At 38.8% G+C, this 114,508-nt stretch overlaps 3 protein-coding genes across 5 annotated transcripts; 2 read left to right on the forward strand and 1 right to left on the reverse strand.

Annotated features, from left to right (window-relative positions):
• Positions 1–2,035: 2,035 nt before the first annotated feature.
• On the reverse strand, positions 2,036–31,679 carry cpeb2 (cytoplasmic polyadenylation element binding protein 2). Of its 3 annotated transcripts, XM_084098406.1 has the most exons (11): positions 30,574–31,679; positions 25,282–25,551; positions 18,205–18,295; positions 13,498–13,548; positions 9,172–9,195; positions 8,445–8,618; positions 6,959–7,048; positions 6,638–6,756; positions 5,236–5,350; positions 4,932–5,113; positions 2,036–3,357 (listed from the first exon to the last, which is right to left on the reverse strand). In XM_084098406.1, exons 1-11 carry the CDS (start codon positions 31,387–31,389, stop codon positions 3,130–3,132), a joined length of 2,160 nt encoding a protein of 719 aa, XP_083954532.1. In that variant the 5' UTR covers positions 31,390–31,679; the 3' UTR covers positions 2,036–3,129. The 3 variants fall into 3 exon arrangements, with proteins under 3 accessions (XP_083954532.1, XP_083954533.1, XP_083954534.1); XM_084098407.1 differs by lacking the exon at positions 9,172–9,195; XM_084098408.1 differs by lacking the exons at positions 9,172–9,195; positions 13,498–13,548.
• Positions 31,680–54,465: 22,786 nt separating this feature from the next.
• Positions 54,466–66,791, forward strand: LOC311073144 (uncharacterized protein). The gene is made up of 11 exons (XM_084098627.1): positions 54,466–54,928; positions 57,230–57,304; positions 57,519–57,608; positions 58,416–58,490; positions 58,707–58,796; positions 59,581–59,649; positions 60,328–60,442; positions 60,538–60,608; positions 60,696–60,915; positions 62,463–62,609; positions 66,441–66,791. Exons 1-11 carry the CDS (start codon positions 54,836–54,838, stop codon positions 66,473–66,475), a joined length of 1,080 nt encoding a protein of 359 aa, XP_083954753.1. The 5' UTR covers positions 54,466–54,835; the 3' UTR covers positions 66,476–66,791.
• Positions 66,792–86,259: 19,468 nt separating this feature from the next.
• On the forward strand, positions 86,260–106,039 carry ndnf (neuron-derived neurotrophic factor). The gene is made up of 4 exons (XM_084098520.1): positions 86,260–86,630; positions 95,163–95,351; positions 97,621–97,745; positions 103,862–106,039. Exons 2-4 carry the CDS (start codon positions 95,164–95,166, stop codon positions 105,271–105,273), a joined length of 1,725 nt encoding a protein of 574 aa, XP_083954646.1. The 5' UTR covers positions 86,260–86,630; position 95,163; the 3' UTR covers positions 105,274–106,039.
• The last annotated feature ends 8,469 nt before the right edge of the window (positions 106,040–114,508 follow it).

The following is a 114,508-nucleotide window of genomic DNA, read 5'->3' on the forward strand; positions in this document are numbered from 1 at the left end:
TTCTTCTAGAATGAAATAGTACACACACACATATACAAAACAAAAAAAAGTGACGTGATTCAAAATAAAATAAAGACTGTTTTGCGTTCGACTCCAAACGTCAGGGAAAGAGGGATTGGTTCTCTCAGAGGAGAAAGGAGAGGAGAGAAATCGAAAAAGGTAGTGCATCACGTGTCCTCCAGAGTCTGGGACACGCCAACAAATAAATATACACATACGCAATAAATAAAACACACTGTTGACACTTGAAAGGTTAAATCACATACACGACAGTACGACGAGGGCACTGAATTCTTCACCAAACCCGCCAACACAAGGATATACAGAGTGCAAAAAAGAACGACAGAAAGAACAGTACAGAAAGAACAGTACAGTACCAAACGGACGGCCGGTCCACTGCTTCTGTAGAGATTGTCCACAAGACTGATCCGATCGAACGCAGAGAATCACCTGATCGCTCTGAAAATCAAAACGGCTCCGCTACACAAATACAATCGCCATAACGTCTCTCTCCTCTCTTTTCTCCATGTCTGTTCTTCTAACCCGATAGCTTTTGTATGGAAGCTTTTTCCGCCACGTAATAAACTATTTAAAAGATAATTGCGACGACTTATCTCACAATTCTGACTTATTTTTTTGCAATTGCGACTATATCTTGCAATTCCGACTTTATATCTTGCAATTCCGACTTTATTTCTTGCAATTCTTGGATTTTTATTTTTTATATTTTTTTTGCAGTAATTAGTTTATCCGGTGGCAACGGTGCCCTTGGGGCGTCGATTCACAAGGTAGTCGAAGAAAAACTGCATAAACAAAACAGACTGGAATGAGCGCTAGCTCAAGCGACAATAGGGGCCACATAGACGAGAGATCGTGCCAAGAGTTAGAAAGTACCCTCATTTGTACAACTCTAGCATGACATACAAAGAAATTTACATGGGTTGAAACTCTAGCATGAGAGATTGCACAAAACTGCATGTCGAACGCTTGTGTATGTGTATGAGTCAAAAGAAGTAGCAAGGCTGTGCGTGCGTTTGACTGCGTACGCGTAAAAAAACGAAATATACTTTCTGCTTGGCGCACCGTGGCTTGGCTAAGAGCGCCCTCTAGTGCTCACCATGAGAGAAAGAGAGCGCACATGCAGGGCTCGTTGACAGAACTGTCACTGTGTTGTTAGCCTTGCTAATTTAAACATTCAAGCGCAAGAAGACATGAAAGATAACTCGCGCACACTGTGTGAGAAGTTTTGTCTGCGCTAACTGCACATCCGAAGCGCGCTCCCAGAAAGCCACGTGAATACTGAATTAAGCTCTCTTTCACATCTTCTTGCGCTTGAACGGGCAATTTCACCGGAAAAAAAATTCAAAATGTCCGTCTTGGGAGCATCCTAGTAAATTTCGACTTTATATCTCGCAATTGCGAGTTTATGTTGCGCAATTCAGAGAAAAAAAGTCAGAATTGCAAGATGTAAAAAAAAGGTCAGATTTGTGAGATAACAAGTCGCAATTACCTTTTTTACTCTGTAGCGGAAACAAGCTTCCATACTTTTTGTCCAGAGAATAAACTAGGAAACGCGGAGATAGGCTCCGCCCACACACAGATAACGAACGACCACAGGTACAATTCCTTCGCCAGTTCCTACCAACTACATCAGAGCTACCACAGAAAAAAGCTCTTGTCCTGCGCTCCAGCGACTACTGCAATACGAGGGGTGGAATTCAGGGGTGTTCAGGAAGGGCAAAGGTTAAATGTCGATCCTCTAGATCGTAGAGTTTAAATCGAACTGAAACCTCAATTCATAACTAGACTCACACTGCACGAAGACAAGACACGAAAACCACAGGACAGCACACCGTCTCTTGACTAATTATCGAGTTACAAAATGGCAGAACTCACTACTCTAAAAACTAACGTCAGTTCTCTCGTAATAAGTTCGTAAAGGAATCATCACAACAACGCATGCAAAGGTTCACGAAGAATTTTACACTTTTTTTTTTTCCTTTCGTTATTAGTATTGATTATCTAAGAGTCTGACCGCCTCATGCTACATAAATTCCTCTGTTTATCGTTAATATGCATCTTTTTTTTCTTTCTTATATGTGCTGGTAACCTTTACACTGCATGCAAATGATGTACAGCCACAAACATGCACGAAAGATTTCACATTCTGTGTTTTCATGGCGCCGATCGGCCATGTCGTGCGAGAGGGAACGGACTGCATCTCTGTGTGTGACATCGCCTGTGACGTCACAATGGCATTTCATAGAACACCGACACTATCTATTCGTTACATCCTATATAGCAGCAAAGCTTCTTCTATAGCTTGTGATTAAATTGCAAGAGTAGAGCAACAACAAGCCAGATTAATATTCTGAGGTATTGTCTTTTCTTTTCTTTTTTTTGCCAGTGGAAAATGGAAAGTCTCAGTAATTCATTATTGGATCATTCCTATTCCTGCTAAGAGCACATTGGAGTGAAAACAATGGGGAGGGGGGAAATATTACTCCTTTTTTTTGTATTCGGCGGCAAACGTCTCGTTTTCAGGCCGCGCGTTTTGCTACCTTTGGTTCGAGATCCAGGGCAGGCATTAGAGATTACGTCATCAAGAGTCACAATTGCGCACTTTGCCCACTAGGGGGGGATTTAGCAGCAGACTGACACGCGACGGACAGAACGAATGAACAGAACGGACAGGCTGCCCCCCCAAGCGAAAAACATTCTCGTTTCTACTTTTTTTAAATCTCACATATAAAAATAATTTGAAAAAACTACAAAAAATCAATCTCTTTTTTTTTTCTTAATCTCCTTTTTAAAAAACACGAAGGTACCACAAAAAAACTCTGTTCCGAGCCTGAGATGTGCAGGGAGGGAGGGAGGAGAAAGAAGTGGTTTGGTGAAATAAACTGAGGCTTGTAGTGTTTCTGGCTGCTACAAAAGATAAAGATATATTTATATATTTATAGACATATATATATATTCTCTATATACTGTATACGGTTAATTACTCTACTGACAGCTTGGGTTCAGGGGGTCAAACTAAGCATCTTTTTTTTTTCTCCCCGTAGCAGACGCGATGTTTCCGCTTCGTCTTGCATGCTGCCGTTCCCGGCTCTCCAGGAACTCCCATCTTTAGTTCCAGCGGAAGTGGATCTGGCGGGGACGGTCGGCCCCCTCTTTGACCAGCGGCTTGTGAAACTCGCGTCCGGCGCGGGAGTGTATGTTCGCCCAGCAGAACTCGCAGTAATACTGAAGGCAGGTGACGTTGGCGCAAAAGAACGGGGCGAACTTCCCTCCGCAACGCGCTCCCTGGCACTCGTCACACAGCTGGTCGTCCAGCACGTACGGCTTCACCTCCACCTGTGTGACGCACAAACAAGGAAAAACACGGTTGATTTCTCCTCTGATAAAGTGCAGCAGCTGATGTAGTCCTCAATACACAGTGCTGTGATATAGTTAGTCTGGACTATAATGTGACGGGTGAAATAATGATACGTTTATAGCCTTGAATTACTCAAGATCAGTATATCATTCAAATGTTGTAATACTTTGAGGAAATAGGGTATTATGATTTCTAAAAATATGATTACATGTAGTTAATGCTGTATACCACAATGCAATCCCTTGTGAAAATGAAGTGCTCTTAATTGTATCGATTGTGCATTTGTAATGTGCTTCAAATCTATTCAAATCTAAATCAAATCAAGTTGCATTACTGTGTTTTTTAAAGTCCCCCTGTGGTGAAACTCCAGCTTTTAATTTTGATTATATGTCTATGTGGTGTTTTAATGTGCTTTAAGACAAACTCATGTGTAAATTCATAAGTCATAACACCATTGCTGAGTATTTTCTCCTTAAAACTGCAGTGAACCAAAGACAGTCTCAAAAACACGCTTTGAAATCGCTGGTGTTTCTGACGTCACAAACTACCAATCAGATCAACGTGTGATCGTCAGCGAGTGGATCTCTGAGCTGAGTGAGTGAGTGGAGGCAGGGCTCATTTGCATATTCATAGAACCGCGCATACTAAATGAGGCAAGGTGTCGAGTTACATTCAAGATAATTTAAGGCATGACGATTTTTTTTAAAAATGTCATTTTGGGGATCAAAGATGAGTTTTAACGGATACAATTATTGGCTACAGGGGGACTTTAACACACTTAAGTAAACTTTTGTGCACATTATAATGTCAATGTACATGTTAAATAGTCGTTTTAATAATATTTTGTCGTGCTTTAAAGAAGTACATTTACTTTGATGTGTTGACTAACATACTAAAGCATAATGTAAAGTACTTGATTATAATTTTACCTGTAGTGTGTTATTTGATATTACATTTAAAATTAATTTATTTGAAAAATTTACTCATTCCAAATGTGTAACTACAAATACATGACATACAAGTTTCAATAGAAATTACATTAAAGTATATTTTAGTTAATCATAAATACTTGTCAGTACATTCAGCATTACACTTTAACCATATTTCAAACATAAATTACATATAAAGGACTGAAGTCCTGATTATGGGTCAAAATAAGCTCTAAACTGTATTTAATATGAAATTAAATTATAATGCATTTTTATTTATTGTGTCAGAAAACATTACATTCAGTTCGCACTTAAGTATATTATTTCTGTAACAAGTACTGTTTTAAAAATAAGCTGAAGTGCACTTCTTTTTCACATAAGATGCACTCATTTTGACCATCTATGTATAAGAACAGGAATAAATACCAATTGCACTGAGGTGTACAGTATTTGTTGTTCTTTGTTTATAATGCACCTTTTGCCAAAACTAGCACTTGGGTATTCTATGTATACAGAAAATTAAAGCACAGAATGAATACTATACACTACTGAAATAGCAAGTGTAAGTGTGCTATTCTGGATGTAGCTAGTCTCAAAGAATCGCGTAAGTGTCATCTGGTTACCCGTTTGTCGATGTCTCCGTGCTGCAGCTGGACGAATCGGGCGCTGATGGCAGCGATGTAGCTCTGCTGATTGGAGAAGGCCACACGCCCCGCCCCCTTTGGGTACTTCAGCTCGGGATCCGTGTCGATGCCCGCATAACACACGCCACCATACAAGCGGTCCATGATCATGGCCAGCTCCACTGCAGAGCACACACACACACACAAAGAAAACTCATAAAAACAATATATAGATGGAGAACATGATTTGAATTTGTCACATTGTTTGAAATAAATTGCGATTATTGGCACAGGTTAGGTGTACCAGCTCTCAGTGGACGTGGCACTCCTCCCACAAAGATGGTTTTGCGAGGGTCCAGCGGCTGAGATCCGTCCATCACAAAATCGCTGTCGCTCAGGTTCCACGGACGAATCTGGACCTGAAACAAACACCACACACAGATCGTGCATGTCAAACACAGAGACACCGCGAAGAAGAAGTTTGCACAAGTGTATACTTGAAAAAAACTGTACTAACACATTATGTAATACTAATTAAAATAATTGAGTGCACTTAAATAGAGTACACTTTCACGACTGTTTCTTAACACACTTAAATGCACTTCGCAATAATGTCAAATTAAAAGTGTTACTTTAAAATGCATTTTAAAATCATTATGTTTTAATAATCTTTTGTCATGCTTTAAAGAAGTACACTTGTTTTGATGTGTTGACTAACATTATAATATTAACAAGTGTGTTATTTAGTATTACATTTAACATTTATATATTTTAAGTGAACTAAATTGCTCATTTATTATTAAAAATGTGTAATATATTTAAATACATAACACACAATAGAAATTACATTAAAGTATATCTTAGTTCACCATAAATGCTTTTCAGTACATTTAGCAGTACACTTTAACCATATTTAACCAAGTAATTATGAAATTACATTTAAAGATGTTCTAAAGTCCTACTTAAGTGGATCAAAAAACACTCAGCTGCATGAATTTAATAGACATTACATTCAGTTCGCACTTAAATATATTATATCTGTAACAAGTATGCTGAAGTGTACTTCTATTTCACAGTCAGAGCATATTCAAGATCAGAGCTGTTCCAAAGCAACAAAAAACACTTCTTTAAAACCCAATGGCGTGTGTTCATTCTCTGTTCTGAAGAACTGAAGTTCTCTTTACACAAACTGATGTTTTGTTGTCACATTCGGTTTAAATAGATCTTAAGGGTGTTTTCACACTTGAGTCCTCTTAAGCAAGAACCGAACTCAGACTCCTGTAAGTGGACCAAGAGGTGAACCAAGTGAAAAAGGACCCAGTTCTCTTTACATTCACACTGTCCCTGAAAGAGGACTCTAATCCTTTTTTGGTCCACTTAAGTAGGAATGTGGTCTCAGACCTCTTTGTGTTCACACTGTTGCTGTCAGCTGAAAGTGAGCCGTACTCAGACCACCTCCCGAGATGGTCTCAGTTCGGTTCGCTTTTAAGAGGTCTGAGATCAATTGGAGTGTTCACATATACATTACGGCCAAAACACAACCATTAATCATTAAGAGAATAGGGACAACCCTTTTAGACCGTGCACCGGGAGCGCCGACCATTTTTCCCATCGTCAAACTAGCAAAAGTGGATTCGGACACGTCATAAGTGCACTTTAGACCATGAGCTTAGATCCTTAACATAGGGCCCAGTATGTGGACTCACAGGCTTGTCTTTGATGGTGGGGCTGGACACACACAGGTAGAGTTTGCCGTCCTCCTCCAGACAGGCTTCGATCAGGGCCTGCACTGAGCTCTCCTCTTGAAACAGGAGGAAGGCGTAACCTAGACAAAAGCCCATCACACAGTCCATCCGTCAATCAAAGGATGGCGAATTTGATGAAGATAAAGTATAGCAGGGTTTTGATGTCTCAGAGTTTACTGTTATTTTACAAGTGTAATAATCACAGTAATAACTGTTAACAGTATTATTAACAGCAGTATGTACATGCAGATCCTGGATTTGCGGTGATTTTTCTAGACGTACCTTTAGGAGGGAAGTAAGACTTGCTCTCTGCTTTGTGCGGCCAATCAACAACCAGGTGACCAAAGCGCCGAAAACTGCTTGTGATTTCATCTGTGTGAAAGATGCGAAACTGAGGATCAGAGAGAGCTGCAGGAACGGTTGCAGAAACGTTTGCATACAGGAAACATAATGATTTTAATCCGCACGAGTAGAGGAGAATCAAACATCGGGTAAAAGTCTTTTGCATTATGTTTCGGTGTGGCCCTGATCAATATATCTGCAAGGTGAGGGATCGGTATTTGAATCAGGTCAAATTCTCTTCAGACTGACAGTAAATCAACATCTCTCATCAGCGGCAGCCATTTTGTTTGCTGCTCTGCTTTGGGTTTTATGTGTCTCAGAGCTGTTATCGAGTAATCTGCCACCAGAGAGATGTCAGAAAGATTTCAGTGGCGTCAGGGCAAGACTGAAACAGGTTTGCAAAGTGTTTTGTACGTCTGAAAGACTGTGGATCAGAGCTCGATAGTAAAGAAGACGAAATCAGAGAGTGTAAGAACAGCTGACGAGGAGTGAAGAGGTTCCTGCTTTCTAAAACAATAATTAAGAGTTTATAATATAATATAATATAATATAATATAATATAATATAATATAATATAATTCAATTTTAGAATTAGTTATTATATTAAATTGTTTTAATTAATCCAATTAATTGGACTACCAGGCAGAGAGGAGGTGTACAAACAAAAACTGCTTTCAAAAACACAATTGTAATACAATATTATATAACAAAATGAAATACATTTTTAATAATCCATTATTGTAAATTCTATAATAATAATGAATATATAATATAATATAAGGGAAATGTAGTATTATAAAATAAAAAAATTGAATCAATTATTATAAATTCTATAATAATAATTAATATATAATATAATGGAAATGTAATATTATATATATATATATAAAAATTGTTGAATCCATTATAACACATTCTATTGATTCTGTAATAGAATAGAATATAATTTTATAATTATTATAATATTTTTTTTTAATTAATCCAATTAATTGGACTGCCAAACAGAGAGGAGGTGTACAAACAAAAGCTGCCTTCAAAAACATCATCTAGACGGAGTGAAATATCATATAACCATGTTTTTATTATTATTATATAATAAAATAACATAACATTTTCAGAATCCATTATTATAAATTATTTAATATAAATATAATATGATATCATTTTAGAATTAATTATTGCATTTTTTTATTTTTATTAATTGGACTGCCATACAAATTGGTGTACAAATATAAAAATACTTTCAAAAACCTCTAGACTGAATTAAATTAAATTAAATAAATACATTAATTAACTAATAAAAATGTTTAAAATATAATATTGTTGATTTTGACAAATTTGACATGGCATTTTAAACATCACATACAATTACATGCGAGTACGTTACAAATATCTCCCATGAATGCAAGCGTGACGGTTTCCGAACCTTCATCGATGTCAGGGGGCAGGCCGCCCACAAACACTTTGCGGGAGAACCTCTCGATGCGCTCCCCGTTCTGATGGGGGTAACAGTGAGGAGACCCCAGGACCCCCGGGACACCCTGGTTGCCATGGCCGTCGTCCAGGAGACCGTCGTCAATGGGGAAGAGGGAGGAGCGTCCTGTTAAAGAGTGAATGACAGGTGAGACACCCATGCTATCAACATCCATCTTGGGTGATCTGATCAGCATTATGCATCTCAAAAGGCATCTTCTGACACGGGAAAGTGTCAAAACAAAGTGTCAAATCAGTATACATCATGTTAGTAAGTAGTTATTCATGTCTAAGGTGCAATAGGACACAAACTCGTTTATCGTAGCACATTTGTCTCTCACTAACTCTAGATGTGGTTTGAGAGATCAGATCAATCTGAACCCGGTTCACACACTGTTCAGTTGTGATCAGACCACCCGAGATCGATATATAATGCTAGTTTTATTCCTGTATGTGTGTCAATAATGCCTGTTTGCATCATGAACTGCGCAGTTCTCAGTCATCACAAGCCTCAAAAACACACGTAAGACTTGTGATTATACCGATAAACTGATCAAGTTATTTCTAGTGGTCAATGAAGATAGAAATGTCACAGCGTACACACACATATACACCGTACACAGACACATAAAATGTTGCCATGCTAACACAGATAGCGTAATGAACAGAGTTGATTTTACCTCGTCGTCTGCCATAGCTCCTGGCTGCATGTGGACAGAAACAACACAGAACACTATGAAACAGCTGACTGAACGCTTAACTTCATGACTGTGTAAATGCAGAGAAAGGTTTATTTAAGAAATGTTCAGTACAGCGGGTCATCATGGCTAGACCTATAGGGACGGGCGATGTGCTCGAAATCTCATATACAACGATATTTATCATGATATCATTATTTTTTTTAGCTGGAAATAAGGCTGTTACGACACCAAGCTTTCTGACACCAGTAAAATGTCACAAGACGAAACCAATTTTAACACCACAGCAAAAACTAATACTAGCCTAATTAATGTTAGGGTGTGTTCACACTTGTAGTTCGGTTCGCTTGATCCTGACCAAAAAAATAATGTAGTCTGTCTCTTAGCCTTCACATTGGCATTTTAACACTGACCCTAAAGATACCAAACCTAAAGGCACAGGGATACTGCATGTTCACAGCCTGATTGGTCGGCTTTTATGACGTATATTTCGTCACAGAACTTACCGAACATCAAAACAACGCTGTATTCTGGGATAAATGCGCTCGTTGTATGTGTGTAACTACATATGATGGTATTCTGACCCGCTGAGAACTCGTGAAGAGCTTATAAAAACGTATTTAATCCAACCAAACATGCCACGTGTGAACACACCTTCAGGTAAGAAATACTACAGAAGTTGAATAAAGTACTTGGAAGTAAAATAAAACACTGCATAGTCTTCACTGTATTAAACTAAAAAATTTAAAGCTACAAAGTTAATTTTTTATATTTGGCCACTGTCACTTTAAGACCTAATTACCCGATCCAATATACTGACACACATCAGCTGTTTACGATAAAGGTGTTTATGTGTATTCTTGCCAAGACAAGCATTTTGACAAATGTTTGTGTGTATTTGGCCATTTAGGCGCCAGCTGATATTACTCATATGAAAAACATATGAATTGTATAAAAAAAAAGAAGTTAGCATCAACCTCAAGCCCTAAACCTAACCTTACGAAAATGTACGAATGAAGTCATACAAATTCATATGAATTTGCTGAAACATAAAATAGTTGTGAATTCTCACGAGACAGAACTGCGGCTTACTGTATTTCTCAACGATCACGACTGTTTAACCGGTTAGACCAGCATCAAAACTGGTAAATAAAGTAAAACTGGTAAGTAAACTGGTCTTTTCAGATGACTGAAGGTTCAATGTAAAGGTTGTGCTCAAGATTTTAACTGTCATAGTTTCTCTTAAGAGTGCTTTTTTTTTTTTTTTCATACCAAGTGAAGAAACAAGAATGAAGCCTCACTGCTGTCATTCCTCAAAGCACAATATTCCAGAAAACCTCTTTCCACTGTGTCACTCCATATAATCACATGACAGACAGCACATGTTCCAGTGGATCAACTGACTAACATTAGTGACTGCTCTTAGAAATCATGTGACCTATACTAGCACACGTCCTTCTCGCTCATGTGACCCAAACTAGCTGCAAAACCAGTTCAACCGCACATATAAGTCCGTCAGAGCTGTGGTGCAGAGGGCTGTGGTCGGTCCCAGTCCCATTACCCCTCTTTTGCCCCAAATATTTTTGTCTACACTTCACTTTGATATAAAATAAGTGTTCAAGCCTTTCAAAGTACACTCCATTGACTGTGAGTGCAGATGGACACAGTCTATAGAGGACCTTTCCTTTTAAACTGTCAAACCACGTGCATATGCGCTGTTGAAAATCGCCAGACAGCCGCGTCAGACACGTCAACAGACGTGAAAATCTGGTGCACTCTTAAAAATAAAAGTTACAAAAAGGGTTTTTTGCAGTGATGCAATATAGAAGAACAATTTTTGGTTCCCAAAATAACCTTTAAGTGAACAGTTTTAGAGTGAAGAATAAGAATCTAAAGAACCTTTTGTGCACTGGAAAGTTTCCATGGATATTAAAAGGTTCTATATGGAACATCGATGGAACCGAACTTTTATCTATTTGTAACCTATGTGTATGTCTAGTTCATTATATAAATAATATAATAATTATCAAGGGAAGGAATGACAGAAGGCATTTTGAATAATGATCTCGAACCTCGTACTCTGTGTTTGTGTATTTATGTTTACAAGGTGAAACCCAGTTGTGTCCTATAATTCGAACATAATTTAGTGTTTAAGAGCGTACACGGACATTAGCTTAATATGTCACGCGAGCAGCGGAAAGTGGACAAGATAAGTGTTAAGTGTTCTTTTCAGTGTGTTGCTGACTAAGAAGTTATTTTGTTGACCTTACTTTAGTTTTTGTCCAAAACCATTATCTGAGTTATCTGAACAAACAATTTTACATTGAACAATGTTGTGATTTTTGGAGTTTTAATAAATAGAAACTCCAAATATTATGCTATCTGAACCACATTATCTAAGTTTGGTAAAAAATAAAAGTTGTGATAACAAATCAAGAAAATATTTTTTAACTGTGTAGTTTTAAGAGGCAAATAATGTTCATGCCATGAAGTTAGCTTTGAATATCAAACATAGAGATGAAAACACAAGGATTGTGGCTGCTAGCATTGCTAAATGCAAATCATTCTGTAGTTGCCTTGACAAAAAAATAAAATAATTAAGTTCAAAAGACTAACTGTTATTGATTAGACGAACAAAAGTATTTAAGTTGACTTTAATTGGAGCGAATTAGTTGAGCTAACTTTAAAAGTTGAGTGTGAAATGTTGCCTTATTTTTTTCAAGTTGGCTCAACTTGTTTGTTTTTTTTTAGTTACCATGACAGGAATTTTTAAGTTCAAAACACTACCTGTAACTCAGATGAATAAAAGTATTTAAGTTGACTTTAATTGGAGTGAATTAGTTTAGTTAACTTAAAAAGTTGAAAGTGATAGGTTGTCTTATTTTTTTAAGGTAGCACAACTTTTTTTTTTTTTTACAGTGTAGTGGTCGAATGATATGTTGCCAAAGTCGATATATCAGTTGATTATTTTAATTATCGCCACTGGCCATTACGTATTTAGGCGACATTTTGATTTTGACAGAAAAAACACTTCTCCGTTATATTGTCATTTTCTGCTCGTCCGGCACTTTGCAACAACACGACTTTCGGCATGTTTCCTATAACAACGTCTGACATTTACGTTTTACATGGAGTGTAAAACGTCACATGAACCATGGGAAACAGATTTCCAGAAATGTGATTTGAATAGGATTTCAAACCACATGAATGTAGTTCAAAAAGGATTTGTAAATCAAATTTTTTTATGGCTCAGGTCAATCCATCAGTGTAAATCTGTGGGGGGTCCATTAGACTAATATCGTATGTGTAATGCTTCTGGTTAGGAGTTAGTTCAGATTACTAACCCTAAATATGTGCCATAGTAATAGTGATGCTTGTCTTGGTAAACACCACAGATTAAAGACACAAAGCAAACAAAACGAAGCCTTTTGGCTACAATCACAGTTATTTTTAGAGTATAATCTACGATGATCCAATTATCCAAAAAAGAAAGCAACAGCTGTTTCTGAAATATGGCATCACAAGAGAGCAAACCACAATTTTGCGAGGCTTCAGAGACTGTGATCTAAACCGAGCGTAGCCAAACACAATGAGCAAGAGTTCAGTCACGCTGGCTAAAAATGGACGGAGCCCTCTGGATACAGAGAGCTAATTGGTCAGCCAAGACTGCAATACACTATGAATAAAATGCAAAATTGTTGAAATTCCATTACGACATAATTCAAATACGAAAGTATCTGTAACATAACATTACGACAGCAATATGACACAAACATAAATGAGTTGAACGAGAACATTTGAGAGTGGCAAAGTGAGCCAACTGTGGTAATATGACTAACAAGTATGAAAGACTTTAAACCTAAGAACATGCAGAGTCTTTCAGACTGACAGATGAAGACATCAAGCCTCAAACTACATTGGGGACTCAATTATAAAACATAAAACCCTTCCTTAAAATCTTCTTTCAAATAATTTCTTTCAAAGGTATACAGTCAGTGACCTTCAATGTTCTTCAGACTATGCAGAACGTTTAAAGATTTAGCAGCATTTCTCTAACAATTAAATAGCATTATAACTACTATAATAAGAATAGTTGAGGTCTGGATGCTAACAGACATCCAGTCATGCTAAAACACACAGTACAAGAGTACACGTACGTCACATCATCAGTGGGAATAGTAACTTCATAGTAATCAAACACATCTAGATCCCCAGATTCCCATCTTTTTCTCAAGATGGCCTCTGCTACACACAGCCATATTACAGATAGAAGAAAAACAAAAAACTGTAGCTCACTGTCATAATTACCATTGAGCATGAGTAGGCCGTCAGCGCCGGGGTGGGGACATCCCACACGGCCTGAACATGAGAGAGGAGACAGAGAGAGAGAGAGAGCAGTATGAAACATGTGTCAATCTTACAACACCTAGAGAGCTGTCTATGTAGGGAGCAGCGTTAGACATCTAGAGAAGGCAAAAGCATTTGTATGCTTAGAAAATCATATCATTAGCTTAGCATTATGCTAAAAACAGAGAATCAATAGGGAGTTGGTTCTTTCATGCGCTTTACATAAAGAGTGATGCTTTCGCTGCCGTTTTGAAGCTAGCATCCAGATCAGCCATAGAGCGCAACAGCCGGGTTCCCGAAGTAAAACTCCTTTCCTTTTTTCATAGGAAAATAGATTTTCAACGATAACTTAGAAACCTTTAGACAGAACTGCTGTGAACTCAGAGGTTGTTAATGGACCCCTATGGGAAAAAATTAATGGAAAAAGACTTCCAGAACCAAAGCAGCTGGCACTTTTCAGCCCATTCACACAATGGATGATAACTATATCAATAACTACAAAATTGTATTAATCGTTTTAATTTTATGAGAATGGTGAGGTCCACACCACAGCTATTATGATAATGACACAAAGGAACGACATCACTGGAATCACTTTCAGATTTATTTATTTTTCTAGCTGATAAAAACATCCAATCAGAACTTGGCGCGGGCATTTAAAGTGGCAGACGACAAAACTGCAGCGTGCGCATATAATACACAGAACGTTATGGTTTGCTGGTGTGGAGCTAATATCGTTATCACTATAGTTATCACTCTTTGTGTGAACGGGGCTCAATAGGTTTTGAAACAGAGCCCCTGTCTGTTTCTAGCATGATGAACTAGCTTTGCTGTGTTATTAAAGTCATCCTTAAGTTTGACCCCAGTCACATGACAGACGCAAAACATAGAGATTCCGAAGATCTGTCACATGACACATCCCAGTTTAACATGTGAGCACTTAAGACACAGAAAAATTCCCTTTGAATGTGTGGCTGTCGGGGACTATTGTTGTTGCAAAATCTGCATATTCCCAGGTAATGTTATCTAGCCTGCTAACATGGACAAGGTTTTGTTGAAATTGCAAAAATCATCTTGAAAGCATCAGTAAAAACAATCTGAATTTCTAGATTTCTAGATGCAAATGTTCTCTTTTCCAAAGAAAAAAAAAAAAAATTCTTTCTTTTTAAATAACTATAAAAAACTATAAATATGGACAAATAATATTGCAGTGGGAAAAGTAGTCTTTTTTCTGCAGGGCTTCATTTTCTTTATGCAAAATGTTTTTAAAATATTTTTCCGTTTGATTTTGGGGGTCGAATGTGACCTGGACATGATGTCCTGAGATTTATCCCTAATCCAGTCTGACAGATTTTTTTTAGAAAACGTCCAGGTACACAGACAATAAGCTGTAATTCTTCCAAGTCCTCACACACTCTCACACACACACCCACACACACCATCTGTTGTCCAATTATTAAACGCAGAAGCTCCTAGAGACAATTACAATGTTTCACAGAGCTCTCATCGTCCTTCCACGGTCAATCAAACTATTGTTTCGGTTCATCTGCTTTGTGATTACATACAATAACATCACAAGACAAACCAATTCTGGAAGTGGTCCGGTGTCTCTGCCAAGTGTTTAATATTTCAACAGCGGTGTGTTGTTTTGAGCGCTTCAGCTAGTGTCAGCGCATTCCCTGATGCTGGCGAACACTCGTGACGACCCGTTAACTGAGCCTTCGTTTACTGAGCAGGAGCTCAGGAGCGGTTCGCTCAGCACATCTCCCACGATCTGTTCCATTAAGCCAACGTCGGCATGTTAGAAAAGCTAAAGCACAGGTAATGCACAACATAATTGTGCATAATCATAATTTGGTGGTTTCCTACTGTTAACCCCGCAATTCCCATATTAAAGTCATCTTGAAAGCTGTAACACTTCCATAATGAGATATTCCTGACTGAAACAGAGCATCTCAATGAATCCAAATAATAATATTTCTATATCATATTGTTATTTGCTTTTATTCTTTATTCAAAATTCTTGTTTTTTTAAAGAATATTGCAGCATTTATTGTAAATGATCTATCCATGCGATGACGTTAGCCAGTCATAACAGTGGCCGTTTCCTAACAAGCCTTAAAGGAGCAACGCCTTAAAAACGGATCATTTCAGAGTGAGGGTTGAAAATAATCCTTTTTCCTCACATATATTTGTTTTTTGTGCAATATATATTTGTTTTTTAATAACATTAGAAGTTAATCTCAAGGAACATATTAAACTAATAAATATATCCTTTAAAAGAGGGCCTGTGGAAGCTGTAGAGAGCCCCATTCACTCTCCTGTCCTTTATCTGTCACACACAGGGTGGCGTGAGCTAAATATAGAGCGTATACCCACGCCCTTCCCTCTCTCTCGGTCTCTGCAGTGAGTGCCGCCCCATGTGTCTGGTCCATCTGCTCCAGCAGGCTGAGCGAGAAGCTCCAGCGAGAGACACACCCAGATCCACAGTGCCACACACACCGTGAGGCTGGGACTCAACACACAAACTATCATCCATCCATTCATTAACCACTTCAGTCCTTTCTGACTCTTGGTGATTCTATGGGCCATGTCTCCTGCCATACGCGAGAGACTGTCCATGGATTTGGTCTTTCCCCAACCCTCCCAATTAAATGGCTTGGAGACTCACACACACACACATTCACACCTACGGACAATTTAGCGTCTCCAATTCACCTATCCTGAAGGAAGGAAGACTTGAAGAGTCTTCAGCCGGAACTCGAACCGAGGACCTCATTTCTCTGAGCCGCTGTGCCGCCGGACACAACGATGCTTGGGCCCAAATAAAGCAAAAGGCTGTGAAAGGCAGTGCCACGATTATTAGGTGCTATTAAACTTTATGAGTACTTTAAGTTAGTGCTTGAAAGTACCGACATAAAATGCTGTAACAACCTATTTTACAATAAGATATTCTATGTGAAAAAAAATTAATAATTATGTAAAAGGGAACTTGTCCGTCAGGAATTGTCTGGATTGTAAAAATTGGCCGTAAGATACCAGAACGGACAGAGGTGGGTGAAGGGGACGGGTCGAAAACTTTGTGATATCATGCAAAAGGGAAAGTCGTTTCAGAGGCAGAGAAGTGCACTTATTTTTATTGAATGTTCACTTGTAATGTACTGCGAATCTTAAAAGTATATATTGTTTTAAAACTGTGCTTACAGATATTCTAATTCTAATGAAGGCCACTTAAGTGTACTTAAAGAGAGCACTCTTTCATGACTTTAACAAAACAGAACTAAATTAAAAGTAACTGACTGAACTTAAACAGGGGAACAAATCAATAGACCTGACCACAATATCTATTTCTCTTCCACATGAAATTACATATAAACATGTCCTACTTAAGAGTGTTTTTGACCCACTTAAGTTTAGATAATTGCATTTTATATAAATTTAAACTATAATACATTCGTATTTCATTGCAAGTAAAATGTAAGTGTCAGAAAACATTACATTCTTTTTTATGTATATTATTTTAAAGTATATTATTTACATAACAAGAAGGCTACTCTTTAAAAGTGTATTCTTTTTCACAAGGGAAGTTGCTCTTGATGAAATATAATAACGATACTTTTTTGAGTAACATGCACGACTGAATATTGCAAAATATTTACTCTTACCATGGCAAAATCCACTATTTCACCGTGCTTCAAATAGCTTATTTATTATCAGGATCATTTATTAATAAAAAACTGTTGCAAGACAGTCAAAAAAAGTACATTTAACTGTTGAATGTCCATAGGTGTGCGTATATGGGTATTTTACAACCCCTTTGAGCATCATCTAATCAGATTTAAGAGACAAACTTATAAATTTTATAAGCTCACTTTTTGATATTAAGAAACATTTATCTGTAGAACCAAAAGTGGCTAGAATCACAAAGCTCAATGCAACCCTCTCAATTACATGAATGAATCAAAAGTACAGAAAATAAGCTAAATCAGTACAAAATGCTGGTTCTATAAGACCTTGATGAAGACAGACCTTATATGAACCATGCATAACATGTGAAATCTTCCATGTAGTCTGTCCTCCAAAGCCTTATAGACCTTATACGCCAGAGAAACGAGGGCGCCGCCATTTTTCGAATATTGTCTTTGAACTTCTGTTTTTGCGGTCGCTCTGTATATTTCTATGGCATTGCTGTCCAGGAGTAATTAGCTTTTGAAGTGGATTTAATGTAAAGTTAACGAAAGTTATCATGAGGAGGATTGTAAAGTTTAAAGTAGATGTCTTAACAAATGTCAGTAGACCGGGAAGATTTTAAAACGAGCCGTTCATTCATAAATACGTAAGATCGCTGTGAAAATACAGACCGGAAGTCAAAAGACAACGAGCGCAGCGCTGAAAAGGGGCGGGGCTACATAAGGTCTATACCAGGGGTGCCCAGTCCTGCTCCTGCCGATCGACTGTCCTGCACAGTTCATCTCCAACCCTAATCAAACACACCTGAAGCAACCAATTAACGTCTTCAGGATCACTTGAAAATTAAAGGCAGGTGTGTTTGATTAGGGTTGGAGATGAACTGTGTAGGACAGTCGATCGGCAGGAGCAGGATTGGGCACCCCTGGTCTATACGACTCCCATGACACCAGCAAACCCTGATAAGGAAATATATCTTACCCTTCAAAGGGTCCTGCTCCGCCCTCATGATGTCGATCAGGGAGCTCTCCAACGAATGCATGTTCAAGCTGTCATACATCCTGGACCGATCCTGAGGAACAGAGTTGAGGGATGTGTCAATATGTGCAATACAGATGGAAGCAGTGTTGTGAAATTATGGGATTACATGCACACAGTCAGGAGCAAACCGGCTCCCTCGGACGCAGGGAACGGCATTCTTTCCGAGCTGATCGCTCTAAGCAGGAATAGAGCATGTTTGCGTAGGCCAAGCAGTGCGCTCGGTCACCCCTGAGTCCCAGGAATACTGCGGCAGACCCGGATTCTGGGACACAGAATTCCGACCCCCTGGAATGTTGTTTGTAGAGCTGTCACGAGTGGAATTAACCAGGCAGGTTTGTTAGCTTTAGTGTATTTTGGACTGAAAGTTCAGCCAAACTGGTCTCGATGCGTGGCTGTTTTAAGGAAGAATGTGTGTGTCGCTTGTTTTTGATATTCGGCTGCTTTACGAGAATATTCTTCTTCCCTTTTGTGGGGGCATCCCGTCTCCCTATCACAACACCTGCGTAACAACATGCCACAGATATCTGTGCCATTACCGCAATGAGACCAAGAAGGAATGTGAACATAAACACAGTTATATCCGCCACTAGACCTGTGTGTGCACACACTGCAGGAAACACTTTCACGACTGACACACACACAGCACAAGTCCAGGGGACCTTCATTATCTCCACCCTTGTGGAAAAGAAGTGCACTTAGTTGTGGTGAATATGCACTTGTATGTATATTTCTGTATGTGTACTGGCAGATAACATTAATAAAATAAAAGTCCACTTAAAGAGAGTTCACTTTCATATAGGGATGTACGATATATCGGCCACCATTTGGTATCGGCCGATATATGTTAATTTTTAATATTATTGTTATCGGCCTGATAAGAAAATTTGGCCGATATATTAAAGCCGATAAATTATGTATTATTTCATTCAGCTGAGACACTTCTGATGCGCACTGTTCGACATGATGGTTTTGAAATGTTTGAATCACTTCAAACTGAAAAAATGTGTAAAAAAATTGTAAAGTGCAACATGTGCAACACAAGTCTGTCATAAAGGCATCATTATATATATGTGCTTGGGACATTAACTTTTGATTTTGTAATCAGGCTTCATAAAGTTGAGTCGCTGTAGTTTCTAGTTGTACATTATGGTGCGGTATGAAGTGTTTTAGTAAGTGGTCCATCATGGTGAATCTTCAGCAAACACACACACACACACCCATTAACCAACAGCAGCTGCTGTGTGGCAGGATAATGCCAGATTACTGCCGTCCGCATCACTTCCTGTCACCCACTTTCAGCCCAGCTTTTTCTAATGGAAAATATATATAAAACAATCTGTGTTGTGTTTTATGACACGCTGCACTTATTCGTTTTGTTGTTTAAGTTAAACCGTGGACACATTGTACAGATTTTTTTGTTTGTTTTGTTTAAGTTACTTCATGGCCATATCGTACTAATTCGTTTCATTGTTTAAGTTAAATTGTGGCCATATCGTATTAATTTGTTTCGTTGTTTAAGTTAAATTGTGGCCATATCGTATTAATTTGTTTCGTTGTTTAAGTTAAATTGTGGCCATATCGTATTAATTTGTTTCGTTGTTTAAGTTAAATTGTGGCCATATCGTATTAATTTGTTTCGTTGTTTAAGTTAAATTGTGGCCATATCGTATTAATTTGTTTCGTTGTTTAAGTTAAATTGTGGCCATATCGTATTAATTTGTTTCGTTGTTTAAGTTACTTCGTGGCCATATCGTATTAATTTGTTTAGTTGTTTAAGTTAAATTGTGGCCATATCGTATTAATTTGTTTCGTTGTTTAAGTTAAATTGTGGCCATATCGTATTAATTTGTTTCGTTGTTTAAGTTAAATTGTGGCCATATCGTATTAATTTGTTTAGTTGTTTAAGTTAAATTGTGGCCATATCGTATTAATTTGTTTAGTTGTTTAAGTTAAATTGTGGCCATATCGTACTAATTCATTTCGTTGTTTAAGTTAAATTGTGGCCATATCGTATTAATTTGTTTAGTTGTTTAAGTTAAATTGTGGCCATATCGTACTAATTTGTTTCGTTGTTTAAGTTAAATTGTGGCCATATCGTATTAATTTGTTTAGTTGTTTAAGTTAAATTGTGGCCATATCGTACTAATTTGTTTCGTTGTTTAAGTTAAATTGTGGCCATATCGTATTAATTTGTTTAGTTGTTTAAGTTAAATTGTGGCCATATCGTACTAATTCGTTTCGTTGTTTAAGTTAAATTGTGGCCATATCGTACTAATTCGTTTAGTTGTTTAAGTTAAATTGTGGCCATATCGTATTAATTTGTTTCGTTGTTTAAGTTAAATTGTGGCCATATCGTATTAATTTGTTTCGTTGTTTAAGTTAAATTGTGGCCATATCGTATTAATTTGTTTCGTTGTTTAAGTTACTTCGTGGCCATATCGTATTAATTTGTTTAGTTGTTTAAGTTAAATTGTGGCCATATCGTATTCATTTGTTTCGTTGTTTAAGTTAAATTGTGGCCATATCGTATTAATTTGTTTAGTTGTTTAAGTTAAATTGTGGCCATATCGTATTAATTTGTTTAGTTGTTTAAGTTAAATTGTGGCCATATCGTATTAATTTGTTTAGTTGTTTAAGTTAAATTGTGGCCATATCGTATTAATTTGTTTAGTTGTTTAAGTTAAATTGTAGCCATATCGTACTAATTTGTTTCGTTGTTTAAGTTAAATTGTGGCCATATCGTATTAATTTGTTTAGTTGTTTAAGTTAAATTGTGGCCATATCGTATTAATTTGTTTAGTTGTTTAAGTTAAATTGTGGCCATATCGTATTAATTTGTTTAGTTGTTTAAGTTAAATTGTGGCCATATCGTATTAATTTGTTTAGTTGTTTAAGTTAAATTGTGGCCATATCGTATTAATTTGTTTAGTTGTTTAAGTTAAATTGTAGCCATATCGTACTAATTTGTTTCGTTGTTTAAGTTAAATTGTGGCCATATCGTATTAATTTGTTTCGTTGTTTAAGTTAAATTGTAGCCATATCGTATTAATTTGTTTAGTTGTTTAAGTTAAATTGTAGCCATATCGTACTAATTTGTTTCGTTGTTTAAGTTAAATTGTGGCCATATCGTATTAATTTGTTTAGTTGTTTAAGTTAAATTGTGGCCATATCGTACTAATTCGTTTCGTTGTTTAAGTTAAATTGTGGCCATATCGTACTAATTCGTTTAGTTGTTTAAGTTAAATTGTGGCCATATCGTATTAATTTGTTTCGTTGTTTAAGTTAAATTGTGGCCATATCGTATTAATTTGTTTCGTTGTTTAAGTTAAATTGTGGCCATATCGTATTAATTTGTTTCGTTGTTTAAGTTACTTCGTGGCCATATCGTATTAATTTGTTTAGTTGTTTAAGTTAAATTGTGGCCATATCGTATTAATTTGTTTCGTTGTTTAAGTTAAATTGTGGCCATATCGTATTAATTTGTTTAGTTGTTTAAGTTAAATTGTGGCCATATCGTATTAATTTGTTTAGTTGTTTAAGTTAAATTGTGGCCATATCGTATTAATTTGTTTAGTTGTTTAAGTTAAATTGTGGCCATATCGTATTAATTTGTTTAGTTGTTTAAGTTAAATTGTAGCCATATCGTACTAATTTGTTTCGTTGTTTAAGTTAAATTGTGGCCATATCGTATTAATTTGTTTAGTTGTTTAAGTTAAATTGTGGCCATATCGTATTAATTTGTTTAGTTGTTTAAGTTAAATTGTGGCCATATCGTATTAATTTGTTTAGTTGTTTAAGTTAAATTGTAGCCATATCGTACTAATTTGTTTCGTTGTTTAAGTTAAATTGTGGCCATATCGTATTAATTTGTTTAGTTGTTTAAGTTAAATTGTGGCCATATCATACTAATTTGTTTCGTTGTTTAAGTTACTTCGTGGCCACATTGAATTTAACTGATTGAACTAAATTTAACTGACTGAACTTAAAACGAGGGAACAAATTAATAAAGCTGGCCACAATATCTATTTTTTCTTCCACATGTCATGTATGAGGCTCCGTAGTAAATATATAAAGATACCCTGACTGACACATAAGTGTATGATGGACACTGTTTGGAAAGCACACAGGGAGCGAGTGTTGACTGCGTCAAGCGCAGATGCTTCTAACTGGATGTGTCACGGCCATCTGCCTCCCACAGGTAGAGCAGGTTTTAAAAAGCAAGCTCTTATATCAGTCCTGTGCAGTTTTCTGTCTCCAGTCCTATTCGCAGGCCCTCACACCGGAGCTTACAGACAGCCCGAGGCTGGAAGGGGCTAAATATAGTTTTAGCAACATTGCCAGAAATAGTGTCTGAAAAGCAGCTCAGTTCTCCAGTGAAGAACACAAGGCCTGAAGACTCATGCTGATCTGAGACTGTGGGTTATTATGCCACCATTCAATATCATTCAAATTCGAAATGTTCACAAAAAATATTTATTTTTATAACCTATAAAAATAAATAGTCGAGACCAGCTCATTCGAGTCTGATTGAAGACTGAGACCACATTCTCAGTTTATGACAAGACAAACACCATGAAATACTGAAGACTGATGCTGCGTTCACACCATGGCGTAATTACAAGATGACGTGTAGAATTACAACACGTGGCATTCTACTCTGAACGTTCCTCGGAATTCTGCATTTCTATGGCAACACTATCAATGGCAAAATGAATCTGCAACTGTCAGGTGGTACACGTCGGATCTCTCCGAAAATTCCAAGTTCTACGAGGACAAGAACGCTTTTAACAATTAGGGAAATTACAACATGACGTAAGCGCACCTCGAGTCCGAGACCATATTACATGTGGATTCAGACTCGACCCTGTCTTGATTCAAACACATTTCGACTACGACACTGTCATTAACATTCGAATTGAAACATCTGAAGTTAAAAGTTCAAAGAAAATCTTGTGAAATCGAATGAAATCTCTATAGCCGCATTTTATCTCTGTCCTTTCCTCCTCCTTCCGTTTCTATCTTTTTTGTTTCTCTTTTCAGCACATGACGCATTTGATCTCTGGAACGCAGAGCAAACATGAAGGAAGGAGAGGACAGGAGGAGAGAGGAGAGGCTCGTGGAATGCGAGGAATCTCAAACGGCTCCGTGTTTATGGAAATGAACAATACCGCAGATGCTCCTAGAGTCGGACCTGTTTCCTGAGAGAGGAGGAAAGAAAGTGATGAAGGCCAGACCACACTCATCTCAGGTTCCTCATTTCAGTTCTGTTAGGCCCCGCTTTAACGGAATTAGCTGCGACGCGCCAAACACTGATCTGGTCCGAAATAAAGTACAAACTAACAATGAGTTATTCTGTGCCAGACCATAACAACAGCTCTTAATGACAGAACGGCATGTTAAATATGTCAAAACTAAACTGGTTTAATTCAATAGCACATCTATAGCCATTAGCACACAAGGCCTGAATGAGATAAGCCAACTGTAGAGAGTAAGGATGGCAAGAATACCAGTAGTCATGTGATACTACTAAGTCGATACTATGAAAAGTAACAATAGCAGTTTGTATCAGCAGAGGTTTAAACATGGGGTGTGTTTCCCCGTACACTTCAGTGATTCACATGTAAATGACCTGCTGTTTCAGCTCATCATCAAAACAATGGGGCAACACGACAAAAAAGCGTTACTCTCTCCTTTTTCCCCTTTAGCCTCCCACATATTTAGCTCGAAAGTGAGAAACTTTCAGACTCTCACTAAAATTTGCATTAAGCATTAAGCAGGGCTGGACAATATATTGAATATTTACTATATGTTTGCAATAATTGTCCTGGTATTATAAAACGTGAATATTACAAAATCACAAGCTTTTTTTTTTTTTTTGACCATCATTTTGTGACTTAAGTGTGGGAGCATTGAAGTATTTTGGCATCAGCTATTTTTATTTGAATGTAATAAAAATTTCAGTTGATTTTTTTTTTTTTTTTCATGTATTGGTTGTTACAATTAATTAATTCAAACAAATTCAATGATTCGTGTGCACCATCTCTCAGACATTTTCATGGAAGTATCTGTGTGGCAATTTACATTTTTCTTGTATTTTACTTTACGCATTAAACTTTCTAAATCTACATTGCTACAGTAGTTTGGTTGAAATAATGGTTCCTCCTATATATGTGTGTTTTTGAGAGAAGTCTCTTCTGCCTACTACAGACTGTGTGATCTACGTTTTAGTGCCATGTCGCGTTGATCAATACGCCATTTCATGCTGCATTTTTACCGGCTAGTCAGTAGACGCAGATCGTAGCACATCTAACACTGTGAGATGATCATGATAAATCTACGACACTGTCAGAAAATGATCGCAGGCTATATTTGGTCTCAAGACCGTGACGACAGTCGTCTTCAAATCTCTCTCACTGTACGGCGTAGAGCCACAGCCACAGAAATCATCACGATTGCTCATCTTTCCTATGGGACAGCCCAAAATCATGCAGTGTGTACCGGACATTATGGTCACCAAGGCTGAATTTATATGATCAAATATATACACACACACATTTATAAATATATGCTATTTCAGAACAAACATATACCTCCCAGCCCCAGTGGTACGACACCTTAGAAAGTCAACCTCATAAGTAAAGGTCAGTGGTCATACGAACATATGATTGCACTTGAGATTCATGAGATTCATGGACATTTCATAGTCCCATGTGTCCCATCTAACAGCAAACTGGAGATCAAATAGGTTGAATTGATTTTTCCAAAAAGCACACAGACACAGATTTCCAGAACCGAGTTCAGACTGCCACACAATCATGAAGGGAGAGGACAGGTTCCTTCAGGATGAAACCGGCAAAACCTCGATGACCTCACCGTGAGTCATCAATGATCCTGTAGGAGGTCGTTGAACGTCCTATTGAACTCAACAGCCACACACAGGGCGTACCGGGCGTACACACAGACGACGTCTGATGCTTATGCATATTGAGCAATAATTAACAGCTCACACACACATACCTGCGGGGGCAGCAGCGTGTTGCTGTTGTTGTCGGTGCGGAACATATTTTCTTCAATCCAGGATTTAGGTCCCATGGAGCCGGCGGAGCGGGGGAACTTCGGCGGAGCGATGACGTTACTGGAGAAGGGTTTCTTCATGGGAGAGATCTGGTTGACGGAGCCTGGCACACCCATGCCGCCTCCACGGCGATGGTCCCGGCCCCAGGACATCCCGCCGGAGTTCCAGCCGCCGCCCTGATGGGAGCCCCACGGGGACTGCTTCATCATGGGCTACAGACACACAGAACCATTAGTTAGGGACGAAACGCAAGTACTTCAAAGCAAACGCTAGACTTGAAGTTCAAGCCCATTTCAAGGCAATCAGTTCACTCGGCGGCCATCTTGGGGACGCATCACATCTATTGTTAGTCATGCAAGTGCAGCTCCTCTCTAGTTGAATTGGGAAATATCTACATTTTACAAAATTACTCACTGATTCTATAAGATATTTTAAATCAGCAATACAATCTGACATTAATTGTATAGTACATGTTTATTATCCTCAAATAGCACGGAAAACTGTATATTTCAGGTTGATCTAGCCAGTGAGCATGTGGCATTCGTGGTCTTAGAGGAAGGAGACATTCTCAATCTAAAAGAGCATTTCACTGGACAACAATATGGCTGTACTTGTAAAAAGAAGTGTGCTTAATTGTATTGAATGTGCACTTGTAGTGTACTTGCAGATAATATAATATTAATGAAATGAATACACTTTCACGACACACTGAACACTTTTAAAAAGTGCCTTTTGCTGTGCTTTAAAGTACACTTATTTTGATGTGTTGACTAACATACTAAAGCACATGTAAAGTACTTGACTATAATTGTATTTTAAATTTACTTAAACGGCATCTTCATCATTACAAATGTGTAATTACAACTATATTTCAATGCATGAGCATTATTAAATACATTAAAGCATATTTTAGTTTGCCATAAATGCTTATTAGTAAATTCCCCAGTACACTCGAACCATATTTCAAACACAAAATAATTACGAAATTCCTTCAAGTCCAAGAATCAAGTCCTTCTTGAGAGGGTAAAAAAGCACTAAGCTCAAACAGTTGCAGTTAATATAAATTTAAACTATAATACATTTTAAGTTTTTGCAATTAACATGCAAATAAGTGTCTAAAACAACATTACATTCACTTCACAGTTAAGTATATTCTTTTAAAGTATATTATTTGCGCTCTTATTTAAAAGTATGCGACAGTATACTTTTTCTCAAGGGATACGCCTGTGAGTACAAGATGATGTCATCGATACTTTTGTTCTGTTTTCCAAAAAGAGAAATGGACAAAATGGACATTTTTATTGTATATTTCTGTTAAAGGTTTAACTGCATCAAGGAGTAGCACTAGCATAATGACCTCAAAGCCAACAGAAATAGAGTGAAAGCTACAAATTTAACGCGTGTGTGGGAATCTGAATGAGAGTGACTGGTGTAATCGCCCGTATGCGTGTGTGTGTGTGTGTGTTACTTTGAGCATGGCCAGGCTTTGCCTTGCTGTACATGTAAGAAGATTTAAAGCTTTACATCTCACACTCCACATCTCGTGAAGAAAGTGGCGACAACACACACTGTCTTTATCCTAGAATATAATGTTGAAACACACATGAATGCACTTCTTCGCAAAGCGTCCACACCAAACAATGACAAAAAGAAACAAATTTAAATTTTCAGCAGGTGTTGTCATTGCATTGTGTGCACAACTCTCCCCAAATGAGAGTCCCACCCATCTCCGTAATGTCTTTGTGTGTAATTGGGTAATGGCCTGAGTGTGCGTGTGTGTGTGTGGGTGTGCGAGACTGCGTGCACATACAATCTGGTTGAGTGTTTAAGGGATAGTGAGAGATAATTACCACTGATGGCGTCTAGACACTGGAAAGATGTTGAGAGCTATGCAGCAAGAAGTAAACCACATCCTAGAGCCTGCGTTGGCAGTTTGACGTGTGTGTGCGACAGCAGAAATATATCAGCCAGTAGAGCTAATGCTGTACCGCTTTTCGTTATTTAAACATACAAAAGATCAAAGAATCAAAATGTGAAGTGTCCCAAACAAGCGAGTTGTTTGGAGTTGCAAAGCAACATTTCAACTTGCGGCAATAATACGGGTTGCATCCAAGAGTTTAGGCAGTCGACTTATTGACTTTCTGATGAGCCGGAACAAAACAGTAGAAGTTTTGGTGTTAATCTTTACTATGTTTTACTACAGTGACCGCCAACTACGACTCATGCCTGATACAGACTGTGTGATTTCGGCCATCCTATAAGATCATTACAAATCACACTGTGGATCTAATAAACGTACGACATGTGTGTAGACTGTACGATGATGACACCTATTGAATCGGAGGCTACGGCGTAAGTTAGTGTAGATGAATAAAACGTCATCAGCATGTGCTAGCAGTGGTGAACAAATAGAGCAAGATGAATCGCACTTTGGCAGTTGTGGTTTTTATGTACACTGAAAAAAAAGAGTGAAAGAGGAGAATATGGCCAGGGAAAAGAGCCCAACTTGGGATGCTAATTTTGCAAACGGAGCTTGAGGAAAGTAGTTTTAAGTTTTAGTGCCATGTCGCGTTGATCAATACGGCATTTCATGTTGCTTTTTTATTGGCTAGTCAGTAGACATAGATCGTAGCATCAAACACACTGTGAGATGATCATGATAAATCTACGACACCGTCAGAAAATGACTCTGTCATAGAACTCTATTCTTATGCAATCACAGGTGAGCATTTATTGGTTGTTTAACTACGGCTTTAAAAAAATGGCCCATCCAATCATAATTTAGAATCAGATCTATTTATTTTATAATATAAGGTTTACTGTATACAGAATGTTTGATTTTGAATTCAAATGTTGCATAATGTAATGCCATACTTATCATTCATTTGTTATGATTATGAAATTATCTTATCTTTTGGTTTATGTCCATCAAGTTCCAACTAAAATGTGCAAATAATGAATTGAGATGAAGTATCCTTAATTAAAAAAAAAAAAAAACTGTATCACCACATAATCCATTTGTTTTAATTCATAGCAAAACAATGATGATGAAAGTTTTGGGGTCGGTGAGATTTTTTTTTTTATGTTTTAGAAATAAGTATATTATGCTCACCAATGCTGAATTTATTTTATTATTATTATTATTATTATTATTATTTAAAATAACTCTTTTCTATGTAAATATATAGTAAAATGTAATTTATTCCTGTGATCAAAGCTGTATTTCCAGCATCATTACTCCAGTCTTCAGTGTCACATGATCCTTCAGAAATCATTCTGATATGATGATTTGATGCTCAAGAAACATTTCTTATTATCATCATCGTTAAAAAAACAGTCGTGCTGCTTCATATTTTAATATATTTTGTGGAAAAAGTGATACAATTATTTCAGGATTCTCTAATTTCATTTATTTGAAATAGAAATCATTTGTAAAATTATAATAGTTTAGTGTCACTTCAATTTAATGCATCCTTAATGCTCTTCCTGACCATTTCCCATGACTCATATGTTGTTATAAGATTATGGTCATACCTCTCACAGCTAATAAATACATACATACAAAATTCTCGACTCCTGTAAAAGGTCTCCAGCTTAGCTGCGATATCATGCTAAAAGACATACTCTTAACAGCTGTTAGACCAGCATGACTTCAGATGTACAAATATCCCAGTGACAGATATAGGGCCACTCCTAAACCATGTGACCATCTCTACCCCACCCCCACAAGACCAAACCCACACAGGCCTAGAATACTTCACCGCCAGATACCCAGATATCAGATCTGCGGCGACGCAACCAGCTTTTGTAAAATGCATAATGTCTCTAAAACGCTGTCCGTTGACAACACAATAAAAGACATGCTGCGTATTGTTTTTGTATTTTTGCGGTACTTCATCTCACATCTCATCAAGCTCCATTCAGGTTGCAAATGCACAATACTGATATAATAGAATATCATTTATATGGGTGCTGTTGTAGATTCAGTAGCGACGCAGTGCAGCAAACACTGTCATAAATGTGGAATATCTAATATAATATCAAAGAAATGCTGAAATGTAAAGGAATAGTCACATTCACCAAAATGGCCACCATGCCATATTAGTGAAATGCCAGTGCCGAGTGAAGCTTGGACTGCAGATTACTGTAATAACAGCTTTCTCAGACAGCGCTGCAGTTTAGCAGGGTGTTGACATCTCGAAGCTCTGGATGGGAGATTTCGCTGCGTGGCCCACAGGTCAAGACATCCCTGGAATGTCACGTGAAGCCCTTCAACATTATTACCACGACTCGTGCTCGATGAGCCTCTATCACTGCATTATGCAGAGTGCAAATCAACTACGTTTGCCAAAAACGTGTAGTATAAAACCAGAGCAAGCTGTTTTCAGTGTCCCACAATGCACTGAACTACGCCTGACCTTGCATTTCCACTGTGACTCATTATTTGATTGCGCTACCACAAGTTATTTTGACATTACACCAAATTGCATTAAAAAGCACAAAATGACAGTTGTTATTTCGGAGATTATAACTGAATGCCATTCTCAATGTTTCATACTGCAATGTAGGATACTAAACATTTACTGTTGCATAACGGGATCGCTAAGATTCTGGAGCCGTATTGGATCACTTTTATGATAGATGGATGCGCTTTCTGGGCGTCAATATCTAAGGTACCATTCACTCCCATTATAAAGCATGGATGAGCCAGGACATTAAATATAACTCAGATTGTGTTCGGCTGAAAGAAGAAAGTCATATACACCTAGGATGAGTGTGAGTAAATTATGGGATATTTTGTTTATTTTTTTCTGGGTGAAAAACACCCTTTAATGTTTTTTTTTATTTATTTTTTATTAAGTCTCTTCTGCTCACCATGGCTGCATTGATCAAAAATACAGTAAAACAGTAATATTGTTAAGAATTACTATTATGTATTATTATTACAACTTTATAAGCACGCTAATACAATACTAATTTTTAAATCCTACTAAGCAGGACACAGTGCAGTAAGATAGTAGCATTTGTATTCAACGCACACACGTTCACTGAGCGCTGCATTATGACGCAAGAGCAGACGTTCCAAGGCCGCGATTGCGTCACAATGACAGTTTAACAGCCTTTAGAATTCCATGAATTCTAGAATTTACTACGTATGTACGCGTTTTCTACGCCATATACAGTACGCGTGTAGTTGAACTGAACGGGCGATGGATCGAGGCCGGTGCGCTCACCTGGTGGTGGTGGTTGTAGTTGTTCCTCTGCTGCAGAAAGGCGCCCTGCTGCGGGGGAATCTGCGGGCTGACCGGGGACCGGCGGCTCTGCGGAGGCTGCGGGGGGACGTTGATCTGCGGGGGAAAGGGGCTGCTAAACCCCTGCACCGGGCACGGGTTGGCCGAGAAGCTCTGGAAGAAGCCGGGGTTAATAGAGGAGGGGATGCCCGGGTAGAAGTTGTCAGGCTCGGTGGTGGGGATCGGGTTTATTGCGTTCGCGGAACTGGAGACGGGCGGAGGAGGGGAGCTCGTCTGAACGGACCACGGCGTCCCGAAAGCGGGCAGGGTTGGGGAAGCTGAGCCGCCGCCACCCCCGGGGTTCTGCATCTCCGGGAAAGCGGCCGCGAGCATGTTATTGCCGCCGGTGCCGTTGTTGATGTGGTGCGCGCTGGGGGACTCCATCGGGATCTTCACCTTGGACGATGGCGCATCGGTGTCCAGGCCCGTGGAAGAGGAGGAGGAAGAGGAGGAGGAGGAGGAGTACGGCTGCTGCTGCGGAGGATCACCCTGCTGATGTATGTTCCGGTCGTGCTGAAGGTCACCGGCTGTCTGTGCGTGACCTACAGCGGAGAAACTGGACTGAGAGGCTGTCAACCCCGCAGGCTCATCCTGCATGTTGCGCTGATGTGACGGGAAAAGAGGGGACACCAGAGGCGAGCTGCTGGCGCGCACCGGAGACGGGCTGGAGTAGGGTGTGAACGCGCCTCCGCCGAACAGTGTCGAGCTGCTGCTGCTGATGTTCGCTGTCTGCAACAAGCCGAACCCGTAATCACCCATTTAATTGCGTCAAAAACAGCGCAGCTTTCCTATTCCCAGGCCTGGTCTGGAACAATAAGAGACGCGCAGTGTCCTATAACTTCCTAAAGCCTGATTGGGAGCGAGAGAGGAGGAGCTTTCGGTCGAGTCGGTCACCTTTTTTGCACACTATAAATATTGTTCGCGGATGTAATTGTCTGCGGCTTTTTTTAGCCGTTCTAGCCGTCCGTCCGTCCGACCGACCGCGCATCCCCCTCCTCGCGTTACCGGCTGATCTGCTGCTGCGGCACAGGATTAAAACTCCTGCATGCGCGTCACAGCCGCGTCACAATGCGTGCGCGACCCCGCCTCCCTCCCAGCCGCAGAGTAGAGAGAGCCGCAATGTGCGCGTCACTCATTCATTATTCAGGAGGTGCAGCAGAGCAGAGCTGAGAGCGGTCCGCCCGGTGTCCTGAACGCTGCTGAGCTTTGACACTGACTGTCGGAAATATGGCAGCTGTTTGGCCAACTGCTCATGCGGGTGTCTTCCAGTCTTCTCTCACCTTTAGCCTTTATAATATTCCGCCGAGGACACTCAGCCTGTGCGCATGGCTATAATAAACTGCTTACTGTGCATTATGAACATTCACATCTCATATTACAGGGCGGACCTTCTTGATCCTTGATACAACATTTGGATACTGTTAGCGCATGGCAGTATAGCATAGAGCTAGGCTACATAGTATGCAGTGTATTCTACAGTGTAGCATTCTATATTATACTGTTTAGCTATAGGTAGGCCTATTTAGTAGCCTATTGTATATATAGCCCTAGTGTAGGCTAGTGTATTCTATATAATGTACTATAGAATATAGATTATACATTTGGTATTTAGTACATAGTCAGTACTGTAGTGCCCTATATATTATGCAGTTGTTTATTATTTAATAATATTGTGTAGTGTATACTTATGTGCTATAGATTACACCATAGTATTCAGTACATATTATGTAGTGTTGTACATTATATGTACTGTACTATAGCATGCAGTCGTTTAAGTATTTTGTATATTGTGTAGTGTACAGTCTATACATTGAATAGTGTATACTACAACGCCATAGTATAGTGTATTCTATAGGCTATAATGTACTATACAATATAGATTATACGATAACACTTTATTTTACTGTGTCATTGTTACATTGTTACATGTATTTATTGTAGTAATAACAGTAAATTATGCATAATTACATGCAACTAACCCTAACCCTCATGTCAGTACTTAAATGTATAGTTACAATGTAACACGGACACCATAAAATAATGGGTTACACTTTATTTTAAGGTGTCGTTGTTACAGTGTAATTATATATTTAAGTATTGAGTAATATTAAGCAACTACATGTACTTACTATAGGGTTAGGGTAGGATTAGGGTTTGGTTGAGGGTTAATTGCATGTAATTGTGCATAATCTGCTGTTAGTACTATGGTAAGTCCATGTGACATATGTAACAAGGACACTGTAAAATAGTGTTACCAAATAATGTGTAACCGATTATACATTTAGTATTCAGTACATAGTAAGTACTGTAGTATGCTCTATGTAGTGCTCTATATAGTATGCAGTTGTTTATTATTTAATATATTGTGTAGTGTATACTATATAATGTACTATACAATAGATTACACCATAGTAGGCTGTTCGGTACATATAATGCAGTGCACTATATTCTATGCAGTTTTTTAATAGCTATTGTGTATACTATATAGTGTAGTATATTCTATATAATATATTGTTTAGTATACAATGTAGATTACACCGCAGTATTCAGTAAATATTATGTAGTCTTGTATATTCTATGTAGTGCATTACATAGTATGCAGTCGTTTATTACTAGTATAGTGTGTAGTGTACAGTACATAGTGTAGAATATTCTATATAGTAAATCTAGATTATACTGAAGTATTCAGAATATTGTGGGGTAGTGTATATTCTGAATACTATATATTCTGTGTTATTCATACTGTGGTATTTAGTATGTTACGTAGGGTAAAATACATATCTACTACATAGGTTGTAATGTCCTCTACTATATAGTATACTAACTAGTTTATATTGAATAATATATATATATATATATATATATATATATATATATATATATATACTGTAAAGAATAGTGTATAGAATAAAGTAATAAAGTATTCTATATAGTTTGCATATACAGTCTAGATTGTACTGTATACAGTTACTTTGGCAGTGCACTATATAGTGTACAGTCTATAGTGTTGAAGTATTGCATAGAGTCTAATATGTAATGAAGCACACAATGAAGTGTGTATTGTAAGTATCCTGTATAGTGTACTCTATTTAGTGTAGCATATTATATATAGTGTAAAAAGAAGAATTTAATACTGTTTAGTGTAATAGCCTACATAGTGAGTAGAATATTCGGTAACACTTTATTTTACAGTGTCCTTGTTACATGTTACATGTACTTGCTATAGTAGTAACAGTAAATTATGCATAATTACAAGTAACTTAACCAAGCCAAGCCCTAACCCATTAGTAAGTACATGTAGTTAATATTACTCAGTACTTAAATGTAGCCTATAATAACACTGTAACAAAGGACACAAAAAAAATGTAACAGAATATTCGGTTACACTTTATTTGGTAACACTTTCTTTTACAGTGTCCTTGTTATATGTTACATGGACTTACCATAGTAATAACAGCAAATTATGCACAATTACATGCAACTAACCCTCAACCAAACCCTAATCCTACCCTAACCCTATAGTAAGTACATGTAGTTGCTTAATATTACTCAGTACTTAAATATATAATTACACTGTAACAATGACACCTTAAAATAAAGTGTAACCCTTTATTTTAAGGTGTCTTTGTTACACTGTAATTTTACATTTAAGTACTGAGTAATACTAAGGGTTGGGATTAGGGTTTGGTTTGGTTTAGGGTTAGTTACTTGTAATTATGCATAATTTATTCATAGTTATTACTATAGTAACTACATGTAACAATGACACCGTAAAATAAACTGTCTCCGGATATTATACAGTCTGCTTCACAGAAACAATGAAGTAGGCTACGTATGCTATTATCATGTTTTTTTCTTTTTCAGAAATATACTATAATGCCATGCTATTCATCATTTGTGTAATCATTCAGTACCATGGTATATATCAAAATACCACAGTATTTTATCTACAATTGCGGTACCATGTCATCACCAAGGTGTTTGGTGTTTTAAGCCCCCAACAGCGCCTTCCAGGCAGCGAGGGGATGGGTAGGTTTAAGGTTGAGGGTAGGGTTAGCTGCCTCTAAGGAGCCATTGGGGGCTTAAAACACCATCGAGCTCATCACCAAGGTACTTCTTTTTAGCAATGTAGTTTTGTTTAGTACATACTGTAGTGCATACTTAAGTATATACAGCTGTGTATATAATATGAGAGAAAGGAGACAAGTGAATATGCGATGTGCGCCCTGTCCTCACAGTGTGCAGTGACGATGGCGTCTAAAAATATCTCTTTAAAATGCACCCGGGTGTCAAGGAGATTATTTCCTTATGCATGCTTAAACAGCATCCTCATGCTTCTAACAAGGGGACATTATTCGGTCCCTCTAGTCTTTGTCCACCTTTTACAGCATCTGATCCCGTTTGACAGCTGGTCGTGTTTGTACCTCCCACGTCAAATGTGACATTTGTTTTAAGCACTTTCTCTCTCTCTCTCTCTCACTGCTGGGGTCTCCACAGCCCTGATCAATAATGGACGCTTGTATTGGAGGTGTATGAAGGGGGTCGTTCTGTCACTAAGCACAGTTCATTATGGTTATATTGACATCAATCCAAGGGCCAACGGATTCCCTTTCAAAATTCCCTGAAATATCTTACTTTCCATTGATGTGATCACACCTCTGAAACACTGAGGATAGATTAATCATATAATCATAGATCACAGCTTCACCTCAATGCAGCGACTCTTGTGACAGTTACAAATTAACCAACACATCGCAATTGATCAAAGTCTGCTCACTTTTCCTATTTGCATGCCATCATTAATCCTGAGGTTTTTCATGCACCCATTAAGCTAAAAGACACATCCTGTGATTTGTTTCAGGAATTTACAGGCTTCTATCCCTGTGTGTGCCATGTGAAAAATGCATTTGAGAAGAAGATGATAATACGGTTGGTCCTGAAACAAGAGCACCAAACCCTGCAGGCTGCCTTTGTAATTGGTCATTACTGGCTGGTGAACGGTGGATGCGTTTGGAGATAAACTGGAATTACCAGGACTAGCAGCTGACGAAATGCAATTGTCCTTTTTGAAATTCATTTTCATCACACATACACAAAACGGTGTATAGTAACAGAGATGGATGATTGTGTTTAAATGTGGACACAGACAGATGAGATAAGGAAAACAGAGTTAGTCAGGAATGGGATTGTGGGATACGGGGGTATAGAGAGTCATAGATATGGCGAACAGACATTGTACACAATCTAATTTGCTGATTACCAGCGTATAGATTTCAACCTACAACTAAATACCAGCTGGCCTTCTGTGTGTGTGTGTGTGTGTGTGTGTGTGTGTGTGACACATCCACTTACGTTAGCAAACACTTACCTGGCTTCGTTAAATCCCTCTTCAAATCTTTCTTATAAAGTCTATATTAAAATCAGTTTTATATGTCCAGGTCAAAATCAAACTTTATGGACAGCATATGTGGCCAGCTGTTCTTAAATATATTTATATATAAAATAATTTCCCAGATAAACACGCGATCATCTTCAAAACATCTGTTAAAGAGCACTTCATCTGGAAAACATCTGTTGCGTAAAAAGCAAACACATCTGATAAAGATATTTTTAAAAAGCACTTTTACATACATTCTTAAAAAACATTATGTAAATGTCTATTAACATCTGACAGAAATATTTTAGGGATTTATTAGAGATGACACCGCCAAAAATACATGGACAAAAAAGATTGAAAACTAGGGTGCGTCTCAATCAGCACCCTAACTGGTCGTGCGCATGAATTCAGGCATTGGTAAGGACAGTAAAGGATGCTGGCTCACTACACATTGGGACACTGATGACGCCTATTTTTGGCGACATGACAACGTCCTCATTGTACAACATCGCTTCTGGTATTTATGTACGGCAGCAGAACTGATATCTTTCTGACATTATGTTTTAACATTATTTAAAGTACATTATGATAAATACTTAAATTTGTACATATACCTGCAACGTTTCAGCCATAAATAAATTATAAATGTTAGCTAGTTTATGTTCATTACCTGTCTAGCGATGTATGTTTGTACTGAAATATAATTCAATAATAATTTGTTTTAAAAAGTTGGCTCACGTGATTTAAGTTTCATGCTTCAGAACTTCAGTTAAGGGAACATCGTGAGCATCGATGCTGCCTGGTCTTCACAGTGCAGTGTTTGTGGGACTTTTTAGGGAGCAAAAGTTTCAGTGCACTGGAAGGTTTTTGTGATTGCGACAGCCCTTAAAATGGACGACTCCCTGAGATTAGTGCCCTGACTACTGAACTAGGGAGCTGATTGAGACGCACCCAAGATTTTAGTGCTGTTTGGTTAAAACTAAAGTCACAATGCTAGCTGTTCAGTGTTTTTAGCATGTAGCTATGCAGTTGCAAGCAATGTAATTCTGGTCTCTAGATATGGCTTTACAATTTTTTAATAATAATAATAATAATTCATTGTTTTAAGATAAATGTTTAACATTTAACATGTAATAATTTAGGAGACGCTTTTATCCAAAGCGACTTACAAATGAGGAGAGCAATAGAAGCAATTAAACTAACAATAGGACAATAATATGCAAGTGCTGTGACCCTTCCCAGTTTAGTCTAATGCAGTATATGTAAACAAATAAAATCTAATAGATATAGAATAGATGAGAAAAAAGAAAGTGTAGTATACAAGTGTTGAAAAAGATGCGTCTTCAGCCGTTTCTTGAAAATGGCTACGGACTAGCAGCTCAGGTTGAGTTAGGCAGGTCATTCCACCAGCAGGGACCAGTCCAGGTAAAGGTCTGTGAAAGTGATTTTGTGCCTCTTTGAGATGGCACCACAATGTGACGTTCACTTGCAGAATGCAAGCTTCTGGATGGCACGTAAGTCTGGAGTAAAGAGTTTAGGTTAAAGGGAGCAGAGCCAGTGGTTGTTCTGTGCGCAAGCATTAGTGCCTTGAATTTGATGCGAGTGAGTGACGTGCGTCTCTTTCGGCTCGTTAAAGACACTCTTGCTGCAGCATTCTGGATCAGATGCAGAGGTTTGACAAGCTGGAAGACCTGCCAAGAGAGCATTACAATTGTCCTGTCTTGATAGAACAAGAGCTTGGATAAGGAGTTGTGTAGCATTCTCCGATAGGATGGGCCTGATCCTCCTAATGTTGTATAAAGCAAATCTGCAGGACCGGGCAGTTCTAGCAATGTAGTCTGTGAAGTTCAACTGATCATCATTCACAACTCCAAGGTTCCTGGTTGACCTTGATGGAGTTATGGATGACGAGCCTAGCTGAATGGAGCAGTTGTGATGAATTGTTGGGTCGGCCGGGACCACAAGCAGATCTGTCTTTGCAAGGTTGAATTGAAGGTGGTGGTCCTTCATCCAGCAAGAAATGTCTGTCAGACAGGCCGAGATGCGAGCAGCAACCGTCAGATCCTCTGGCTGGAATGAGAAGTAGGGTTGTGTGTCATCAGTATAACAGTGATAGGAAAAAACCATGTCTCTGAATGACAGATCCTAGTGATGACATGTAGATGGAGAAGCAGTGGTCCAAGCACTGAGCCCTGAGGCACCCCAGTAGCTAGATGTTGCGATATAGACACCTTACCCCTCCAGGACACCCAGTAGGACCTAACTGAGAGATAAGACCTGAACCATTGGAGTGCAGTTCCTGAGATGCCCATCATCATGAGGGTTGACAGGAGGATTAGGTGGTTAACTGTGTCAAACGCAGCAGACCGATCCATCAAGATGAGAACTGAGGATTTGGAAGCTGCTCTTGCCAGTCTCAGAGCTTCAATAACCGAGAGCAGGGCAGTCTCAGTTGAGTGGCCACTTTTGAAACCAGACTGGTTGTTGTCCAGGAGGTTGTTGAGTGTAACAATAAGACCCTCATTATTGTTTTTGTGCTGTTTTTATTTATTTATTGTTTATCATGTTAATTCCCTTAGAAAAGCAACAGCACTCCTCTCCTTTATAAGTCACATAATTTGAAGCATAATTCATGTGAGTAGCACAAGCAGTGCGGGACGAGTTATATACCAAGGCTTAATACTTAAAGTGCGGTCACATTATCGGGATTGCAGCAAAATTTTGTATCCAAAAAAAGGTCCATGTCTATGGTCAATAGTGTAGCAATGTATGAAGCTCAGCTCATGCAGAAGTCACTTTCAAACCAAGCAGCTTTCTGTTGGGCAACATGGTGAATTCGAGAGACCAACCTGAACATGAACGAAATATGTGTGGGGAAATCGTTCACCCTCAAGCTAAAATCCCAACTGCTCAGATTCCTATTGGAATAACTGGATTTTGCCTGCAAAATGTTTCCGAGCAATAATAAATGTGACCGCTCCTTAAGATTTAGGGGGTTGTTTAAATATGGAATCATAGTGAGCAAAAGTAAAAGTAAAGGCTTGTTCATACCAAGAATGCCAACTAATATAAGTATATATTTGCGTCCACACCAAGCGTGTGCTGCAGTTTGGGCATCTGCCACATTAAATGTTATAATGCTAGTTGTGGTGTGGGTGTTTCTATTCTCATACAATTAGAATGATTATTAAAACTTTAAAGCTATCATTATAGTTATCTTTCTTGTTGTGAACACAACTAGAAACAATGTTTTTGCATTTCTTCGCTTCACAATGTTATGCTTAACAGTGAGAAAATGAAACGGGAAATTCATGCTGATCGCTAAAAGGTAATAGATTAAAGAGAGGAAATTTCACCAGCTGATCACTGCAGAGATGACACTGAATATCCCTTTGAGGCCTGACACACACACACACACACACACACACACATCTTCGTCATCACTTGTATCCTCTTGAGATCTCTGTTTTTCATCCCCCTTCCTCCATGTTCCTCTTCAGCTGTTGGGCCCATAAACTCCTCCTGCTCTTGTTGCCCAGATGGGGCAGTTCTACCAGTTTAAGGGCAGGTGTGGCGTCCCTGGGCGGCTCTGAGCAATCATTGGCTGTGATTAGTGTATGTGATTTCTGGGTGGAGTTGAGTGTGTATCTGCGGTGGTGTTGGGGGGGGGGGGATAATAGGGCAAGCTGCCAGCTGCTGTCCCCCTCTCAATGTATAGCCTTCTTAAACAGGATGGGGGTTGTATTTGTGTGTGCCTTTCTTAGTGTGTCAGCTGCCACAAAACTGAATGTGACACCTCAATCTGATGATGAGCACATACTATGGCTGCGCTCCAAAACCTAGCGAGAGCGCCTTACTGTCGACTTTCTACTTAGGCGCCTACCTGGTAACCAAAGTGTAACCTTATAAGTGACTGATTTGGAGTGATCTTCAATGCCAGCTGCACTCAAAATAGCATGCTGCACGTAAGACAATTGATTCAATACAATCTGATGTTAGCATGTTGCTAAGCTAACAACATGTCACTTTTATTAGAATCCACACGATTGGGAATTTTGCGTGAGGGCGAAAGATGTCCATACACAGATTTTGGGTTAAAGTTTGTTCGCCACATTGAACCACAGACAGCTGCTTGTTTTGAGAGTGACTTTCTATGTGAGCTGTGCTTCGAATATCACTACACTATTGACAATAGAGCTGTTTTGCCATGAAATTTTGCAGAAATGTCGCTAATGTGACCGTACCTTTATAATAGTCTTTTAGTTTAGCACATTTATAGATACTTATTTTACTTGAGCCATCTGCCATCTTGGATGGATATTTTTTTTATTCCACTAGGCTTGCTGCAGTGCATTCTGGGATTGCCTTATCCAGAAAGGATGCCTTAGAATTTGGTATCTTAAAAGGCAATAACTACTGTTTGCTCAGCCAGGCTTTTAGAACAGTGTTGGGGGACACAGTTATGATACCTTAAAGTGCTTGCTAAGTAGGCATTTTTTGGGCAGAGCTTCTCAGGATGGGGGACAGTCATTTGGCATGATTGTTGTGTGGAGCAAATCTATATTTAGATCGACGGTGGACTTGCTTACCAGACAGGCTATTTTCAGATTTCTGAGAAGACCTCTGTCTCACTCCCTGAAGCGTCTAACATGTAATTAAGACTGAACCAAATGTTTAGTGATGTTGTTTATGATATTGAGATTTGAAAAGATATGAGATTGAGATATGCATCTGGGATTATATGCATGAGTTCATATAATTAACTGAATGTAGTCAGGGTAGACGGCATAATTAATTCACAGTTTTATGGTCATAGGTCACATCTAATTTGTTTTCGCGACCAGTGTATTCCAGAGTTTTCTGTCCAGTGGGATTTTTTCAGCCAAATGATCAACACAACACACACACACACGCACGCACACACGCACGCACGCACACACACACACACACACACCTACCTCTTACACTTATCCTGCCCCTAAATCTACCCATCACACAAAACTTTCTGGATTTTTACATTTTAAAAAAACATCATTCTGTATGATTTATAACACAATGGTTCTGTCTTCTCCTTTAAACAATCATAGTAATTCTGAACAAAGAAATATGGTCTTTTGTTTGAATCCTGGTCCTGTAAAATCAGCAAGGCCACCATATCTGTAGCTTTGAATCCACATCTTAACCTGGCATGAATTTGTTCAAATAAAACTCTCAATTCAGGTTTTTAGTTTTGTATTGTCTTAATGGGGTGATGAGCAATTTGATCAGCAATCAAATAATCACTGTCTTACCAGTATTACAGTTTTTTTCCAATTGCTAACACACAATTTTGCAAACTAGGCTGGTTTTATCAAAATACTTAACACAATTCACAAAACCACACACCCAAACTGCAAAATACCTAATATATCCTGCAAAATGAAGCACTGCAACCAAAACTACATATAGCATTATCAAAATCAAACTTTTGCACAAAATGGCGCACACTTCATTCATATTACCAGATTTCTGTCTAACCAATACACACTGTTGGGCATCATGAAGAGCACTCTCATCTTTAGTATGCTTTGCCATAATACTAAAATAGTTCAAATTGTAGAAAATTCTTCAGATTGTTCACATGCACAGAAATATTTGCAGATACACACATGCTGTTGAAAAATTATTATTATTTTTTTTTTTTATCCAAACAAGTCAGTGCAACATTTGCACAGCAGATATATTTACATTGGACGGAACCAAAATATGCTCACAAAAAAAAAAAAAAAAAACAGTAAACTGAAAAATATTGAAGTGTTAACAATGAACCATTGAGGTGATTGGTCAGGTGACACATGTATTGGCCAATTAGCTCATGTAGTGTCATTTTGAATGGCAGTGTTTTGAAATGGCAAACATGTGACTTTATGCCAGATTGTTGTGTCTTATGCAGAGAACCGCGTTCAGTGCATTTAAAAAGTGCCATTTTTGACTTGAGAAGAGGTTTTGCTCTCTGTGTGTCAGTTTAAATAATTGTGCTTTGCATGTCATTTAAGTGTGTTAGCAATTGGAAAAAGCTGTAAGTGTTTATCACTATAAAGTAATGTTACATATGCACACTCAAATCATTAGTGGTGTTTGTAAAGGCAAGTATTGCTATTACTATTGCTCATAATTAGTGTTAAATAGATTTTTGTCTATTTTTTGGACACAATACACGTTAATGTTGTATAGGGCCAAATGTGTTTAATTGGTTTAATCACCTGTACAACCCAGTAACAGAATTTAATGTACAATATGTCAGAACACATTTTAACTCTATGTGGACAATTCTCATAGCAATTTCATTGAAATTTGACTGTATAAATTTGACCAATTTTATACCCTTTTTGGAAAGTTGTATTAGTTATGTTATGATTAGTTAAAAATAAAGTGTGTCCTTAGCTAAACTGAGCAAATGAATAAATGAAGGAATAAATGAATCAGTGAATGAATGAGTCGTTCATTATAGTCTAGATTCTAGTCTAGTCCAGTATAATAAAGAGTCTATTCTCTTTCTGTTAAATATCACACTAGACTGATGAATGAATGAGTATATTGAGACAGACACAGCTGTTGAAACTCTATGGAGACTTCACAAGTGAACAGACATCTACTCAGAGAAGCAGAACAAAAGACATGACATCCTCCATGATATCCGTAATGAAGCCATAGATAGGTTTTAATACGTTAAAAGCAGAAATAAAATCCCGGACGAGCCCCCATTAATGTTACAAACTCTTTTGGGTCGAGGGGAATTGGGTTGCGTCATTTGCCACAGTTAAAACACTGTATAGAGAGGCAAATCACTCAACAAGAATTCAAATAATGTTAAGTATTAGGATTTATTTCAAAGTATAAATGGAAAAAGATAACAACTGACAAGTGTATTTCCGTGAATTTACAACATAATTCAACACAACACACATACAGCTAAAGATAAGAAAACATGGGAAAATGGAAAAGGACTCGGATTGTGCCAAAACAAAGAAATAAACAAAACGGTAGCACTTTATTTTACAGTCCTATTCTGCATGTACATACTATGTACTCATTACAGCAATTACAATAACTGGGTATTAACTAGGTACTAACCCTGAACCTACTCCTAAACTTAATCTTAACCCATGTAGTTAACTTATTTTCTTGGGTAAGTACACTGTAAGTATGCATACTGTAAAATAATGTGTAACCAATAAAACATTGACCAATCTTCCTAAAAACAAGGAAACCCTTCTGAACTAACTCAACACACACACACACACACACACACACAAATCAAAACTAAAGGGTTTCTTTAGCGTCTATGACGCCCTTAATAAACAGCTGTCATTGCAAACCAAAATTACAGGGGGTGGTACATGTCCCTATAACTTAGTGTTTTATACATCATTAAAACTAAGGGTTGTACTAAAAACTGAAAAGTTTTTCTACTGTGTTTTTCGCATACAGACGACAACGCTGTCAAAACGACCCACGTTCACACTGATCCGCAATAACGACTAAAAATTGTGTATTTATTTATTTATTTATTTTAAATGATGTTGTGTAAACGGCCCCTCAGGGTGGCATCACGTAATATCTTACATGTCCTTTTCTTTTCCCCTGCTCTTACCGTTGCGGAATGGCTGTCAATGAAGCACTCGATGAAGGATGATTCCAGGAAATAGTATTTTAAAGGTGCTCTAAGCGATGTCATGTTTTTTAGGCCAAAACATTTTTTGTCACATACAGTAAACATCTCTTCACTATCCGCTAGCTGCCTGTCCCCTGAACACTCTGTAAAAAAATGCGGTCTCTGTAGACAGCCCAGGCTCCCCAAATGGCAACAAAAACAAACTGGCCCAGCCTGGACCACGAAACATAACAAACAGTGTTCCAGCCAATCACCGACAAGAATGATTTGGGGGTGGGGGTGGTGGTGGGGGGTTAGTGCGTGTGCACATGAAGGGGGATGTGGGGAGTGGAGGAGAGAGAAGCATGAAGAGGGAAGTTAGCTAGATGAGAGATGTTCTAGACAATGTCAACGATTGACGTTAAAATTGTAAATTCTTGAGAATTTTGATATGGCCGACACACGACCAAAGAGACGACGTTCCGATGAACAAATAACTAAGAATAGGGAAAAGGAGAAGGAACGCGAAGTCCCGAATTTACATCGGAAAAGCGTTCAAAAGGTGGCGAGAACTCCGCCGGCAGAAGGGCTTCCAGTCCGACATTCAGGTGGCTCTGTTTTTGCTGGACAGGAGGGTAAATCCAGTTTGTTTTTTCTAAATGGTTCATGACTGTTTCAGGAAGCACAGAAGGGAGGGGGAGGGGACAGGATGAGGAGGAGGGAGGGTTGAGCTAGCCTCCGTTTTGTTTGACAATACTTCGAACGTCAACAAGAAGTGACGTCACCCAACATCGCTTAGAGCACCTTTAAACTCAAAAACAACCATCCAACAAAGACGACGACAGACAACTAGACAGTACAAGACTAACACAGGTGAGGGAGGAACTGATTGACAAGATAATTGACACACAGCTGAACCAAAATAACTAATGAGGAGGGTTACCATGGGAACAAAAGAAAGAGGACAGAAAGAGTCCAAAAAAAAAGACATGCAACACTTACCTGTTCTTTTTCTTTTCTTTTGTTTTTTACAACACATAACCGACGACGGTAAATTAACCCAAATAAAAGGAATGAATGAGCCACCATACACTAGTTGTTATAAAACAGGCGAATGTTTGTTGATTGACAGACGAATGAGCCAATGGAAACTCGCGTCAACCTGCTGAGAGGAAAACAAGGAAACTAACACGGCAAAAAACACAAGTCACACTTATAACAAGGGACGTAACATTTAAGACGCAACTAACGTGTAGTTATAGTTAACTAACTAAATATAGTTAAATAGAAAAAAAGTTTGATAACTTGCTCCTATTCTGGAAATTGTGCTTTTCTGGGCAGCTCAAGCAATTTTACGATCCAGTCAATTCACAATACATAAAGTCCATCATTCTTTCTAATACTACAGACATGAATGATACCTCAAATATCCCCAGTGATTTGCTTTAAAGGAGCAATATTAGTCCAGTCATTTTAAGCCAAAATGGGGGTCAACCTTGAACAAATTGCAACAGAAGCAAACTCAACTGAGTAAGGAAAAAAAGCCCAAAGAATCCCATTAGGGGAAAGTTTCGAAAAAGACTCAAATATAGCCTATTCATACGCCTATTCATTCTTTTTCTTATGTGAATAAGGTAAAAATTTTCACCTTTAGATATCACCATGAAAATTACTGAGTTGATTACTTACATCAAGACAAGCAAAAAATGTATTACACGTTTTTTGAAATGGTTTGTTAACATGGACAAACGGTGCATAATCTAATTATGTATGTGCTAATTTGCATAAATACCACAACAGATCTAAACATTGGGTATAGCCAGGTGAAAATGTCTTGTTGAATCTTGTTGACACATAACAGTAAAATACTTAATGTTAAGGTCTGAATGGAACCCATTTAGGCTACCCATGAGCATTAATACATAGAGGCAGGAAGAAGTACTTTAAACCAGCCTTTATTAATTATTATTGCAGAGATGGGGTTTGGGGCTGGGTCCGTGGGACTGTTTCTGGGGATTCACTTTTTATTTTACTTACCATTTTTACTTTCTCCTTACCATTGTCTCCTGTTCTTCCCTCAGACTCGTCCCCCAGAAACAGTCCCACGGACCCAGCCCCAAACACCATCTCTTAAAAATTAATAAAGGCTGGTTTCTAAAGTACTTCTTCCTGCCTCTATGTATTAATGCTCATGGGTAGCCTAAATGGGTTCCATTCAGACCTTAACATTAAGTATTTTACTGTTATGTGTCAACAAGATTCAACAAGACATTTTCACCTGGCTATACCCAATGTTTAGATCCGTTGTGGTATTTATGCAAATTAGCACATACGTAATTAGATTATGCACCGTTTGTCCATGTTAACAAACAATTTCAAAAGACTTGTAATACATTTTTTGCTTGTCTTGATGTAAGTAATCAACTCAGTAATTTTCATGGTGATATCTGAAGGTTAAAACTTTTACCCTATTCACATAAGAAAAAGAATGAACAGGCGTATGAATAGGCTATATTTGAGTCTTTTTCAAAACTTTCCCCTAATGGGATTCTTCGGGAGTTTTTTTCCCCTTACTCAGGACATATTGAGGATACAAAATCAGTTGAGTTTGCTTCTGTTGCAATTTGTTCAACCTTTTTTCATAAAATGACTGGACTATATCCATAGACCAGAATATCATAGAACACCCAAACAAATGCATAGCAACAGACTTAAACCAATCAGAACTCCATAGCAACCACACAACAACACATTGCCAATCACCCACAACACCTTACATGTAATCATAACACAGACAAACATCACACATTTTCCTCAGAAAGTGAAAACCTTGAGAAGTGTTCTTGATTGTATTGAATGTGCACTTAGTGTACTTCAAATCTTAAAAGTATATCTTAAATTATTGTAAAGCACTTGTAGGTAGTATAATATTAATTAAATAAAAGGTAATTTAAGTGCTCTTAAAGAGAGTGCACTTTCCTTTACACACTCAAGTACACTTTTAAAAAAAAAGTGCACTTTGTAACAATCTCAAATTGAATGTTTTACTTTAAAGCTCATTTTAAATCATGTTTTAATCTTTTCTCGTGCTTTATGAAGTACACTTATTTTGATGTGTTGAATAACATATTAAAGCACATGTAAAGAACTTGATTATACTGTAGTGTTATTTGATATTATATTTAAGTTAATATATTTTAATTGTACTAAATTGCAATTTCATCATTATGAATGTGCAATTACAAATATACTATATTTAAATACTTGACATACAAGTTTTAATAGAAATGACATTAAAGTATGTTTTAGTTAATGTCATTCAGCAGTACACTTTAACCATATTTCAAAGACAACAGAAGTCATAATGAAATTACATATAAAGATGTACTTAAGCCCTGCTTAAGAGGGTCAAAAAACAAGAAATTGCATTTAACATAAATTTAAAGCTCCAGTCGGTAACTTTTTTGGGTTAAAAATTATCCAACATAAATTTTTGAGCAAGTACATAACCAGCCAGTGTTCAAAACTCTCTGCTTGCCGTAGCTCGATTCAAAACGGTAACCTTGTAATAATGCTTTTAACTCCAGTGGTACTGGTGGATTTCCGTGGGAAATTCGAGCATGTCTTTGCGTCATTACGTCACATCTGTCCACATAAGTCTCGGCTAGTCGGATATGAGTGTGAGGATGTTGGTGGTGGAGATTTATAGTCTTTTCTCACAGCACTTGATATGATTAAACTTATCAATTTGATGGCGGATCCAGAAAGGTTCAAACGACAATCACCAGTGGCAACTGGAGATTCACCCGTTGTAAAATGCAAAAGACTTCAGCGTGGCTACAGAAAAAAAGAGACTGCAACCGGCCCATGCGAAAACAAAGATAAATATGCATCTGATTACAGACACGTGTGTTTGTATTTCAAAGATTACCAGTTCTAAGGAACATTAATTTGTTGGTATGACAGTTAGAAATTAGATTGCACAGAAATAGAAACTGAACTACTACAGGTAGCCCTAATACACATTAAATGCAAAAGACTTCAGAGTGGCTACAGAAAAAAAGACCGGGCCCATGCAAAAACAAGGATACATATCTGAAGGGCATTAAATGTAGTCACGCAATGCTGATGTTGTTATGTAATTTGAGAACAAAGTATAATTTGCATGGTTTGACATGATATGATAAGTGATCGTTAGATTTAATCAGCGCGATTTACTGCAATGCTTTTTTCCCCCTTAGTTGGTCAGAACAAAAGTGGATGTTACTTACTTGTTCAGACGACATTTTCCAGTGAAAATTCTTATGTTGGTCATACTTCCAAAAAGTAGAATCTGTGATTGCGAATGCCAGTATCCACACCGACTGACAGCCGCACAAAACATTGGGTTCATCCGCATTGTGCCGTGCCGAGGCACAACGCACATAACGTTGACAATTCTGTGAATAACTGCAATTGCAGATTTCGAACAGAGATGGCGACAAAGAGGAAAAACTACGGACTGCAGCTTTAAACTTTAATACATTTTAATTTAATTGTAAATAACACGCACTTAAGTATATTATTTAAGTATTTCCATGGTAAGTATTGTTTTTAAAAGTATGCTAGGGTGTACTTAATTTTCACAAGCATTATGGAAGGAAATGGACTGTGATTTGTAGGTACTGTTTCGTGTGGACTTAAATTTTTAGAGTGTGAGTGCATGAGTGTGTGCGTGAGTGTGTGTCTGTGTGTGTGGAGGTGGTGGGGGGTTAGGGTTTGGCCTCATTATCACCCAAACTTGTCAATGAAGCAATCTGTTCTGAGGATTAAGACTAAGACACACGTGAGCTTCCTGCTCACTCAGAGGAAGATGTGTGTACACATGGGAACACATGTGTGTTGTTGTTTGAGGAGTGCTGCTCTCTGTTTACATGTGCGTGGGGGTGTTTGACAGGGTTTGTTTATTTATTAGTGGTGTTTACTGAGGTTAGCCTGACTATTAGTATTGCACATACTTCAGATTAGTGATTTGAACAAACCCATAACCATGCAACTGTTCTGTAACTCCTCTTTCTTAATTTGTGAATACACACACACACACACACACACACACACACACACACACACACACACACACACACAAAACCTACACTTAAAAATAAATAAAAATAAAATAAATAGTATTGGGTTCCCCAATTAACCTTTCCATTATCAATTTTTAACAGAACCTTTTTTTTTTTTTCTTGGTATGAAGAACATTTTAGATAACCCAAAGAACATTTTTCCACTATAAAGAACCTTTTGCGGAATGGAAAGATTCTATGGAAGTTAAAGATTCTTCATGGAATCATCAATGTCAATAAAGAATCAGTAGCACTCACATTTTCATCAGAAACATTTCCTTGTACTGTCTGACATACAGTATGATCTAAAACTGTTTTTCAGATGACAGCATTCATCCGTCCTCTGTAGATCACAGCATGATTTGCAATATTTGAGGAGGGTGAGGGGAGGTCCGACCCGTGAGAGAGGAGAGAAAGTGTGAAGAAGAGGGGGATGGTAATAAGAGGAAGGCATTTCTAACATGATCAGGGTGAAAGTCTCAGATGTGTCTTCCTCTCATTACCAAAAGGGAAATTCAAACATTTCCTCATGTAGTTGTAAACATGTGTGACTTGCTTTACGAGAAAGGCAAAGAGACAATCAGCAGAAAGTGAATGTGGACTGTCGAGGTCGAGGTGTACATTCAAAGAATGTACCAGGTGTTTCATGCCAGGCCAAAGACATGAAACATCAAGATCACATCAGCATATCAGAATGATTTCTGAAGGATCATGTGACACTGAAGACTGCAGTAATGATGCTGAAAATTCAGCTTTGATCACAGGAATAAATGACATTTTAACATACATTACAATAGAAAGCAGTTATATTTTATAGTTCACTATATTACTGTTTTTACTGTATTTTTGATCAAATATATGCAGCCCTGAAGAGCATAAGAGACTTCTTTCAAAAACATTTAAATATCTTACTGATCCCTAACCCTAACTCCAAACTTCTGAGCAGTAGTGTTATTAATAAAATTCAATTATTAGTTAAGTCATACAGGTATGATACAGTTGTGAGAAAATTATGACAGAATGCTCAATTTCTATTCCTTTAATGACTCCTGCAAAGATCATATCCTCATCATCAGGATCACAACCGTTAACACTCTTATATTTTTATTTTGGTAAGTAATTATATGACTTTTGCCTTCTCATGTGTTGATTCAGTTTAACAGATCTGATAAGTGTGTGTTTGACACATGACATGCGCTCACTTTAACAGATTGGGGCTACTGGACACCTGTTTACACAGCACACATACAAACCATTATCTACAACTTACACAACAAACACAGTCATCTGCTTCAAAGAGCACATTTAAAGGGACAGCTTACCTTAAACACATTTCTGACATTTACGTCTAGACACATTTATGTAATTCACTCTATGCTGTTCCAAACCTGTTATTGCTTTTTTTAAACATCAAACGTCATTGGTTCTTGCATGTCCTATAAATGATCATATAGCAGTTTGTTTAAATTGAGCATGCACAAATTAAATTTGAGACCTACAGTAGAAGGGAACATTTTCAGTGAGTCATGACTTAGTAAAAAGGCAAGTAGTGCAATTAATTAAACAAAATACAGATAAAAACAACAACAACAAGAACAACAACACGATGACTAGAACTTGGCTTGACTGAAAACAAAATTTGAACAAACTTGTCTAGACTCACCAAAAGCTGGTTATAGCAAACAAAGCTTAACAATAGACAATGGTAACATGAGGGCTATATACACACTTGAAAGCAACTAACAATGAACAAATGAGAATGTGACACATAGACAAGGGAACCAATCAGAACATGACACATGAGAGAGGGGAATCACATGACAAACAGAAACAGGAACCATGACTATGAAAACTTCAAAATAAAAGACATGACAACATAAACATGATACAAAACCCAAAACCAAACGTGACATATCCCCCCCTCAAAGGACGGCTCCAGACACCCTAACAGCACATCAACCCAAAACCAAAACAAAGAGTCCAGCAGGGTGGAGGAGCAGAGGCAGTCTTGAGTGAGGGATGGAGGGCCAGGCCCGTGAAGAGGAACCATGGTCCATGAAGCAGTGGTGGGCACCGCATCTGCTGGAGCATTGGGCGTATTGCCCCCTTCAAAAAATCTCTAGGGGAAACGCCCATGAGTTATAAGAGGATTATATAAGATAATATTAGAAGACTCTGGCATGGCGGCCCGGACATGACGAGGCCCTTGTGTGACGACCCTGGCGTGACGCGGCCCTGATGTGATGAGGCCCTGACGTGACGAGGCCCTGGTGTGACGAGGCCCTGGTGTGACGAGGCCCTTGTGTGACGACCTTGACGTGACGAGGCCTTGACGTGACGAGGCCCTGACGTGACGAGGCCCTGGCGTGACGAGGCCCTGACGTGACGAGGCCCTGACGTGACGAGGCCTTGACGTGACGAGGCCTTGACGTGACGAGGCCCTGACGTGACGAGGCCCTGACGTGACGAGGCCCTGACGTGACGAGGCCCTGACGTGACGAGGCCTTGATGTGACGAGGCCTTGACGTGACGAGGCCCTGACGTGACGAGGCCTTGACGTGACGAGGCCCTGACGTGACGAGGCCCTGACGTGACGCGGCCTTGACGTGACGAGGCCCTGACGTGACGAGGCCCTGACGTGACGCGGCCTTGACGTGACGAGGCCTTGACGTGACGAGGCCTTGACGTGACGAGGCCTTGACGTGACGAGGCCCTGACGTGACGAGGCCCTGACGTGACGCGGCCTTGACGTGACGAGGCCTTGATGTGACGAGGCCCTGACGTGGTGAGGCCCTGGTGTGACGAGGCCCTGACGTGACGCGGCCCTGACATGACGAGGCCCTGACGTGACATGGCCGGCCTGTTCCTCACACAAACATATTGAAGCTTATTTCTGCTATGGAATTAAAAATGTATATAAAAAGCTCACAGAAAGCTGACTTCTTTTTTATAAACTTGCAATTGACCCTTTGCAAAGACCACCCCCCTTGGTTACTGTTGCTAAAAAATACATTGCGGATCAAAGAGGACACTGACAAACATGCTGACAGACAAGATAGAGCAGGTTACTTTTGGTATGACACAAAGTCTCAGCTTACAAATTTTGTCATTTTTTAAGAAATTCAAACAATAAATTTAAAGGGGCCCTATTATGCTTTTCCCTTTTTAACTTTAGTCAGTTTGTGATTTTGCTGTTTGAGCATAAAACAGATCTGCAAGGTTACAAAGTTCACTCCAAAGGGAGATATTTTATTTAACAGAATCCACATTTTAAGAACTGACGAGTTTCGCGATTTTTCCGGATCTTATAAAGTCATAATGTTCCTCATTTAAATAATCTCCGCCCAAGGAATCCACAGAAAAGGGACCTGGTTAAGGCCTGGTTGAGCTGCATTAGAGAAGACAATGTCGCTGTCAAAGAGCTTGTTTTTGTGGAAAACTTTTTTTTCCGCAACATTTCCAAAACTCATTCATTTGACCTTCCTAAGGCTGACAAACTTAGTGTGGTTAAAACTTAATTTAAACACTGTTTCTGAACATCATAACCCGAACGTTTATCTGTGCACTGCGCATTTGATGGAGAACAGCTTGTTTTCTGTTGTTTTGTAAGCTCTCGCTTTTGTTCATCGCTCCTTAGGACAATTAACAATGGTTTTGCGATCGAATACTGTTTGTATTACCTTGGTTTTCCGACAAATATCATGATTAAATGGTGGATAACATCATATCTATATGGTATACGAATATTAAAAAAAATATACCACTCTGAAACATCCTGTGAAATCCGTGCTTGCAAAGTCTGTGCATGAAATCCGTTCTGCACAATCCTCTTGTTCGTTAACAATAACATTGTCAGGGTCTGAATCGGGCTAGAATTGGTTTGAAATTGATGCCATCCTCAATATTTACACTAGAGAAGAGCCTGCAGTTATGGAGGGGCGGGACATTTCCCGAACACGTGCTAAGAGCTGCCAATCACAACACACTGTGCCAGCTGACCAATCACAGCACATTTCATATTTCGGAAGGCGGGGCTTCATCGAAATCGGCGTGTTCGAGCCAGACAGGGGAGAGAGGAGCTGTAATAATGTACAATATTTGAAAAATAATGTGTTTTTTGAACAATCAAGCAATACAACATATTCTACACCCCAAAAACAAAATCAAGACTTTGTAAAAGGGCATAATAGGACCCCTTTAATTTTGTGGCACATGAATGTGTCGTGACAGGTCGCTGTAGAGCCTCAGTTCAAGCGGCATGTGAACCGATCATCTCTTTACTACTAGTTATGGCACAAAATAAACATGAATGATCATCAGAAGGTATCTTGTTTCAACCACAGAAAGATGTCATTACTGTTTATCAAGTTGAAGTGCACCAACGTTAATCTACGTTTGTATGACAAAATGATTCGGCAGATTATGATTGGCATCTGATTCGTCAGATTCTGTATTATGTTTGGTCAGATAACCTGTCAATCAAACTTTTTTATTTTTCATTCGGTGGTGGAAACAAGCTTCCATACAAACCTACACTGTGTGGAAAAGAGCAGCGTAAATATTCTTCAAAATATCTCCTTTTTTATTTTTCAGAGGAAAGAAGGGTTTTTTGAATGACGAGGAAATTACGACATTTCGGCAAATCCTTGTTATACACACATTTTATGCTTACCAAAATTCTCAAGATTTATTCATACAGGAAGCGAGCAAGATTTGTGCAAGACACAGAAAAGACTCACATCCCCTAAACAAACACTACATGAAACACAATAGAATTTGATTCAAAACCAGCTTAAATTTCTCCCCCAATTGTTGAATACTTGCCAAAAAAAATCCTCTCAAAGCCTACTGACAGGTCTGTCTCTGTGTGTGTGTGTGAGTGTGTGTTAATTACACCTTTGCTCATGTGTCTGTTTGTAACCTCACAGCTCCAGCTGGAGGTCAGAGGTCAATAATGACAGGTGTCTACAGCTCCAGATGCATTCTGGGAGCTAGGCAGGTGCAGTGAGAGGGGTATTGTGCCTTTATTAAATAAAAAAACAGATAATGCAGAGTAAACAAAAACATCTCTTTGTCTCTCGGATACTGAAAAGAAGGTTGGTGGAAAAGACAGACCTCACCGAAGCCGCAGCATTTGGTTTATTTATGATCTGTTTGTCTTATAAACAATGGATGTCATTAGGTGAAATGGTCCTGATTTGGTTTCACGATGAAGCTCAGCTGATATAAAATGACCACACAAATCACAAACTTATTACTGCGTGATTTTCACACATTATGTGTATTGCAAACGTCAAGAAATATGAAATAAAACAGCTTATATAAATATTTTTTTGGATCTGTATTAAAACCAGAATTGTTTTGAGTTTCAAGATATAATTGTACATTATTAATGTAAACTGCCTAAAATGTGCATCTGGAAATGAGAATTGGTTCTATAAATGTTCTCTCAGTGTCTGTCATTGTTTTATATATTTTTCTGTACGAGTAAACATAAGCAGGCTGCATGTGGGAGGTATACTTACTTATTTAGAAATGAATCTGTTGTCTTATGGTCACTGTATAACTACAAGCAAAGGAAACTGTCACCTGCTTCTCAATAATGTATTGGGTAACTCAAGCTTCAAACAGTGAATTATGCATTAACACAGACAGACATGGACACACACTGAGACAGATACATTAGCATTATAGAGACAATGGGGAAGTGTGTGTGTGTGTGTGTGTGTGTGTGTTGGTATATGTGGTTTACATGGACAACACGCCAGACATTTCACCTGGGCTCCACGGACCTAAGGGTAATACGGGGACTATGCCAAGGTCCTCGTAAATCAAAGAGTGTAACTGCATTTGTTAGTGTCTGAACAACATATATTCTCTTTTTCTTTGAAAGTCCTCATTTACCACTTGACCTGATTTTGAGTGTATCCCAGTGTATAGAACAGCGACCCCACAGCTGGGTTTTATATTGCAGTTTCATACACATTTCTGATACACACGGTGCATTTTGGCGGGCCGTCTTGTGATTGGCTGGTTTGCGCATGTGGGCGGTAACAAACGGAAGTCGACGGGAAGCTCCGCCCACAGCACATGGCCCAGCTGTCGCTAATTAAATACCTAATGGACCACACCTCGGAAGTGTCAGCTCGACGTCGTTGGATTTACTGGATTAAATACATACAGGTAATAATTATATTTATAAATATAGTTGCATTTTTGCATTAAGTGTTTCTTATTTGCAAGAAATTGTAACTTGTAACTTACAATTACTGTAAAATGCTATATATTTACCACAATGTTAGCTGAGCTAGCTTGAGTGGCTATCAATATGTCCTGCTCATTAAGCCTCAGGCTAAAGAGGTGGAGGACAGCAGGTAGAGATGAGGACAGAAGTAACATTGCCAGCAAGTCAAATTTGGTAGTTTTGTTTTTAAAATGAAAGCTAGCTAGGTTAAGTTGAGCTTGTGGCTACCGCATGGCTTAATGAGCAAGGCGTAGCTAGTTAAAGCCTTAACTTTTATTACAGACATTGTGTTTGTTTTATAGAATTAAATACTTTCTTAGTAGCCCACATTATTTTTTTTAAATATGAAGTTGCAGTGACACAGGAAGGCTGTTATATCATTAATATGAGTACTTTCAGGCCATTAAATAAATGTAATGTAATGTGTTTATGATGTTCTGTTAGTGTACTAAACCTGTAAGATAAATTAATTGGTACCTAGTAACCAACCACAATGATCAATATACAAAACATGAGGGGCAACAGACCTGACAAGTATCTTGTGCAGTGTGTAGAGTGTTATATATATATATATATATATATATATATATATATATATATATATATGTTAAAAACAGTGTTTTTATCTTCTTGACTTCATTTAATTAACTTTGTGAAATTGTTAGTTCTCATATAAGAAATGCTTTAACCATAGAACATTTCACATACCAAAATACTGTACATTTTCCATCTAGCTTCAGGTGGAACATGATTTTTATAGCTTTTGTTAGCACCACCTAACCACACCATAGATGATACTGACCATTACAGAATGTTAGAACAAAAACAATGAAGTCATCAAATGCTGTGTTCATCAGAGTGTAGTTTTCATAATCCACGGTCTACTATAAATATATATATATATATATATATATATATATATATGTATAATATTATTATTATTATTATTATTATATATTTTTTCCTTTTTACAGGGCCTTGATGATGAAATGGCCCCAAAGATGTGTGGCACCACAAATCCCCCATCCACAACTGAAGAGGTATGTCCTCACAAAAGATAGATTTTTATTAATATCTTGCTCTTGATTGTTAATATCAGAGAAGTTGTCAGTGAGTTTTAAAGCAATGTTTTCCTCTGTCTTTGTCAACAGTAGAATGGTTTCTTTTTTTACTCAGATGTCAAATGTCCTCTCTAGTGTCACGCTCCCAGGACTTTCTCTTTATTGTCCTTTGTCTCTGTTTCATCTTCTACAGCTGACCACTGAGAGCAAGTGCACCCATACAGCCGCCAGCCACCCAAATCAGACTAGTCCAGAGCTCAGCCCACTCACCAAGGTTGGAGAGGTAAATTAAATCTCATGTACAACTTATTTGTGGCAAAATGTTAAATCTGCCAACCTATTTCAATGTGTGTGTGTGTGTGTGTGTGTGTGTGTGTGTGGTCGCCTGAGTAGAACATGCTTTATGTGGACAGTCGCCTGAGCAGAACATGCTTTATGTGGACAGTCGCCTGAGTAGAACATGCTTTATGTGGACAGTCGCCTGAGTAGAACATGCTTTATGTGGACAGTCGCCTGAGTAGAACATGCTTTATGTGGACAATGGAATGGAAGGACATTTGTCTAAATGTGCCTTTTCAAGCTTCAGTCAGTATAATATCTGAGTGTATGTGTATCAAACACTGAACCCCACCCAAACATGACTTGGGAGGTCCATGCAGTTTAGAGGGTCCCGTCCCCAGAGGCATCACTTTGGTTTTTAAGAACACTTGGACTGCCTGCATTGGATCTTTATGTTGGTTTAATGTGAATGCCAAGTCGTTTGGTTACATGTAATGGAAAGGCACCCATTCAACAGCACTGACGAAAATTCATGACAAGATGTCATTTAAAAGAATCATAGCAAATCTAAGAACTATAAAAGACTAACCCCTCACTCCATGTAAAAGCTTAGTCAATTATTCTAGAAGTGCAATCATTCTACGAAGTTGGCTGACAATAGATAAACAACAAAGTAATCAAATGCTGTATTCATCAGAGTGTAGTTTTCATAGTCTACAGACTGTAGTCATGTGGCCTGTTCAGTGTCTAAAGAACCGTTTCAGAGACTACATGTTTTCCACAAAACACTCACTGAAATACAGCCATGATATCTTTTCACTGAATGCTACACAGGGAACATCTTGTCTTGAAGATATTTATTATAATTTATCTTTTTTTGTTGTTTTTTCCTTTTTAAAGGGCCTTGATGATGAAATGGCCCCAAAGATGTGTGGCACCACAAATCCCCCATCCACAACTGATGACACTGAAGAGGTATATCTTCACAAAAGATAGATTTTTATTAATATCTTGCTCTTGATTGTTAATATCAGAGAAGTTGTCAGTGAGTTTTAAAGCAAGGTTTTCCTCTGTCTTTGTCAACAGTAGAATGGTTTCTTTTTTTACTCAGATGTCAAATGTCCTCTCTAGTGTCACGCTCCCAGGACTTTCTCTTTATTGTCCTTTGTCTCTGTTTCATCTTCTACAGCTGACCACTGAGAGCAAGTGCACCCATACAGCCGCCAGCCACCCAAATCAGACTAGTCCAGAGCTCAGCCCACTCACCAAGGTTGGAGAGGTAAATTAAATCTCACGTACAACTTATTTGTGGCAAAATGTTAAATCTGCCAACCTATTTCAGTATGTGTGTGTGTGTGTGTGTGTGTAGTCGCCTGAGTAGAACATGCTTTATGTGGACAGTCGCCTGAGCAGAACATGCTTTATGTGGACAATGGAATGGAAGGACATTTGTATAAATGTGCCTTTTCAAGCTTCAGTCAGTATAATATCTGAGTGTATGTGTATCAAACACTGAACCCCACCCAAACATGACTTGGGAGGTCCATGCAGTTTAGAGGGTCCCGTCCCCAGAGGCATCACTTTGGTTTTTAAGAACACTTGGACTGCCTGCATTGGATCTTTATGTTGGTTTAATGTGAATGCTAAGTCGTTTGGTTACATGTAATGGAAAGGCACCCTATTAGTTATACTGGGCTACAATAAGTCAGCTCCTGACACTGAGGCTAACCACAAATTCCCCATCTACAATTTAAAAATATGAAGAAGGTATATCTTCATATAGGATATGCTTTAAATAAGCTGCATTCAAACATTCAAAGGAAAAAAACAAAAACTCAGATAATATCTACAAGGGCTAATTTCTGTACAAACCTTCAATTTCAATCTCATCCAGTGACTTCCCCTGCATGCTGGAAAGGTTTCCTTTCTCCATTGACAAAAGGAGTTTGGAAATCTTAGCAAGTTGTGTTGTGGGAACTGGTAATCTGTAGAAGTCGCGGTGAACATGAATGTGTTCATCAGAGTGTAGTTTTCATAGTCCGTGGTCTACAATATTTTGTTTATTTGTTTTTTTTCCTTTTTACAGGGCCTTGATGATGAAATGGCCCCAAAGATGTGTGGCACCACAAATCCCCCTTCCACAACTGATGACACTGAAGAGGTATGTCCTCACAAAAGATAGATTTTTATTAATATCTTGCACTTGATTGTTAATATCAAAGACGTTGTCAGTGAGTTTTAAAGCAAGGTTTTCCTCCGTCTTTCTGTCAACAGTAGAATGGTTTATTTTTTTACTCAGACATCAAATGTCCTCTCTAGTATCACGCTCCCAGGACTTTCTCTTTATTGTCCTTTGTCTCTGTTTCATCTTCTACAGCTGACCACTGAGAGCAAGTGCACCCATACAGCCGCCAGCCACCCGAATCAGACTAGTCCAGAGCTCAGCCCACTCACCAAGGTTGGAGAGGTAAATTAAATCTCACGTACAACTTATTTGTGGCAAAATGTTAAATCTGCCAACCTATTTCAATATGTGTGTGTGTATGTGTGTGTGTGTAGTCGCCTGAGTAGAACATGCTTTATGTGGACAGTCGCCTGAGCAGAACATGCTTTATGTGGACAGTCGCCTGAGTAGAACGTGCTTTATGTGGACAATGGAATGGAAGGACATTTGTATAAATGTGCCTTTTCAAGCTTCAGTCAGTATAATATCTGAGTGTATGTGTATCAAACACTGAACCCCACCCAAACATGACTTGGGAGGTCCATGCAGTTTAGAGGGTCCCGTCCCCAGAGGCATCACTTTGGTTTTTAAGAACACTTGGACTGCCTGCATTGGATCTTTATGTTGGTTTAATGTGAATGCTAAGTCGTTTGGTTACATGTAATGGAAAGGCACCCTATTAGTTATACTGGGCTACAAGAAGTCAGCTCCTGACACTGAGGCTAACCACAAATTCCCCATCTACAATTTAAAAATATGAAGAAGGTATATCTTCATATAGGAAATGCTTTAAATAAGCTGCATATAAATAAGATGCGCTATAAATAACAAAATACAATGCAATAAAAGGGTAATCATATGTATCAGGTAAATTAAATGTCACATTGGTATTGGATTTAAAATGATTAGATATCGACATGTTAATATGAAATATCTTTCTGTCCAAACTATGTGGCGTAAATATGAAATATCTTTGTCCAAACTATGTGGCATAAGTAAACACTACAATAAAAAATTTTGCCAACAGTGTCAAAAACACCGCCTTGTGTGCGCAACAGTATCCTCCTTGGACAAGTGTGTTCGTTGTGTGGGACCCGTATCTTCCTATTATTATTATTATTATTATTCCCTTTTCCAGAATTCACTCGACACGGTGAAGTTCTTGCTTGACGTGAAGCCCAGTCGTGACGCAAATGGAGTCAGAAAACAAAAGCCACCGGTTGAATCTTCACACACACGCGCGAACTGAATTGTGAAGCTCAATGTCCACGCTCGCCGTGGTGCTGAAGACAGTGCGCATGCTCACAGCCTGATCGAAACGTAATGTGTTTCTTGGTCCTTTAAACAGTCGTTTTACAGCTGAAGCTAAGAATCAGTGTCTACCACAAAACCAGTAAGTACACTTTCCATACAGCAAAACCTTGGTTTTACAGGAGTAACACTAACTAGAGTTACTTTGTGATACTTGGTATGCAACTTGTCATGATGCGATTTTAGTTTGGAACATCTATTTCAGTATGTGTGTATGTGTGTGTGTATGTGTGTGTGTGTGTAGTCGCCTGAGTAGAACATGCTTTATGTGGACAGTCGCCTGAGCAGAACATGCTTTATGTGGACAGTCGCCTGAGTAGAACGTGCTTTATGTGGACAATGGAATGGAAGGACATTTGTATAAATGTGCCTTTTCAAGCTTCAGTCAGTATAATATCTGAGTGTATGTGTATCAAACACTGAACCCCACCCAAACATGACTTGGGAGGTCCATGCAGTTTAGAGGGTCCCGTCCCCAGAGGCATCACTTTGGTTTTTAAGAACACTTGGACTGTGTGGGACTGTTCGTTGTGTGGGACCCGTATCTTCCTTCAAGTGGCTTGGCTATCGATGCACAGGTTAGATATTTACTGAATTAGTATAGAGTGTGTTGTGCTCTAACCACTTAAATAGACCTGCAGTGTTAACATTATTTTACTCAAATGTGTTCCAGTTTGTTCAGGGGTCTGGCATAAATCCTGCCTCAAGCAAATTAAAAGAGATGACTTTAACAGCACAGCACAGGTGAGTATCTACTAAGTGAGTGTTGAACTTGAACTGTCTATAAGATTCAATCACCATGTAAAATAATTTGCTTTCTCACCAATTCAGGCGCAGCAGTCTCCTAAGGCTTCTGATGATGAACTGCTGTCAGTTCAGGACAAAGTTCCACATCCAGCATTGGACCAAATATCATCTGATGATGCTGAGGACATGTCTGACAAGGAATACATACCTGATTCGGAGTCAGAATATTCTTTGTCATTACTTGCTAGTAAAGGAAACCTTTGCAGCATCCAGGGGAAGTCACTGGATGAGATTGAAATTGAAGGTTTGTACAGAAATTAGCCCTTGTAGATATTATCTGAGTTTTTGTTTTTTTAGATAAACATCTAGACTTGGCGTAGTCAGCATCCCTTTCCAAGAAAAAAAAAATCACCTTTCATGTCCAAGTATGAGTCAAGGACTACTATTCAGAAATATAAACTTAAGTCTACAGTATGGCTGGACAGTAATTCAAAATTATGTTTGTGTAGGTGCAGTCAAATTACTTTAAATATTAACCTAATATCATATTGTGTAATCATTTATCTTATGTGCTCATGGACCACATTAAACATAAACGCAGTTATAATAGCTCAAAACTACTCAAGTAAAAATAGTTACTTTGCAAAAAGTACAAAACCAAGTACTATCTTTTCCTTATTTGATGTGGCTATTTCAACCACAGATTTTTATGTCCAGCTATTTATGAGAGTTTTACCAGAGCTGTAAACTATTTGAGTAAATGTAATTAGCAACTGTACTTGAGTATATTTTTGGCTACTTTGTAGTTGTACTGAGTATCAAAGATATTAGCTAATTTTACTCTACTTGACTACATTTTTGAAGAAGTAAATGTACTTTTTACTCCAATACATTTGTGATGAGTAATGCAATTACAAATTACATTTTGCATGGCACCTAACTTTTCTTTATGGCAAAAACAAACTGCTGCAGAAAGTGATATTTCCATCTAAGTGGCATTGACTGAACTATATCTTGTGCGTTTTGCCCTTACTCACCCAAACTTTTCAACAAGTCTACTTTACGCGAATGCGAGTGCATTAGTAGGTGCTAAATCGCAGACGTTTGATTTAGATCAGGACTGCAGCCAGTGATGAGTCCAAAACCAGCACATCCAGTGCAATTAGACTTTGACTATTTAATTTTACTTAACAATTTTTTTTATCCACATTATTGACAAGGCCTTTTTGAAGGATATTGGTTTACGTGTGGCCTTTTTGTGCACTTGAGCTTAACTGAGACTTGAGAGTTTGTAAACGCTTAAATAGATAGTTCACCCAAAAATGAAAATTGTCATCATTTACTCACCCTCAAGTTGTTCCAAACTTGTCTTTGTTCTGCTGTACTAGTCAATGGCTGGCAAAATCTACTTGGTTACAAAATATCTATCTTTGTGTACAGCAGAACAAAGAAATGTATACAGGTTTGGAACAACTTGAGGTTGACTACATGAAGACAGAATTTTCATTTTTGGGTGAACAATCCCTTTAAGAGGCTGTTGTGTCGACCCTGATTTATTAGACTATTGAGGTGTTCAGTTTTATTTAGATTTTAGAAAATAAACATGACTTCTCATTTTACAAATCAATTGTTTCTTATTTTCACCTGCCTGTCTCAGGTGTCAAGGACTAGTGCATCTTTGAGCCTAGATTTAGTATAAGTAATACTAAAGTATTGTTAATCACTTTTACTCGTATTGGTATTGGTGACTTGTAATCGAGTAATTTATGCTGCAAGGTATCTGTCTTTTTACTCAAGTATGGTTTTCAAGTACTCTTTCCACCTCTGAGTTTTACTAATGCCATTTTCCAGATGAGATTGCGTTAAGTGATGCTGAAGACAGTGGGAGTGAATCTGATGACAGCAACACAGATCTCACCGCATCAGAGCTTGGAACTGTGGAGCCTATGGATATTGACTCTACAACCACAGAGCAAGACCATGACATGGGAGACTTTGGTATGTTAACTCAATTCATAGTCTCTGCTGATAAAATGTATTTTTTCCTGTGACAAAAGTAACTTGTTAAATTATGTTTTCAACAGGATCAGTGTCATTTGTGTTGTCCACAGTAAGTGAGTGTACCTCCCTCTGAAGGTAAGATTCAGATTCAAGAGGTTTATTGTCTATGCACAGAAGAAACACACTGGTTTATACCCTACAATGAAATTCTTACTTTGCCCAACTCCCTTAACCCTCAGAGGTCGGAGATCACGCCGGCGTGATCTGCTCGCTTTTTTCCTTATGAGTTGAATTGAGACCCAAAATACTCTTTTGACTTTGATTTTACAAAACAAGTTTCATACATCAATCGATTCTGTTAAATGTGTATTATTTTTGTGTATACTCACAATAAAAACAAAGTGTTGTGCTTTTTGCCAAATAAAGAAAAATAAACACGAAGCGAGTTCTGCCTCCTCTCTGTCAGTGTAGTCCATTCTGAAACGCGTCCGAAAATGAACCAAAACTCAGCGAATACTCAGTCAAACAGCCATTCAGACATACAGGCATGAAGCTTGAATTATCTTCTTTTAAACGAAGTAATTTTTATAAAAAACAAATATTCACAGTTTATGTAATATGTATGCAAAGAGAGAGGTGTCAGTCGTTCTCATCTCAGCTAATTAAGTTTTAATGTGCTCCGCCCACGGAGAGCGCGCGCTATTCAAACGCAAATGTGAGCCGATCCAAACAAACCTGTAAAACGCCCATCAGCTGGATAACACACACCGCGAGTTCACTTTCAGACTTATGTACTTTAGGATGCTGTGAGGAATAATACTGTCTTGATAATAATCCTGCAAAAATTTACCTCAGAAGTTCTGGAAGTATCATTTCGAGGAGCAAACGGATCCCGCTGAGGAATTAGGTCAGTTCTGTTTGCTTTGTTCTAATCGGAATGAATGAACGCAAAGATGCGTGCTGTTGTGGAGCTACTACAGCTGGCAAAAATACTGTTTTAATATGAATCGCGTTACTATGAATGAATGAACGCACAGATGCGCGCTGTTGTGGAGCTACTACAGCTGGCAAAAATACTGTTTTAATATGAATCGCGTTACTATGAATGAATGAACGCACAGATGCGCGCTGTTGTGGAGCTACTACAGCTGGCAAAAATACTGTTTTAATATGAATCGCGTTACTATGAATGAATGAACGCAAAGATGCGTGCTGTTGTGGAGCTACTAGCCTACAGCTGGCAAAAATACTGTTTTAATATGAATCGCGTTACTATGAATGAATGAACGCACAGATGCGCGCTGTTGTGGAGCTACTACAGCTGGCAAAAATACTGTTTTAATATGAATCGCGAATACAAAGAAAGATTACACTGGAAATATTGTTACAATTTTAAATGTTGTTGTAATTGTATAACCTTAAAAAAAAAAAAAAATATATATATATATATATATATATATATATATATATATATATATATATATATATATATATATAAGGATAGATGTAAACAAAATCTTAAAAGGTCATTATAAGCCTTATCTTTAAATAATTTTATTATGCTTTATTAGTGACACATTTGGGAAGAGAATATATTCCAAATCTGAAAATACAGTATGAGAACAATTAACTGCACAATTACTAGAAATGTTTACCTTGGATATTGTACAATTTGCAAGCAAAATTTGTGGAAAAAACAACAAACCAGTTATATATTGTCCTTGCATTCTTGTGGCTCAGTCACACACCTGAATGAAAGGCTCATTACGTATGCAGCCTCATTATGCGGGCCCCATTGACTCAGGTGTGAATCACGCCCACCCGCATATGGCCTTTCCAAACAAAAAGTGTTTTACAAGATTTAAATCAATGTATTGTGTTATGTGAATGATTAGGCAGGATGATTTTCACATATTTTTGAAGAAAAAATTCTAGGCAACGACATCCATTAGTCAAAAGTCTTATTTACATATATTTAGAATGTGTTTTATGGCCTTATTTCAGAAACTTTAGTTTTTTGTTTTTTAAAAAACCATGCATAAACATTATTCTATCAAAAATACAAACATGTACATGCAAGTTGTTCACATATTATGGTAGCCCTGTTTGTGCTAAATAGAGTGAATTTACACCTTTGCCATTAATATGTTTATAAGCAACTGAAAAAAGCACAAATGTCAGGGCATGTCAGAACATCTCAAGGACCCCAAAAACCCCTCAGACTCCAGAGGGTTAAAGGGATACTTCACCATTTTTTCATATTAAACCATTATTCCCTTAACTAAGATGAGTTGATGCATACCTCTCTCGTCTCAGTGCGTGCACTTAATCGCTCTGGCGCGCGGCGACAGTTTGATAGCACTTAGCTTAGCCCAGTTCATTCATTAGGGACCAAACAGAAATGAAGCTAGAAGCGACCAAACACCTCCACATTTTCCCTATTTAAATACAGTTACACGACCAAGTATGGTGACACAAAATAAAACGTGGCGCTTTTCTAAGCGGGTAAAAAGGATAACTATAATGTATGGCGGAATAGCACTTCGACTCGCGCAGTAAAAAGTCACGTTGGTTCTACTGACAGAAGTGAGAGGGAGAGGATTTTTCAAGTGTGACTTTTTACTGCGCCGAGTCGAAGTGCTATTGAGTCCCAAGTGCTATTCCGCCATACATTATAGGTATCCTTTTTACCCGCTTAGAAAAGCGCCACGTTTTATTTTGTGTCACCATACTTGGTTGTGTAACTACTCGACTTACTGTATTTAAATAGGGAAAACGTGGAGGTGTTTGGTCGCTTCTAGCTTCATCTCTGTTTGGTCCCTAATGAATGAACTGGGCTAAGCTAAGTGCTATCAAAGTGCCGCCGCGTGCCAGAGCGATTGAGTGCACGCACTGAGACGAGAGAGGTATGTATCAACTCGTCTTAGTTAAGGGAATAACAGTTTAATATGAAAAAACAGTGAAGTATCCCTTTAACAGAAGGATTATTATGCACGTCTTTGTGATGTTTTCAACTATCAAAATGCAAGAGTAATCTTAAAGAAAGAGATATGAATAAATAGCCCTAAATTTAACTGTACTGCATTTGTACAAGACATCTTGTCTGCAAGGGAGCATATACACTTACTTTATTATCAGGAAATGTATACTGAATTTGAGATAAAAGTAAAGTTACCTCCTTCTCTTCACATGTTCTCTTGATTGCCCATGAGTACGTTCTATTAATTCTCTTTTTGGCAAGTTGGTTAAAAGACTAAAAATAAATTGGTCTGGATGACTGAGACACAACATGCCACAAAATCTGGAAGATTAAGAGGTTAAAAGTAGTATTAAGCTGATTGTTACGTACAGTTTCAATTTCAAGACTAAACTTTCAGACCAAGTTCCAACACTATTTAGCTAACCTTATGAAATCAGATTTAAACTGAGAATCAGACCTTAAACCCCATAGTCTTGGTTTCATTTAAAATACAGTGTGTTGAAGTACAATGCCAAAATTACTTAAGACATGTTACTAATTGTAGTATTACTTACTGTTAATTTAGTTACGAATTAATTCAAATAGCAAAAGGTTTGGCCACATAAATAGATGAACAGCAAAGACATTCTAAAAATACACTCCATATTGTCCACACTCTAATGTGGGTTAATAAAGTTGGTGAAATCACATCGAGTGAGACACCAACTGATACCCAGAGTGAATTAAGAAAAGTAAACTGCAATTTCTTGTCAACTGTGGCATTAACTGAACTCATGTTTTGATGGCTTCAACTGGACAACACATTTTGTTTGTGATTTATATTCTTTTTTTGTTTGCCTATCTTCCAGGGAATTATGCTGATGAGGAACATGGATCCAGATGAGTGGCGAAGAAAGTGTGGTCTAAGGCTGAGGTCGCCGCAGTAATGCGACAGTTCAAAGGTCATATAAGCATGGGAAAACTGGCCACCAAAACTGAACGCAGTCACTGCAAACTGGTGGAAGACCCCGTGTTGGCACAAAGAACAGTGCAAAATATAAGGGACTTTGTACGAAATAGAGGAATAGCTGCACAGAGGCAGTCAGAAAAAAAAAGATTTAAATACACTGACAATTGTGGTGGTGTTTCTATGTTTGTGTTAAAGGAACACGCCAACCTTTTGGGACTTTAGCTTATTCACCGTATCCCCCAGAGTTAGATAAGTCCACACACACCCTTCTCATCTCCGTGCGGCCTGTAACTCTGTCTGACGCACCCACCGCTAGCCTAGCTTAGCACAAACGCTGGAGGTAAACGGCTCCAGCTAGCATACTGCTCCCAATAAGTGACAGAATAACGCCAACATTCTCCTATTTACATGTTGTGATTTGTATAGTCACTGTGTGTACGAATAACAAGGTCACATGATACACAGCCGTCTTCTAACCATATACATACTGGGAACTATATTCTCATAGATTTTACTATATAGAAGGCGAAGCACTGCTGGCTGGAGTGATTAGCGCAACCCTCTGAGCGAACTCTCTGCTCCTCACCACGGGCTTCTCAGGTCCTGCGAGCAAATCCCTCCGCCCAAGTAGCAGTGCTTCGTCTTCTGAGAATATAGTTCCCAGTATGTATACGGTTAGAAGATGTCCATGTCTCATGTGACCTTGTTATTTGTACATGCTGTGACTATACACATCACAACATGTCAATAGGAAAATGTTGGCGTTATTTTGTCACTTATTGGGAGCAGTATGCTAGCTGGAGCCGTTTACCTCCAGTCTTTGTGCTAAGCTAGGCTAGCGGTGGGTGCGTCAGACAGAGTTACGGCACACACCGAGATGAGAAGGGTGTGTGTGGACTCATCTAACTCTGGGGGATACGGCGAATAAGCTTAAGACCCAAAAGTCCAAAGTCACAAAAGCAAACTGTTAAACAGTTTTTAGTTTTTTTTATATTTTATTTATTTTTTGTTATGAGCAACCATGGGTATTTTGAAGTTGGGTAAGAATAACTTATTTGATTAAATAAACTTAATTTAATTTAATTAATCAATCAACAATTCTATTGATCAGCATTACCAAACGTGGACGTTTTACACTAGAAACAAACATTGATGGATTATTTTAATTGAATACTGTGAAGCTGCTTTGATACAATCTGTAATGTGAAAAGTGCTATATAAATAAAGTTGACTTTACTTTTTTGCTCAATTCTCATTGTCATGGCACTGGTGTTGTGTGACAATCTATTGTTTAGCTCTTACAGGCTGTTATCTGGCTGTTAGTCAGTGTCACCAACTAACAATGGTGATGTTAGAGTTGTGCAATGAAATAATAATTCAAGTCCCATTAATGCTTGGTGGTGTCAGGTTAATGTGTATTTATGTTAGTGTATTTATGTTAATGAGCAAGTGACGTCATTGTCCCTTTAAAGTCCCAATAATGTTTGTTTTGGTCCTTATAAGTCACATATTCTTCAAAAAGAGAAATGTCTCTATAAACCACAATAGGTTTAGGGTGGTGTGTATCATGCTCTGAAGGGTGTATCTGAAGTCTAAAGTGTCCTGAATTTTTTTCAATTTTTTTTGAGTGTTTTAATCGAATTCTCATAGCTCTAGGACCTCAGGAAAGGGTAGTCCATCTAAACCACCACCGGGCCTGTTTGGAGAAAAAGTCTGGCTAATCCACATAAACCAGTATGTGTGTGTGTGTGTGTGTGTGTGTGTGTGTGTGTGTGTGTGTGTGTGTGTGTGTGTGTGTGTGTGTGTGTGTGTGTCTGTCTGTCTGTCTGTCTGTCTGTCTGTCTGTCTGTCTGTCTGTCTGTCTGTCTGTGTGTGTGTGTGTGTCCTGATAAATCCTATTATGGGGACAAAATATCCCCACAAAGATGGCAATATTTGAAATTTTTGACCTTGTTTGGACACTTTTGCTCCCCATGAGGAAAACAGCATACAAACATACTAAGAGATGTTGTTTGAAAATGTAAAAATGCAGAAAGTTGTGTGTGATGGGTAATTTTAGGGGTAGGGTTAGTGTAAGGGGACACACACACGTTTCTTTTACACCATAAATTCCATGAACATTATGATAAATATAATTTTAACACATCTGAGTATTTAATAACATTAGAATCCGCAGAACAGTTTTAATTTCTAAAAATGTAATTTGACCATATATTAATTACTTTTCCAGTCCATTAAGAAGTAATTAGTGGTGCCCTGATGTGGCTCAGTTTATCAGTTTCCATAGAAAATAATAATAATATTAATTATTTTAACATAATAATATGTTTGAATATTTTTTCATTACTATTTAACCTTGAATCCTTTTACTATTTAAAAGGTCATTGGAGCTGAAGAACAATTGTGTTTTGTCTCCCTCTACTTGTGAAAACCGATCACTACAACATTCAAAATCCATTAGTCTATACTAGATGGACATTGTCCAAAATCTGCAGTAAATATGCCTTTTTTTTTTTTTTATTCAAGACAATTTAACTGTTTATGTTTAATCGTGATTTAACCGTGAATGTTATCTAAGTGTAATTTAAAAACTACTTAAAACAGAAAGCCATTAATAATAAAAATAGATCAGAGTATAAAATAATATAATATATTTAGTATCAACACTATTTGCACTATGAATAATATAGTCTTGCTGTGGGCAGTAGTGTCAGTAATCTGAGCTGTCAATGTCCTTGTCTTTACTAATAGATGTCACTCTGATGGAAGTAATTTTAAGAAACTCACAACTTTTAAAACTGTTTTATTGAGTTTTTTTTTTTTTTTGCAATTGATTCCTGGGATTCGGTGCCTTTTGTGTCCCCAGTAAATATCATGATCTTACTGCCTTAAAATGCTGAACAATATCAATTTTAAACCTGTCTTAGTCATAAATTTCACCATTTGAACTCTAAGCATTTAGAAGTTGATTCAAAATAATAATTTGATTCATTTACAGCATTTGAACCACTGTATATCACCATTTTCCCTTTGTCCCCAGGCCTGTGCGGCCCAATTTCATGATGAATACAACACTTACTATAGGTGAGTTTTTCCATTTTTTCTCCGAAAGAGAATCGGGTTTTTACAGCCGTTACTTCACTGTTCCGAAAAAGGATGGGGGGTTGTGTCCTATACTAGATCTGAATCAGTTGAATCGTGTAGTCAGGAAACTCAAATCATATCCGAGGATTGGTTTCTCACGATAGATCTAAAAGACGCATACTTCCATGCCTACACATACGCATTCTGAACTATATCGACGACTGGCTGATTCTAGCGGAGTCGGAGCAGTTGGCGGTTCGGCATCGAGATGACGTCATTCGGTCACGATGCGAGCCGTCTTATCGCCCGCTCGTGTCACCTCGATCCTCTCAGCCATGAAAGAGTTAAGGCTAGGCCAGTCACGCACTGTGAAACAGTTTCAGAGACTGTTGGGCCTCATGGCAGCGGCGTCCAATGTGATGCCCTTTGGCCTGCTGTGCATGAGACCCTTGCAGTGGTGGCTCAGGACTTCGTACGATGAAGATCACGCGGCGGTGTCTCCGCTCCTTGGTCATATGGAGGAAACCTTGGTTCCTATCCCAGGCTCGAGTGTTAGGAGCTCTTTGCCATCGAGTTGCGCTCTCGACAGATGCTTCTCTCACAGGCTGGGGAGCCGCTCAGGGTCTCTGGAGGAGTCATCATCGTTCGTGACACATAAAATGCCTGCAGGTGATGGCGGTCTTCAATGCGTTGAGACACTTCCTCCCAGATCTGAGGGGTCATCATGTGCTTGTCCGGTCAGACAACACATCGGTGGTCTCTTACATAAATCACCAGGGGGGTTTGGGCTCACGTCCACTATGCAAACTGGCGCACCAGATCCTCCTGTGGTCCCTAGGGAAGAGACTCTCCCTGAGGGCAGTGTATATGCCGGGGTACCAAAATATAGGAGCAGACATTCTGTCGAGGCAGGGGCTGAGGCCTATTAAATCTGAAATATAGTTATGTTTGTAATGAAACAAAGTCAAACACATGTTCAAATGACAAAGTGCAACTAATACCCAGATATAATTATTTTAAAATACAAAATCTATGGTGACTTGGCCTTTTTGTCGTAATGGTTCCTAGCTCTGGTGCAGCACTCTGGGTGGGACTGACCAGTTATGTGCCCATGGCACAGTCTGTTGTAGTCTACATCCAGGAAACCTGTATCCGTCTTCACAATTAGGGAAAAGCTGCCATTTCAGCTCAGGGAAGGGAAGTTGTGGTGCTGAACTATGTGCGGGACAATTAGCAATGGACAAAGAGCGCACTGCGCAGTGCATACCTTGGGAAGTGGGAAACTTTGGCAAAGCTGGCAGTTCACCCCAACTAAACACTTGGAGTTAGGACTGTGGTGTGTTGGACACAGGCCACACCCTAGTTTGCCAAAAATGACGAACAACTGTTTTTTTTTTTTTAAGAAAAGGTACATAAAATCGGAAATATAGTTATGTTTGTAATGAATCACAGTCAAACACAATGAACCAAGAGCACACTCTGCGATTTGCATAAACATTTTTAAGGCTTTGCAAAATATAAAAGAATACAATATTTTGCTGCTGGATAAAATAAATTAAGTAGCCTTTTATGTATTTATAGTCTTTGATAAGATTTGACACTGTCAGAGAACAATAATAAAGCAATCATTAATTAGAGAGTGTTTTCGAGAAAAGGTATTTTAATGCTGATTACGTGAGCTACTGTATCCAGCGAATTAACGATCACTCAGCTTTTCTGCAGACTTGCTGTAAGTTTCAGGAGGCTACTGAGAACTGCTTGCCTTGAGACAGTGGTGTTTTGCGAATGTTCATGCGCAGCATCTGCAATCATGCTCATAAATGCAATTTAACGATCATAAATGTGCCGAGGAGACTCGGTTCCCCTATGTGGGACAGACTGCAACATGTCTTTAAATCCAAACTTCTTTGACAGTATTGTATTTCTTTGCAAACCACGTCTCCCGTGTTTCAGTCGACCCACCCGTTAAACATGGATTCAAATGAATATATTTTCAAATTGTGTAAACACATTATTGTGCATGTTTGTGTGGGAGAGGCTAATGCAAAATGTATCATCAATATGCAGCTTATTGCTATCCACTTCAGCATGCATCTACTTTCAGTGTCATGAAGTTAACAAGGGCTACACTGTAAAAAATTTAACCGTGATTTTTACGGTAAAAAAACGGCAGCTGTGGTTGCCAGAACTTTACCGTCAAAAATACGGTAGCAACCCGTTATTGGTTTTACATGCTTAACTTAAAATTTACAGTAATAAACCGTATTTTATTATCTGATATAATGTGAATTTACCATCCTATTGAAGTATTAATATCTGTTTTGTACCATAATACACTGATAACCACCAATCACAGCAGTGATGAGAGTCACATGATCAATCAAAGCTCATCACAGGCAGCTCTTCCACAAGAAAGTTAATACTATAGAAGCTGCACAGTGTCATTCACACAAACATTAAACACCATCACGGTAACACACATGAAATTTTAAAAATGCAATAAACATTAATTGAACAACATTAAATGTAACATAAAACCCTAATGTACATAACTGATTAGAAAAAAACAAAGAAAACTATGAAGAAACAGTTATTTCAACAAAAATACATCAAATGTGAAGTGTCACACAGGGAATTGTGTGAATGTCAATTTACGGTTTTTCACTGTAAATTATACAATGAGTTGTTCTTTTTCACTTTCAAAAACTGTCAATTTAACAGTATTTTACAGTAAAATTACATTAAATGTACCATTAGATCTATCACAGTTATTTACCGTATATAGCGTTTTTACAGTCTTTTACCGTTAAAATTACGATCATTTTTTACAGTGTAGAACTGGCCCCCGACTGAGCCTGGGTTCTCCCAAGGTTTTCTTCTCTATTCTGTCACTGATGGAGTTTTGGTTCCTTGCCACTGTTGCCTTGGCTTATGGCTTGCTTAGTTGAGGACATTTAATATTCAACAATAGTATTGATCTGCCTTACTTAAGGTGGACGATGACGCAATTTTGTTCTAGAAACAAACTTTGTTGTATTATTTTCATGTTTTCACTGTGAAGCTGCTTTGATACAATCTGTATTGTAAAAAGCGCTATATAAATAAAGATGACTTGACTTGACAATGACTCCTCTTCCTCAATGCTCCGCTGTGGTAGAGATGCATTTGTTATATTTCTCGCCAGATTTTCGAAGACAGCAACTCGTGTTTCATTATGATTCATCATTTCACACACAATTTGCCATCTCCTGCCAAAAACTTAATTCTGTCTTTGATGTTTTTCTGAGACAGCATATGTTGTGCATTTGCTTAAATTTTGCTAATTTCCTGATCTAATTTGTGGTTAAGACAATTGAAAGCTTAATGGGTAACACTTTACAATAATTTTAATTAGTTAACTACCTTAGTTACATGAACTAAGCATGAACAATACTTCTACAGCATTAATTAATAGTTAATATTAATTTCCACATTTACTGATAGATTATTAAAATCAAAGGTTGTATTTGGTAACATTAGTTAATGCACTGTGAACTAACTTGAACAAACAATGAACAGATGGATTTTTATTAACTAACATTAACAAAGATTAATAAATACTGTAACAAATGTACTGCTCATTGTTAGTTCATGTTAGTAAATACATCAATATTAACTAATGAACCTTATTATAAAGTTACCGTGTTTAGTGTTTAGGATTTTGGGCATGTCCCTTTTTTATTATTAAATATATGACATAAAATGAAGAAGATTAGGCTCTAGTTCACTAATCAAACAAGCAAATTTGTGACACTGAGCATGCTAACTCTTATGCACAAAAAGTTGCATTTTCTTGCTTCCATTGGGATTATGAAATTATGCTGAATAGCATAATCATCAGGTCTCGAACAAACTTCATGTTAATTTTAATTTAGCCTTTCCCTTGCATTTTACTTGCATTTAATTTAGACTTTTGGACCCCACTGCATCTTAAAAAAAAAAAAAAAAAAAACTGCTACATACAAGTTTCCATACAAAATCATAACATGACCTTCATTATTTTTGACCTAATCAACACTGCCATTTAGAATTAGATATTTAGTAAATGAACTTGCCAGAATATGAATTTGCCCTATTTGCTATATTTTGCAGCTCACCTTGTATTTATCTTAATTTTATCTTAAATGCAAATCACTCTTCTATGGTATCCCTCATGCGTATACATTTGAACTCAATCCAGTTTTATTGCTGCTCTCAAAATGTATATTTAGCATCACTGTCCTGTCCAAACCAGAAGCTGTGATTTTTTTTTACAGTTCAGCTTTACTTTGCACACATGTTATAATGAGCCTCTACAGCATGACCTACACATCTGAAACAGCAATGAGCCAGAGTTTGCTGGTTGTGTGGGTCAGTGGTGTTGGGCTGTGACCGCAGCCATCAGAATAGATGAGTGAAGAGACTAGGACTGTCCACATCTGAAATAGAAATGCCAGCGTGCTTTGAGTGCCAGCAGGAACCCACAAAACACTTCATTGATTCATAAGCCATAGTATAGAGTGGCAGCTGCTCTGAGTTTAACTATAATACATGGGCTGACTATATATAATAAAAATTCAATCAGATATAAAATTCAAAATATGTTTATTGGACATGGCACATGAAACGACTCATACAGTGTGAAGTGGGGGAAGATATGCACTCATAGCATTTTGTAATTTATTAATAACTGAACTTTTCATTGCATATTCATCATCAGCTTCAACATTATGTTTTTAACATGTTTTTCTCAGCAGACAGGAAGTGACACAATCAATGGATTCCTACCTCTGTATGCCGCCTGTGGAGGGAGCATTTTCCCACAACTGGACGCAGCCGCTGAGTTTGTTCTGAAAGCAGTCAAACTAGTAACTCAACACAAACCTGGTATTAATCATGTTGCATCATGTTCTGATTAACAGGTAAAAGTGGCCCATATGTTCTTCCTCTTATTCTAAACAACACAAATCAACAGCAGAAGAGGTTGTTGTTCAAATTATGTGCTCGCAACATTTTAGGCATACACTTACATTAAAAACATGCCCAAACTCTGTCAGCCACATCAATAATGAACATCTCTATTTTGTACCCTGGGAACAATCTTTGCTATCCTGCTGTAGTGTCCTATATTACAGACGGAAATCGTTTGCACTTTGAAAACACAGACATGAACACTTCTTTCATTTGTTGTAACAATTATTTCAAATGTTGTGACAATATAACTTTATACAGTATGGCAAGTGTTTAAATGTATAATTCTCAAAGCTTTTCCCATGGGCACAGTTTCCTTTTGTTTACAATCTGTAAACCGTCACTGGCTACATGTAAAAGATGTTTACTCTGTTCTACAGAAGTGCAGATGTGTGTGTATAGCCGATGTTCAGTTGATTGTAGTGTGTTAGGCCTTTTCACACACATCTGTTTTTGGGAGAGAGAAAAAAAAACACACAGAAAACACAAAGTTCTTTAAAAACAGAGTTCCAGTTCCAGACACCCGTGAACCTGATGAACTTCAGTCAGCATTTTAAAGCATAAAGCCGAGCTCCCAATGCAACGTCTCAATTATTCGTTAAATACTCTCAATATATCTAAGTGAAAAATAACCATTTTGTTCAAAATTTAGTACGCACCATATTGAGACACTCCTGACAAAAAGTGAGCTTCATTTAACATATATGGGCTTATAAATTTTGCGGTGTGGCCCATAATGACTAATTGGCCTATTTCTTGTGAATTTTACTTGGGGGACATGAACAACAGGAGGGTTACAGCCATTTGTAAATGATCAGCCATTTATGTCAAGGTCACCGTGATTCAATTCACACCAAAGCGACAGATCAACGGACCAACGCGTACAATCACCAGATTACAGAACATCACTTCTCAGACATTTCATGACCCAACAAGAGCCGATTCAACATGTTCAATCTGTGAAAACAAGCTCCGACAGACACCGACAAACGCCAACATCAGGGGTAACACACTGATCCGACAAAACCCAACAAAGTGTTTATTCCCGTCTGTCGGCATGGTGTGAATTGGCCTTAACACATTTTCTTGGATCAACAGATTTGTTGATCCTGGAACAACATTCCTGTCTGAAAATTTAGTCCTAACCCAATCCCTACCCCTAAACCTAACCCTACCCATAAGTTAACCCTAAAATCAGAGGGAAATGATAGGTGAATAACACTGATATAGAAGCACTTAACCCTGGTTGTAAGCCAAAACTTGACATCAGCTGTAAACTTGGCCCTCAGATCTGATTGGTTGATTGGAATGTTGTTCCAGGATCTACAAATATGTTGATACAGGAACATGTTGCACTTAGTGAAATCAGGTTCAGGTGTGTAGAAGGTTCAATAGCTTCACATTCAATAACAAAATGCAAGGGAATTCATTTAATTTCATTCACCATTGGTTGCCAGACATGCCTGAATTTTCTTCTGCCCTATAAGTCCCTATCTCTGGGAATCAGAGACCATAAGTCACTCTCCTCCTAGACTGTTGGTCAGATTTGCAGAAAGTTTGAGAATCATCATCTCAAGACCCTCATGACAAAACGTTCTAAAAAGAGTTTAAATAAGTGTTGCAAAAATATCAACCTTAAATATTTGTAAATTTGAATGTGTCTGGCTTATAGTGTCATTCACTTCCAGGTATTTTTAGCTCTACAAGCCATTTCCTGCACTTTGTTATTCTTCTAGCTGCGGCTTATGAATCGGAAGTCTCACACATTCACAGAAAACAGCTTACTTCCATGTTGAAAAAATAAGGTGGATAAACCATTTTAACTAATAGACCTACATCTGCTGAATGCAAAGACCAAACTTAAAAGAACTTGACATACATGACAAGTCATGTCAATCTCTGCTCAATCTTTGATCGTGCAATATGATCCTCATGGCAGCAAAATCTATGTAATCAGCCATAGAAGGAAGTCACTTGCGCTTCAGCCTGGTTGGTGCTCACGGAGCAGGACACAAAATTCAAGAGAGGAAACCCAAGGTCTAGCTAGGACCAACGAACAGGACCGGAGCACACAACGTTTTAATTAATTTATTATTGATAAATAATGACTAACGTTTCGACGCCCATGCGTCTTCTTCAGAGTCAAACAATCAATGGCAACGATGTACAGATTTTAAAGCATTAAAGTTCAAATCATTGGCCACAGGCCTAGATGGGTGTGGTACATCAATTAATCAATCATATACAAGCACTCAGGTGTATGCAATTGCGAGACACTATGTACAAGCTAATCATGGCTCTAATGCGTCCTTAAAATTTTGGGGTATTGAAAGAATTCTACCCTCCCAACGAGGCGGCGATATAGTCAAGTCCCTACTACAAAGAGAGGCGTTCTGGATTTTCACTCTTAACACAGTGGAACCTAATGGTCTTAATGAGGAACTAGGCCTCTCATGTTTTTTATAATTCACACTGTGAGGCACTTCTATACATGTTGCTAGCGGATATTTTTACATTTATATGTGTTTTTTTTCTTCTTTTTTTTCTGAAGGTGTTGTAATTTTTTCAATAATCAATAATAAATTCATTAAAACGTTGTGTGCTCCTTTCCTGTTCCTTGGTCCTAGCTAGACCTTGGGTTTCCTCTCTATGTAATCAGCCATTTATGTAAATGACAGATGAGGGGCTGTAATTTTTCGGTCTAATATTTTGCAACCAATTTACATGCTTTTATTTATTTAGAAGTCAAATGTCTCTTTTGAAACAATCATGCATTTTTGTGACTTTTGACTTTGCAGGAAAGTGAATCAATTGTATCACCTAATCATCGATTTGAGTCATTGGTGCTTGGACCCTGATGATTGATGTTTGCGGGCGGCTATATTTATAGGGAGCAAGGCCACGTATAGAGATAGATTCAGCTTTGCCATTACCACACACATTGGAGCAATAACACTTTGCATATGTGTGTGTGTTTTCACTTAATGAGTCACAGAGACCAGGACCTTCATTCATGTTTCGAATCGGTGCTCCCTGCAGAGATCAGACATCAGACACGCAACTGTCTGATTGGATAATAAGATCAAACTCTGCTCTGATTGGATAATGACGTGAATACGCCATCGTGGCATCTGGATCCAATCGAGGCTTCTTCTTCCACTTTAATTCAAATTCTGCCTCTTTTCCTTCTCTTCCTTTTAGGAGAGAGCCAGTGGAGAGAAAAGGTAATTTTAGAAACAGTCCATGTATATCAACAAAGAGGAGAGCGATGCATTTCTGTTAATGTATATAATCATGTCTCTCTGCTTATGAGTAACTTATGAGTCTCAAAGAAACACGGATAAAGGCAAACATTTGTAACATTTTCTGAAGAAACTGTGAGTAGAGCTTTTCAGAAATAAAGCTCGCCACTAGGGGTGTGCAGCAGAGCCAATATTTGTATCTGTGTCTGCAACAATCTCAAAATGATTTGTATCTGTATCTGTATTAGGATAAATCCAGGAGTAGGGGCTTTAACGGGAAGTTCATGAAAATAGACAAGAAACCCATTTTAAATGTAATTCTGTTCTCTTCATAGTTTTCATTTACCAAATATGCATTGTATACCTCATAAAAAAACTTTTTTTTATTACAACTATAAAATGTATTGAAATATTTTCAAATTAAAACAATAATACTAAATGTTAAATAAAAAGGGAACATTTATTATTATTATTATTATCATATATATTTTTAAACCTTCTAAAAAATCTTATTTTCTAACAAGAGGTCTCTATATAAAATAGCTGATTAGAGAAATAGAAGTTGAAAGAAAATATTCAGTGGTTGAAAATGTACAGCCAAAAGGACAAAAGGTCTCACGTACAGCAGGTCAAAGGGAATTATGTTGGACTGCCATGAGCCCCAGTAATCTTTGAAAAGTTTGATAATAATGCTTGGCCAAGCTTGATCGTGGTTATTGTCATCAGGATAGACTCGATACGAGTGCGAGACAAACGTGCCTGCATTGTAACCAAATCTAAAACATCGTTTTCTGAAGAGGGAGTAGCACGTTCTTCTAGGCATTAAGCCTCAGGCCCAAGCGTCTTATTTGAACAAGATGGACATCTCGATGTCGAACCGTCATTTCATCGACTTCGGGCAGACACTGCAGTTTGAGTTCTCTGAAAACCAATGTGCCCTGAGCCCTGATGCGGCTGAGATACAACATTGATTTCCTGAGGGCTTCGTGGAGGCACTTGCTTCTGCCTTTGACGATATGAGGAGCAGAAGGCTGGAAGCATGGGATCTAGAGCAGCGAGGGATGAACCTCTTAAACACTGCTGATTGAAATTTCGCCTCCTGAAACCTCTCAAAGAACGAATTTAGAGCATCACCAAAGAGGCCAGAAGGCGACAGCGGAGAAATGTTTGATCCCTCCCACTGATGCCAGAGAGGTTCAACCATAAATGCCTCTCCATTGCTACCAGCACTGCGATGGAGCGGCCGATGGCTTGGGCCATCTCTTGGTGGCACGGAGAGACAGACTGTGGCCTGGCGTAGCTCTTTAATATCGTGAGGCCTGACCCCCTTGCCCTCATCAAGGTCCCTGTTACGCTCCTTGGCTCAAGGGAAGCAACAAAAACAAGGTACATGCAAATGTAAATGCAATTAGTAAATGCAAAAGGTTACAAAATACAACGCAAGCCAAGTCCAAAAGCAAAGCCCCCTCTCCTGGCTCAGTTGGTGATCTTTTTTAAGAAGCGCCTAAGGCACGGTCACTGGTGTTTCCAGTTGACTGCCAATTGAGGTAATTAGTGGGCAAAGGTACCAAACAGCAATTTCCAAAACCAACAGCAGAGGTCGTCACATCCCTAAGCAAGTCTGCCTGGTAAGCCTGCATGATGGCCATAGCATGCAAGGATGCACTGGCACGACTAGACGCCATATATGCCCTGCCCACTAAACTGGAAGTTGTTCTTTGATGAAGTTGTGGAGACGGTGTGACGCTGTAACATATACTTTATATGTTACAGCGTGAGCTGGAGTCTTCCATCAGCTCACTTTCTGATTGGGTATTGTTTCGCTTCACGTGATAATCTCCGGAGCGTGCGCTCGTTTGTCCTCGGGGTTCCCCCCACACAACAGAATTTCTGATTTTCTGATTCGAGATCATAGGGGCACCGACGTTCTTCCGAGCCGATTCAGTCACTCTTATACACACCTCACACCACAGGAAAATCTGATAAGATAATCTGTAGAACCATCACGATAATCAGACTTTACCTAGGATTGTCGAAAGGGGAGAAATCGGTCCAAAATCAAGCCGAATATCTTGTAGTGTGTACCCAGCATAAGCTATTGCTCTAGTGCAGTGTTTCCCAACCCTGGTCCTGAGGATCCCAGTACTGCACAGTTTAGATGCTTCCTAATCAAACACACCTGATTCAACTCATCAGCTCATTAGTAAAGACCCCAAGACCTAAGATATGTGTGTTAGATAAGAGAGACATCCAAAATGTCCAGTGTAGGGGGTCCTCCAGGGTTGCACCAGCCATTCGAATGCTATTAAGTCCACACTAGATGCTTAGTAACTACTAGCTAGTTTGTAACTAACTCCGTACTTTATTTGGTTGCACCATTTGTCTTAAGGCAGAACGTAGATAGTATGTCATAAGCTCTCCATAAAGTTATGAGTGGTAACATAATTTGACGGTTACCCTAAATGATCCAATAGCAGCCTTCAAATACGTGAGCAGAAGTTGTGTTGAAATGCTAGCATGCTTACATTGATTTTTAGCATATTGCTATGTGGTTGCTAAGGGGTTGTGGAGGGTTGCTAGTTGATACTTACTGGCCCAAGTTACTATATATATATGTTTAAATTCAAGTTGTGAATAAAACTTGTGAAAAATCTGGATACTGCAAAAACAACTTGATTTGTTGAGGCAAAATCATATGACTTTTTAAAAAATGTATTCAGCAAATGTGTTTCCATCAGTTTATGCATAACACTCTCCTCAACAACTCATAATTTCAGGTATTATTCATTTCCACAGCACAAACAGTTTAGGTAGTTAACAACCTCAATGCGGGTGGTAAGTAAAAGCCAGGGAGGGTGAGGTCAAAGGTCATGCATTGTGTTGGCCAGAACAGGAAGAGGAAACCGTAAACATCCTGAACTGTTTACTGAAGGACTTGTTGTCATGGTGAAAGTGTCTATGAGGTTAATGACTAGAATGTGTGTGTGTGTGTGTGTGTGTGTGTGTGTGACATCTCATTCAAGACCAGCATTCCATGGCTAGAGAGAAGAGCTTCACGATAATACTGTGTGTGTGTTATAACACTCTCTTCAACATGTCTCTGTTTTCTGTCTCCAGCATCTCGCATATCGATTTTGCGCCATGAAAAGCTTCTACCACTTACTGCTGAGATCCGCAGTGTCTTCCTACAGGACGCTCATATCTCCACAGGAGAGCCGATATCACTACTGTGACATGAAAGACTCCTAGAGTCCTACACAGATTGATCTGGTTTAATGGTTATCAGTAGATACAATACATGCCTTCACATGGAGATTAATGGGATAAAGATGAAGATTCATCTTCATGGTCTGTTCAGAATCTGAAATACGCAGAGGCCTTTTTGAAAGCTCAACATTTTTTTAAGTTAAAATATCATGTCAATGTGACTTCATTTTTTTCTTTACACTCTTAAGAAAGTTAAAACAGGGCACAGTGTGAAGACTTTCTGCATAGATTTTTCACCGGTGTTTTACCCGTATTTTGAATTACGCATTGAACTGTGTTGTGTTTTAGTAACAAAGGAAATGACTGTAACATTTAAACAATGCTAAGTTGGTACTAAGAGGCCCAAAGTGTGCCAAAAAATATCACAAACACCATTGCACCACCAGCAGGAGTCTGAACAGCTGATACAAGGCAGGAGGGATTCATGCTTTCATGGTGTTTACGCCAAATTCTGACCCGACCATCTGAACGTTGCAGCAGAAATCGAGAGTCAGGCAACAGTTTTACAGTCTTCTGCTGTCCAGTTTTGGTGAGCTCGTGCAAATTGTAGCCTCAGTTTCCTGCTCTTAGCTGACAGGAGTGGCACAGGTGTGTGTCTTGTAGCCCGTCTGATTCAAGGCTTGATGTGTTGATCGTTCAGAGATGATCTTCTGCAGATCTCGGTTGTAACAAGTGCTTATTTGAGTTACTGTTGCCTTTCTATCAGCTCAAACCAGTCTGGTCATTCTCCTCTGACCTCTGACATCAACAAGGCATTTTCTCCCACAGAACTGACACTCACTGGATACTTTCTCTTTTTCTGACCATTCTCTGTAAACCCTAGAGATGGTTGTGAGAGAAAGTCCCAGTAGATCAGCAGTTTTCTGAAATACCAACAACCATGCCACGTTCAAAGTCACTTAAATCACTTTTCTTCCCCATTCTGATGCTCAGTTTGAACTTCAGCAGATCGTCTTGACTGATCCTGCGCCCCAATGTCCATACTATCCATCCTAAATAGTATGTGAGATTTAAAAAAGTGTCCCAAAGTCTCATCCCACAGTTTGTTGAAAAGAGTATGCCAGAAGACCCCGGATGATCTACTACTTCCGGTAGATTTTCGAAGTGTGGATCCGTGCTCACTATAACAGCTAATATTGCTCACAACCCAGTGCGCTTTGGAGGAGGATTTGGTTCAGAACTACAAACACAAGTATAAAGTGTTAGAAAACTACAAAACATGGCGACCGACGGTTAAGTAGAGAGGTTTGGATAAAGAGGTTTGAGTGACTAATAATCAGCATTTAAGTTGATAAATTTATATTTCATCTGCAACAACAATGTGAACTTCTATAAAGATCCGTTTGGCCATTAACTTTTAAATGTCTTGTTATGCATTAACATGAGAAGAGTTTTCCACATGAAAGACCCGTGACTGCGATGTTGACTGTGACAAGATGATTGACAGGCTAGCTTATGGTGACAGGATGCGTGTAACTAAGCAACAGAGAGCAACCGTTAAAGACACTATTTTATGATGTGATTGTATGTCCCACAGTGTATACACATTCTCAAAAGTATGGTTACACTTTATTTTGATGGTCCACATTAGACATTCTACTAACTATGAGTAACTTTGCAACTACATGTCAACTAACTCTCATTAGAGTATTAGTAGCCTGTCAGTAGACTGTTAGGGTTAGGTGTTAGGGTTCGGGTTAGTAGAATAAGTTGACTTGTAGTCAACAAGTTACTTATAGTCAGTAGAATATATGTTGGGGGACCAACAAAATAAAGTGTTAGCAAATGTTAAGCAGACAGTCTACTAATACTCTAATGACAGTTAGTTGACATGTGGCTGCAAAGTTATTTATAGTAAGTAGAATGTTTAGTAAGTGGACTATCGAAATAAAGTGTTACCAAAAGTATTCTTCACAAAAAGAGTACATAGTTTTAGGGTGTATAAGTAGGCGGATTGAGACGTAACACATGTCTACATGCCTAAATGCACTGAGATGCTGCCATGTGATTAGCTGATTAGATATTTTCGTTAACGAGCAGTTGAACAGGTGTAGCTAATAAAGTTAAGCTAATAATTAGAAAGCTGAGAAATGCTGCCTCCGCATGCAGGATACAGATATAGGAAGGCAACAAGGCAATCGCAATTCAGTGATCGTGTCACTTCCTGTCACCTTAATCTGATCGATTTTGAAAGGCAGCAGATGTATCCTTCACTGCCTATGATATCCCACAATCCTGTGCTTTCCTTTCTGTGACGTTGAGCTAAAAAATAAAGATGGTGCCTGAAAATTGCTCTAATCTCCATTTTTTTTACCTATATTCTACACACTTTTGATGTCATTTCTAGCAAGAAATTCCTATTGTAGTAATTCAATATTTGCTAAGTTTTCACCAAACCAAAGCTCTCTCTATTTTGCTGTAGATCATTAAACCGTTACGCTGTCTCAGTCTGTCGCGAGGGACCTTCATGCCTACAAAGTCATTGCCTGATAGATGAGACAGCGAGGACAGCCCCCTAAGCTTTAGGACACAGCCTAAATGTGTATTTAAATATCTACATTTTCGGAAAGGTCATTGTTGTCAATTCCAGTTTAACCCCAAACAAAACATGCCCTTGTGAAATAGAAGTGTGCTTAATTGTATTGAATGTTCACTTGTGTGCTTTAAATCTTAAAGTATTTATAAAACAGCAGATATAATGAAATAAAAGGCCACATACTGAAAAAGAGCACACTTCCATGACTAAATAACACACTTCTGGCATAACACACTTTAAAAAGAGTGCACTCAGTAAAATGTCAAGTTAGTTTCACTTTAAGGTACATTTTAAATCATTATGTTTTAATAATGTTTTGTCATGCATTAAATAACTTCTGTTGATGTGTTGTCTAACATACTAAAGCACATGTAAAGTAGCCTAAATATAGTATATATAGTAAATACACACACACCCTGTACAAAGTCATTATCAACAATCACAAAGGTCTCAAACCACTAGATGGTGATATTGCTCTTACTCTCACTAACAGCCTCGCTGGTCCTCAAGTCAAAGATTATCTTTTGAAAACAATCTTAACAGAGTTCGTTTTCACACTGTATGCAAATAAAACCTGACTTACAAGTCACTCCTGCAATGATTGCCCCTGATCTAATTTAAGGAACATTAAGAGACAAGTTTTAAAGCTTTCATCCCATGTGATTGAAGCCCTCAGACCCCCATTCAGTCATAAATGACCATTCATCACTCAGAGCATTTGTTCAAGCTGCTGTTATCTTTCAAAAATATTTACTTCCCCTGGTTAAAACCTCCCCTTCACACCTCCAATAGATGCGGGTCATCGAGACAGCAATGGAGAGAATGGCCCGCTGTAAACAGCCAGAGAAAAGGAAACAAACCATGCCTGTGCTCTTCAAACAAACCACACAATTGCGTGTGTGTCGGTAATCACAAGCTATTCAAGTATGCAAATACTGCAAGCACAAAAAGAGGATCGGGAAGCATCGTGGGACTTTTTTTCAGCGTGACACGCTCTTTTGATGAAGTCTTCAGGAGTTGTGTGCCTACCTGCAGGATGAGAGACAGATGCCCTAAACTATCATGTGTCTGCAGAAAGAATAACACATCAAACCTGACTCAGTTTAGTGAGTTACCTATTGTGCACAGCATTTTTGAGCCGCATGAGAGCTTTCAAATGTTTGGACGCAATCTTAAAGTGCTTAAACGTTTTTTGTTAAAGAGAAAAAAAGGTAACACTTTATTTTGATGGTCCACTCTGTAACTCAATGACTATTGTCAGTCATTAGAATATCAATAGACTGTCTGCTTAATATCTGCTAACACTTTATTGTGATGCTCCTCAGCAGACCTTCTACTGACTATAAGTGACGTACATGTCAACTTATTCCACTAACCTGAACCCTAAACCTAACAGTGTACTAATACTCTAATGAGAGTTAGTTGGCATGTAGTTGCAACGTTAGAAAGTCTGAAGTGGACTATCGAAATAAAGTGTAAGCAAAAAACAAATAGGAGTTTCAGTTTATTGAAGTTTGAAGATTCTTATGTCATTAGGACTGGTTTGAATTATGATCAGAATTTTTTTTCACATTCCTGTAGTACTTTGATCAAAGATTTGACGTCCAGAAATGCTGTAAGGCAGCTCACTAGGATTTGATGCATAATACCTAAATCACGACAATTTTGTTATGCTATATTTTGCTACTTTTTCTGCACAGGCTGCAGTTTACACTACCATTGTTAGCTTATTGTCAGGAGGCTTTAGCAAATTACAGCATGCTTTCAAAAGTCAATCCGCATTTTTAAACCATTTTTAAAGTTTTGCTGTTCATTTGAGTTCTGTAAAGTCATGCATTCAAGTGTGTTCATAAATATATTCGGATGTTCACCTGTAAATAAACTATATTCAGATTTACAAATAAATATATTAGGATTTATACATATTTATCAGAGTTATTTGTATGTATATATTTACATTTAGACTATATTTTCGGATTTATAGCTTTATATTCAGATATCTTTTTGGATTTAAAATTATGGTCACACTTTAGATTTGGGTTCAATTCTCACTATAAATTAACTATTACGAGCTTTGTCTAAATAAACTCCTAATTACTGCTTATTAATAGTTAGTAAGGTAGTTGTTAAGTTTAGGTATTGGATAGGATTAAGGGATGTAGAATATGGCCATGCAGAATAAGGCATTAATGTAATAAACAGCCAATATCCTATTAATATGCATGCAAATAAGCTAGTAGTAATAGTGAGAATTGGACCCTAAACTATAAAATTGTATATTCAGAGTTGCATCTATTTATAGATATCACTATATATTTGAATATATACTTACATCTTTATGATTTAGATCATAGCCTTTTTTAAATGTTAACTGTATTATGCAGTGTTATATATTCAGGATTTACAACTGCATTTATGATTTATAAATATAAAGCTATTTTTTACAGTACAAAGTTATTTTGCATTCTCAGTTTTGTACTTTGATTATGTTTAGCTTTATATTCAGAATCATTATGTAAAGTTGATTTAAAATATACCTTTAAAAAAAGTATTCCTCTATATTTTGGGATTTCTAACTCCAGGCTTTGGCAACGCACGCCACCGAAGTTTGTTGACTGTTGACTCGTGTAGGACAGTGTGTTTGTGCGCTGTGTCAGATGAGTGGGCTGGTCTTCAGAGAGAGACACTTCACAGCAGTCCGACTCTCACTTCACTCCCAGTCTCTACAGAGGAGAACAGCAGGAGAACAACTCAGGATACCCACCAGGACAAGAGACTAACTTTGGGACGAGAGAAACTCCGCTCGAGATCCGACTGCAGGAATCTAGCAGGGACAACTTTACCACACTTTCTCCCAAAAACTCCTTGTGTTTCCATCTCACACAAGTTTGCGCTGCTGGAAGACATCAGAAACAGCCTTGCTATCAAGACACTTGATACGCTCTGGAGTGATTTTACCCAAAAGAACAAGGTAAGGAACTTCACATAAAATTGAGATGTTTTCATGACTGTTTAGGGTTTAGTTTCTCGTGCATAGCAAGGAGAAGATGCGTTTAAAATCCCTAAGGATCAATTGCACTGTTTTTGAGAAATTGCTCAGATGTAGTCTACCTGCCTTTGCATTTCCCAAATGCTTCCAAGCCTCATGAAAGAGTTGAAACACTTGTGCAGTCACGGGGAAACGGAGCGGGACTCCCCGCGCTCTTTGAACCTTCTGCCAGAACAAGAGCGACGGGGCTTTTGCGGTCTCCGAACTCCTGGAAGTGAAAGATTTCAAACACCTCTGCATCAAGCCCCAGCTCGCAGGCTCTTTTAATGTTCGTCTGGATATCAGAGGTGCTCTTTGGGATGGGAGTTTTTGGACATTGTGTTGGAGACGCAGTTCCCATGCGCTCCCATCCGCCAGACGCAATTCATCACAACTCGTCCTCGCCCTCTCAATTGTGCGTCTGTTATTCAGTCTTTCATAGTGTTAAATGCTCCTGTCTCCGCCGAAGGGAAGGCATATAGGGAGTTTTTCTTTTAATATCTGCCTGTTAGGAACTTATCCAAACCTTAACGCATAAAAACACCTGCAAGATGCGAAATTTTGGCTCATATCTGCACTGCTGATGCACGAATGAACTGTGCTTTTCTGTTCAGACTAATGGTTTGACAGGAACAACTTATTACATAAGTCTGCATTTATTTTTGGTTTAAATAATGAGAAGATCAGTTCACAATTACATCAAGTTTATTTTTCAGTATCAAGGATTTAGGTTAGGTTTACAGTTTATGAATGAATAAGAGAAAGTGAATGTGCTAAATTTAAGTTTCAAGAGGTCTAGTCTATACATTTTCTTCCCCAAAATCCCCAATGTACATTGTTCAGGAGACAATTTGTTGCATGCAATTAAATACACCTCAGGAATATTTATTTTAAATGTTCAAGTTGGCATGCATGCAGAGCTGACGGCCTGACAACATAAATCAAAATCTCACAAATTACATCATAATTAAGTTTTGCACCATTTGAATCACATTTGAGCTGTTTTGCAGTTTATTAAATGGCCCTGCAGTGTATCAAATTAATTTTAAAAGGGCAAATGCTCTGTGTATTAATGTAAGCATATAAAAACTGCATAAATAATTGTTGTATAAGAATAATAAATAAAAAAAATCTCTTTAAAGATGAGAAGGTATGACATTTAAATTTCACATCAGCTTCCCATCTGCGGCACGCAGTGAAATTTCGGTCCCATTTGCATCCTTTTCTTTTTGAATTTGAATAATAAACTGTGTGGATTTTTTAATCTCTCCGATGGGATTTCAAGGATTAGTCTCCTATCAGACACAAACAACTATGAAGTGGATTGCTGGCTACCTGATGTGGTTCCTGGTGAGAGTGATACTTTTCTCTGGGCTGGGAGACGTAATGAAAGGCAGACTCAGAATGAGGGAATTTGAATAACTGTATTTAGTGGCGAGGCCAAGCTGCACTGCCTCCCATCCTCTCTCGGAAAGAATGAAACAGGAACAAAAGTCTAAGAACGGGAAGGTCTGTGTTGCATAGCGTATCTAAACCCTTATTTGCATATGAAAACTCTGGCCGTGAAAGAATTCCGCCACTGTTGCAATAGCCATTTGTGTGTCCGACGGAGTGACAGTCCGATGCGGAGATACAGTCGTCCTCACGCTGGTCTTTGTGGGGTCTCACGTGACTGTGTGTCATGTCCTGTTGAGGAGAACCAGGGATTTAATCGCAGCTTTTCGAACTTTTTCTGACCCCCTGGTCTTTCATTTCCATATCTGTTTGTTCCTAAAGCTTCTGAGCTCAAATTCAGTTTGAGATGGTTCATTCAGTGCGAAACACGCAAACAACGCTGCTCACATAAGATTATTTTCGTTCTCGGTAGGTAGATGATGAATAAACGGCAGTGGCTTCTTTATTTCCCAGCATGCCTGTTTGTGCACTTCCTTCAATATGCTCGTATGGGTGGAGTGAGAAGGACAAATTGTCCCTTGAGTCTGTGAATATCTATGAGATCTCAACTTCATCTTACAAAGACAGCTATGAAGTGAGCATCAGTCAGGGGCCTTCCCATTCAATGGTCTGTTTGTGTGGCTCTTGGAGAAAGTGGCCCCTACACCCTCAGCTCAGCTGCCGATGAACATTCCCGAACGCTGTGCTAATTGGGACTCCTCAGATAAGAACTAATGTGAGGATAATTTGAGCGGGACATCCCAGTCTGGACACTCTCGAGTGGCTTTGACTTTATTAATGTGATCTCACAATCACTTAGAGACATTACACTCCACGGCTTCTCTGTGTGTGGCCGGTATGCACGTTCAGACACTCTCAAATGTTCCTCAAATGCACATATATCTTCAATGATTTTACTCAACAAACGCTGTCCTGGGCCCTTGCCAAAGTAAACAAGCAGCGGACAGCCAAGTGTCCACTGTGGAGTGCTGGACCTCAGCTCTCAAAACCAGCCTCTAACAATTAGTCATTGTGCCATTTGGCTGTCCAAGAGCACCAGTGCAGCTCAGGATTGGCATAAAGATACAGTCAAAGTACATGTCAAGCACCTCAGCTTTAAAGTCTAATTTCTAAGAAATCATAATATTTAAGGTGAGAAAAACATAGTGGCTGTTCACTTGTACAGTCATTCACTTATCAATACAAGCCAAATACCACAAAATTAGGGAATTGAGACACAGCTGACACTGCTGTGTTTGTCAAATCCTACTCCTGAAGGGCTAATGTTTTCCAGGGTTTAGATCCAACCTGTCCCAACACACTTGGCTGTGGGTGTATCTGAAATCACCCCCATACCCTCATTCACTATTCCCTATATTAGTGGTTTTCAGTCCTGGTCCTGGGGACCCACTGCTTTGCACATTTTGTATGTCTCTCTTATCTGACACACTCAGTTCAGTTCATGGAGCTCTGAAGATCTGAATCAGGTGAGACAAATAAGAGAGACATACAAAATAGTTCCCAGGACTGAAAACCACTGCCCTACATTGCTCCCCTAAAATAGTCCACTGAACGAGTGAATGTAAACGAGTGTATTCGGACACTGAGTGCACCGGAAGTGCTGTGGACGCGATCTTCTGGCGAGACACAGGAATTCATTCGGTGCGACTCTCATAGTTTTCTAGTGGCTTGCTGCTGAGTACATCCATTGTATTTTGGGGCCAAATGAGTGCAGTCAATAATGTCGACTAGAGCAGTGTTTCCCAACCCTGATCCTGGAGGCATACCAATAGTGCACATTTTCACTGACTCTTCCTAATCAAACTCACCTGAAACAACTCATCAGCTCATTAGAAAAGACTCCGAGACCTGAAATGGATGGGTGAGATAAGGGAGACATCTAAAATGTTTACTGTTGGTGTGCCTCCAGCAACAGGGTTAGGAAACACTGCGCTATGGTTTCGGACACAACTACAAATGACTGTCCCCTCAAATAGTGCCCTATATAAGGGTATAAGTGGCGAATTGTATTGAATGTGGTTTTGAGTCGTGTTTGTGAATATCATATATGAGTGAGCCATAAAAATTCTTATTAGTGCAGCAGGATGCCGGGATTGTTAGAATAGATGGTTGTCAGAACAAAACTGCCCTACAAAATCCAACATTGTCCCCATTGTTTTCTGCTGTTGAGGTTGGTTTCTTTCCCCCCTTCTTTAGCTTTCCAACTCCATGAGGAGCCCAGGGGACAAAACTCACAGCAAATGTCTGTTCAGAGGTTTCGGGAAGCGCTGACAGAAGCTGAGGGAAACTCACCCATTCTCCAGTTTCAGGGTGTCGTGCCTCTGGTGAAACAGAATCTGAAATGTTTCCCTTATCTCGGTGGAAATGAAGGCGATGGTGGAGAAAGTTCACATATGTAACACTGAGCTCTATAGGGTGGAGAGGCTGTATGGAAGCAGCATGTATGTGTGTGTGTGTGTGTGTGTGTGTGTGTAAACCTGCAGTTTAAACCTGCATGTTTAAAAAGTGAGAAAGTGAGAAAGAAGTGACAGCCCCACACAGGTTAGTGCGATAATGATGGCTCTCCGCTGTTTGTGGCCTGGACCGTTGCAGTTTGATTGACAGGTGGAAGCTGCGCTGGTGCGATGTGCGTTTTCACCCTGTCAGGCTGCTTTTCATGCATAGTACATGTGCTACTCATCTGTGTGTGCTTGTGTGTGTGTTGTTACCCCGGCTGAGCCTGTCTTACCTTAGTGAATTGCATGTTAACACTTCCTGTGGCAATTAATCAGTCTATTATCTGACTGATTGAACCATTTAACAACAGGCTGATAGAATTATCTGCTCCTAATTGTTGATCAATCTGTCAGACTTTGCTGTTGTTGCATAAAGCCTCTTGATGAATGGTTCTTTTATCTGATTTGGATACACATATTTTGAAGAGAATGACATTTCTGTCTCCAGAGAGATAATTAGAAAAATCGAAATGAAAGGAAATTGTGTTATCCAGAGTGGAATGCAGCCAGATGTTTCTGAAACACCTGACACAAGACTCTTATAATGCATTTGTATTGCAGAATTATCTTTAATGACTCTTTAGATCATAGAACGATAATCAGCGAAGTTAAAATGAGGTAAATTACTCAAAGTTAAAGAGTAAACTGTTTAAATAGCACCATTACATTTAAATTTGTTGTCTTTTACTTGCATGTGAAGTGATTAGGAGCATTTTAGTATGATAATTCAAACATTACAGCTCGTTCTGTTCAAAGGGTTTAAGCTGTTTAACATTATGAACTTGACTCTACGACCTTCCCACAACGCACTCTCTCCCGAAACCACTTCATGGTCCAATTCATCACACATCTAAGATTTGTACACGGTCCATAAGTGATCCAGGACCCAAAGAAACCCGTTCCTGTCACAAAAAAAAAGTTTGGTAAAAACAAATGAATGTAGGAAAAAAAAAAAAGCAGCAAAACAAAGTTGACACGATTGCGGCTGACTCTGCCTTCAAATTATCTTCCCCCAAATTACGATCAGACATTCTACTCAGCTGTAGTTAAACATTAGCTTTTATTTGTTCCAGATGGGGCTTTGTTTTGAAGTTTTATTTTAGAAAGAAAACCCTTTCTTCTCTGGGAAACAACTGCATCCAAACCTGGCAAATCGGAAATCCATGTTCCTGTGTTGCTTTGCTTTCTTCTCTTGGCTAAAGACTGGAGTTCAAGGCAATGTTCTACATCCACATCCAAACAGATATAACATTACGATTCCTACCCAACTATCATGATGTCCGGTATCATACAAGAGCTTTCCAGTTCCAGACAATGACCATTTACACTTTTAGCTAATTTGTTTTCCTATATCATTTCAAAGCTCTTCAATGAACACATACTTATTTTCTGCAAGCCTGAACTGGATTTCTACGAGTAGATGTTATGTTAGATCAGTGATGTGGAGTAGAAGATATTCTTGTGTATCATTAATAGCAGTTCATAACTGTTAGTTAAGATGAATTACCTTAATACCAGTTACGAAACATACCGAATTTCACACTGGTGCGCACCACAGTTTTACCACAGCCAAATGAACCAAAATGTCAGACACCAAAAGCATCCCAAAAGAGTCTTATAAATTATCCAGCATAATCCCCATATAAATATTTAGATGAGCCTTTAAGAGAGAGCATCTCTTTTCTGTGTGAGAATATCCTATTACACAATCACAGCCCAAGAGAAAGCAGTACTCTTATTGTGAGAGATGGAAAAGAGGAAATGTAATGCATGATAAAAGCAGTGCTTTGTGTGCAAATGCAGTTAAGTAGATTTTGTGATTGACCAAAGTGAAAAGCCCAAGTGTAAACGAGGGGGTGGGGGGGGGTGGGGGGGGGGTTGGGGATGTGCAACTTTAAAAGAAAAGGCAAGCGGAAGGCATGTAAAGAAAAAACAATGGATGAAAGTGGTGGAAGAGAAAGACAGTACTATTTGAGACTGGCAAATAAAGAGGGAGTGAAAGAGGTCAAGAAAAGCGGGAATAAAGGCAGCAGGAGGGGAGGGATTCCTGGAGAGGTCATTAAGAGGACAAGCACTCACTTGCTGTTAATGACAGTGGAGTATCACTCTAACCTGCCATCATTAGCCTGATTATATCAGGGGCGATTGGCCTTTGCCTTCAGCTCCAATCAATGACACCAAATCAATAGAAAGAGGATATCATGTGATCCGGGCAAAGCCAAATCCAGCCTAGACTGTAGTAGCCAGACTCAGCCAATCACAGTTGAACCAAGTTCAGCTCTTCCTAACTCTACCCAACACAGCATGCAGAAACTTAGTCCAGTTACACGCTCAGAAAATAAAGTACATAATTGTACCTTTAGGGGTACAATGGCTTGTCAGTGGGGCTGTACCCTCAAGGATACAATATTGTACCTTAACCTTTAAAGGACACGGTACATATATGTACCTTTTAATGCTTTTTGACCCTCAAAAAGGTACATATATGTACCTTGAGGTCCAATAATAAGCCCTATGATGTACGTTAGTGTAGATTGTACCTTGGGGGACAGAAATGGTCTCCTAATGTACCCCTATTTCTGACAGTGTAGCCCAGATTTGTGCGGCTTTACCCACCCCAGCACAACGAAACCCAGTCTGGCACAGCCTAACCTAGTTAAGGACTACTTGTGAGCAGACTGAGTGTGAGCTATTCTTATTACTGATGTATACTCTACGTTTTCCAGAAATTAATACTTTTTATTCAGCAAGGATGCATTACATTGATAAAAAATGACAGAAAATATGTTTTTAATGTTACAAAATATTTTTATTTCAAATAAATGCTGTTCTTTTGAACTTTCTATTCATCAAAGAACTCTGAAAAATCATTGTTCCCACAAAAATATGAAGCATCACATTGATAATAATCAGAAATGTTTCTTGAGCATCAAATCATCATATTAGAATGATTTCTGAAGGATCATGTGACACTGAAGACTGGAGTAATGATGCTGAAAATTCAGCTTTGCGTTACATAAATAAATTACATTTTAACATATATTACAATAGAAAACTGTTATTTTAAACTGTAATAATATTTCATAATATTACTGTATAACTTTATTTTGGAACAAATAAATTCAGCCTGGGTGAGCAATGAAGAGACCTTTCAAAACCAAAAATGTATGTATAGTTTTCTTCTAAAGTCTTGTAAAGTGTAAATTAAAAGAAAATCATGCTGTAATGTCGCTTAAAAATGAACAATGCACAGGACAGATGCAGCAGATCTCTGAGAAAGACAATCTGTGAATAGTTATAAGCAGGTGTTTAACACTAACCAGACATGGATATTTTGTACTGTGAGCTCGGACACTGGCATTCAAACAGTGATTAGTGAGGGAGTGTGTGTGTGTGTTTTCACTGAGCACACACACAGCAGATGTAAGCGTCTGTGAGTGTCTCTGAGTGCCTGGATGTTCTCATGAGTTGTTTGAATGTTGTTTGCGTGCAGTATCAACCACTGCATACCCGTCTTTTACCCAGCTGTGGGTTACAAAAGCACCAGAACTTCAAAGGTGGTCAGTAAAGACATTCATTTGAATTCTTCATCCCAAATCGGCTGTAGTTTGATTCGCTTCTTGTAGTGTGATGGTGCTATCCAGTCATTTAACAAAATGTTAAGAAGAATTTGATGTTCTTTTAGAAGAAAAACATCTTAAAATGATTTTATAATGTCCTCCATTAGAGTTTTTAAATAGTCGTTGACTGCTACCGATGGTTAAACTGTCCATAATCTCCTCCATCACAGATACACTGTATAGATTTGACAGACTACATTAAATAAAATGTGGGTTTAATTGCTTTTAGTTCCAGTGTGTTAGCTTTGCAGTCAACTATATGATTAGTGCACTCCTAAAATACAAAATTCACTTTCTGCAGATTACATTTCAGCATATTTAAAAAGTTGTTATCTTTTAAGAAAACAGTGCAAAAATGTTGATGACTCATCCTGCACTACACAGATTTTTGTCCAATCAAATGATCTCTAGTATGCCCCTCCCCCAAGTAGCAAATCATGTTAAGTGGCTGTGATGTACCTGGAGGCCAATGTGATGTAACATTCACACCAAGAACGACTATAACGATAATTATAAAGTTTTAATAATTGTTTTAATTCTATGAGAATGGTGAAGTCACACCAAAGCTGTTACGAGATCGTCACAAAGGAACAATATTGTTGAAATCACTTGCAAAATGATTTTTTTTTTCACAGCCCATGAACGATAGAAATATTCTTGACTGAGTTGACAGTAAATCAGACTCCACTCTGCACTTATTATAAGCAGAACATTATCAAGCATTGGTGTGGACTGTGGACACGTAATATAATTATTCTTACAATTATCCTTCTTGGTGTAAAAAAAGGAAAGAAAACTGGTCATGAAATCCCATTCTCTTGTTCAATCTCTCTCTCTCTCTCTCTCTCTCTCTCTCTCTCTCTCTCTCTCTCTCTCTCTCTCTCTCTCTCTCTCTCTCTCTTTAGGATGGCGTGGATGTGTGGATGTTATGGTTTGGTGTTGCTGGTCTTGGGGGTGATGGGACAGAAACTGCCCACGCGTGATGAAGGCCTCTTTCAGATGCAGATCAGGGATAAAGCTCTGTTTCATGACTCTTCTGTCATGCCAGATGGGGCCGAGATCAGTGGATACCTGTTCAGGGATACACCGAAAAGGTGGGATCATACATCACACATATGAAACAGACATACACACACCCACTTTCACTTAGCAATTCGCAATTCTATAAAATAAAGTATAATTACTAAATTACGATAGATTAACACAATCATAACCCTTAACTTGGACTGGTAATAGATACATAAACACGCTGCTGTGAGCATGTAAGATACGCTGCTGCTGCATACGTAGACATACATTAATCCTGTAGCAGATCTAGGCAGGTGGAGCTGGGGAGGAGGAGGGGTTCAGAGTTAATCTGATACTGCAAACAATGAACCAGACTATGTAATGCGAGAAATACATATTTCTCGCTTATAATGTTAAGCGAGAAATATCATTGGCTGCAGGAATAGCAGAGGCCAATCAGCTTGTGCCATGCTGTAACGATGTGATTGCTTGCATATTGCATGTAAAGGACCGAACAGCCTGGGTCCGCTAGAGTTTCATGACTGTAAACTATATGAAACTATATATTTTTAATAAAAAAAAAAAGATATATAAAAAAATGATATATATATATTCAAAATAATTTAACTATTAAAATCCATATTTGGTTTTATTCTGGATGTCCCCATATGCCCCACATTTCTATGTTTGAACATCCTTGGACGGGAGGGTTTTGTATGATCATGTGCATTTATGGATATGTCTTTATGTGTGGGAAGAAGAAATATGGAATCTATTATAGCTAAAGTGCATTAGATGAGGGCAAGACATGCATTATGAATAAGATGCTGGAAAGATGCTGGAAAGATGCTGTGTGTGTGTGTGTGTGTGTGTGTGTGTGTGTGTGTGTGTGTGTGTGTGTGTGTGTGTGTGTGTGTGTGTGTGTGTGTGTGTGTGTGTGTTTTGAGTAGCAGGTGGACTCAAATGGAAGAATATCAACTATGTTCACCACGTCTATCAAACTGTACCACATGCGAGGTCTTAGAAAAAGACTACAGGGTTATTTCTGCTGAGGATCCTGGATGAATTAATCAGAACGTACATACCACAGATGGTCATATGCTGAGCTATTCGCAATTTAAAAACACTTTATAGTAATAACGAATCTCCCAGTTTTCCATTTGATGTCCATGCCAGTGATTCTGTCAATGTCGTGTCCTGCTAATGAATTGCAGTGTTCTCAAATATAGCTGATTACATTGAAGTCTACCATACATCTGTCATAATTATTTCGCAGAACATGGAGTTGTAAGGTGTTTCTGCTCACATAGGGTCTGAACGACTGTAGATTGCTTTAATATTATATTACAGTTTAAAAGTTTTTATTTGCTATGAATGGACCAACCCAATAATGAGAAAATGTAACTATTTACAAAGATGCCGATTTTGTTTCAGTTCGTACGATGTGACTTGTATGGAAACATGTTGTTCCACGCCTAAATGTAAACATCATCGAGGCGAAAGCAGATCGAATGAAAATGAATGCATGATATCATACAAATTCGTACCAATTCACCAAAACGTATTGTTATGATCAGCCATAAAAGTGAAATGGATACCGTTCATAAAACTCAACATAATACAGTATAATGTGGTCATGGAACTCATTTTTATTGAAATGTTTATAATAATTGCATGATACAGTTATATTTTGGAAAAAATAAAAAGGGTAGGCACTCCGAAAATGGCATTATAAATAGTTAACAGCTGAAATACACTAGCTGTGTTTGGTGTGCTTTTTATAAGACATCTCCCATGTGCAATGCATTGTCAAAAGCACACTAATTCAGTGGCAACACAGTGCTAAAAACGCTAACAAAGACAGTGGAAATGTGTTGAGACAGCAAAGCCAGTGTAGCAACGTTGTGTTTGGGGAATATGGTCCTAATTCGGTAGCGGTCTCTGAAAGGCCAGCTAGTTCTAATTTCAGTACATTGTGTCTTGGGACGGGTTTTAATATATCTCGAGTACTTTTAAAGACTAAACATAACTGCAATCAGACGGGCTAAATCAGCAACACCATTATGAATAACCTTGCTGAAATGGAAGTCTTATACTTAGGGAGTTGTGTTCTTTTTCAAGGTCTGATATAGAAAGTATTGTTGTATGCCTTTTTATGTCATTTTATGCTAAAAGTGCACCTAAAACCTGAAAATATAAATGAATGGCTGGTTTTCACACAATCATCAAAACCGATTTAGTCCAAACAAAGAGCACATCTGCTACAACATACAATGAGTCATGTTTAATTTCCTGCATAATTCCTATGTTTGTTGTCCTTTTTGGAGTGCACGCTAACTTTCCTCGCATTCGCAGGTATTATTTTGTGGTGGAGGAAGACAACACTCCTCTGCTGGTGACGGTGACACCTTGCGATGCTCCTCTTGAGTGGAGATTGACGTTGCAGGAGCTCCCAGAGGACCGCAGTGGGGAAGGATCAGGTATCCGAATTAAATCTCCCAATCGATGTTGCAACTCTGCAGTAATTTAAGACTTGTTTTCCATGTAAACGCTCTAAACTATTATTAGAAAAACTGGCCTTAGATCTGTGGAACAAGAGAGCGTCTCCCATAGCCATTCAATACAGCTTAAGGATTAAAGTAGGCAGTGGTATCTCCTTCCATTTATCTCCATAGGATTGAACCTGATTAGGAAAGAAGTCATTCCTAAATTAGGAATCATTTCAATCATTGAGGATTAGGAATTCCTTTCAACTAATATATATAAGATAAACTGAAAGGATTAAAAGAAAAAACTGTAAAATAAGAACTACTAAGTGCATTGATAGGAAATATCCTGGCTCTGTCCCGAAACCTAGTGCGCAACTTCCATAGGCAGCTTTTTAATCTCCCAGTGTTAAGGCTGTCCTAAAAATGATAATTCTAGCCTTTACAGAGAAAGGCATCCCACAATGCACTGTGACAAAAGATGAGGAGAAGGGAAATGTCTAAAATATACTCAAAAAAAGTTGAGTTGAGTCTCCTGTATGCCTCGTTTGAGGAGCACTATATATCTATTATGAGGTTACATTTCAGTTAAGATGCTTCCTATGTACGGAATAGACAGCAAGGCAGCTCACTATGTTTTGTAACAGGGTATTAGTGTTTGCAAGTTTTCAGATTTAACCAAAAAAAAAAAAGAAAAAAAAAAGAGTGTCCTATAGATGCCCCCTTGGAAAGTTTTCTACAGAAATAGCAAAGCAGCGCGGCTTCAGGTAAATATGTGTTTTCTGTGAAGTACTGTGGAGCGTGTCCAGTGTGGGTCAGTGTTTTCCAGCGTGGTCAATCATTAGTCCTGTTAGTGTACTCTTCTGCATCAGTGTGTGTTGGTAAGCACGTGTGAATTTGGGTCCTGTGTGACCGCATCTGGTGTGCTAATGGCCTGCATCTGATGTCTGCCGACTCACTAGAGAGCAAGAATGAAAAAGAGAAAAATCGTGTATTGGGAAATATAGGGGAGAATCTCACAAAACCTTTCAAGAATGTCCAGGTGATCCCAAAATGAAAAGACAAAAAAAAAAAAAATACTGCTACTGCTAATATATACACAGACTGCATGTAAGTTATGCTTCTGCTGCATACTGTAAATAGACAGACATAAATCCTGTAGCAGATCTAGGCAGGTGGAGCTGGGGAGGTGGAGGGGTACAGAGGAACTCTGATAGCAGGACTAGCCTACAGCAAACAAGGAACCAGAATATTTAAATACTGAGAAAGCGATCTCATTGGCTGCAGGATCAGCAGATGCATGTGGTAATGATGTGATTGCTTGAGGATTGCATGTAAAGGACCTGTCAGGCTGCACACTCTGGAGTTTCATGACCAAACTATATAAACAATAAAATATTTACTTAAAGAAAATTAAGTCTATGGGCCCTATCTTGCACCCAGCGCAATTGACTTTGTACACCGACGTATGTATCATTCCTATTTTGCACCCACGCACAGCGGACTTTTCCCTCCACAGACGCACGTCGGTAAACTAGGAAATGCATCTGCGCTCCCGGGGGCGGTGCAGCGCAAAGAGGAGGCGTGTTCCGGCGCAAACGCTCCCTGATGCTATTTTGCAGGTTTAGAAAACAATTCCGCCACAGACCAGGAAAAACCTAGTCTAAAGTCAGTGGCGCGTTGCGCATGTTATTCATATGCTATTTAAGGGCGCATGCTTGGCCATAATCAATGTAGCGTGTGCACAACGCGCATACACTTTGATTCTCTCATCTACACAGAAGCAGCAGTTTTCATTTTTAGAAAACCATACATTATTACAAGGAAAAATATTAACACACGAGGGAAATCATTGTGGTGTCCATGAAGATGTGAAAAAATAGGCATAAATCTAGCTTACACATTTACCCAAATTATTATACGCCTGTTTAACCGAAGCTAATTTGGGTGTGTTTCTCCATCCCCATACAATGTCAATTCTCTGTGTTTTACGGCCCTGACGAGAACGTCGGTCTCCTCGGCTGTGAACCGCTCCTGGTGTGCGTCTGGCAAATCCGCCGTTATAATAGCAATCCGCCATGGAACAAGCGCGCCTGCTCTTAAAGGTAATGTGAGATGATGCTCTGATTGGTTTATTTCACGTTACGCCCAAACCACACCTATGAATAATGAAGCTACTTCAGACCAACCCATTTTAGATTTGCGTCGGGCGCAAGAGTCATTTATCCCGCCGGTATAATAGCAACAGCGCCTGAGATCCGCCCACAAAGTTACTTGCGTTTCGCGCTTGATACTTGCGTTTCAGATCGTTAAAATAGGGCCCTATATTTACAAGTGTGGGTATCTGCAGGTCGGAGTAATAGGCATGCTGAAAGGTAGTGGGCGTGCCGAAAGGTCTTCTGAAGTGGTCTCGAAAACTCCCTGTTAAGGTGTGGGGTAGGGTAATAATAATAATAATAATACATTTTATTTGGCCGACGCCTTTCTAAATACCCAAGGACATCTTACATGTTTCGGAGGACATAAAAGAAGGAAAGAAATTAAAAAAATATTTAAATTCATAGTAGGCTAATACATGTTACAAATAAGACAAATCAGAAAAGTGCTAAGAAGGCCAGAAGAAAGCACTATAAAAGAGTGTCAGAAGAGTTACTATGGCGATGTAGAACTAAAATGTTTTAAAGATTAAAAGCTTTCTTAAAGAGATAGGTCTTTAACAATTTTTTAAATGAATTGACTGTGTCTGCCTGTCGAATGTTAGCCTGACTACGTCAGACTTCCTACTTCCGCTCAATTTCATTTCGCTTCTGTACTCAGTCTGAGATAGCAGCCTATCTTTCAGTTTTCCAGCGGCCTTCGGACGGCCGGGCCAATCAACGAACAGAGGGCGGGCTGAGAGCCGTGACGTAGATGCTGATTGTACCATGGATGCGTAGATTTACTTCACATAATCTGCAAAAGTCGTTCACACAAGGGCGTAGATTTGGTTTGAACATTGGGGGGGTTGAAGTTTGGGTATGCCTCCTGATATTGTGATCATGGTATAAATATTGGGGGGGTTGTAATGCATAGATTGAAATATTGGGGGGGAGATAACCCCCCTAACCCCCCCACAAACTACGCCCCTGCGTTCACAGCCATGTTTACTCCGGTATTTCGCTCGATGGTTTTGTTTTTGCATCATACATGTGTTTACAGTGGAAGTTAGATGCGGCTGAGCATGCGCATAACACACGCCATAACCAAACGTCATGTGATTGGCTTATGGGTAACCAATGATTTTAAACTTCAGACAAGCGCCCCCCCCGCGAGAAAGAAAACGCTTTTCAATTGAGCCATGCCAGACTCTGTCTACAAAGCAAAGCGAAGTAGCAGAGTTTGGTATTACCAGGCTAGTCGAATGTGGGAGGGGAGGGCATTCCAAAGTCTTGGAGCAGCGCAACTGAAGGCCCTGGCTCCCATGATGGAGAGGCGGAATTTGGGGGTGACAAGAAGGCCAGTCGAGGAAGAGCGGAAGGAGCGTGTAGGAACATATCCTGATAGGAGGTCATAAATGTAGCTGGGTGCAAGATTATGAAGGGTAAGGGGTTAGTTTCTGTTGTAGCATTGTGCAACTTTTGGAACGCCCCTACCTTTGGCATTCCCAATACTCCGAACCTGCAGCTATCCCTATCTCTATATTCATGCCCTATAAACGTTTTTGCTTTGTTTTCACCATGAGTAAGCACATGCAGGGATGATGTCAAAACCCGGAGGACTAATTTGCCGCTGATTCCTTCAAGATTTTCCTTTGGGTTTTGACGTCATCCCTGCATGTGCTTACTCATGGTGAAAATATGGCAAAAACATTTTGTTAAGCAAATAATGAAACAAATTGTAATTATCATAAAATTAGGCTTCATTTTCTTAATATAAAATATAACTTTTTTTTAGTGTAATGTGACCTAGACATGCTTTCAATCACAGCCGTAGGATTCCTCTCACTGTTCCCATCAACTCAAAAGAAAAAAAAGGTTGTGACCGGCACATTTCTTCAAAGCAAGATTCTCGCTTGCACTCTCGTTCTCTCTCTCTCTCAGCTGTACTCCCACCTCTTTTGCTCTCCCTCCTGGTACTTTTCTAGTTTCTTTCCCCCCCCCCCATCACCCTCTCTCTACATCTCTCTTTTTTCATCTGGACAGTATCCTAAAAAAGAAATCAATAAAGTTCCACAAAACACCCTTGTATTTCATTCCAGACACATGGAGCAGCGTAACTGTTTCAGTTATAGTGCATCTGTGAAACCTAATGTATAGGACCGGAACGAGGCAGAAGCCGCCGTGTCAGAAGCGTGTATGCAGAACATGTCCATGTGTGAGCTCACATAAAGACACAAGTGTCTCCCTGTGAGACGATAAGCTTCTGTGATCATCTCTGACTTTTTGTGCAGTAATGACTCCCAGGCCCTGGGTTTTCCTCTATCTCGTGGTTTGTGGCCCAGTATGGTTGTCCTGGCTGATGAAATGCAGAGACCCCCAACATTCACTGCTGTACCTTTGGGTTTTAAGCAAAGGATTTGTTTTTTTGTTTTTTTTACAAAACACAACGTGTAATGATCGTCTTGCTTAGCCGATGGCGTGACGTGGCTGTGATTGGGAGATCCTGAAAAACAAATCTATCACAGTTGATGATATCCTCAATAGACTCATTTCCTCACTCATGTACCCATTCACTCATTCACAGTTGCAATAAAACAAATACACATACACACACCATAAGAAAGAACATTTCAAAAAAGATCACTTCATCTCATTTGTTTCAAGACTTAGATCAAACAGAAAGGAAATGGACACTTGAAGTGAATAAATAAAATCATGGCAATGGCAGTCTGTCTTTTTGAGACCACCTATATGCGTTTTCCTTGGTCTTTAATATCCTGATTCACAGATTTTTTTTTTTCCTGAGAGTTTCTGAATAGATCTCAACAATTTCTTGAACTGTGTTATCCACAGATTTTACATCTCTAAACACTGACTTGCGCATTTGGCATATGCTTTGATCCAAAGCAACTGACATGGCATTCAAAGTATACATATCTATCAGCCCTTGCATTGACTGGGAATCGAACCCATGCCAGTAGCATGCTTCACTGTTTGAGCTGCATGAATCCTTAATGAATGTCAACTATTGTCTCAGTTTTTCCCCCTAAGGAATTTCAGGAGATACATCTGAGACAAAGTTGACATTAAAACATAATTGAGAACTCGGTTTAGTTTCCTGAGCTACAACAGAGCAACTTCTGTGCAATACACTACATTATAAATGAAATGCAAACAAGGACGTGGAAGCGTTTTATTTTTTACAGTACAGCAGTCACTGTAAATATACACTTATACACAAGTCTTTTCCCATGTTTGCGGAATATATCCACTGGGAGCTGGTCTTTGAGTGTAACTCGTGTTCATTTAGCTCTCTGGTTTACAAACATAATATTATGTTTTCTCGCCCAGCTGAACGGAGAGGGCTTGGAAAGGAACTCAAGGAACAGTGGCATCTCTGTGTAGCTTAGAGTTCCCGGGGAAAGTAAAGTGAAAGTCACCCTCTGATGTGCAGGGTTGTTTGGATACAAAACACAGCCGGCAGCAGACGAGTGGCTAACTGTCCGTCACATCAGGTAGCTCCCAGTGACCTCACCTGGACTAACACATTAAACGATGCTCTTTCTGTTAAGATGGAAATTGCTGCTTCTTTTTTCCAGTGGTGATAATTGGGGTGTGGGGAGGAAGTGGAAAGTAAACAACTAGATGAGAGGATTTGGAGTGGTGAGGGAAATGCGTCATTATGTGGCAGTTAACGTTAAATGTCCCAGTGATTGATGTTCAGAGAGAGCTTAAGTGTGCACATCCATTTGTTTGATAGTTTATGTGGCTTGTGTTTGTGTGTGATTTAAACAAGTCAAAATGTGCATCTCCAAATAGCGCCATGCCTTTGTACCCCAACAAAATGGGCCATGTTTTTTATGTTTGTGGTTTGTTCTGTGAGGGAGACTAATTTCCCCACCATTTCTTGATTTTCTGTGCTTGTTTCCCAAGGTCTAATTTTGTGAATGTTTGTGTCTTTTTGTGTCTCAGGTGAGCCAGAACCTCTGGAACAGCAGAAACAGCAGGTCACGGCCAATGAGGGAACCGAACTCTTTACCTACAAAGGAAATGATGTTGAGTCATTCATCTCTACCAGCTCCCCTTCAGGCTTGTACCAGATAGAAATCATCTCCACCGAAAAGGACAGCAACTTCAAGATTTACTCAACCACAACTCCCGAGTCCGACCAGCCATACCCTGAACTGCCTTACGACCCCAGGGTTGATGTTACCGCGCTGGGTCGCACTACTGTCACACTAGCCTGGAAGCCCACTCCTACTGGCTCCGTACTGGGCCAGCCGATCCAGTACTGTGTGGTTATTAACAAAGAGCACAACTTCAAGAGCTTATGTGCAGCAGAGGCCAAGATGAGCTTGGATGATGCCTTCATGATTGCTCCAAAACCCGGCCGGGACTTCAGCCCCTTTGACTTTGCTCATTTTGGTTTCATCCCATCTGAGAATGATTTCAATAAAGATCGTTCCCTCACCACCAACAGAGCTCTGAGCAACAAGATGAGTCGCACATATATCCCCAAGCCAAAAGTGGCAGACATACAGAAAATCTGCATAGGCAACAAGAATATTTTTACCGTGACAGACCTAAAGCCAGACACGCAATTTTACTTTGATGTGTTCGCTGTCAACACAGGCACCAACATGAGTACTGCCTACGTGGGCACTTTTGCCCGCACCAAGGAAGAGGCCAAGCAGAAGACGGTGGAGCTCAAGGATGGGAAAGTAACTGACGTCTTCATTAAGAGAAAAGGCAGCAAATTCCTTCGTTTTGCACCGGTCTCCTCTCACCAGCGCGTCACGCTCTTTGTGCATGCCTGTCTGGATGCAGTGCAAGTTCAGGTGCGGCGTGATGGGAAGCTTGTCCTCTCTCAGAATGTGGAGGGCGTCCGTCAGTTCCAGCTCCGCGGAAAGCCCAAAGCCAAGTACCTGATCCGTCTGCGGGGGTCCCGCAAGGGCGCCTCCACCTTGAAAGTACTGGCTAGCACACGTGCCGGAGGAAAGCAACCTTTCCCTGCGCTTCCTGAGGATACCCGTATCAAGGCTTTCGATAAGTTGCGTACCTGTTCTTCCGTCACCGTGGCTTGGCTTGGCACACAGGAGCGCAACAAGTACTGTGTTTACAAACGTGAGGTTTCAGAAAGTTACGGCGAAGAGCATCGGCGCCGAGAGCAGAACCAGTGTGCTGGACCAGAGAGCCGTCGCAAGCCTGAGAAAGTGCTTTGCAAGTACTTCCACAGCGCCAACCTGCAGAAAGCCGTCACCACAGAGACCATAACGGGCCTCGAGGCGGGAAAGAGCTACCTCCTGGATGTTTATGTGGTGGGACACAGTGGGCACTCAGTCAAGTACCAGAGTAAACTGGTGAAAACAAGGAAGTACTGTTAAAAAAAGAGACTCCGAAGCACAGACTCTGCACAGAAGTAAATATATTATATATATAATGAGAAAAAAGAAGTTTATTTAACTCGAAGTGATATTCTACTAAGGAGAGTTTTGCAGACTGACTACTTGCGCACAATGCTAATGCTAATGCTGCATGTGTCGCAGTTACTGAACTGCCTGTAGAGTGAGATATCAACCTCTGTATTTATGTTTACATTACCGAGTCGAGTCGAGTCAGGCGCTCTCAATCGACCTTAGGCACCTGAAGGTTTGTTCTCAGGGGGTGCCATCGCTGTTGCAATGCAAAGAGTCCCTGTACTGCATCCTCAATGCCATGGAAATGGGAGTTTGGAGGAGTTGCAGTTCTCTTTTAGCCACTGCATGCACCATTTGTCTGCCTTATGTCTACGTTCTATTTGTTGGTTCATTACGCCAGCCATCGCAGAGGTAGCTCCATGACTCCTCCTCTCCGCTCTCCTGCCCTGTATTAAAACATGGTTTAGAAGACTTTTTTAAATTATTTCATACTTCTTAATGTTTTATTTTTTTAACTGTTATTTTTTGTTATTGACAACAATTATTAGTGGTAAAAATGTGTTTTAAATCTATATAAAAGTCAACGTTGTTTCCCCACTGTCAATTTGTGTGTATAATCTCAGTTTGTGAATCTGGTGTGTGTAAATGTGTCTCATCTCTTTGTCACATGTACAGATTTTCTCTGCCAATATTCATGTACATAAAACACTAAATATAGACATCTGTAATCCCAGTGGTTCTGTGTTTCTCTGCCAGTATTATATACATGCTGGAAAATACCCACATGAATGAGATGTATGTTCTGCTATGAAGTAAGATGTATGTTCTGCTACTCATCATAGATGTTACATACTGTAGATGTCACATTTGGCCGCTCCAGACACGTCGAAGCTTCCGCCATCTTGGAACTGTTAACATGAAGCTGTTCATCACTCACACTAACAAATCAATGCATTTTCATCGAATTTTCAGCCTAATGTTGTAAAAACCACCGAGCTATAAATTACAGATGGATAGAGGATAACCTTTCAGAGGTGAGAATGTGTTGGTTTGTGTTTTTATGTACAACTCAATCTGCAATATCCTTATGCAGAATTATAACATTAATGACAAGCGAAATGTTGTGAAAATCATTTGCTGATGTATATTGCAGATATAGATATTCATACATGTGAATAACTAGGTTGCAGAAGCTCATTTAACTTGGTCTCGAATGTTCACGGATCGGATTTGACCACTCCAATATGGCGGACACATACGTATAGCAGCCAATAGAAACCGACACTAATGAGGCATCTATGTATAATGCTATATATATATATATAAAAATATTACAATCTATGTAACTCATAGCAATGCATGTCATGCATACATAGAGTAAACGTTAGTTTACAACAGAGCACATATTCCCTCAAGAAACTGATTTCGGACAGACTTTTGTGGGGAATATTTGATCCCACAGTGCTATTCAAAATATTAGCCACTAGTTTACTTGATTATTTTATATAATCACCAGGTTTGTAAAGTATGCAAAATAGTGTGAACTTCACTAATAAACAACTTAATTTAAACTAATACAATTATTTTGTCAACTCAGATATGCATATTTACACAATAAGAACAGTTTCCCATTATTACTGTTTCTCTTTCTCCTTCACAAACACGTGGACACACAAATATAGAGGAGAATTTGTACATGATGCTCAAACCATAATCATACTTCTCACTGTCAGTCTAGTGCCTTTACCGAGGAGCTTGGTTTGAGCTCCCTTCACAGCCTGTCAATCACTACAGACATGGCAGAACCTTGGCTGGCTTAAATTAGCCTCATTTCTGCCCTGCAATAATGAGGAAGACCATTGGGAATGGTGTGGGAATGGTTTGGGAATGCTTGAGGCAATGGTTTGGGAATGCCATGGATAGCCCTTTACAGAGAGGCTAATGAGAACGTCAGCAGTGTGTGTGTGTGTGTGTGTGTGTGTGTGTGTGTGTGTGCAAAGCTCACAGAAAGAGGGTCAGTTGGAGACTGAATGTGTTTTTAATAAAACCAAAATTCCCTGGATCCCAAGTCAATCAAAAGAAGAGGTGGCCAAAGCATTCACATTTTCTTTTCTTTTCTTTTCTTTTCTTTTCTTTTCTTTTCTTTTCTTTTCTTTTCTTTTCTTTTCTTTTCTTTTCTTTTCTTTTCTTTTCCAAACCCTAGTGAACAGTCACTACAGTCTAGCCACTTGCCTTCTAAGGTAGAAATCTGAAATAAACCCTCATAAGTGGCTGAACTAGAACACTACATTGGCAGCAACACTGTGCGTTACACAAATAGTGAAGCACATGGGAGACACTCTCACATAAACTATTCACCAGAGACTCAACTCACAATCAATGTCATTTTTATTTAAAAGTTTTTAGTTAGCTTATTTCAAGGCAGATGCAAACGTGTGGTCGGTGCATTGCGCATATTGTACATATACTAAACATTCGCTGTACATACTTCATCTTGCGAACTACAAATGACTGTGCCATTAAACTGGATGTCTTTTTTTTTCACAGCAAGTGTTTCGCAATGCTTTTCTGTGATTGCTTTATTTCTCAAAGGATATGTGGTGTGCTGATAAACAGGTGTCTTCAAAAGCAGCATAACTGTACTGCGCCTTGGCATTGGTTGCACTCCATCAAGTTCGGCCGCTCATTAGACTTTGGAAAAGAGCTTATGTTTATCTTTTGAACTTTTGTAGCTTTCCCTCCCACTCAGTCTTTACACACACACTCACTCCATTTACCTTGTTGTATCCTCTATTCTGGAATTCTTATGAGCCACAGTTGCTGAAGTTGTCCGCCAACACTCACTCAGAGTAAGATGATAACAGCGCTATCAAAACAGGTCTTCTCTCTGTAAAAGCAGTTCACATTGGTGTTGTAAAAGAAGAAAATCCTCAAATACACAGAATAAACGGTCTGGTGCTGGCCGCCTGCTCCTTGGGGACTATAAAAGGAGAGAGATGTGGTTGTTATGGGGAAGAGTGAGAGATATAAAGCCAGAGAAAACAGTGAATGAAATAAATATATAATGAAAGCCATGACTCAGAGTGATGGGTTTCAGCTTTTAGCGTTGAACTTTGTTCTTATCTGATCTTTGGCATGCGTGTGTCTGTGTGCATGCATCTATAGCTTGCGTCTCAGTTCCTTAGAGCTCAGTGACACTTTTGAAGATAGTTTGTGAAGAAGAGTCTGAAATAACTCACACAAACACACACATATCCGCTCAACATCCAGTGATGGTGTGCGTAAGACAGAAATGCTGATACTATCAAAGGATCTCACAAACCGCAGTCCTGGCAGTTCATCTAAGGTCAGACCATCTGTACCTAAAGACCTCTTCACAAGGATCAAAAACTCCCTCTAAAGTGTGGTCCAATGTGGTTCATCATCATGGCAAAAATGGGGGGAACAACAAATACTGCTGGTTTGGTGGATATTTCACAAAACGCTTCCCAAGGTCTTGATTTCTGGGCATCATAAATAATCTTTTTAAGGTAAGTCGATTGAGATCCAGAACATTTAGAATGTATTTCATTGATTTACTGCCACATTTTGTGTCAGATCTGTTGCCAATGATTCAAAACACCATTGGTTTCCATATGCCATGTGACTAAATATGACGTGGTAAGTGGTACACGAAAATGAGAATGACATTTAAGAGCTGTGGTGGAAAGGAATTTGCTTGAATTTGCGTATTCCTCAAGTTACACTGTTTTAGAAGACTTATACAGTCACATGGACAATTTTGATGATATGTTTAACAATGTAGACTTGGTGTATAAGTTTCATTAACAGTCCTTCAAGAAAAGTCAAGAATTTATATGTATGCCATCTAAAAGTAAAGTTTCCAATTAGCAAAAAGGGGTTTGTACCCTGTAGTCGGTTGCATAAACTACTTAGACTCTTTCTACTTAGTTTGTCACGTCGTTTTTTTTCTTTAAGACTGCAGTCATAACTTTTTTATGTCAGTTACATAAAGTAAATCAGTCTAATTTGAATCCAAAAAGTAAGACTGATGATTACCACTTGACTAACTGATAGTTGCCCTGCTGAATAATCCAGCATAAACCGGCATTAATTCCATGTTGGTCAAAACTGTTTTATGTTGGTGGACCAGCAAAGTCATGCTGTTCTCAAGCAAAACTAAGCTAACCAGCATCCCATTCTGATCCCAGCATGCAAAACACACCTTATGCTGGTGACCAGCAATGCTGGGTTTTTCATCAGGGTGGTCAGACTAGTTCTTAAGGCACAGTCCTCACATAGTGGCTATGTTTATGCAACTGGCTGCTGTGATCTCACAGGAGAACCATTCTCTTCTCGTTATTCTCCTCTATACTCTCTCGGAAAAGAAATGTGCAAAAATGTTTCCTTTAGAGGTACAACAGCTCGTCACTAGGCCAATACCCTTAAAGTGATATCTTTGTATACCTTATTTACCTGTAAAAAGCTTATAGTAGTACCTTAAGGGCATGGTACTACTCCAAGGTCCTAAAATGCACTTTTTAGGGGTATATTAGGTACAAATGTGTCCTTGTAAGGGTACTGCCCAGTGACAAGCTGTTGGGTACAATTTTCCCTTTTTTTCCTGACAGTGAATGCAGTCAAAGCATTTTTGAAGAACCCAGAAACCACAGTGATCTGAAGAACCTAATGAAACATCAAGGACTAGTAGCACCTCAATAACTGCATAGCTCTGGACAGGAATAGGGTTAGTTTCTGAACCCAAGAGCCATTGAACAATCTCTGTTTTTAATAGTTTATATTAGGTATTATTGTCTCCGTCTGCATTAAGGGAGTAAAAATTAGTAAAATGGAGACAGAGTTTTGTTACACCCTCATAAAGGGTGGTCTGGTGTCTGTATTGTCCTTCATCAGATGTCTGTTGTTAGTGGCAGTCATTTTCTCACGCTTTATCTTCACTGTAATCTCTCTGTCTCTCAGGACTATTTCTCTACCCACCCTTTCATTCTCTCTCTCTATCAACGCTTCCCATCCTGGTGGCCCTCAAGAACCAGCGGGGGCTTGACAAAGTAAAACACAGTGTGTATAGTAATGTCAGCAGTGCAGGACAGGCCAGAAATAGCATTCATTGGGACGTTGGAGAGACTAAGGGTTGGTTTGGAGTGAGGTTTGGATGATGGAGACACCTCAAGTTTGAAGAGATCTCTCAGTATCAAGTTTTCAGAAGTGTTTCTGAAATATGGTAAAACGCTGGGGAAAATCCTCCCTGAAGGCGGTTGTGTGGACTGCCAAAATGAGGTTTGTTCGCAGAGAAAATATTTGCGCAAAGAAATAGAGACCCTGAGGAGTGAGAGAGAAAGGGAGAACTCTTTTTTGGTCTGTACTTCTATTGGGATCTGGTTCCAGCCTCAATCTGTGGGTTCTTGAGTCAGAAAGAGATGCAGAATTACATCAACTCGAATAGTTCACGGACAGTGTTAAGCCTGGCTCAGATTGTCAGTCCAAATCTGATTTTTTGGGCAAATCCGTTTGAAACCCAATCAGATTTAGCAAGTGTGAACGGCAAAAAAACACACATCACACATCATGTGATTTTCAAGCAAAATTCATATGTGGTTTGAAATCCTTTTCAAATAGCATTTTTGGAAAAGTGTTTCAGTCAGACTTACATTTTAATATTTAAATTATTAATTTCAGAATATTAAGGGTTACTAGTTTAAATTTGTCTTCAATGCCAACACATTAATCTTTATGCATGTATTGTGTTTGATTGAAATGATGTGCATGGATGAATAAGGGTCACAATGGTCTCCTTTAAAGTTTGAGAAGAGATCTTAATAACATCACACACTCGCCTTAGCTAGAGACAATGGAGCTAGAGACTTGAGCTTTACAGGGTGTGTACCAAGTCAAATGTCTCAATATGAGTTCAAACATTTCATATAATATGTATTTATTATCAAATTAGTCAAGGATTGAGTCAAAAGCCATTTATATAGTATCTGATGTAAATGCATCATCTTTACTCAACGATTCTGGGAAAACAGACTCAAATATTAATTGCTTTGAATGAATCAATGGGTGTAAAATCAATGTTTTTTTTTTTTTTTTGTCCAATCAAATACTCTGTAAGAATGTCCCTCCCCCAAACCACCTGTCATTGACTAGCGGTAGGAAGTCATGATTTTGCTGAGCTATGTTATAAACTAACGGCTATTGGCTATTTACAAAAAAAGACAAGGTTTTTGACATCCTGCCTCTAATGTTTCAAAAGGATATATGTCAACACAAATAAGAAAACTGTGTTCATCACAGCATTTTAGACTTTTAGTTCCCTTCCTTAGTTCATATGTGTGTGTGTTTGTGTGGGTTTTGTGTGTGTGGTCAGAATTAGTCTGTGATCAGTGACTCTAGCTGAGAGAGAGAGTAAAAGTTGATGCTCAAGTGTGTGTGTGTAGGGTCAGGTCAAGGGTCACTGAGTCCTAATCGTCGCAACTCTCCTTCCTCACAGTCCTCACTGCAGGCACACTGACAACAGGGGTCGGCAGGGTCCCGGAGGTCACTGGGGGTCAGGGGATCGAAAAAGACGGGCCACACAGAGATCACTCTCACAACTACTCTTCAACACATGTATTCAGTAGCCTTTCAAAGACTCCATGAAATGGTCGGAAAAGCACAGTTTTCTTCCCCTTGTTGACGTATTTCCTATTGAAATAGGAAGTTGAGCGGGACTTATATATGGCCCTTCATATTCGACTCTGTGTTCCATTCACTTCCATTCATATCCATCCAAAAGTGGGAGAAAGTTCCAAAATAAATATATCAAAGCTGCATGGTTTGCAGCGTGAGAAAGTGGAGTAAACTATATAATAAATTTGGTTTAAACACTGTGGATGTTTTACAAGCAAGACTATTCATAATGCGAAACTTCTGCTCGTGTCATGTAAACATCTTACTGCAATTAAGACCTTAATAATCACATTCTGGGTGCACATATAAATGTAGTCATTATTTTTGTTCTCTTTTCCCAAAAGAAAATAAGATGAATATGTATATCTAAAAGTTAATTTATCATATCTCAGACATACAAGACGGACTGAAAGCCATGTTGTGATTGGTCTACTCTGCTCTGATTGGTCGGATGGTCCAGTGACAGTCTGTTGTGATTGGTCTACTCTGCTCTGATTGGTCAGATGGCTCAGTCTGTTGTGATTGGTCTACTCTGCTCTGATTGGTCAGATGGCTCAGTCTGTTGTGATTGGTCTACTCTGCTCTGATTGGTCAGATGGCCCAGTCTGTTGTGATTGGTCTACTCTGCTCTGATTGGTCAGATGGCCCAGTCTGTTGTGATTGGTCTACTCTGCTCTGATTGGTCAGATGGCTCAGTCTGTTGTGATTGGTCTACTCTGCTCTGATTGGTCAGATGGCCCAGTCTGTTGTGATTGGTCTACTCTGCTCTGATTGGTCAGATGACCCAGTCTGTTGTGATTGTCAACTCTGCTGTGATTGGTCAGGTGGTCCAGTCTGTTGTGACAACCGCTTACAGTGCATGTTGGAAACCAAACGCCTATTACCATATCTGAATTTTAACTTCGGATCTTCCTCAGCTCTTGATACACAGTGATATGAAGGATGTCGGGTTTTCTGTATCAATTCCAGCTCAAGTTCTCTTTTTTTCAAGTTCATGCAAAATGAATTCACAGCGCTGAAAACAGCTTCTTCTTTACATGTTGACAACACGAACCAAACTCTTCCAGTCTCAGCTACAACTACAGTGTTTGAGGGTAAAAGTAGACGTTGTTCGCGGACAGCGAAGTCCATAGGCTGGCATTATGCAAATTTGTAACAGGAAGTGAGGCAAGAATTGCTGACGACTCGTTTCAAGAGTTCAGAATTGATTATTTCTTTTAGGAGACAATAATTTTATTTGTTGTGGACTTTGATCTTTGAAAATTTGTAGACCTTTTCCATTCTCAAACAGCTGCATGTATTACACACTGCATGAAAGGTATTCGAAAAAGCATAATGGGGCACTTTAAAAAATGTCTTGTATTGTCTATTTCACTGATTTTCTAAAAAACAACAACAAATAGAAATTCATTGAAAAAATACTTCTAAAGCTCTGCTCTCCTTCACATTGAACAAACAAAAGTCTTTGGTGGTTATTTTTTCATGGTTACACGACTAGAGAAGGATTTCATGTTTATGCCAGTTTACAAAAGTCTCAAATAAACATGCTTGCTAAAGAACTTTCTTACGAACAGCTGCTCAGAAACTGACTGGTTTCTGTCTCCCCTGCTGGCAGATGCAGTAACTACACCGTTATGATGGCAAAAATCATGTATCCCCATTGATGGTTCCCCATTTCAAAGTAGCCATCAAATACAATATTCTAACCATATTCTAAGCAATGTATAACTCAAGTATTTCTTTATATTCCCATAGATCAACTGCCTTTAAAATGCATTCAAACGGATGAAACTGAAATTGCATGAAATTATGGACTTCCTAGGGCAACAGCTGTCAGATGACCCTGTTGAACTAAACAATTGCAATAAAATGAGTGAACACACATCTGTGACATATTAAAAGAACTAGCCAAAAATAAAAATTCTGTCATAATTTACTCATTTTCATTTTGTTCCAAACCAAAATAACTAAATGGAATAAACTACACAACAATTTTGTCGATGCTATAGTTGCCAAAAATCAGTCTTCAGATATTGGGCAGCTGGAGTTGGCAAACTTGACAGAAAATCACGTAGTGTATGATGGACACATATTTTTTTAGCTTCAGACTATGAATCCATCCAATCAGAGGAATTAGTTTGATATTTTTAGCCGATTGTAGAACACATATTGTTTTCAATTGTCATGCGTCCCCTAGCAAAGAGCCACATGTTTCTGCATGAGTTTGTTGTTGTCAGAACAGCTTGAAAGTCTGCAGTGTGTGATCCTCAATCATTTAGCTTATGATGCTCAGTTTCTCACTGTAACCATTCACAAAGTCGGAAAGTGAATGCCTGTTTTTTTATTTATATTTTATTTGTTTGGAATTTAAAGTCGTGTAGTTTTTTCCATCCTTTAATTTCTCCATCAACCACAAAAAGAGATGTTTTGAGACTCTTCATGTTAATGACAGCAAACTCCATTGGTTTTCATTACTTATCATGCAGAAGGTTGAAATTCATGTACTGTATGT

This window comes from Abramis brama (genome assembly GCF_963993115.1).
Source record: "Abramis brama genome assembly, chromosome: 22".
Classification (NCBI taxonomy): domain Eukaryota; kingdom Metazoa; phylum Chordata; class Actinopteri; order Cypriniformes; family Leuciscidae; genus Abramis; species Abramis brama.

What these genes read in the sequence shown, in the direction of transcription:
- cpeb2 (XM_084098406.1), bottom strand. Translation starts at nt 31,389, where the DNA reads ATGGGTGATTACGGGTTCGGCTTGTTGCAGACAGCGAACATCAGCAGC. An exon ending in ACACGCTGCTGCCCCCGCAG is followed by an intron (nt 18,296 to 25,281) that starts GTATGTGTGTGT and finishes TCTGTTCCTCAG; the next exon opens with GATCGGTCCAGGATGTATGA. An exon ending in CGGCCTACTCATGCTCAATG is followed by an intron (nt 9,196 to 13,497) that starts GTAATTATGACA and finishes GTCCACATGCAG; the next exon opens with CCAGGAGCTATGGCAGACGA.
- LOC311073144 (XM_084098627.1), top strand. Translation starts at nt 54,836, where the DNA reads ATGGCCCAGCTGTCGCTAATTAAATACCTAATGGACCACACCTCGGAA. An exon ending in GTGTTCGTTGTGTGGGACCC is followed by an intron (nt 59,650 to 60,327) that starts GTATCTTCCTAT and finishes CATGCAGTTTAG; the next exon opens with AGGGTCCCGTCCCCAGAGGC. An exon ending in ACTTTAACAGCACAGCACAG is followed by an intron (nt 60,609 to 60,695) that starts GTGAGTATCTAC and finishes TCACCAATTCAG; the next exon opens with GCGCAGCAGTCTCCTAAGGC.
- ndnf (XM_084098520.1), top strand. Translation starts at nt 95,164, where the DNA reads ATGGCGTGGATGTGTGGATGTTATGGTTTGGTGTTGCTGGTCTTGGGG. An exon ending in TTCAGGGATACACCGAAAAG is followed by an intron (nt 95,352 to 97,620) that starts GTGGGATCATAC and finishes TCGCATTCGCAG; the next exon opens with GTATTATTTTGTGGTGGAGG. An exon ending in CCGCAGTGGGGAAGGATCAG is followed by an intron (nt 97,746 to 103,861) that starts GTATCCGAATTA and finishes TTTGTGTCTCAG; the next exon opens with GTGAGCCAGAACCTCTGGAA.